General features: G+C 37.0%; 25 protein-coding genes, 1 non-coding gene and 1 pseudogene across 44 annotated transcripts; 22 read left to right on the top strand and 5 right to left on the bottom strand.

Annotated features, from left to right (window-relative positions):
• The first annotated feature begins 393 nt into the window (after nt 1-393).
• On the top strand, nt 394-3,114 carry LOC113690606 (cytochrome P450 CYP72A219-like). The gene is made up of 5 exons (XM_027208599.2): nt 394-781; nt 1,033-1,250; nt 1,490-1,734; nt 2,032-2,401; nt 2,525-3,114. The coding sequence occupies exons 1-5, from the start codon at nt 499-501 to the stop codon at nt 2,948-2,950; spliced, it is 1,542 nt and encodes a 513-aa protein (XP_027064400.1). The 5' UTR covers nt 394-498; the 3' UTR covers nt 2,951-3,114.
• A 1,219-nt stretch (nt 3,115-4,333) lies between these two features.
• Nucleotides 4,334-5,596, bottom strand: LOC113690608 (cytochrome P450 CYP72A219-like; annotated as a pseudogene).
• Nucleotides 5,344-6,709, bottom strand: LOC140004410 (cytochrome P450 CYP72A219-like). 2 transcript variants are annotated; one of them, XR_011815216.1, is made up of 4 exons: nt 6,582-6,709; nt 6,181-6,398; nt 5,642-5,885; nt 5,344-5,479 (listed from the first exon to the last, which is right to left on the bottom strand). XR_011815216.1 is itself a non-coding variant. In XM_072051075.1 (3 exons), exons 1-3 carry the CDS (start codon nt 6,628-6,630, stop codon nt 5,709-5,711), a joined length of 444 nt encoding a protein of 147 aa, XP_071907176.1. In that variant the 5' UTR covers nt 6,631-6,709; the 3' UTR covers nt 5,464-5,708. The 2 variants fall into 2 exon arrangements, 1 of the variants encoding a protein (XP_071907176.1); XM_072051075.1 differs by having other exon boundaries at nt 5,464-5,885.
• Nucleotides 6,710-7,492: 783 nt separating this feature from the next.
• Nucleotides 7,493-9,220, top strand: LOC113690607 (F-box/kelch-repeat protein At3g06240-like). The gene is made up of 2 exons (XM_027208601.2): nt 7,493-8,259; nt 8,740-9,220. Exons 1-2 carry the CDS (start codon nt 7,493-7,495, stop codon nt 8,924-8,926), a joined length of 954 nt encoding a protein of 317 aa, XP_027064402.1. The 3' UTR covers nt 8,927-9,220.
• Nucleotides 9,221-14,328: 5,108 nt separating this feature from the next.
• LOC113690604 (cytochrome P450 CYP72A219-like) lies at nt 14,329-18,190 on the top strand. Its single transcript, XM_027208597.2, has 5 exons — nt 14,329-14,707; nt 15,977-16,194; nt 16,459-16,709; nt 16,982-17,366; nt 17,522-18,190. The coding sequence occupies exons 1-5, from the start codon at nt 14,422-14,424 to the stop codon at nt 17,945-17,947; spliced, it is 1,566 nt and encodes a 521-aa protein (XP_027064398.1). The 5' UTR covers nt 14,329-14,421; the 3' UTR covers nt 17,948-18,190.
• Nucleotides 18,191-19,873: 1,683 nt separating this feature from the next.
• On the top strand, nt 19,874-23,432 carry LOC113690605 (cytochrome P450 CYP72A219-like). Of its 2 annotated transcripts, none has more exons than XM_027208598.2 (5): nt 19,874-20,202; nt 20,455-20,672; nt 21,329-21,576; nt 22,346-22,718; nt 22,842-23,432. In XM_027208598.2, exons 1-5 carry the CDS (start codon nt 19,920-19,922, stop codon nt 23,265-23,267), a joined length of 1,548 nt encoding a protein of 515 aa, XP_027064399.1. In that variant the 5' UTR covers nt 19,874-19,919; the 3' UTR covers nt 23,268-23,432. The 2 variants fall into 2 exon arrangements, with proteins under 2 accessions (XP_027064399.1, XP_071907175.1); XM_072051074.1 differs by having other exon boundaries at nt 20,062-20,202; nt 20,437-20,672.
• A 2,566-nt stretch (nt 23,433-25,998) lies between these two features.
• LOC113688889 (cytochrome P450 CYP72A219-like) lies at nt 25,999-29,056 on the top strand. The gene is made up of 5 exons (XM_027206709.2): nt 25,999-26,330; nt 26,812-27,029; nt 27,191-27,435; nt 27,980-28,352; nt 28,495-29,056. Exons 1-5 carry the CDS (start codon nt 26,051-26,053, stop codon nt 28,918-28,920), a joined length of 1,542 nt encoding a protein of 513 aa, XP_027062510.1. The 5' UTR covers nt 25,999-26,050; the 3' UTR covers nt 28,921-29,056.
• Nucleotides 29,057-32,549: 3,493 nt separating this feature from the next.
• LOC113690045 (cytochrome P450 CYP72A219) lies at nt 32,550-35,864 on the top strand. The gene is made up of 5 exons (XM_027207864.2): nt 32,550-32,900; nt 33,812-34,029; nt 34,302-34,546; nt 34,690-35,074; nt 35,193-35,864. Exons 1-5 carry the CDS (start codon nt 32,621-32,623, stop codon nt 35,616-35,618), a joined length of 1,554 nt encoding a protein of 517 aa, XP_027063665.1. The 5' UTR covers nt 32,550-32,620; the 3' UTR covers nt 35,619-35,864.
• A 624-nt stretch (nt 35,865-36,488) lies between these two features.
• Nucleotides 36,489-37,941, top strand: LOC113689533 (cytochrome P450 CYP72A219-like). Its single transcript, XM_027207297.2, has 2 exons — nt 36,489-36,784; nt 36,889-37,941. The coding sequence occupies exons 1-2, from the start codon at nt 36,543-36,545 to the stop codon at nt 37,274-37,276; spliced, it is 630 nt and encodes a 209-aa protein (XP_027063098.2). The 5' UTR covers nt 36,489-36,542; the 3' UTR covers nt 37,277-37,941.
• A 1,333-nt stretch (nt 37,942-39,274) lies between these two features.
• LOC113689679 (cytochrome P450 CYP72A219-like) lies at nt 39,275-42,674 on the top strand. Of its 2 annotated transcripts, none has more exons than XM_072051073.1 (5): nt 39,275-39,610; nt 39,986-40,203; nt 40,476-40,720; nt 40,857-41,253; nt 42,167-42,674. In XM_072051073.1, the coding sequence occupies exons 1-5, from the start codon at nt 39,313-39,315 to the stop codon at nt 42,590-42,592; spliced, it is 1,584 nt and encodes a 527-aa protein (XP_071907174.1). In that variant the 5' UTR covers nt 39,275-39,312; the 3' UTR covers nt 42,593-42,674. The 2 variants fall into 2 exon arrangements, with proteins under 2 accessions (XP_071907174.1, XP_027063216.2); XM_027207415.2 differs by having other exon boundaries at nt 39,277-39,610; nt 40,869-41,253.
• A 3,881-nt stretch (nt 42,675-46,555) lies between these two features.
• Nucleotides 46,556-50,381, top strand: LOC140007373 (uncharacterized). Its single transcript, XM_072050123.1, has 3 exons — nt 46,556-47,948; nt 48,065-49,051; nt 49,285-50,381. Exons 1-3 carry the CDS (start codon nt 46,556-46,558, stop codon nt 50,379-50,381), a joined length of 3,477 nt encoding a protein of 1,158 aa, XP_071906224.1.
• Nucleotides 50,382-51,535: 1,154 nt separating this feature from the next.
• On the top strand, nt 51,536-52,015 carry LOC140007372 (uncharacterized). The gene has a single exon (XM_072050122.1). The coding sequence runs from the start codon at nt 51,536-51,538 to the stop codon at nt 52,013-52,015; it is 480 nt and encodes a 159-aa protein (XP_071906223.1).
• A 4,900-nt stretch (nt 52,016-56,915) lies between these two features.
• LOC113690758 (cytochrome P450 CYP72A219-like) lies at nt 56,916-61,573 on the top strand. Its single transcript, XM_027208783.2, has 5 exons — nt 56,916-57,226; nt 59,399-59,616; nt 59,911-60,155; nt 60,310-60,694; nt 60,925-61,573. Exons 1-5 carry the CDS (start codon nt 56,944-56,946, stop codon nt 61,348-61,350), a joined length of 1,557 nt encoding a protein of 518 aa, XP_027064584.2. The 5' UTR covers nt 56,916-56,943; the 3' UTR covers nt 61,351-61,573.
• A 3,709-nt stretch (nt 61,574-65,282) lies between these two features.
• LOC113690173 (cytochrome P450 CYP72A219-like) lies at nt 65,283-73,544 on the top strand. Of its 3 annotated transcripts, none has more exons than XM_072051072.1 (5): nt 65,283-66,124; nt 66,982-67,199; nt 71,666-71,910; nt 72,064-72,448; nt 72,802-73,544. In XM_072051072.1, the coding sequence occupies exons 1-5, from the start codon at nt 65,842-65,844 to the stop codon at nt 73,246-73,248; spliced, it is 1,578 nt and encodes a 525-aa protein (XP_071907173.1). In that variant the 5' UTR covers nt 65,283-65,841; the 3' UTR covers nt 73,249-73,544. The 3 variants fall into 3 exon arrangements, with proteins under 3 accessions (XP_071907173.1, XP_071907172.1, XP_027063800.1); XM_072051071.1 differs by lacking the exon at nt 66,982-67,199 and adding an exon at nt 71,174-71,391 and having other exon boundaries at nt 65,294-66,124; XM_027207999.2 differs by lacking the exons at nt 65,283-66,124; nt 66,982-67,199 and adding exons at nt 69,931-70,247; nt 71,174-71,391.
• Nucleotides 73,545-75,299: 1,755 nt separating this feature from the next.
• On the top strand, nt 75,300-79,379 carry LOC113689945 (cytochrome P450 CYP72A219). The gene is made up of 5 exons (XM_027207766.2): nt 75,300-75,801; nt 76,554-76,771; nt 77,025-77,269; nt 77,428-77,812; nt 78,799-79,379. The coding sequence occupies exons 1-5, from the start codon at nt 75,525-75,527 to the stop codon at nt 79,222-79,224; spliced, it is 1,551 nt and encodes a 516-aa protein (XP_027063567.1). The 5' UTR covers nt 75,300-75,524; the 3' UTR covers nt 79,225-79,379.
• Nucleotides 79,380-82,715: 3,336 nt separating this feature from the next.
• On the top strand, nt 82,716-85,971 carry LOC113689997 (cytochrome P450 CYP72A219). 2 transcript variants are annotated; one of them, XM_027207823.2, is made up of 5 exons: nt 82,716-83,046; nt 83,348-83,565; nt 83,787-84,031; nt 84,191-84,575; nt 85,332-85,971. In XM_027207823.2, exons 1-5 carry the CDS (start codon nt 82,782-82,784, stop codon nt 85,755-85,757), a joined length of 1,539 nt encoding a protein of 512 aa, XP_027063624.1. In that variant the 5' UTR covers nt 82,716-82,781; the 3' UTR covers nt 85,758-85,971. The 2 variants fall into 2 exon arrangements, with proteins under 2 accessions (XP_027063624.1, XP_071907171.1); XM_072051070.1 differs by lacking the exon at nt 82,716-83,046 and adding an exon at nt 83,099-83,269.
• Nucleotides 85,972-86,994: 1,023 nt separating this feature from the next.
• Nucleotides 86,995-89,602, top strand: LOC113690201 (cytochrome P450 CYP72A219-like). The gene is made up of 5 exons (XM_027208027.2): nt 86,995-87,586; nt 87,833-88,050; nt 88,211-88,455; nt 88,660-89,044; nt 89,171-89,602. Exons 1-5 carry the CDS (start codon nt 87,298-87,300, stop codon nt 89,600-89,602), a joined length of 1,569 nt encoding a protein of 522 aa, XP_027063828.1. The 5' UTR covers nt 86,995-87,297.
• Nucleotides 89,603-90,747: 1,145 nt separating this feature from the next.
• LOC113690016 (cytochrome P450 CYP72A219-like) lies at nt 90,748-93,759 on the top strand. Its single transcript, XM_027207838.2, has 5 exons — nt 90,748-91,211; nt 91,403-91,620; nt 91,915-92,159; nt 92,306-92,690; nt 92,962-93,759. The coding sequence occupies exons 1-5, from the start codon at nt 90,941-90,943 to the stop codon at nt 93,385-93,387; spliced, it is 1,545 nt and encodes a 514-aa protein (XP_027063639.1). The 5' UTR covers nt 90,748-90,940; the 3' UTR covers nt 93,388-93,759.
• A 1,573-nt stretch (nt 93,760-95,332) lies between these two features.
• On the bottom strand, nt 95,333-98,000 carry LOC113689718 (F-box/kelch-repeat protein At3g23880-like). The gene is made up of 2 exons (XM_027207466.2): nt 96,455-98,000; nt 95,333-95,974 (listed from the first exon to the last, which is right to left on the bottom strand). The coding sequence occupies exons 1-2, from the start codon at nt 97,678-97,680 to the stop codon at nt 95,788-95,790; spliced, it is 1,413 nt and encodes a 470-aa protein (XP_027063267.2). The 5' UTR covers nt 97,681-98,000; the 3' UTR covers nt 95,333-95,787.
• A 1,307-nt stretch (nt 98,001-99,307) lies between these two features.
• LOC113689956 (uncharacterized) lies at nt 99,308-103,887 on the bottom strand. 4 transcript variants are annotated; one of them, XR_003448268.2, is made up of 5 exons: nt 103,248-103,810; nt 101,660-102,097; nt 100,707-101,526; nt 99,907-100,059; nt 99,308-99,707 (listed from the first exon to the last, which is right to left on the bottom strand). XR_003448268.2 is itself a non-coding variant. In XM_072051069.1 (5 exons), the coding sequence occupies exons 2-4, from the start codon at nt 101,850-101,852 to the stop codon at nt 100,013-100,015; spliced, it is 396 nt and encodes a 131-aa protein (XP_071907170.1). In that variant the 5' UTR covers nt 101,853-102,097; nt 103,248-103,887; the 3' UTR covers nt 99,308-99,707; nt 99,907-100,012. The 4 variants fall into 4 exon arrangements, 3 of the variants coding, with proteins under 3 accessions (XP_071907170.1, XP_027063577.1, XP_071907169.1); XM_072051069.1 differs by having other exon boundaries at nt 101,368-101,523; nt 103,248-103,887; XM_027207776.2 differs by having other exon boundaries at nt 99,907-100,957; nt 101,368-101,526; nt 103,248-103,818.
• Nucleotides 103,383-103,454, bottom strand: TRNAE-UUC (transfer RNA glutamic acid (anticodon UUC)). Its single transcript has one exon. It is a non-coding gene; the product is annotated as a tRNA-Glu (tRNA).
• Nucleotides 103,888-104,822: 935 nt separating the features above from the next.
• Nucleotides 104,823-106,584, top strand: LOC113689955 (F-box/kelch-repeat protein At3g23880). Its single transcript, XM_072051067.1, has one exon. The coding sequence runs from the start codon at nt 105,168-105,170 to the stop codon at nt 106,443-106,445; it is 1,278 nt and encodes a 425-aa protein (XP_071907168.1). The 5' UTR covers nt 104,823-105,167; the 3' UTR covers nt 106,446-106,584.
• A 2,993-nt stretch (nt 106,585-109,577) lies between these two features.
• Nucleotides 109,578-112,098, top strand: LOC113689954 (F-box/kelch-repeat protein At3g06240-like). Of its 2 annotated transcripts, none has more exons than XM_072051066.1 (2): nt 109,578-111,061; nt 111,231-111,782. In XM_072051066.1, the coding sequence occupies exons 1-2, from the start codon at nt 109,769-109,771 to the stop codon at nt 111,237-111,239; spliced, it is 1,302 nt and encodes a 433-aa protein (XP_071907167.1). In that variant the 5' UTR covers nt 109,578-109,768; the 3' UTR covers nt 111,240-111,782. The 2 variants fall into 2 exon arrangements, with proteins under 2 accessions (XP_071907167.1, XP_027063575.2); XM_027207774.2 differs by lacking the exon at nt 111,231-111,782 and adding an exon at nt 111,879-112,098 and having other exon boundaries at nt 109,579-111,061.
• A 1,638-nt stretch (nt 112,099-113,736) lies between these two features.
• LOC113743421 (F-box/kelch-repeat protein At3g23880-like) lies at nt 113,737-116,227 on the top strand. 2 transcript variants are annotated; one of them, XM_027271417.2, is made up of 2 exons: nt 113,737-115,262; nt 115,994-116,227. In XM_027271417.2, exon 1 carries the CDS (start codon nt 113,983-113,985, stop codon nt 115,255-115,257), a length of 1,275 nt encoding a protein of 424 aa, XP_027127218.2. In that variant the 5' UTR covers nt 113,737-113,982; the 3' UTR covers nt 115,258-115,262; nt 115,994-116,227. The 2 variants fall into 2 exon arrangements, with proteins under 2 accessions (XP_027127218.2, XP_027127220.2); XM_027271419.2 differs by lacking the exon at nt 115,994-116,227 and adding an exon at nt 115,811-115,984.
• A 950-nt stretch (nt 116,228-117,177) lies between these two features.
• Nucleotides 117,178-120,417, top strand: LOC113687871 (protein sym-1-like). The gene is made up of 5 exons (XM_027205395.2): nt 117,178-117,735; nt 118,636-118,791; nt 118,870-119,002; nt 119,087-119,126; nt 119,821-120,417. Exons 1-5 carry the CDS (start codon nt 117,451-117,453, stop codon nt 119,906-119,908), a joined length of 702 nt encoding a protein of 233 aa, XP_027061196.2. The 5' UTR covers nt 117,178-117,450; the 3' UTR covers nt 119,909-120,417.
• A 131-nt stretch (nt 120,418-120,548) lies between these two features.
• Nucleotides 120,549-123,773, top strand: LOC140007782 (uncharacterized). Of its 6 annotated transcripts, none has more exons than XM_072051065.1 (4): nt 120,549-121,101; nt 121,306-121,392; nt 121,530-121,606; nt 122,776-123,773. In XM_072051065.1, the coding sequence occupies exons 2-4, from the start codon at nt 121,369-121,371 to the stop codon at nt 123,413-123,415; spliced, it is 741 nt and encodes a 246-aa protein (XP_071907166.1). In that variant the 5' UTR covers nt 120,549-121,101; nt 121,306-121,368; the 3' UTR covers nt 123,416-123,773. The 6 variants fall into 6 exon arrangements, with proteins under 6 accessions (XP_071907166.1, XP_071907164.1, XP_071907162.1 ...); XM_072051063.1 differs by having other exon boundaries at nt 121,494-121,606; XM_072051061.1 differs by having other exon boundaries at nt 121,306-121,606.
• Nucleotides 123,774-127,906: 4,133 nt separating this feature from the next.
• LOC113687868 (uncharacterized) lies at nt 127,907-133,100 on the top strand. Of its 3 annotated transcripts, XM_072051059.1 has the most exons (4): nt 127,907-128,248; nt 128,357-128,433; nt 132,200-132,501; nt 132,635-133,100. In XM_072051059.1, exons 1-4 carry the CDS (start codon nt 128,114-128,116, stop codon nt 132,685-132,687), a joined length of 567 nt encoding a protein of 188 aa, XP_071907160.1. In that variant the 5' UTR covers nt 127,907-128,113; the 3' UTR covers nt 132,688-133,100. The 3 variants fall into 3 exon arrangements, with proteins under 3 accessions (XP_071907160.1, XP_071907159.1, XP_027061195.2); XM_072051058.1 differs by having other exon boundaries at nt 127,912-128,236; nt 132,200-133,100; XM_027205394.2 differs by having other exon boundaries at nt 127,914-128,248; nt 132,200-133,100.
• The last annotated feature ends 518 nt before the right edge of the window (nt 133,101-133,618 follow it).

The raw sequence follows: 133,618 nt of genomic DNA, 5'->3' as shown, positions 1-133,618 counted from the left end.
CTGAGTTTAATAACTATGGTATTTAGACCCAGATTCGGATATAAATGAATTAATAATTTAAAAAATATATTTATCAATATAATTTGATTAGGGTGATATATTTGAATAATATCAATTTGATTTCTTTTCTTATTTGGTTTTTTTTTGTATTAGTTAAAAATTAGTTTGCAAATATATTTTTTTCTTATTTTTATTAGAAATTGTAAACTTTAATAGATTTTATCGGGTAGACCCGAAATATAGAATAGAAGACTCGTCGAATAAACGGGTCGGATCCGGATCCGTTATATTATGCGAATCTGGGTCCGAAATAATGACTTCCGACCGGACACGATCTCCGGTTGACAGGCTTGACCACAACCACGACTAAATGCCACAGCTGGCAATTGAATTCAACCAACAGTGACTAAAATAATCTTCTCCCAACACCCGTGATGGATCTGGAGACAAGGAGGTCGACAAATAAACCCCGAAAAGAAAGAAAATCAAAAACTCAAAATGGAAGAAGCCCACAGCTTCATGATTGCACTTGTTTCTTCTTGTTGTGTTGTTCTCTCAGTATTGGCATGGAGAGTGTTGAACTGGGCATGGTTTCAGCCCAAAAAGCTCCAGAAGCATCTCGAACAACAAGGTTTTAAGGGGAACCCTTACAAACTGATCTATGGAGACTTAAAACAGATATCATCCTTGTTCCAAGAAGCCAACTCAAAGCCTATCAGTCTCTCTGACGGCATTGTACCAAGAATTGCACCTCATTTCCTAGAAGCTGTTAATAAATATGGTAAGTTGTTATCCAATCTACTACTAATTCATTTCGTTGATTTCCCATAAGTGATTCTAAGTAAGTAAAATGTATAAATTTCTGGGCTCAGTTGCTTAACATAGCTAAGTTTATTTTTAAAGCTTGACACTTTAGCTAGCTTGGATTTCACATTGGAGGTGTGTAGTTGTTGCAATACAATTATTACTGATCGCTAATTTGACTTTTAGGTTTTTTTTTTTTTTTAAAGTCAGTTTATTATTGATTTGTAGGTAAGAATACCTATTTGTGGTCTGGGCCAAGACCAATGATGCTGATCATGGATCCTGAACTCATAAGGAAAGTTACCCAAAAGATGGATATTTTTCAAAAGGTTAAATTCCATCCACAAGCCAGCTTGCTGGTCGCAGGGATACTGGGCTATGAGGGGGAGAAATGGGTAAAGCAAAGGAAACTCCTCAATCAAGCTTTCCACATGGAGAAGTTGAAGGTTTCTCTTCTAATTTTCTCACATTTGTTTACTGCAAATACAAAATAATTGTAAAGGCAAAAAAAACCTATGCCTACGTAGCCTTGTTTGGAATGCGAATTTTCTCCAAAAATTTTTTACGTTTTTGGTGAATGCATTTCCTAATCACCTTTTGCCTCGTATGCATCAAATCATTACAATACATTTTTTTACAAAAACTCTAGAAAATAGCAATCCAAATGGGTTATTATTGGATGCAGCTTATGGTACCAGCATTCTACAAAAGTGCATGTGAGATGTTGAGCAAATGGGAGGAGATGATTTCAGTGAAAGGGTCATTTGAGGTTGATGTTTGGCCCACTATTCAGACTATGACTAGCGATGCAATTTCACGAACAGCATTTGGCAGCAGATATGAGGAAGGAAGAAAGATATTCGAGTTACAGAGAGAACAAGCTCGACATCTGGTCTTGGCTACAAGGTCCATATATATTCCTGGGTCGAGGTAAAGTCATTTTACAACCAAAAACGGATAAAAAGTAAAATTAGTCATTTATGGGAACAATTCAAGTTCACTTGCCCAATATGATAAAACTGCTATAACTAAAATCTACCATTTTGCTAGGCATGGATTTTGTAGTGTATAAGTGATTAAAAAAATGATTGGAAACCGTGTTAAAATAATATGTTGGGAGAAAGAAACTTTCCCAAAAGAGCAAATCAAACAAAGACAGTTTTTTTTTTTTTCCTTTTTTCCTTCTTTTCTTTTTGGCACTTTGCTAACATAATTACGCTTTCACAGGTTCTTGCCAACTAAAAGGAACAGAAGAATGAAACAAGTTGCAAAAGAAGTTGAAGGTTCAATCAGGGAAATTATCAATGCAAGACTAAAGGCACTGAGAGCAGGAGAAGCCATTGATACTGACATGTTAGGTTTATTACTTGCCACTTCTCAAGAAACTGGCGGGGAATCTGGCATGACTACAGGAGAAATCATTGAAGAGTGCAAGCTGTTCTATGTTGCTGGGCAGGAGACCACTGCTGTGCTGCTTGTTTGGACAATGATCTTACTGAGCATGCATCCTGACTGGCAAGAACGTGCAAGAGAAGAGGTTTTGCAACATTTCGGGACTAACATGCCAAACTTTGATGGACTAAATCAGCTAAAGATTGTAAGTCAATTATGTACCAAATTTCATGATAAATCATACAATGACAAAAAACGTTCTAATTCACTTATGCTTAGTTCTAATTTGCCTATAAATTGTCTAATTAGCCTCTTTGATCTGTCACAGGTTACAATGATCTTACATGAGGTTTTAAGGCTATACCCACCAATTTCTAATATAGGTCGAACAGTTGCAGAAGAAACTAAAATAGGAAATCTAACTATCCCTGCTGGACAGCGACTGGCACTACCAGTGATATTATTGCATCATGACCCTGAAATATGGGGCGAGGATGTCAAGGAATTTAAGCCAGAGAGGTTTGCTGATGGAGTCTCAAGTGCAACAAAGGGCCAAATTGTATACTTCCCATTTGGCTGGGGACCTCGTATCTGCATTGGCGCAAACTTTGCTCTCTTGGAAGCAAAATTGGCACTAGCTATGATTCTGCAGCGCTTCTCGTTTGAACTTTCGCCATCTTATTCTCATGCCCCTCACCAAGGCATAGCACTTCAACCCCAGTTCGGGGCTCCCTTGATGTTGCACAAGCTGTAGTGTATTTTACTTGTGAGGGTTCCTCTTGATTAATTAGAACTTGGAGGACATGATTCACAATTTCATTCAGATTTGGCATCAGACCATTTTATGTGTGGAACTTAGAAACTCCGTGGAGGTTGAATGTATGACAATAATATCCTAATTTTCTATGCTTCAAGAAATCATAGCCTTGGTATTTCTTTATCGTTTTGTTTATGCACCACAATATATAAACCCCTTTAGAATGAATTCAGGCTTAGTTTGGGAGTTGGAAATTTGGCCAAAAAAGAAAGAAAGGGGAGAGATAAATGTTAGGGGACATACGGTAATGAGTGAAACCATAAGGGGTTACTAGTAATCTATCCTTGATTTACAGCATAATACTTATTAGGGTTATGCGTATAAACTGATATCTAAAGGGTTAAAATTAGTATATGGAGCCATTGGAAGTAGCATTGTAGGCGTAGGCATCATTCTACCCAATAAAAGGGAGAAACTTTGGCTAATGAAGGCAAAATAGTCTTTTCAAATGTGTTGATAAGAGACACAGTGGAACTAGCAACGGTTGGCGTAAGACTGAATTGGTACAGAGTTTAGACTTTGACGTGTATGGAATTTGAAAGTACTGAGACAGTTGTACCAGTGCCAGGGATCATTAGCAGGAAGAAGGATTTATCAGCATTGGTCCATCTGGTGCAACACGTTAACCCTATCATGGTTGATCACAGAGTTTGAGGCTTTGAGTATCAGAAACAGAAATCAGACTGCAAACATACCATCTAGAGCAGGTTTTATATCTCAATATTAATAAATCTTTGTTGACTGATATTTTTCCTGCTGTATCTCATGACACATTGGCACAATTGGTCAACAATATACCTTCTTCAGTACAAGTTGCACGTCCTTTGCTTAATGGAGAATAGGGTTCATCTTGTAAATATGTGATTTAGGGACTAATAACAACCTTCAACATCAAGGATAATCGTGAGTCATGAGAAATGGACCTTTTCTTTTTTAAGACCAGGAAGTATTAGATGGTTTGATACTTGGAAGCAAGTGGTCTTTCACATACAAAATAGTTCTTTTAAAAACTAATACAGAAAAGTATTCGCATCGACGAAGTTTACATTGTCATTTGTCAATGACTCGATAATAGATTCTGGAGAACGGTGATGCAGAATTACCTAACCACAAGTAACAGGTAAAGGTATCACTGTTCAGAGTACTCCCACAATGTCTCACACATGTACAGTTATTGAAACACGGATACACAGACAACTATAAAGATCAATGAAGGATCACCACTGGAATCATATTCTTGATCCTCACATCCATTGAAGAAGAAGAAGAAATGATGGATCACTTTTTGTTACAGTTGGCATAAGGATTGGCAATGAAGTATGGATTGGGAAAAAAAGATAGAGCAATTGCATATCGTTACTCATAAAAATCAATCAAGTATGGGTTGACAAGTTTTTCATGCTATAATTTGCGTAGAATCAAGTGAGCACCATGCTGAGGTTGAATTGTAACTATGGTGTAAGGAGCATGAGTATAGGATGGAGAAAGTTCAAAGGAGAAGCGCTGGAGAATCATTGCCATAGCCAATTTTGCTTCAATCATAGCAAAGGTTTGTCCAATACATATTCGAGGTCCCCAACCAAAGGGGAAGAATGAAGCTTGGCCTTTTGTCGCATTTGATACTCCTTCATGAAATCTGTCTGGATTGAACTTTTCTGAATCGTCACCCCATATTTCGGCATCATAATGCACTAAGAGTACTGGCAACATGAGCCGCACCCCAGATGGGAAAGTATATTTTCCTACTTTAGTTTCCTCCTGAACTGTTCGATCAATTACAGGCAGTGGAGTGTATAGTCTTAAAACTTCGTTCAAGATCATTGTCACCTGCAATAAAGATTATAAGGGAAACCATATGTCATCATAAACTATGCAGAAAGGAAGATTGCTGAAATTTACTATGTAGTGATGGTCTAAAGCATAAGAGAGCTGTGTTACTGTAAAAGACTGAAAAATGTATATAGAACAGAATAAGCTGAATGTTAATGTTCTTTTCTGCAATCAAGAGTTTCATTTGAAGCCACGCACTCTTCTAAGTTCTAACAGGTAGGTAACTTCAAACAGATCATGCCAACGGTAACATATGGAAGGAACTCACAACTTTGAGGAGATTGAGGCCATTGAAATTTGACTCATCTCTCCCAAAAACTTGCAAAACCTCTTCCCTAGCCTGGGATTGCCACTTCTGATGCCTGCTCAGTAAAACCGATGTCCATACAAGAGAGGATGAGGTTGTCTCCTGCCCGGCAAAATAGAATTGTTTGCACTCTTCAATTACATCATTGATGCTCAAACCAAAACTTTATCCCCCTTTTGTTCAATCTCTTTAAGATTAGACTCCAGTAGTATGCTCAGTAAGTCGTTATCACTTGATTCCCCTGCTTTCATTGCTTCTAATCTTTCATCAATAACTTCTCTTACTGCAGCTCCAACTTTTTTATGAAGTTCCTTTATCCTTCTGTTCCTCTTAGTTGGCAAAAACCAATAGACAAGAAGCGAAACTGACTGAATCAACTTTGAAATGAGGAATGTCAAAATTTTCAATCTGGAATGATACTCAAACTCCCGCAAGTAGTGTGCTTTTCATGTCCATACAACGTGAAGATGCATTGAGAAATCTAGTTTTACCTCGATCCTGGAAAATAGAATGATTTTACAGCAGTCATAACCTGCTCTGCCTGTTCTTTTTGAAGCTTCAAGATCTTTCTTCCTTCCTCATAATTACCACAAATGCTGTACGAGAAATTGCATCGCTGGTTAAAGTCTGCCGGTGTGGCCAAACATCCAATTCACAGGTTCCTTCTGGTGAAACACTTTCCTCCCATTTGCTCAACATTTCGGTGGCACATAAATGAAAAGCTGGTAGCATCAGCTATTCATAGGAATGAATGATAAGCCTAGTTAGTGCTATATTTCGAAAAGAAATAATTTCTCAGGTTAATAGTTGTTGGTTTACAATGTCAGCATTGGATGTCTACTTTACAGATGAAATTTGATTTACATTCTTCTTGCGGATAAAATTGCATCAGGAAATAAGGGAAGTATATTGTAAATTGTAGGAGATCATTCAATATTTAAGCATAAGATCAGTTATTCAAAATATATGATCATCTCCAATGAATTAACACAGATGACTTTGCAGTTGATAAAGAGACGTTAAGTAAAACCTTGAGCTTCTCTAGATGGAAAGCAGGATTGATTATCTTTCGATGTTTTGCCCATTTCTTGCCCTCAGATGCTACTAGACCTTGTATCAGATATTTGCCAAGCGGGTGAAAGTAAGGCTTCTGGAAGAGATTATATTTCACCATGATCTCCCTTATAGATTCAGAATCTAGGATGATGACTACAGGATATGGACCAAGCCATATGAAGGAATTGCCACCTGCGATCGACATGCTAAGCAAATTAAACCAACGAAGTCGACACAGAAAATATATCCACCGGCAGAATTTCTAAAAACAGGAAACCAACGACATAGTGTCGTGAAAAAAATGCTATCATTTATGATCTTACATCACAATATCAAGAATTCTCTGCAATAAGAATTCAATAGATTATACCATACTTCTTGATGATTTTGGTGACCATCGGTATAACTCGGGGAACAAGATCATCAGAAAGATTGATTGGCTGGGAATAAGCTTCTTCAATCATCGAAACCATGTTCCCGTACTAAAATTTTTTAGAACAAATCAATAAAATGAAGATATTTAGTGAAAAATAGTCCATGTTCCCCTACTAAAATGGAAAACAAAGGATCACAAAAGGTCCTAAAAACTGAGAACCTTTTTTCTTTTCTTTTCTTGGGGGGGAAAAACTAGATAACTTATCGGAATTGCAGCACTATTTATTGGCTAAGCTGTACGGAACTATTATAAATTTCTCAGCTCCACCCTCTCCCACCACCCTTCGCTCCCCCGCCACCGCTTCTCCGGTCTCCCCTTTTCCTCTCGTTCAATCCCAGATGCCCAAAAAGCTAGGCCTCTAGTGCTTTTTTTTGAACGACAGGTTGCAAAAGGATGTCAAATCATCTCCCAGAGGAAGTGTGGGCTGGCATCTTCACAAGACTCCCAGTCAAGACCCTCCCCCAAATCAGGTCGGTTTGCAAACTTTTCAGTTCCATTATTTCCAACCCTACCTTCATTTCAGCTCACATCAAGAAAACCATCAATCAATCCCACTCTCACACCCTTTTCCTGAGGTACTTGATTGAGAAAGAAAGGCAGCAAGAACATTACTGGCTATTTACTGACAGTAGTGATCATAAAAATTCTATCTTTGATGAGCACAATTGCAGGAAATTAGACTTCCCATTTAAGACTCGATCAAAATGTCACTTTAGGATTGTGGATTCTTGCAATGGTCTAATATGCTTGAATGATGACAATGATTTTGATACTTCTGGGATTATTCTCTGGAACCCTTCAATTAAAAGATTCCTGAATTTGCCGAACCCCCGGGTTACTAGTAGGAGTTATGGTTCTTATATGTATGTTCTTGGATTTGGATGTGATGAAAAGAACGGATTATAAGGTGGTTAGAGTGGCTTATAAAAAGGGGCGAAGTGGGCGAGATTTGATACCTCCTGAGGTTGAGTTGTATAGCTTGAATTCACGGTCGTGGAGGAGTTTTAATGCTGGTGCTCCTCCTTATGGGATATTCGGGTATACTTGGTTGCAGGCATTTGTGAATGGAGCTGTGCATTGGATTGGTTATGATCCGTGTGTGGTGAAAGGGAATGAGAGTTGTGGGCTGATTGTGGCGTTTGATTTGAGTGATGAGGTGTTTCGGGAGGTTATGCTTCCTAGTTGTCTGGAGCAGCATGCATGGGATGTGTATATTACGGTTTTTTGGGGTAAGCTTGCAGTGTTACATTATGACTATGGTACCCATAAGAACTTTTACTCTGTGTGGGTAATGGAAGAGTATGGATTGGCTAATTCTTGGAAAAAACTGTATACCGTTGACCTAAGGGGAGGATTGCGGAACTTGATTGGTTTTCTGAGAAATGATGAAGTCATTGGAGTAACCATTCGGGGTAAGCTGCTTTCATATGACCTCATTACCTCAAGGATTAATAACCTTAGACTTCGCGGTGCAGTAGATGGGTTTCATGTGGGCAGTTATATGGAGAGTTTGGTTTTGCTTGAAGCTGAAAGTGCAGCTTTAGCACGAGAATTAATTACCTCTGGAAATGAACAAGAAGAAGAACAGTCTGCTGACTTGCATGCGGTCAAGAACAGGCAAGATTATGCTTATCGTTAAAATATTTGGGTTCTCAGACACATTGGTGATTGAAATTTTGCTTTCTCACTTGCATTGGTAGTTTCTGTACTGCATTGGCTTCTCACTTACATTGGTAGTTTCTATACTGCATCACTCTCTGTGAGTACATTTTAGGGACTTGAGGAATTGGAACTTCATGTTGTAACTCTTCCATGTTGAGGCTTACTATCTGTTATCTTTAATTAAGTCAGGATAGGGCATTCCTTTTATGCTTTTATGTAAGTACCATTAGAACAATGTTAATATTTCAATGGAAGCTATGTATCTTTTGTCTTAAGAAGGCCATTGTTCTATTTATGTTAGAAAAAAACCTAGTTAATGGTGATGGACCATGGTCTGTATTTCCTTCCATAACTGATTTTTCTTTGCTTTCTTTAGTTCTTCAGAGCTACCAGTTTGGAATGTGGCATTCTAATGCAAGTCCTTTCTTGATACAGGAATGATGAGTTTGATGATCAGGAAAAACTTGAAAGTTTTCTTTCTCTTAGAATATCTGAACAGAATTATTCAGCATATTTATGCGGTGGCTTTAGCGAGCAAGAATTATCTGCAAAGAATTCTGAAGAATGGGTGAAGCAATCGGTTCCTGAGGCTAACTGTGATGGATGGGAGAATGATTGGTGAAGAATGGTGGAACAATGTTGGAAGTGCAATATTTTTATTTTATTTTATTTTGATATCAAAGAGAGAGGGTTACGAATAACTGCTTCAAAATGGGGCTCTGAAAAACAAATCGAGAAACACTTCTAAATGTTCTCACAGAAGATCTCATAATTGGTTGTTGGGTTCATGCTAAACCTAAGCAGTTTGCCTTTGATTGCTGGTTGCCGATTGCCTGTAAATTTGGCGATGGTAGCAGGTAAGTTAGTATCTTTAACCTTCAGGTTTCTTATAAACATAATCTGCTTTGTTTGATCAGCCAAACGACTTCATGGTTTTACTTTCTCATGATTTAGTTTTAACCAGTATCTCTTTCCATCAGACCCTGTACTTACTTTTTCACTTATCTTGATATGAGACTCCAGAGCCGGTCCTATCAGCCAAACGACTTCATGGTTTTACTTTCTCATTAAATTGATTGTGAAAGCATTTATCGACTCCATTGAGCTTGTTTTGATTCAGTTTTACTCTGCTTCTCTTCTCTTCAACCCTTTGAAAACACTTAACAAGAGGGGAAACACAATGGTTTCTTTTCTTTTCTGTTCTTTATTACCCGCATGTTTCCTACCAAACTAGCCCTTAATGCAAAACAAACAAGAAGAGATGACCAGAACATGGACATAGATTAATGTTGAACATCACCTGAAGTATGAAAACTTTACCATAGATGACACGATATTATGCCATATATGCTGTATAAAAAAAAAATGCCGCCAGACAACCTCCAAACCTGAAAATGAGTATTCCAAATAGTAAACGAGGACATGCAGAGAATCCTGAATAGCCTGGTATACTGTATTTAATTGCTTTTGAATTGATACTTTCAGAGCTAGTTAAATATACTTTGTTGGAGGGCTGGAAGCTGAATGTTGATCATCTGAAATGTCACAGGTTATCCAAAAATGCACGTGGTAAATTTATAATATCTGCTTAACCCCTTTTAGTTTTGCACAAATATCCACTTTACCTTCCTATAGTTTTGTACATATAGGAAGGTTTTGTACATATATCCACATAATCCCACTCTAGTTTTATACGAAGTAGTGAGACCTTCTTTCTTTTTAATAACTCAAGATTTAGGGAAGTTTGATAATTCAAAACTCAGAGTGTAAGTTGAACTAGTTCATGACTAGGGAATTCAAAATGGTTCATACTGCCAATTTAAAAACATTTGATATTTTGTAAAACATCTTAATTACCCTTTGCCCTAGTCACACAATGTCGATCGGAGCAAGAGCTTAGATAGTCATCAAGAAAACTATTCTTGACGATTTTTCAGTTTTAACTAACTTTTAATAACTTGTAACTATAGAACAAAATTTTATAAGTTTCATACATGATGTTGAAATCGATATATAAATTATGATATGGACCTTATATATATATTTTTTGTCAAATCAATCGTGCGAATCTATTAGTGTGGTGCCGAAGAAATGGGACCCGTCACTAACCAGACATCCAACGTGGCATGGCACATGGCACGGGAACCACCGAAGAATTAGTACCACACATGTTCTTGTTACATCACTAGAGGTACCTCGGCTGTGCAAGGCACAGCCTAGGCCCCTAATAATTTAATTGAACATATAACAGCAAAATTTTTCAGCACATAATAAACAAAAACACGAGAAAAATTGAGCATCAGAAGAAATTTTATCTATGAAGTTAACTTTTCTAAATCAAGGAGACAATAAATATAGCATCTATTAAATCCATCACTAATCTTGAGATTAATAAACAAGTGCATAGTTGAATGCAATTGGGAAGGAAGAAATCTGATTTTTTCTATGCAACATTGAGAAACAATTTATAAAGAAATAGAAAAAGAGACTTAAATTGATTACATAAAAGAGTTGTTTAAATGTAATAGTTGGCTAGCTACTAATCAAACATAATTAATCAATGTCCAAGGATTAAAATTTTTTCATTAATCTATAAAGGTTGATCTTATAGTCATAAATTAGATAATATATAAAAACAATAGAAGTTCTTGTAGTTATGCAACATGACTTGCAATTGAAATCTTTTGTCTTATCCTGTATGGTACATCTTTTGTCTTGCTCCATCAAGATAGAAGTAGGGAAATAAAAAATAGAAGAAAAATCATAGATTCCTCAGAGGAGAGTTACATCACATGTCAATAAATGAGAGTGTTACATTAAATTCCCATGTCTCTTATATAATAGGTAGACAATTAGAACGAATGAAAATTGATCCAAGGGTTATAATGTAGTGTTATTGTATTAAAACTAATCTAACGGTGATGAATTAAACAATAGACTCACTTAGTCAAATCATTAAGGTTAAAAAAATTCGTTAGGCTCAAAAGGAGAATAAAAGAGCCAAACTTGCTCAGTTTGGCATGAAAAAAAAAAAAGAAAAAAAAAGAGGGGGATATGCATGAGGCAAGGAAACCATATGCAAGATAAATATTAGACTTTTGCCACTTGTCAAATTATTGAAAAGTCAAGTGGCAACAAGGGAGACAAAGAACTAAACCTCATTTCCTTCTTATATACAAGGTAGAAATCAGCAATTCGGTATCACTTTTTCATCCGATAATAAGTATTTAGTTAATTTAAGTTAAAATTAAATTTTAATAATAAATTAAATTAATTGAACACTTGACATAATTTTAAAAATAACACTAGATTATCACTGAAAAAGTAATATCGAGGATCTCAATTACTTGTTTTTGGTCACCCTTGCCATGCTAAACAAATACTTTCCGAGTTTTCTTCGTTCTTTAACGTGATAAATGACCTCTTCTTCGTTCTTGTTTTTTTTTTTTTCCTCTTATTTCTCGTCCCAAAAAAAAAATGGACCAGCTTGTGATTGCAGAAAACAATTATAATAACTTGATGATCTCCGGACGGCCACAGCCATTACAAATACGCATGGAGAAGAATGAGGTTGGTAAATAATAGACTTACACTCCCAAAACTAAAAAAGATAGGGAAACCTGAGGCAAATTCTTTGAAAAGAAATGACGGTCTATGCCCGTTGATGGTTAAATGAACTCCAGGTCAATAAATTGCTCCCATCTCAGAGGCTTTGGTTAGTGCTGGCTCCTTTAATCCTTTCCCAAATTTTTAATCCTTATTCGTACCATGATGACAAGAGATAGGGATTGACTCTTTCCAGTTTTTCATCCTTCTGAGTTAAGCAATTTTTCAGCCTTGAGATCTTATAGTAGTAGTACTATATGGACGTTCTTTCGTCTCTCATGTTAAGTTACTGGCTTACTGCTAAATACCAATTAAGGGTCATATTTGCTTGACTTGTCACCTTCACGGACCTCATCCACTTATTCATATGATATTAGGAATGCTAGAACTCGATTGGCTGGTCTGCCTTGTCACGCAGAAACAGCCAATTTTTTCAACTTTTGCTCCATTTTCCCTCTCCAAGTAAACGTATCAGCTGCTATATTTAATTGTACAATGACTAAAATAATCCTGATCACCCCAAGCACCCTGTATAAATGTGTGTGTGTGTGTGTGTGTATATATATATATATATATATATGGAGATAAGAAGGTTGACAATTAACACAAAACACATTGAGTTTTTGGCTAAAATAATCTAGTTTTCAAAAAATAATCCCAAAGTAATGCTCTTTCAGTTTTTATTTCCTTATTAATCTAGTTATTGCCATGTAGACTCCCCACGAAAGGAAAAAAATAACTTGTACATCTTTTGTTTATATATTATGCAGTTTTTCTTTATTTAGTACTTTAAGGACATTCTGTAAACAGATTAAAAAAGGAAAGTGGATCCATAATTAGTATTTTAAAATTGTTGATCACCCTTCAAATTGCAATGATTTTGCTGAAGAACCTCTCTTTTTTTTTTTTTTTTTTTGCTGCCATTATTCCTTCCTAGCTTTATTCTTGATTATTATATCACAAGTTCCTTTCTTTTTTTCTTGTTACTTGCAATATCGTAGCCTCCTAACTTTGTAAATTTTAAGAAGTTTGCAAAAACTCAAATTGTTTGAAGTACGAGTAAACAAGATTCATAATAATCATAGTTTACGTGAACTATAAAAATTCCACTATAAGGGGAAAGGAAATTTGAAAAAATTCTCTTGCATTTTTTGACTTATCAAAAGAGAATACATTTCAAAAAAATAGGAGAGAGAAAATATAACTAGATCAGTGTTAGTATCAAAATTAACACGCTACATGAGCCAATCTAATGTGAGAAATACTAATTAACTCAATAATAGATAGAGAAATATTTTTATTTATCTTTAAGATTGTACATAAGTAGCAAAATTTGAACTATTGAAAGGGAATTAAAATCTATTGATGTGGATTGTACCTCTTAATATAAGATAGAAATGTTAATACTTTTCATACGGAAAGTCCACGTGACAACAAGTAGATTAATAAGGGAATATATTTTAAAAGTGCATTAGTTTGGGAATAGTTTTTAAGAATGAGGTTATTATGAAAATAAACTCAAACACATTACCAAAAAATTCAAAATGAAAACAACCCACAGCTTCTTGATTGCACTTGTTGGCCATTGACAAGAGAGGCAATGGTGGAAATTTCAATATTTTATGCAGTTTCCAAGGCTTTTGCTGAAGAGCTTTCTAATGTCACTAGGGTGGCATCAGTTGCTCCTTTCGGAACATGTTTCAGCTCTAAAAGTATTGGGCGGCACACGTGGCGAACCAGTCCCATTGACCCTATGTTGCAAGCAAAAATGAGTGGGTTTGGATGGAGTATTATTTGGAGTAATTATTATAGTATTTTTGTGTTATGATATATGTTAGATAAAAAATAGTTGAGGATATAAAAAGGTGAATTGATTGGACAGAATTCATTGAAAAATGTATTTTGGAGAACTTTTGGGCTTTGCGGGATTCCTTTTTAGAAATTAAAAAATTAGGATCGCGGCACCTCAAATCGGCGGCAATTCTTTTCTAACAATAGAGGCTTTGCCGCTCATTTGAGGTGCGGCGAAGCCTATTCATTAAAAAAAAAAAAAAAAATCCCTCCTTTTACTTCCTCTATCTAAAAAAAATGAAATTTAAAAATAATTTTTTAATGAATCCTATTTTACCATTTATGGCGATTTCTTAAACTAGAATCCAACCTCAATTAACACCACTTTTGTGATATTTTCTCATTTTAACGAAATTCGCCAGCTTTATCTGCACCGGATAATTGCTCTAAAATCCAAAATTTTGAGATAGGCTCCACCTGATGTACCACAGCCATATAGGAACATCATCTAGGTCAAATTTGCTGAGCACAGATGTCCAACTTTTCTCCCTTCTCTTTTGACAATTATCATCTCTCTTTTTTTTTTTTAAAAAAAAATCATTTCCTTTGTCTCGAAGTGGAGTAAATGAGATCATCGCCCCCACTCCAACATATAGATATACACACAACAAAGGTAGAAATCTTCCAACAAAAGAAAAAGCAAGAAAACAAAAACACAACATGGAAACCGCCAATCTATCAGCCTATACTGTATATTCTTCTTGTCTTCTTCTGGTAGTAGTAGCAGTATCATGGAAAGCTTTGAACTGGGTATGGTTTAGGCCGAGGAAGCTGGAGAAACGTCTGAAAGAGCAAGGTTTCAGGGGAAACCCTTACAAGCTGCTCCATGGAGACATCAAAGAGATGTCAACCCTGCATAAAGAAGCCCAATCCAAGAATCTTAATCTCTCCGACGACATCGTACCAAGAGTTATTCCTCAATATCTTGGAGCCGTTAAGAAATATGGTATGTTCTTTTCGCCTCTGCTTCATCACCTCAATATACATCCCCCCTCTGCCTCCTATGATTTCTTTTTCCGTTTTTTTTTAAAGAAAACTAAAAAGCAGATTCTGTTCATCCACACCTTTTACGAGATTTATGACTCAATATCGATTAGAAAAAAAAAGAATATTTGTGACCATTTCTTTTCTCTTTTTCCTTTTAACGTTATAAAAAAATTGAATGAGATATAATTTACAATAAAATAATGTAGTACTAATAGGAGGGAATACGATTTTCCTTTTTCTTCATTTTTTTAGCATTAATACGCTTGATATTGCGTCCTACGCGCTACTACGATAAGGACATCCTCAATGCACTTTATATTTCTTTTATCTTTGTTAGACTCTTTGTTAGATTACTTTAAATCAGTACTTTCTAGTCTTGAGCCAAAAGAGGTGGTTTATTTTAGGGTTAATTACATTTACCTCCCCTGAGGTTTGATCATATTATCAGTCAATCCATGTAATTTGTCCAAATAACGGTCTCACCTTTTGAATGATGAAATATTTAACAAAAACTCCCTTAATGCCGAAAATGCCCTTTTTTAGGCCATATTGCATTAAAAAAAGAACATATTTTTATTTATTAACTTTCAAATAATCCAAAAAAATCATCAAAAAATTTTTGCTTATTATTTTATAAAAATCATATCTTTGCTTCCATAAATAATTTTGAATCAATAATTATTTTAAATCTTAAAAATGAATATTAAAAATTAGATAAATTGAAAGAAAAATAAAAAGAAGCAATTATTTTAAATCCTCAAGTATGGTTCGAATTTGTGGTTCAAGGCATGTTGCGGAGAGCACAATGCATGTTTTCATCAATTTGAACTATACTTCAGGAATTAAAATAATTTCTTTTTTTTTTATTTTTCTTTCAATTTATCTAATTTTTAATATTCATTTTTAAGATTTAAAATAATTATTGATTCAAAACTATTTATGGAAGCAAAGATATGGTTTTTATAAAATAATAAGCAAAAACTTTTTTCTATTTTTTTGGATTGCTTCTGGGTTAATAAAATAAAAATATGTTCTTTTTTTAATGGAACATGGCCTCAATAAGGGCATTTTCGGCATTAAGAGGGTTTTTGTTAAATGTTTGATCATTCAAAGGGTGAGACCGTTATTTGGACAAATTATAGGGATTGATTGGTAATATGGTCAAACCTCAGGGGAAGTAAATGTAATTAACCCTTTATTTTATAATACATGATATTGTGGTTTCCAGGAAAGAAAACATATTTATGGCTTGGGCCGAAGCCTGCCATGGTGATCATGGACCCTGAGCAAGTGAAGGAAATTACACAAAAGGTATATGTTTTCCAGAAGCCACATGGAAATCCACTTAGAAGAATGCTGACTCCAGGAATAGTGATGTATGAAGGGGATAAATGGACCCAACACAGGAAACTCCTCAACCCAGCTTTCCATATTGAGAAATTGAAGGTTCTCTCTAATTTAATCATTTATGGATTTATCTAATGGGTCATTAGTGTCCCTAATTTACTGCAAAATACTATGTAAATGCATGGTCTCATGTACGTTTTTCCCTTTATGCATATCTAATTCTAATTTTCAAAAAAAAAAAAAAAAACTGAAATCTCTTTTTTGATAAGTATCAATTCGACACCTGTTAGACAAATCCATCCATTTGTCCTTCAATGGAGTGTTTTCTTTCATTGATTACGTTTATCTGTTATGGATAAATAGCTTATGCTCCCAGCCTTTCATAAACGTGCAAGTGAGGTGGTGAACAAATGGGAGAAAGTTGTTTCACCAAAGGGGTCGGCTGAAGTGGATGTTTGGCCAAATCTTCAAGCTCTAACCAGCGATGCAATTTCTCGAACAGCATTTGGCAGCAACTATGAAGAAGGAAGAAGGATCTTTGAACTCCAAAGAGAGCAAGCTGAGCATATCGTCGAGGCTGGAGGCTCGGTGTACATCTACATCCCAGGATTCAGGTAAACTGATCATGAATTCTTGAGTGCTAGCTCAATGAAATTGTGATAATTAACATTGATCATGCATTTTTTTTATTCTTTGGAAGCACTTATCACACTATTTGTACAATTTGTCATCATCCAGGATCCAGATTGACATATTAAAGATTACCTTTAAGTGGCAGTTTTAATGTTGGAGATGTGCCCAAATGCTTCTAAAAATGGGGCCACAAGAATAGTGGCAAACCTAGTTCTTCTTTTTCCCCATTGCTAAATTACGTGTATTTACTTAGGTTCTTGCCAACCAAGAGGCACAGAAGAATGAAACAAATTACCAAAGAAGTTAATGATTCAATTCGGGAAATGATCGACACAAGAAAAAAAGCAATGAGAGCAGGAGAAGCCCGTACGGACAACTTGTTAGGATTAATGCTTCAATCCAATTCTCAAGAAATTGAGAAGCATGGAAACAAGGACTATGGTATGACTACGGAAGAAATCATTGACGAGTGCAAGCTGTTCTACTTGGCTGGCCAGGAGACTACTTCTGCACTACTTGTCTGGACAATGATCTACCTCTCTAGGTACCCCGATTGGCAGGCACGTGCTAGAGAAGAGGTTTTGCAACATTTTGGAGCAAACGATCCAGAATTTGATGGGCTAAATCAGCTCAAAATTGTGAGTCAATTCTTTTTTAATAAATAACAATGGCCGTTTCATTGATTTAAAAAATTTGCACTAATAACAGCAGATGCGAACTAAAGAAATTCGTCCAAAATTTTCATCTACTTGGAGATCTTATTACTCTCACAATTTTTGTTCTCTTGTCATAGGTCAACATGATCTTGCATGAGGTTTTAAGGTTATGTCCTCCAATTACTGCAACAGCTCGAAGAATTGCCGAAGAAACTAAATTAGGAAATTTAACTATCCCGGTTGGGGTACTACTCGTGCTGCCAATAATGTTAATGCATCATGACCCTGATATATGGGGCGAGGATGTGAAGGAATTTAAGCCGGAGAGGTTTGCTGAAGGGGTATCACATGCAACCAAGGGCCGACTTGCGTTCTGGCCATTTGGCTGGGGACCTCGCATTTGCATTGGACAAAATTTTGCCATGTTGGAAGCAAAACTGGCGATGTCTATGATTCTGCAACGCTTCTCCTTTGAACTTTCACCATCTTATGCTCATTCTCCCCGAGTAGCAGTAACACTTCGACCCCAGTATGGAGCTCACTTGATTCTGCGGAAAGTATAGTGTTCAGGCCGATATGCGACTTGTTAGTCCTTGGGGCAACATTTGATGTATCACCGACATAAAGCACCTTGTATGCTTAATTCTGCTTGGAAATTAACGTTAGCTTGGTATAACATTATATTTCTCGCGTATAGAAGAGTGATATTACATCTAATCACATACTGTTTATAGAGACCTTTCATTTGCTTAGGTGATCAAGAAAATCAGTAGAGTCATTATGAACTACTACTGCAGTTAATATTATTGTTGTGCAATTATACTTTGGGATAATTTTAGAAGCCCCCCTTGAGGTTTCTGACAATTTCACCACACTGATCGCGCTTGAGGTTTGTAAAATTACACTAATCTCCCTTGAGATTTGTAAAATTACACTAAATGATCCTAATCAAAACAAATACTCTGATGTTCAATTTTATTTGATTATTTTAACAAGTTTTAAATTTTATTCAAACTTGGTTTGTTTATTTATCGAATCGAATTTGAGCGAGGTTTTTCTTTATTGAATTTGAATGTTATCTAACATAAAACGCTATTCAAGTTACGTTTAACTAGTTGGCTTGATTTACCAAGTTGGTGAACCAAGCCGAACTGGGATCTAACCATAGAGCTGGACTTTACACACACACAATAATGAGAGACACGCAGAGTTAGCATGAATTTAAACTCAGAGTAAAGATCCCACGATCAACCGATGTGGGATGGTGATCCAACCCCACCACCGTCCGGTGAATTTTTCTTTCTTTCAAAATACAACACACACACACAATAATGAGAGACACGCAGAGTTAGCAGTTAAATCGGCCCAGTAGACAATCTAAGCGGGACCCACAAGTAACACCCATCCAACCAATTGGTGACAGGAAGGTGCTTCCATGGAATTTAAACTCAGAGTAAAGACCCCACGATCAACCGATATGGGATGGGCGAAGCTTTTGTCGTGATTGTTTTTTTTGTTGATCCGTCTCTTCCTTTTATACTGATCTTTCCGATGACTCCTTTTCAGCTTTCAGGCTGAAGGTCAATCCATCCTTTTATGATAAAGATGGTGTCCTTATCTCTTAATTCTGAAAAGTTTAGTTGAACACACTTAATATCTTCACAAGCTAATTACTAGCCATTTTGAATAATCGGCTTCCTCTATCTGAATTGGAGTGTAGATTATCGGATATTATTAAGGCTTATTTGAAGCCATTAAATGATTTTAGTAGCCCAACAGTTGCATTGTTGGCTTGGCTGACTCTCACATGTAGGACTTGAGTTGCGAGGGGAATCTCCGGATTTGGGATTCTATAGGTGACCTTGATAGACACACACATCCACACACACACGCATGCTATTTTTCCAGTCTTTGGAGGAATTATTGTCCCGTTTAGATTGCTATTTTTTTTGCAATTTTTATAAAATAATGTATGGTAACGATTTGATATACATAAACTAAAAATATTGAAAAATATACTTATAAAAAACGTAAGAATTTTTCCTTACAAAACTACAATATAAATAAGATCTTGTTTAGAAAGTAATTTTTCAACAAAAAATGACTATGTTTTTTGTGAACGCGTTTTCTTTGAACATATTTTTTATTCACTTTTTTACCTTACATATATCAAATTGTTACAGTATATTTTTCTTAAAAAAAACTCTGAAAAATTGCAATCCTTGTGTTTCATGTTACGTTACTTCTATTTTACCAATGAAGGGCTAGATTTGCTGGACTGGTCACGTTATCACTATTGGGTCAGTCAGCCTTGTCGTGCCGAAGCAACTACTGATTTTTCGACTTAATTTTCTTCCTCCTTTTCTAGGACATATACTTTGTCCACAAGGCACAACCACGACTGAATGCAACAGCTGGCAATTGAATTCAACCAACAGTGACTAAAATAATCTTTCTCCCAATCACCCTTTATAAATATGGAGATAAGGAGGTTGACAAATAAACCCAGAAAAGAAAGAAAACCAAAAACTCAAAATGGAAGCAGCTCACAGCTTCATGATTGCACTTGTTTCTTCTTGTTGTGTTGTTCTCTCAGTATTGGCATGGAGAGCGTTGAACTGGGCATGGTTTCAGCCCAAAAAGCTCCAGAAGCATCTCAAACAACAAGGTTTTAAGGGGAACCCTTACAAACTGATCTATGGAGACTTCAAACAGATATCATCCTTGTTCCAAGAAGCCAACTCAAAGCCTATCAGTCTCTCTGACGACATCGTACCAAGAATCGTACCTCATTTCCTAGAAGCTGTTAATAAATATGGTAAGTTGTTATCCATCTACTACTAATTCATTTCGTTGATTTCCCATAAGTGATTTTAAGTGAGTGAAAAGTATAAATTTCTGGGCTCAGTTGCTTAACATAGCTAAGTTTATTTCTAAAGATTGACACTTTAGCTAGCTTGGATTTCACATCAGAGGTGCGTAGTTGTTGCAATACAATTATTACTGATTGCTAATTTGACTTTTAGGGTTTTTTTTTTAATAAAAAAGTCAGTGTATTATTGATTTGTAGGTAAGAATACCTACTTATGGTTTGGGCCAAGACCAATGATGCTGATCATGGATCCTGAACTCATAAGGAAAGTTACCCATAAGATGGATATTTTTCAAAAGGTTAGATTCCGTCCACAAGCCAGATTGCTGATCGGAGGGATACTGGTCTACGAGGGGGAGAAATGGGCAAAGCAAAGAAAACTCCTCAATCAAGCTTTCCACACGGAGAAGTTGAAGGTTTCTCTTATAATTTTCTCACATTTGTTTACTGAAAATACAAAATAATTGGAAAGAAAAAAAAAACCTATGCCTACGTAGTCTTGTTTGGAATGCGATTTTTCTCCAAAAATTTTTTACGTTTTTCGTAAATGCATTACCTAATAATCTTTTATCTCATTTGCATCAAATCGTTACAATATATTTTTGGGTTAAATACCAAAAATCCCCCTGTAGTTTGCCTAATGTTCACTTTACCTCCCTATGGTTTGGAAACTTACAATTTGACTCCCTGTCGTTTCAATTAAAGTAAAAGTCTAACGGAAAACATCTAAACTAACGTCTGAAAGGAAAATGTCAAAATTGCCCCTCTATAAGGGTTTTGCGTTAGGTACCAAAACCCCCCTTGTGGCTTGTCAAATGTACACTTTACCTCCCTATGGTTTGAAAATATATAATTTAACTCCCTGTCGTTTCACCTAAAGTGAAAATCTAACAGAAATTTCGTTAAATACACTTTAGTTGAAACGACAGGGAGTCAAATTGTAGGTTTCCAAAGTATAGGGAGGTAAAGTGAACATTAGGCAAATCACAGGGGGGTTTTTGGTATTTAACCCTATATTTTTTAACAAAAACTCTAGAAAATAGGAATCCAAATGGGCTATTATTGGATGCAGCTTATGGTACCAGCATTCTACAAAAGTGCAAGTGAGATGTTGAGCAAATGGGAGGAGATGATTTCGGTGAAAGGGTCATTTGAGGTGGTGGATGTTTGGCCTAATATTCAGACTATGACTAGCGATGCAATTTCACGAACAGCATTTGGCAGCAGATATGAGGAAGGAAGAAAGATATTCGAGTTACAGAGAGAACAAGCTAGACATCTGGTCGAGGCGACAAGGTCCATATATATTCCTGGGTCGAGGTAAAGTCATTTTACAAACAAAAACGAATAAAAAGTAAAATTAGTCATTTATGGGTACAAATCAAGTTCGGTTGCCCAATATGATAAAACTGCTATAACTAAAATCTACCATTTTTCTATGCATGGATTTTGTAGTGTATGAGTGATTTAAAAAAATGGTTGGAAACCGTGTTAGAATAATATGTTGGGAGAAAGAAACTTTTCCAAAAGAGCAAATCAAGCAAAGACAGTTTTTTTGGGGGGCAACTTACACTTTACCCTCCTGTGATTTAGTGATTTTTTACATAACCCCCGTATAGTTTCAAAAGTTATACATAACCCTCTTATGGTTTGAATTAAAGTGTCAAAGTGACGGAAATAATCATTCTTAATAGAGTCACCTAAAATGTCAAAAATACTTTTATGTAAAGTTGAAAATTATTTATTAACTAAGGGGGGTTATGTGTATATTTTGAAAACTATAAGGGGGTTATATGATAAAGTATTAAATCATAAGGGGATTATATGGTAAAATATAATAATCATACCGGGTTAGTGTGTCATATATTTATAAGGGTAATTTCGATATTTTTAAAAGTTCCGTTGCAAATGACTATTTTGTCACTTTGACACTTTAATCCAAATTATAAGGGAATTATGTATAGTTTTTAAAATCATAGGGGGTTATGTAGAAAAACATTAAATCACAGGTGAGAAGAGAGTTTTTTTTTTTTTTTTTTTTTCCTTCTTTTCTTTTTGGCACTTTGCTAACGTAATTATATTTTCACAGGTTCTTGCCAACTAAAAGGAACAGAAGAATGAAACAAATTGCAAAAGAAGTTGAAGGTTCAATCAGGGAAATTATCAATGCAAGACTAAAGGCACTGAGAGCAGGAGAAGCCATTGATGCTGACATGTTAGGTATATTACTTGAATCCACTTCTCAAGAAACTGACGGGGAATCTGGCATGACTACAGGAGAAATCATTCAAGAGTGCAAGCTGTTCTATTTTGCTGGGCAGGAGACCACTGCTGTGCTGCTTGTTTGGACAATGATCTTACTGAGCATGCATCCTGACTGGCAAGAACGTGCAAGAGAAGAGGTTTTGCAACATTTCGGGACTGACATGCCAAACTTTGATGGACTAAATCAGCTCAAGATTGTAAGTCAATTATGTGCGGAATTTCATGACAAATCATACAATGAAAAAAAACGTTCCAATTCACTGATGCTTAGTTCTAATTTGCCTATAAATTGTCTAATTAGTCTCTTTGATCTGTCACAGGTTACAATGATCTTACATGAGGTTTTAAGGCTATACCCACCATTTCCTAATATAGGTCGATCAGTTGCAGAAGAAACTAAAATAGGAAATCTAACTATCCCTGCTGGACAGCTACTGACACTACCAATGATATTATTGCATCACGACCCTGAAATATGGGGCGAGGATGTCAAGGAATTTAAGCCAGAGAGGTTCGCTGATGGAGTCTCAAGTGCAACAAAGGGCCAAATTGTATACTTCCCATTTGGCTGGGGACCTCGTATCTGCATTGGCCAAAACTTTGCTATGTTGGAAGCAAAATTGGCACTAGCTATGATTCTGCAGCGCTTCTCGTTTGAACTTTCGCCATCTTATTCTCATGCCCCTCACCTAACCATAGCAATTCAACCCCAGTTCGGGGCTCACTTGATGTTGCACAAGCTGTAGTCTATTTTTACTTGTGATGGTTCCTCCTGATTAATTAGAACTTGGAGGACATGATTCACAATTTCATTCAGGTTTGGAATCAGACCATTTTATGTGTGGAACTTAGAAACTCGGTGGAGGTTGTATGTATGACAATAATATCCTAATTTTCTATGCTTCAAGAAATCATAGCCTTGGTATTTCTTTATCGTTTTTTTTTATGCACCACAATATATAAACCACTTTAGAATGAATTCAGGCTTAGTTTGGGAGTTGGAAATTTGGCCAAAAAAGAAAGAATAGGGAGAGATATATAGGACAGAAAGGAAATTGAAGCGGTTGATTTGACGGATAGCGTTGGTGCTAAAGTTTTTTTTTTTTTTTTTTTTTTTTTAAAGAAGAAGAAATACTCACTTCAAAAAAAAAAAAAAAAATTCGGTCGAAAGATAAGGAAAGCTTGACGAAACTTAAAAAAGCTTTTTAACATATTAATTTTATCTTTAAATGTCCGCTAGAAAAAATTTTATTGACATTGATATCTAAAATTATCTTACTTTTTCCTAAACTCCTAAACAACATTTTTTAAAAAAAAAATTTTTAGTAGGGAAGGGACCAGATTTGAGAAGCGGGAAAGGTTTTGGAACTCAAGATCTCTAAATCTTGAAATTTAAAAATTTTAATCATTAGACTAAGATCTTTTGGCTTCCAAACAACATTAAAATTTCTTTCATTTTTTTCTCTTCTCTTCTTTTTCTTTTTAATAACTCAAGATTTAGGGAAGTTTGGTAATTCAAAACTCGAACGTAAGTTGAACTAGTTCATGAATAGGGAATTCAGAATGGTTCATACTACCAATTTAAAAACATTTGATATTTTGTAAAACATCTTAATTATCCATTGTCCCAGTCACACAATATCGATCGGACCAAGAGCCCGGATAGTCATAAAAAAAACTGTTCCGGATAATTTTTGTCCAATTTAATAGAATGTAATTTCATTGTCTGGAATGTTATTCACTTTTAAATTTTTAATTATAAAATAAAATTTTATGAATCTCGTATGTGGTGTTGAAATCGATATATAAATTATTATATGAATTTTACATTTTCTTGTCAAATCATGGCCGACGTGTGTGTGGATCTATTAGTGTGGGTGCCACACGCCACTCTAACATCAATGAAATGGGACCCACTCACTAACAAGGCATCCAACGTGGCATGACACATGGCATGGGAACTCCCGAAGAATTAGTACCACACACGTTAGGCGCAACCCAACGTATGCAGTTGGTCTTTCAAGTTCTTGTTACTCCAAATAAGCAATTTGGGTCCCCACGGAATACTCCAGTGATAACTGAACTCTTAATGACTTATTTGGTTCGAGTCTGGAATTGAACTCCCGTAACTCTTATCCTGGACTTGAACTCCCGTAACTCATTTAGGGTGCGTTATGTGGAGCCCCGATGTATTTCTTTGATTTGGTGTATCCGCTCGAGTTCAAAATGATTCGAATTAAGAAATTAATTTAGTATAAGAAATTAAGAAATTAAGAAATGATTCGATTTAGTATATGTTCCAGATTTAAAAAAAAAAAATTCGATGCCAATTAATCGGTGGCAATTTGGTATCACTCCTTCAACCAATCCTAAGTGTTTAGTTAATTTAAATTAAAATCAGATTTCATAATAAATTAAATTAACTAAATATTTGACATAATTTTAAGAATTATCATTGAAAAAAGTGATATCGAGGATCTCAATTACTTGTTACATAGCTTGATGACATCAAAATTTACATTAAATTGTGTTTTGTTAGTGTACGTGCCAAGTCTTGCACATTTTTGGTGCAAGTCTCGGCGTATACTAACCCAATAAAGAGATACACCAAATATTGCAAAATTTATACGAACCAAAGACTATAACACGGATGTAATAGAGACTTGTGTTATAGAAGATCCTTTATCAAAAAAATTTTTTGGTCACCCTTGCCATGCTAAACAAATACTTTCCGAGTTTTCTTCGTTCTTTAACGTGATAAATGAACTCTTCTTGGTTCTTGTTTTTTTTTTTCCTCTTTATCTCTTGTCCCGAAAAAAATGGACCAGCTTGTGATTGCAGTAAACAATTATAATAACTTGATGATCTCCGGACGGCCACAGCCATTACAAATACGCATGGAGAAAAAGGAGGTCGGTAAATAAAACACTTACACTACCAAAACTAAAAAAGGAGGTCTATGCCCGTTGATGATTAAATGAACTCCAGGTCAATTGCTACCATCTCAGAGGCTTTGGTTAGTGCTGGCTCCTTTAATCCTTTCCCAAATTTTTAATCCTTATTCGTATCATGATGACAAGAGATAGGAATTGACTCTTTCCAGTTTTCCATCCTTCTGAGTTAAGCAATTTTTCAGCCTTGAGATCTTATAGTAGTAGTACTATATGGACGTTCCTTCGTCTCTCATGTTAAGTTACATACTGCTAAATACCAATTAAGGGTCATATTTGCTTGACTTGTCACCTTCACTGACCTCATCCACTTATTCATATGATATTAGGAATACTAGAACTCGATTGGCCGGTCTGCCTTGTTATGCAGAAACAGCCAATTTTTTCAACTTTTGTTCCATTTTCTTAAGACATCTTCCTCTCCAAGTAAACGTATCAGCTGCTATATTTAATTGTACAATGACTAAAATAATCCTGATCACCCCAAGCACCCTGTATAAATGTGTGTGTGTGTGTGTGTGTGTATGGAGATAAGAAGGTTGACAATTAACACAAAACACATTACCAAAAAATTCAAAATGAAAACAACCCACAGCTTCATGATTGTACTTGTTTCTTCTTGTCTTGTTCTCTCAGTATTGGCATGGAAAGTGTTGAGCTGGGTATGGTTTAAACCCAGAAAGCTTGAGAAGCATCTCAAACAACAGGGTTTTAAAGGGAACCCTTACAAGCTGTTCTATGGAGACTTCAAAGAGATAGGAACCCTGTTCCAAGAAGCCTACTCCAAGCCTATCAGTCTCTCAGACGACATCGTACCAAGAGTTATACCTCATTTTCTAGGAACTGTTAATAAGTATGGTAAGTTGGTGTACTCCTCTGCTAATGGAGAATTCACATTTCCTTTAAATAGAAATTTTAGACTGCACCCCACATAAAAATGTCGCTTGAGTTGCACCCTAGAGTTCCCCTTTTTTTTTTTGTTGTCTTTTGGTTCATGACAGACTTCATTACTTATTAATGGGAAAGGTGAATGTTTGAGAGTCGGATCATAGTTGTTAGGATCACGATGTGGATATCGTATGATTGGTACGATCCTATAATTCGGATCAAAGCTAACGATCCAGATTGTTAGTAGGATCGAAAATTAATTTTAAATTATCGTACGATTCTACAATCTTGAGTCAGATTAGGGACCTCAGGGTCAAGTTTTGGACCACCCATATGCACCCCATATGCCTAAACTATATTTACCCCATTAGTCAATTACTCTTAACATAATTAGTACGGATTGTTACTTTGAATTTCAGTTGATTTGTGTGATATATATTTGGATTTGTAGGAAAGAATGCCTATTTATGGTTTGGGCCAAAACCAACGATGGTAATCATGGATCCAGAACTCACAAGGAAAGTTACACAAAAGATGGAAATTTTTCAAAAGCCTCAATTCCACCCACTTTCCAAATTGCTCGCCCAAGGGACACTGGTCTATGAAGGGGACAAATGGGCCAAACACAGAAAGCTCCTCAACCAAGCTTTCCACATGGAGAAGTTGAAGGTTTCTTCTTATTTTCTCCTACGTATTTGTTTACTGGAAAAAATAATTATTGAGAAAATAAAAAACTAACGATTCCTAAAATTAGGAAGTATATATACTGATGGAGTTTTTTCTTTTTTATTCACTCTTCTGTCTTTCTTTTTTCCTTTTTTGGGATATAGCTTATGGTACCAGCATTTTACACAAGTGCAAGTGAGATGTTGAGCAAATGGGAGGAGGGTATTTCCGCAAAAGGGTCAATTGAGTTGGATGTTTGGCCCCATCTTCAGACTATGACAGGTGATGCAATTTCAAGGACAGCATTTGGCAGCAAATATGAAAAGGGAAGAAGGATCTTTGAATTGCAGACAGAACAAGCCCAACATTTGGTCAAGGCTGTACAGTCCATGTATATTCCCGGGTTGAGGTAAAGTAGTTTAGAAGTATTGTGTTGGATTAATCTTTTTTACATTTACTGAGTATATATTAGCGAGTTTAAGTACATGACATATGTGCAAAATATAAATCTCATTTCTAAGTTTTACATATTTATTATACATCTAAATCAGTTCGTGCATACATCGTCAATGTAAGAATATTTTTTTTTTTTTGGGTTTGGTAAACAAATTCTGAATACTTGGTAAATTTAGTTATTTATACACGTATCACATGCTCACTGCCCAATATGATAAACTTGTTTAACTACAATCTACCAGTCTATTATAACTAATCACAATTTACATTTGAATGTTATGTTTTGTATATATGTTATGCATTAAGCTCTACTTGTGTATACACTGATAGTGCATACGAAATTTATCCTATAAATGTTCCAAATAGTTTATGTGTGAAAAAGCGAGTGAAAAACGTGTTATAATAATATTTCGAGAAAATGAAATGCAAAAAAGCATTTTAAACAAAGATTTTTTTTTTCCTTTGTGGCACTTTGCTAACGTGATTATGTTTCACAGGTTCCTGCCAACTAAAAGGAACAGAAGAATGAAACAAATCGCGAAAGAAGTTAATGATTCAATTGGGGAAATTATCAGGACTAGACTAAATGCACTGCGAACAGGGGAAGCCAGTGATGATGACATGTTGAGTTTATTACTTGAATCCAGTTCTCAAGAAACTGACAAAGAATTTGGCATGACTACAAAAGAAATCGTTGAAGAGTGCAAGCTGTTCTATTTTGCTGGGCAGGAGACGACTGCTGTGCTGCTCGTTTGGACAATGATCTTATTGAGCATGTATCCGGACTGGCAAGAACATGCTAGAGAAGAGGTTTTGCAACATTTTGGGACAAACATACCAGATTTTGATGGACTAAATCGCCTGAGGATTGTAAGTCAATTATGTACCCAATGCCATGACAAACTGTACCTAGCTAAAAAAGAACTCTTAATCCAAAATGTTCTTGAATTACTGATAAACCGAGGCTTCTCATGTAGCTCTAAATCTAATCAGTCTCTTTGATTTATCACAGGTTACAATGATCTTACATGAGGTTTTAAGGCTATACCCACCATTTCCTATTCTTGGTCGAACAGTCGCTGAAGAAACTAAACTAGGAAATCTAACTTTCCCGTCTGGACAGCTACTGACCGTACCAACAATATTATTGCATCATGACCCTGAAATATGGGGCGAGGATGTCAAGGAATTTAAGCCAGAGAGGTTTGCAGATGGAGTCTCACATGCAACCAAGGGCCAAGTTGTATTCTTCCCATTTGGCTGGGGACCTCGTATCTGCATTGGCCAAAACTTTGCCATGTTGGAAGCAAAATTGGTTCTTGCCATGGCTTTGCAACGCTTCTCCCTTGAACTCTCACCATCTTATTCCCATGCTCCTTATTCAGCCGTAACACTCCAACCCCAGTTTGGAGCTCACTTAATTTTGCACAAGATGTAGCGTGTTGTTCTGTGTTACTAATTGTGATTATTCCTCCTCATTGAATTAGAAATTTGAGGAAATCATTCACAATTTTGCTCAGATTTTTTCCATGTAAACCATTTAATACATGGAACTTGGTAAAGCTTCTTTTTCACGTAACTTATTTTCAGTACCTTAATGAACCCCGAGAAATTTCTAAAATTATGATGAATTTTAAAAAAATTCTACAAAGGGGGCATTTTGAGTATGAGATTCTGTCCAAAGGGTCTTCGCATTCAGTAAATGCGAGCTCCCTGAGCTCGCATTTGCTGAATGCGAAGTCTCCTTAAATTTTCGACCAACGAAATCCAAAAAAAAAAAACAAAAAGAAAACCAGACCTCGCATTTATGAAATGCGAGGTCAGTTACCTCGCATCTCTTAAATGCGAGGTCACTGAGATGCGAGGTCAGTGAAAAGAAACAGAGCATAGCCATATCTTTTATGCTGTTTCTGAGCAATAGAGCATAGCCACGAATTTGAAAGCCATTTGCCAAGTGAAAAGAAAATGTGCAGTGCAAATGGGACACAAAACTGGTTGAGGAGTCCTGTTGAGGTAGTAAAAGTGGCAAATTGGGAGGGGGGGAGAGAGGCGCAGCTGGCAGAAACTGGTTCCAAACAGGGGTTGAAGCTCTACAATGGTGGAGAGCTTCCGACGAGAAAGATGTGAGGGATTCCATCTGCCGATCCAAGAAGCTGCAATTCTATTGTCTAGCTCAGCAAAAGAGAATAGAGAGTGAGCTGAATGGAGAGAGTGAGCTCCAATTTCTGTCGGTTAGGAAACAGATTTGAATGCCTATTGTTTAGGTCTCTACGTTGATTGGTGTTTGTATAGCGTTGGAAGTGAATTCTTGGGTCATTTTTGTAGAAAGGCCAAAGAAGAAACGTTGAGAAGAGAAGGATTCATCAGTGGAGGTTCTGACAGAGCAAGTGGTTCAAGCCGAGGTTAAATTGAATCACCGCTTTTGGGGACATTTCAGATTCAGTACCTCGCATTCGAGAAATGCGAGGTACCATCTGGCCAATGCGAGCTTGGTAAGTTCGCATTTGCCAAATACGAGCTTCGTTGCTTTTTTTTACTTTTTTTCAAAACTTCTCTCTTTTTTGATAAAACACTGACCTCGCATTTGTGAAATGCGAAGTCTTTGAACTTGCATTTCACAAATGCGAAGATCATACTCCTAGAACTAGCTTCAAAAATTACCCTCCTTGTAGAACAACTTTTATTTTTCATAACAATTTAAGAATTTACTCAATGAACCCCTCTAGAATGAACATGGTGAGGTATAATTTTATCTTAGAAAAGTGATTAACCGTGTAATGTTAAAGTATAGATAGATAAGAGCCAAGCCAAAAAAGTGATCCCAATTTTTATTTTCCAATCTTTTTCTCTACTTCCTTTATCTCATCAATTCTACATCACTTCCCTAGTTTATTTAAAAGAAGAAATCAGTCAATTTTCCCTCGCATTGTTTACTAATACTATCTTTTCTTTTCGAAGTAGTTTGCGTGCAAGACATAACAAGCTTGCACTTTGAAAGTCTACTTGACTCTATTCACAAAGTTGCTTTTTTTTTTGCCTCCCAATTCACCATCAGCAGGCTAATTTATGTTCTACTAAGTACTAACAAACGCATATGACATAGGGCCACTATGTATCCGCTTCAGACAGACCAAGGAAACCAAGTCGGGACTTTTGCATGCCGAGGTTTGTGGATCAAAACAAAAAGACTCGTTTACTTGACACAGTGGTGGAGTTCACAGAGCAAATCGTCTGCTTCAACATCGAAATCTATCTTGTGAATCACAGACCTCATTAGAAGTTAGCCTATGATTAATCTTGCTAAGACAGCCGCCTTGTTTTCGACGTTTTCTTCTGTTCTCCTTGTGACTCTTTGATTCGTATACAAAATCTTGTTCAGACAGCCGCTTTGTTTCCAACGTTTTCTTCTGCTCTTGTCGTGATTCTTTGATTCGCATACAAAATCTTGTTTAAAGTATAAAAGCTCGGACTTGTCCTACCAGAAAATAAAAAAAAATTACCTAATTCATACAGAGCCCAAGTTTTCATGTTTTACCGTAGCAATAATGAGCATGGACGTACTGTTATATTTTTGCGGGCATAGTAGAAGTTGCCCTACTAACTTTCCTGTAGTCCCACATCATTTGTTCGAGGTTGGAGGGTTGGGTAGTTAAGTCCCCAGGTTTGACTTAAGAATTGTCGGCTTTTAGGGTTAAATCTGATATTAGATTTAATTAACTAACTTCAAAAGTCTAAAAAAAAAAATTACCAATGGTCTAAATATAACCCTTTTAAATCTTTCTCCAGTCTAGTACACTATAATGTAGAGAAGTTGGAAAATAATGGCATTTTTTATAGATTGCTTTAGACTGAAAAAAAAAAAGGACGGAGAAAAATCCTTTCGAGTATCTTGTGTTTGCTGGCTTTAGAGGAGAAAGAAAAGGGCTACTTAGAGAATAAGCTATTTTTGTTCCGCCACTTTCATTTTCTTTCGATTGGAAAGAAATGGATGGGCTAGAGTACTTATGTTTAACCTCACACGCACCACAAAAAAAAATATATATATAAAAAATCCCCATTTCAACCAAATTGAAACAAATTAAAGGGATAATTTCAGAAATCTCCCTTAAGATTTCTAATGATTGCAGCCACCTCCAATGAGATATGAAAAATTATGGAAACCTCCTCTAGAAAATATATCTTGGAAATAATTGATGATATAAGAAAAAATATCCAATGAATATCCAAAATTACCCCACTTTGATATGTAAAACAAATTAAATGCTAAAAAAATAACTACCGCCATTATCCATTAGGTGAAATTTTCAAATTAGATTTTTTGTAGGAAAATTTAATCAATGTTCTAGAAGCATTCTTCTTTGGTACTTTGGACATAATTTTTTATTAAATAATTTTTTAAAATACTTATTTTAACAATTGCCTCCCTATTTGGTGGATCGACTTTTGTAAATTGATTAATAAATCTAGTCAAAAAAATTGAGAATGAAGTATAATGTACCATATTAGATGATGTTAGAGTTTTACGATAAAGAAGTATTACCCAAAAAAAATAAAGAATTTTCATTTTTCTCTTTTAAACTTATTTTCACGTAAAATTTGTAAAGTTTGTGAAGGCTATCATAGTTTTTTCATAACATTAAGGAAGGTAAGTATAATTTTTTAAACCTTAGGAGAGGTGGTTGTAATTATCAAAAATCTCAGGAGAGATTTCTGAAATTATCCCCAAATTAAATTTATGTTTGTGATTGACTTTTTCTAGTAATTGCATGGACCAATTCTCCAATTTTTATATTTCCACGATCTCTTTCAATCCTCCATTCTCAGACATGCAAATAATCTTCTCTATATATAGGAAATACTAATATTAGCTCCCAAAGCGTCATCCCACGTCTTTATGTTGCAATCTTATCAATTAAATTATTAAAATCACACCCAACATATGTCACAATTCTCAAGGAATAGCCCTGCAATATCTTAATTTGCTGGGAACATCTTCGTAATTATGACATACTTTGGGGGTATAATAGTTTAATTTACACCTATAAATAAATCAAACACTCACTCCCATAGAAGTTGACATAAATCAAACACACACTACCATAAAAGTTGACGAAGATTCGATCAAAAGAACTCAAATAATGGAGATGTCAGCCTATAGCTCCATCGCAGTTCTTTCTTCTTGCTTTGTTCTTTTGACATTGGCATGGAAACTGTTCAACTGGATTTGGTTAAAGCCCAAGAAGCTTGAGAAGCTGCTCAAACAGCAGGGCTTCAAAGGGAATCCATACAGACTTCTGTTTGGAGACTTGAAAGACATCTCAAACTCAGCAAGAGAAGCTCGGTCCAAGCCAATTAGTTTGTCCGATGATATTATCCCAAGAATCATACCTGAGTTCCATAAACTTGTCCAAAAATATGGTATGTTCTTGTAATCTCCCTCATTCTTATCTGTTTGTGTCGGTTGCATCCTGATAGCTCGTTGTCGAGGAAAAAGTCAACGCTCGGAAACAAAATGCCTCGGTTATGCTTCCTCTGTTTTTATATAAGATGCCTTCTTTTACCAGTTTATTGTATAAAAAACAAGAAAAACCAGATAGAAAAGCAGAGTAAATTGAATCCTTTTTGTTTTTCTGGTATTTTAGTATGGTTTGTTCCATTGAAGACCTGCCGGTAAGCGAGGCAATGTCAAATATCCCATCGCAGAATTAGAATAATCCGTGTACTGTGACATTTTTTAAGGTAGTTTGTTCATGACATGAAAAGATAATTGAAGAACATCTGTAAGGGAATGTCTAAAAAATCATCGTCTAAAACATTTGATAGTTTTGTTGGTGAGACAGAAATAACTTTATCCATATAAGTATGGTTAATGCTGTGTACAAGATCAATATTAAATACAGACTTAAGTTAGCTTGAACTGTCAACTGCACCCCATAATCCATTAATTAGTTGTGGAGGCCTATATTGCACCCTAAAATGTACTCCTTGAACCGAGTTGGACCGCTTGAAAGTAATCCTCTGCTGTAACAATTAACATGCCTGATGAATTGACCAATATGTTATAAGTGAATAGCACAGTATAAAAATTAGCCGAAGAAAGTATTACTATAAATTGATACAGAACGTCTAATGGTGCATCTGTTTCATGATGTTTTTGTCATCTGACGTGCCAAATGCTTTCTAGCTACAAATTGGAGTTAAAAAGGATTGATCATTTTTTCCGGGCTCCTCCTGATTTGTGCCAAAGTTAATCGTGATTTGTCAGTGTTGGGTGATTAACTTCAAATTTTTAATTTCATTGAAAACGAGTGGTGATAACCATTTTGCAGGTACGAAAACATATATATGGTATGGGCCAGAGCCAGCTATATTCATCCAGGACCCTGAACTCTTAAGGGAGGCTGCCCAAGCAATTACTGTCTTTCATAAGCCTGATGCTGGCCAATTCACCAGATTGTTGACGCCAGGACTAGCAAGCTACAATGGAGACAAATGGGCAAAACACAGAAAACTCATTAACCCAGTTTTCAATGGGGAGAAGTTGAAGGTTTTCTCTAATGTCCTTTGTTTTTCTCCTAGTTAATCAAACAGCAACCAATTTAGAAAATGCTGTAAGTTTGAGCTCTTATGTAGGAATTTCCGGATGACCTTTAAGCCAAATATATTGAATTTGGAAGTAACGTGTTTGTTCTAAACTATGTGAAGAAAGAAAAGAAGAATGCTTAACTGACAAAATGACCTCAAGAAATTCTACCATTCAAGTGGCAATACTGATGATGTCTTCTTTTGTTTGTCTTCTTTCTTTTTCTTTGCACATAGACCATGCTCCCTGCTTTTCAAACAAGTGCTAGTGAGATGATGAGAAAATGGGAGGAGATTGTTTTGCCAAAAGGGTCTTGTGAGTTGGATATTTGGCCCTATCTTCAAAGGGTAACTTGTGATGCAATTTCCAGGACTGCATTTGGCAGTAACTATGAGGAAGCAAGGAAGATATTTGAACTTCAAGGAGAGCAGCTTGAGCATTGTGTCAAGGCTGTATGGTCCATGTTCATCCCTGGATGGAGGTAAAGATTGTATATTTATACAGAACATATTAAGTAGAATTCATTAATTAGCCTGCTTGCAAGGCAAATTTATCTCTGAAGTACCATAATTGAACATCACTGTAAAAGGGAATGTAACTTTTTGTTTACTAAAATTTTATCAGGTTCTTGCCAACTAAGAGAAACCGAAGAATGAGACAAATTGAGAAAGAAGTTGATGATTCAATCAGGAGAATTGTAAATTCAAGATTAAAAGCAATGAGAGCTGGGGAATCCTGTGATGATGACTTTTTGGGTAGATTACTAGAATCCAATTCTCAAGAAATTCATAAACATGGGAGCAAGGGTGTTGGAATGAGTACCCAAGAGGTGGTAGAAGAGTGCAAGCTCTTCTATTTTGCAGGACAGGAGACAACCTCAGTGCTGCTTTTGTGGACAATGATATTATTGAGTAGGTATCAAAACTGGCAGAAACGTGCTAGAGAAGAGGTTTTGCAACTATTTGGCACTAACAAACCAGATTATGATGGCCTAAATCGTCTAAAAGTTGTAAGTACTCTTTTGCACAGGGAAATTGATCTTTTTGCATATGCTTTTGGTGAAAATCCAATCAAGGAGATCTTAATGTTTCTTCTTTTGTGTACAAATCCATACTGTTATGTCACAGGTAACTATGATATTATATGAGGTGCTAAGGCTATATCCACCGTTACCTGTCAATAGTCGAAGAACAGCTGAAGAAGCTAGATTGGGCAATCTATCCATCCCTGCTGGAATTCTAATCTTAAAACACATAGCGTTAATTCATCATGACCCTGAATTATGGGGGGATGATGTGAAGGAGTTCAAACCAGAGCGATTTTCTGATGGCGTGTCAAATGCAGCAAAGGGTCAAGCTGCATTCTTCCCATTTGGTTGGGGACCTCGTATATGCACTGGTCAAAATTTTTCTATGTTGGAAGCAAAAATAGTGATGGTGATGATCCTGCAAAGATTCTCCTTTGAATTTTCACCATCCTACTCGCATGCTCCCTACTCACTGATCACACTTAAACCACAGCATGGAGCTCACTTGATTTTGCAGAAGCTGTAGGTTGTACTACATAACTTGGAAATCCTATGTGGATTTGGTGTTTTCACAGATCATTCATAATCTAATGTCGGTTTTGCTAGTAAAATGGTTGTAATGTGTACTTGGGGAGTTATTTTACTGTCCCAAGATGCAATAATCGTTGTTTCCTAGAAATTTAGCAAATTTTGAGTTTGTGGATGAGAAAATTGTGCAGAACTTGTATGAATAGTGAAATTACCACAGGTTGTAGATGGGGAGGTTTTGTTACTCCTAATGACCGGTTTGGAGGGCAATCAATCCTACATCGCGTTGTGACAAAAGAATTGGACAAAATGTGAGAAAGTGTACAATTTTCTATTCTTAAAAAAAAGGGGGGGGGGGTTAAATCACACTTTTCTTACTTTACACATTCAATGCCGTAATCACTTCTGCTTCTTAATCATGCCAAATTACCCTCGATTTAAGAAGTTTATCAGTTTGATCTAAGAATTTTACGTTACATCAGAAATGTGGTGTGACTTGCAAGTAAGAATTCATATATGTGGTATGGGCCACAACCAACAATTGTTGTTCACGACCCTGAACTCACAAGGGAGGTGACACAAGAGATTAATCTCTTTCAAAAGCCTCATGCCGGTCAATTTTTCACATTGCTGGCGCCAGGACTGGTTAGCTACAATGGAGACAAATGGGCCGAAAACAGAAAACTTATTAATCCAGCTTTCCATCTCGAGAAGTTGGAGGTTAATCTGATCTGGTTTAGATTTTGTACCAAGACCAGTTGTCAAAGAATTTCTAAGAACAGTAAGTAATTTCAAAGAAACAAAAGATAAAATGCACAATGGTCACAAACAGCCAAAGGATTTCTATCATAAATAGACTAGGAACTCTTATCCTGATGTCCCATTTTTTGTGACCTTTTATTTACTTTCTGCAATATAGTGTATGATCCCATCTTTTACCACGAGCGCGAGTCAAATGATGAGCAAATGGGGGGAACTTGTTTCGCCAAAAGGGTCTTTTGAGTTGGATGTTTGGCATCATCTTCAAACTCTGGCTTCTGATGCAATTTCACGGACAGCATTTCGCAGTGACTATGAAGAAGGAAAGAGGATTGTTGAACTTCAAAGAGAACTGGCAGAGCACTGTGTCCAAGCTCTAGCTTCAGTGTTTATCCCCGGATTGAGGTGAGTCCTTTACTACTGGCAATGCAGTTCTGTAGCTTGAAATAATCAGAAACAATGCATTAAAGCAATTATGTCGCTTGTATGCTAACTTGAAATTTTTTTAGGTTCTTGCCAACTAAGAGGAACAGAAGAAGGAGACAAATTGCCAAAGATGTTGAGGATTCGATTAGAGAAATTATCAGTTTCAGAATGAATTCCATCAGAGCAGGGGAAGCCTGTGAGGATGACTTGTTGGGCATACTACTTGAATCCAGTTCTCAGGAAATTAACAATCATGAAAGTAAGGACTTCGGTATGTCTATCGAAGAGGTCATTGATGAGTGTAAGCAGTTCTATTTTGCAGGAAAGGAGACCACCTCAGCACTGCTAGTGTGGACTATGATCTTATTGAGTAGATATCCAGACAGGCAGGCAGGAGCTAGGGATTGTTGGCGTAACTGTTTGGTGAACTGTGTTTTTGTTCAATTAGACAAATCATCAATTCAAGATTGACTGAAATGAGAACAGGGAAATCCTGTTCAGATGACTTGTTGGGAATGTTATTACAATCAAATTGTCAAGAAATTGATAAGCATGGAAACAAGGACTTTGGTATGACTAGAAGAGGTCATTGAAGAATGCTGGCTGTTCTATAATGCAGGACAGGAAACATCTTGTGTGCTGCTCGTATGGACATTGATGTTATTGAGTGGGCATCAAGATTCAAGAGTGGCCGGCACATGCAAGAAAAGAGGTTTTGCAAATCTTTAGCACTAACAAACCAGATTTTGATGGATTGAATCGTCTAAAACTTGTAAGTGATTTCCAGAAATGTTATAGTATTTGGTTTCAAGTAATCATCCATCTAAATCCTTGAAAATGTTGTCAAGGTTACATGTCCTTGATGCCTAAGATGTAGCTGGTAGACATGCATGACAGTCCACTGACCTGCAACAAATCTACAAAGAATGCTACTAATACTTGGAATTCTTACAAACGCACAGAAATCTTTTGACCTTTAGATTTGGTAAAGCTGGAAAACATTGAACTCATAGGATCCTCAAGTCTGGTTCTTGTTATGTCCGCTAGAATAAACACAAGTTTGACAGCAAAATGCTCTCCACTCAGGGATGCCTAAAAATGTATTTTGCGTGTATATGGATACGTGTTTTCCTTAAAGCTCATACAATTGTTTGAAAATGTACAATATATGAAAGATCTTGATGTTTTCTTTCTTGGGTGCATCCTTAACACCAAATACCAAATGTTAGTATTTTGTATGATATATGTTGCTTTTTCTGGAGCTATGTTACTATCAGGTAATGATATGATTCTTGTATTCAGAGTTCAAAAACTAATTAATGCATTTGATAAAACTGAAATCTAAATTGTTAAGTCCTGCAATACCGTTTGAATGAATTCTCCATCAAGTTGTTAGCAAACAGCTTATCGCATATTTTTTTTAAATAAATTTTGGCTAGACAATTCAATTCAAATACACTTAATTAATGAATGAAGATGTTATATTTTTTTGTTATTAAACACGTTTGAGCATGTTAAAATCTAAATAATTAAATTTAAATGTTAAAGGAGAGTTATCAAAGAGCGAAATCGTAAACCCTATGAATCTTGAAGTAAGGTCCATCAGGCTGAGTTCTTTTTCAGTATCTATTTTGGAGAAGAATTAAGAAAGGGAGGTTTCTCATCGTAAACCCTATGTTGGTTTGAGAGCCCAAAAAGAAAAGAGTCATGCTGTGTGACTTGTTTGAGAAGTTTTCGAATTCATCCTACTCTACTTTTCCTCTTAACATATTCTTGTAGTTTCTCTTATACTTCATACCACACATTATAGCTTTTTCATCTTTTCTTTTTCCCTCCTAATATCCTAGACGAATCAGGAGATGGTCATTGTAGTATAACTCAATATCATTTTTGAGAAAACTAGGCAGGAAAAAGTAATTACAAAGCATAAGAATTTCCTAACTAGGCAATGGAGCCTCAATTAAAGGGTAGATATAAAAGTCAAGAGATTTCTCATTTAGAACCAAAACAGAGAGATAGAGAGGGGGAGAGAGAGAGATTTCTCATTTCTGTCACTCTACAATTTTCTTTGAAATTGGAATTGGAAGGAAATGATGAGATTGGACAACTTGTTTACAATTCTGTTCAATTGGTCAAATAGGATATATCACTTGATATGTACTAAACTTTATTTTGTTCAAAATCCAATATCCCTTTTCTTTGTCTTCATTTTTGTTAAGTGTTAACAACACTATCTGTTCTATTAAGTTAGAAACATGACTAACTCGTTGGATTTAGCAATATATTTCAAAAGCTCAATTACATATTCTACCATGTTTCTCAATCATTGATAATTGAACACTAAAGCAACACATCATAGAATTTGAAGGGGAGTAATACAATTTAAGAAGTTGCAGGGGAAATGTTGCAAACTATGAAATACTTTTGGGAGTTTCAGTAACAGTCTAACTTAATAAATAATTAATCTGGGTCCGAGACGAGAGAAGTTGACCAAATGCCGATGATCAATGGACAGAGCACCAGCAGCGTACTTGACCTCCATCGTCCTCGTTACAGCGCTTTCCTCTGCTATTTTTCTTGTAGCATTGGCATGGAAGCTATTCAAATGGGTTTGGTTGAATCCCAAAAAGCTTGAGAAGCTCCTCAGACAGCAGGGATTTAGAGGGAATTCTTATATACCAGTGTTGGGAGATGTGATAGCAATGTCAACCTTGCTCAAACAAGCTCACTCCAAGCCCATCAATCTCTCCGATGATATTGTCCCAAGAATCATTCCTGAATACCTTGATCTGGTCAAGAAACATGGTACTGCACTTGTATTATGTTCTGCTTGCATCATCCATAAATGACCTTATTGATTCACTACGCAAGTGTTTGTCTTTCATACAATTGTGTGGAAGCTAAATAAAACCATCACGATTTCTGTGATTTGGAATAGAAATATCAATATCTGTGAGGATCAGAACTGACCATCACAGCAAAAAATAATGCTTTTACCCACTGTTGTTTCTATTGATAACATGTCAACATTTTTCTTCTGGCTGCAAACTGGAGTTAACAAAATTGGTACTCTTTTCCTACCATTTGGTGCCAAGTCACTCTTGATTTCTTGATGTTCTGGTGCTCGTCTATAAGTGTTGGTTTTGAGTCAAAACAAGTGGTGCAATTTACTTGTTGCAGGAAAGAATACATACATATGGTACGGGCCAGAACCATCTGTATGTATCCAGGACCCTGAACTCATAAGGGAGGCTTCGCAAAACATCAACCTCTTTCATAAGCCTGTAGTTAATCAACTTACCAGATTGCTGGCACCAGGACTGATAAGCTACAACGGAGATAAATGGGCCAAACACAGAAAACTCATCAACCCTGCTTTTCATGGCGAGAAGTTGAAGGTTTATCCATTGATTTGTCTGGTTTTTTCCACTAAAGATCACTTAATTTTCAAATCCAGAAATTTTAAGCAATTGATATATAATTTCTGTATATGGTGACATGTAAATGAGATGAGTTCACCTTAATCAAGTTGTATACAAGAACAAGCATAGAGAAGATGCGTAATTGATAGAAGGGGCTAAAGAAGATTTATCACTAAATTAAGTTGCAATAATGATTATGATTTTTCTTCCATTGTTTTTGTGTATTTCTTGTTCTTGCTTGCACGTAGCTTATGCTCCCATCCTTTTGTACAAGTGCTACTGCAATGTTGAGAAAATGGGAGGAGATCATTTCACCAACAGGGTTTTGTGAGTTGGATGTTTGGCCCAGTCTTCGAAGTCTGTCTTCTGATGCAATTTCGCGTACTGCATTTGGTAGTAATTATGAAGAAGGCAGGGTGATTTTTGAACTTCAAGGAGAACAGTGTGAGCTTTGCATCAAGTCTCTGTGGTCAATGCTTATCCCGGGATGGAGGTAAATCTTTTGTTAATTCTCTGATTGCAAAAGAATATATTCTTTATATTTTGAAAGTTTGCACTCCTGCAGTTCATCTCAAATTGATCATAAACATTGACCCTGGCAAGAGAAATTGTCTTTAACTGCAACTTAGGTTTTTGTGCAGGTTCTTGCCAACTAAAAGAAATAGGAGAATGGGACAAATTTTCAAAGATGTTACTGATTCAATTAGAGAAATCATTAATTCAAGATTAAATGAAATAAGAGCAGGGGAATTCGGTGATGATGACTTCTTGGGACTATTATTACAATCAAATTCTCAAGAAATTGATAGGCATGGAAACAAGGATTTTGGCATGACCATTGAAGAGGTCATCGAAGAGTGCAGGCTTTTCTATGTTGCAGGACAGGAGACAACTTCGGTGCTGCTTGTGTGGACATTGATTTTATTGAGTGTGCATCAGGAGTGGCAGACACGTGCTAGAGATGAGGTTCTGCAAGTCTTTGGCACAAGAATACCAGATTTTGATGGACTGAATCACCTAAAACTTGTAAGTACTTTCTAGATCGTGCATTGATAAGTTCCATTTGCTCTATGATAAGATTCAAGCTTTTGGAGTCATATTTTCTGCCATCTAAATTCATGACAACTCAAGTTTCAAGATTAGATGTCCTTAACCAAAGGCGCAGCTAGATTAATGTACACACATGCACAACATTTTAAGAAACTGCATCAAGTTTATAAAGATAGTTCCTTGTTATTACAAACTCACCAAAAGCTCATGACCTTTAAATTCAGCAATCGTGCAGTTAAAAAAAATTTCATTATGTCCTTAGATGTTTGGTCCATTAGTTATTTTTTGTGAGGAAAGAACACAACTTTCTTTATTTTTCTTTTTTTTTTTTCTGGTAAGCACAGAACACAATTTGTTAGAAAGCTGCCATTGAGTCAGAGATATCTAAAACGAAAATGTCAATGACAACAGTTTCATGTTCACTAAAACTCATCTTGAGGGCAGGATTAGCCTTTAGACATTTTGCCCAATGAACTACTGTTACTATTGTTCTTATGCCTTTTCCATTCGTTGGTGAATCTTCTTCAGATGAAAATGAAATTATTTGCATGCACATTCTTTTGGAGAAACCCCAAGACATTACGTTCTTCTGCATACATCCTTATTATTACCTCCGAAGCAGAATTCAAGCATGCCTCAAGTGTTTTGAGTTCAAGAATATAACTCTACAGGAAATGGATGCAAAAAAACCAAGAACTGTTTTACCAGATGTTGTAATTGGACATGAAAGATAGGATTCCTACTTAAAATATCACTCAGATGACATATTCTGCTATCCTCAAATCTGAGTGGAATTTTCTGAGTGCAGCAAGTTTCATAACACAATTAAGTGAATTAACATTGACAAAAGTCTAGCTAGAAATCTCACAATTTCCTTTTTCTTCCTCAGGTAACTATGGTTTTGTATGAGGTTTTAAGGTTATATCCACCCATACCAGTCAATGGTAGAATAACGGCTGCGGAAACTAAATTAGGAAATTTATCTCTTCCCAGTGGAGTGCTAGTCCTGATACAAACCCTGTTAGTTCATCATGACCAAGCAATATGGGGCGAAGATGCGAAAGAGTTCAATCCAGAAAGGTTTTCTCAAGGAGCTTCACATGCAACAAAGGGAAATATTGCATTCTTCCCATTTGGTTGGGGACCTCGTTCTTGTATTGGTCAAAGTTACGCTATGCTGGAAGCAAAGCTGGTGCTGGCAATGATTCTGCAACGCTTTTGGTTCAAACTTTCACCATCCTATTCGCATGCTCCCATCTCACTGGTAACACTTAAACCACAGTATGGTGCTCCCTTGATTTTGCACAAGCTGTAGATTGAATACATAACTCGAAATTCCTTATTTAGATTTGATATTCCTTGAAATTAATCCCATTATTACTTTTGTTTGTCTAGAACTGGCTGGCAGTGCAATATTATGACCATTGTACTTAGGAAGTAGTTAGCATGAAGTCGCAGCTTCCAAATGAAAGAGCGGGTACAATAAGATACAATATGTTTTACAGAAGAAAGACTTGCTCTAAACAAAAATGACATTGACACCTTTCATTAATATTTTCTCCATTTAAAAAAGCTCAAAAGATAATTCAAAGGTAGTAATAATTTGTTCAAACTAAATAATTTAACAGAGAAAAGCATTATTATTTAAAATTATAATAGTAACCGTCATATTATTTTTAATGAAAAGTAAAAAAAATAATTCACTAATTAATAATGAAAATGAAAGCACGTTCAATGAAAATGATATAAAACATAAATTATTTAATTTTGAAAGGAAAATATTAATTATTTACATAAAAAAAACAAACTAATTGTTTGTACAAAGTAATTTAATCAGAAGGATAAACATTTTATGGAAACAATAACACCCCATTTAATAATAATAAGAAGAATATAAATCACACCAAAAACAAGCTAGTTGCCTGTGCCAAATAAATTAATCATAATGATAAACATTTTATCCAAATAATCACAGGACATTTAATTATATAATAAGAATAATATAAATGATAACTTTTATTTTTTGAACACAGACATTAATTCCTTCTACAATAGAATATAATTTAATGACAAGCATAAACAGTTATTCGAAACTTTACTAATCAAAGGACAAATTAATTACATGTCCCACATAGGGATTAATTCCTTTTAATAGTAGCATAGATATTTATTCAAATCTTTATGAATGAAATGAGAAATATGTCCTAGATAGAAATCAATTTTTTGTAGTAGATAATATAATGAAATGGATAAACATTTATTGAAGGCTTTTAATATCAAAAAACACAGAGCATTTAATAATAAACAACAGCATTAGAATACAAGATAAGATTGAATAACCAAAAAATAAGGATACAAAAGTCATTTTCAAATGAATTAATACATTTTCTTGAGTCAAGAGCCAACAATTACAATCATTTCTTGCATTTAATAATTTCTACTCAACACACAAATGTATTAGACAAAAATCCAACATACACTCATCCACTAAAAATTGTAGTCCTCTATTGATCAGCAGTGCATTATATAATAATTATTATTCTCCAACAAAGAGGAAGAGGACAACATGGGAGCCGGGAACACATTGGATGTGGTGATGAGATAGAAGAGAAGACAAAAAAGAGAAATTTCACGTTTTATTTTCATTTGGGAATTTTACTAGGGTGGAAAGAAAATATACGCAAAGAGTTTGGAGGATTGAGCTATCTACAAAAATTTTAGGCTCGGAGCAGTTAAGCCACCATATAATAGTTCAATTCTAATTATTCTATGCGTATGTTGTGGCGACTTGGCTTAACTTTAGAATCGGTTTATTCTTCATTAGTCTTGAAAAAAAAAAAGAAGAAGAAACCCTGAAGTAATAAATTCATGTAATAGCAAAAGAAGTATGATTTCTAGATAGTTATCATCACAATTTTGATACTTCTAGAACATGAATGACTGCCAAAATTTTTACATCTAAGTTTTTCTTTCATGGCCTCCTTCTTAAAATGATAAATAAATTCTACTTAGTTATTTTTGTCATAAATTTCCCGACTATGCCTCGCCTTCGCATTCCCTTTTCGCCACAAGTTTTAAAATATTTGATAAACTAGTTATTCATTTTTTTAATTTATTTTGTAAGTGGAAGGTTTCGAACCAAGAACCTCTCATTTACACTTTCTCTCCTCTTACCACCCATGCATTTTGAACGGGCATTTTTATGCACTTGAGTATTTTTTTGAACGAAAATTAATATAAAATATACTATTTTATAAAAATTTTATATACTAATTGTAAAACAAACATTTAAATTAAATAGATTAAAAATAGATAATTCATAACAACTTAATAATTAGTTTCAATCAAATATTATTTAATGATTCAATTATGTTTACTCTAATTAATGATAGTAACATATGAGTCAAGGGGATATATTAGGAAACGAATGCACTTAATATTTGATTTTTTCACAGATAAAAAGAATTTTCAAAAGCAAACTAACAGATAATGAACTTATTATTTGATCAAATTATTAAACTTAACAAAAAAAAGTAATTTGGAAGAACTTTTACAATCCCGTGTTTACAAGGATACTGTTTTAGCCTAAATTGAATTCCAATGAAAACAGAGCATAAAAATTAATAGAAAAAATTTTAGAAAAAATGACTATCTATACAATTTAACTAGATTTGTATGAGTAATATGTTAAAATTGCAAAATTTAAATTGATTGAAAAATGAATATCGTCAAAACTTTAGAATTACAAATAAATAATCAAGTCAAATAATAAAAATATAGTCAATGTAATTGATGAAAATATTAAAAATAATGATGATTGATTAAAAAAAGAAAAGCATAATCAATGTAAACATATATAAAGTAGGGAATTAATAGTTTTAAATTTACTATAAATAAAAAATGATAGAAAAAATGGAAGTTCATTCAAATTTTAGTAATGATAATAAATAATCAATTCAATAGTAGGAATAGAGAATGTGATTATATAGAATTAAAAAAAGGAAAGCAATTAACAAAAAAATAAAATAAGTCATAAATTATATAAATGTATATAAAGTAAGTAATCAATTGATTGTTTAAAATTTACTATAAATAAGAAAGTAATAAATGACTATAATTAATTGTTACAAAAATAAAGAATAAAATCCACCAAGAAACATGAGCAAACACTGTTTTTCTACATGGCGAAAAATATAGAACTTGCCCGAATAGCCAACTTTTTTTCTTTAAGCATAGTCAACTTGGTAACCTACCGAGGGGAAAAACTATCTATGTGAGCATTAATATAGCATATACTATACAAATTTTAGTAACAATAATAAATAATCAAACCAATAACAGGAGTAGAAAACATGAGTGAAAAAGTTAAAAGAAAATATATGAGTTTTTTTTAAAAAAATAGCAACATCTAGTCTAACCAACTCCTATTCTAACCTACACTAGAGGGGCTAATACCTTCGGTTATTGGCCAAAAAATAAAAAATCTGAAGATTGTTGTTCTGGCATGGTGTGTGTATGAAACTATGCCTCCTGGCTTAGTCAATCCGGCAGCAAAGAAATTTTATTTTATTTTTAAATGATGGCTGCCAGGATTCAGCCAAGCCCGCGCGGCGAAGAATTTTTCTTTTTAAAATGCTGGTAAGACCGGCAGTTGAGGAGGGCCATTTCGGCCCGGATAGTCCGAGGCCTTATCCCATGATACTTCCTGAAGTACCACCTCGGCCAGTTATCCAGCGAGGTGATCGCAACGCGTTTACCACTTCGGCTAAGGTCCTCAGGTCGTAACCCGAAGTGACCTCTGAATGACTGACAACTGTGGAAAGGTGGGATGTGATCTCTGACACATCTGACACCTGACGGAAAGCTGCTCTGACATATGCGCCGCCTGACTCTGACAACCGTCCCGGCGCACCCTTTCCTAGAAGCCCATCAAATCTACCAGATGCACTGACCATCTCAGATCTTTAGGGACCCGCGCTGCCAGTCCCTCTTCCCAACAAATCCCCTATAAATACCCAACGTATTTACGAAGAAGGGGGATGACCAATTTCTGGTATACTGATTTTGTCTACTACTTTATTATTTCTCTAAGACCGAACTGACTTAAGTTTCGGAGTTACACCGGGGGATTCAGCCCCTCCTGTAACCTAAGCAGGTGACCTCGTCCTAGTGGTGTCCCCAGGATAGAACACTCATTGAGTTCGGAAGATTCGCCCCAACAAGACAGAAATCACCTCTTCAATTGGCGCCGTCTGTGGGAACGTGAAGACATCAGAATATGAAACCTACGCGTTCTAAGAGCAGGAAAACTCTCACTATTGGAGCTGAGCAAAGCAATGCAGCTCACCAGGAAGATACTTCCGAAGGGCAGGAGTCTCCAAGGATTCAGCCCGCAAACGAAGAAGCCATACCCCGTATGGCCGAATTTGTAACCGAGAACCCCAACATTTTCGAGAAGTTTGGGAGATATCTAAAGAGGCAAGGCAAGCAGAAGGCTGAGTCCTCCAAAAGGAAGTCAAATAGATCCCCTAAAGGTTCATCTGAAGAATCTGATGGGAGGCGCTTGAGCCGGAGTGCTTCGAATCGGGCATTCTCTAAGGCCACTTCTAAGGTAGCCTCCCTGACCAAGGCATTCTCCCGAGGACTTTTAGGACAACGACTTGAGGAAGAACCTCGATTGTTGGGAAGGTCAGGGGTGGATTACATGAGAACTCCACCTTTTACCGACGATATCAACGAGGAAAGGCTTCCTCCCAACTTCAACCTCCTCTCCATACAATCCTATGACGGTCGAGGTGATCCCGAGGATCACATCCACGCCTTCATCTCGGTCTTCCGTTTATATTGCATCCCTGATCTCGTCATATGCCGAGCTTTTCCAGTGTTCCTTCAGGGGACAGCTCGAAAATGGTTCTGGGGTTTAGAACCTAGGAACATCTCAACCCTGGGGGAATTAGTGGAGAGATTCCTCCATCGGTTTATGTCCTCCCGACCTACGACCAGGACCTCGGCTTACTTGCTGAATATGCAACAGAACCCGGGTAAATCACTCCGGTCGTATGTCCAGAGGTTCCACGAGAAAAGTGTACAGATACCTGACCCCAATGAGCAGGTCACCATTGCTGCTTTTACCCATGGGCTCGTAGTCGGGGTATTCAACACGGGGATCCACAAGAAGTACCCCCACACACTCCATGAACTATGGTTGAAGGTTGAGAAGGGCATACATGCCGAAGATCTCAACCGCATGAAGAAAGAGGTCCAAGCTGCCCGCCCGAGGGCTGATCCCCGAAGTGGAAAAGAGCTTGGCCGAAGTGAAGTAGGGACAGGAAGTGACTTCCAAAATTCCAGTCGAGACCGCCACAGCGTGTTCGACAGGATTTCTAAGGGAAAGTCATCCATCCTGGACTCCGAGCTGACTCCCTTGAACACCACCCGATCTCGGGTGTTGTCTGTGATGGAACAGAACAACCTCGGGAAGGCACCCCTCAAGATGTACAGTAGCAGAGATAAGAGGAATTCGAACCTCTACTGCTTATATCACCGAGACATAGGGCATGAAACCGAGGACTGTAACGATCTCAAAAGGGAGATCGAGAACCTCATCAGGCAGGGACGCCTAAAGCAATTCATCCGCCGAAGTGGAGGTCATCAGCGTGATGAGAACCGACGTGACAAATGAAATGACCAACACCGAGACGAAAGGCGGACGTTGAGAAGCAGTTGCAGACCCCCTGAGGATCCTAGGAAGACAAAAAGGCCTCCCCGAGACGGATCCTCAGGCCAGGGATTAGGATATGGGCCAAACATTGCTGGAATCATCAACACTATTGCCGGAGGTTCGACGGGAGGGATAGTCAAAACTCCCGGAAGAGGACCTATCGGCAAGCTAACCCAGATCAGGCCGAGTCGAGTTCTCGCCTTTCTGAAGTCATTTCTTATGGCCCTACCGATCCAGTTCCTACTGCCTCAAGTAGCCATGAGGCCGTGGTGATTGAGGTACTCACCAACAATTACATCGTCAAGAAGGTCTACATCGACCCGAAAAACTCAGTGGATGTTATGTACCTTCGCACTTTTGAGAGTCTCAAGCTGACCAGGGAGCACATGACCCCTGTGAGAACCCCTCTTGTAGGATTCGGGAGACACGTTGTGCATCCCGAAAGGATGGTGACTCTGACGGTGACTGTGGGGCATCAACCCCGCTGCAGAACCATCCCCGTTAGCTTCGTAATAGTCAAGGCCGACTCCCCGTACAACCTACTTCTGGGTCAGCCCACTTTTAATGCTTTGCGGGCGGTTTACTCCACCTACCACCTGAATTTCAAGTTCCCTACTCCCGCGGGGATTGCCGAGGTCAGCAGCGACGTCTGCGCTGCTCGGGAGTGTTACCTCGCCACATTACAAGCAGCCTCCACATCGGCCTCCGATGTGAGACTCGAGAAGAGGTCAAACATTCTCTCGATTGACGGCCTCGATCCTCAGCAGGCTGAGAAGGCTCCAAGGCTAGAGTCTGGGGATGAGGTGAAGGAGATTTCACTCGACCTGACGAAGCCGGAGCGGACGATCCGCGTCGGCATCCGATTAGCTGACCCGATTAAAAGAGATATGGTGGACCTCCTCAGAGAATACCGGGACGTCTTCGCCTGGGCCGCAGAAGAGGTTAAAGGGGTCCCGCATCACCTCATGGTACACAAGTTGAACGTTGACTCCCAGGCACGCCCGGTCAAACAAAAAAGAAGATACCTCGGCCCCGAGCGCAGTCGAGCTGTAGGTAAAGAAGTGGACAAGCTCCTGCCCGCGAAGATAATCTGGGAGGTCCAGTATCCGACCTGACTTTCCAACCCGGTCATGGTCAAGAAGGACACGAGAGCTTGGAGGATGTGTGTCGACTTCACCGATCTCAACAAGACTTGTCCTAAAGACTGCTACCCATTGCCCAAGGTCGACACCTTGGTGGACTCGGCAATGGATTATGAAATCCTCTGTTTCTTTGATGCCTTTCAGGGGTATCACCAGATCGGAATGAGTCCAGAGGACTAGGAGAAGACGGCATTCTATACATACCAAGACACATATTGCTACACCACCATGCCTTTCGAACTAAAAATGCCGGGGCCACAAATCAACGCTTGGTCAATCAAGCCTTTAAATCCCAGATCGAGCGAAATGTCGAGACTTACATGGATGACATTCTTCTCAAGAGTCGGACGACCTCCACTTTCCTCTCTGACCTGAGAGAGGTCTTTGAGGTCCTTCGGGAGACGCGAATGATGCTAAACCCCAAGAAATGTATCTTTGGGGTCATTTCGGAAAAATTCTTGGGCTATCTCGTCTCCATGCGGGGTATAGAAGCGAATTCGGACAAGGTGAGGGCGATCCAAGAGATGTCTCCACCTCGATGCATCCGCGACGTGCAGAGGCTCACGGGGCGGTTGGCAGCTCTGAACCGGTTCTTGTCACAATTAGCTTCCAAGGCGTTGCCCTTCTTCAAGATTCTAAAGAAAGCCGACAGCTTCTCCTGGACTGAAGAGTGTCAACAGGCCTTCGAGCAGTTGAAGGAATATCTTCACCACCTCCTAACACTCACCTCGCCTCGATTGGGGAACAAGTTATATTTGTACCTATCTGTCGCAGTCGAGGCTATGAGCGCTGTACTGGTAAGGGAAGAAGGTGTGCAAGTTCCAATTTACTATGTCAGCCGAGTCCTCCGAGATCCGGAGACCAGATATACTCAGGCGGAGAAACTCGTGCTGGCCTTGATCCACGCAGCCCGCAGGCTTAAGCCCTACTTCTTGGATCACCATGTCTGCCTGAGGACTGATCAACCCCTCAGGCAAGTCTTATCACGGCCGGAGGCTTCCGGGCGCCTTACTAAATGGGCCATCGAACTGGGGGAATATGACTTGTCCTACGAACCCCGTACAGCAATCAAGGCTCAGACTCTCGCGGACTTCCTAGCCAAGCTCACATTTGACGGGGTGAATGAGTCCATCCTGGATACCGCTTCGGTCACTACTGCGCCTCGGCGGTGGATCTTTAATGTGGATGGCTCGTCTAATAGTGAGGGTAGTGGAGCAGACTTGCTCCTCGAAGACCCCTAGGGAGAGGTATGTTCATACGCCTTAAGGTTTGACTTTGCTGCTTCTAATAACGAAACCGAATATGAGGCGGTCATCGCCTGCTTGCAACTAGCTCGTAAGCTCGGAGCTGCACACATCTTGGTCTACAGTGACTCTCAATTTGTCGTATGCCAAATACTGGGCGACTACGAGACTAGAGAAGAGGTCATGCATCGCTACCTCTCCAAGGTCCGCGAGTTAGTGGCATATTTCGAATCTTTTGAAATTCAAAGGATACCGTGATCGCAAAACAGACGAGCTGACGCCCTCTCCCGACTCGCTTCCACCTCGTTCTCTGATTTGAACAAGACAGTTTTCGTGGAAGTCCTAACCGAGCCGGGGTACCAAGAAGAGGTCGTATGCCCCGTTTACCCCGGGGACACCTGGATGGGCCCTTTGGTCCGATTTCTCAGTCAGGGGGAGCTCCCAGAGGATCGAGCTGAATCAAGAAAGCTTCAACGTAAAGCAGTTCAGTACACTCTCCGATAAAACCTCTTATACAAGACGTCGTACCTCGGCCCGTGGCTGCGATGTATTACGCCAGAAGAAGGCGAGAGAATCCTTCAAGACATATACGAATGACTCTGTGGTGCTCATGTCGGCTACAGGATACTCGTCAAAAAAGCTCTATTGCTCGGATATTTTTGGCCCACTATGAGGGTGGATGCCCAGGTCGTGGTCCTTAGTTGCCCCTCTTGCCAGCACCACGCCCCTGAGCACCATCAGCCGACCAATCTTATGATCCCCATCACCTCACCATGGCCATTCGAGCAATGGAAACTGATATAATCGGTCCATTTCCCAAGGCTTCAGGCAATTACGCCTACGTGGTGGTGGCAGTGGACTATTTCACCAAATGAGTTGAAGCCGAACCTCTGAGAAGTATCACTGGGGCCGCTGTTCAAAAATTCTTTTGGAAGAACGTGGTTTGTCGTTTCGGCCTACCCCGGGTGGTCATCTCGGATAATGGCAAGCAGTTCGCGTATAATCCTTTCAAAGCGTGGTGCGAAAACCTAGGGATCAAGCAGCATTTCACTTTGGTTGGACACTCTCAGGCCAATGGACAGGTTGAAAACTTCAACCGTACTCTTCTTCATGGTCTCAAGACCAGGTTTCACCGGGTTGGGTCGTCCTGAATGGAAGAACTTTCCAGTGTACTGTGGTCCTACCGAACTACCCCGAGGTCAGCGACCCAAGAGACCCCGTTCTCTCTGACTTATGGGTCCGAAGCCGTCGTCACAGCCGAATTCATTACTCCAAGTCCACGGATGGCAGCATACGCCGCCGAAGTCAATGAAGAGGAACGGCGGGTTGACCTCGACCTGGCCGAAGAGAAGCGTGATATGGCCGCAGCCAAAGTCGCTCTTTGTAAAAATATCCTAACTGGCTACTACAATGCTCGGGTCAAACACTTGCGATTCAATCCGAGAGATTTTGTCCTCCGAAAAAACTCGGTCAGTCGAGCTGAGCCTCAGGGTAAATTAAACCCCAAGTGGGAGGGACCATACAGTGTTATCGAGTCCATCCAAAATGGATATTGTAAATTGGCGTACCGAGATGGATCTCGGGTGCCCCGAACTTGGCATGCTGAAAATCTTAAACTATATTACCCTTGAAGGGTTCGTGTTTTAATCTCAAGTTTTGAGTTATTTCTCACTTATTCTCATTTCATTATAAGTGAAAAATAAGGGGACAAAGCAGCAATAAAGAGAAGAAAACCGAACTCAATTAAAAAGATTGCAAAAATATGAAGTCAATTGAATTGAAGCACAAAGTACAAAAAGTAGAAAAAAAGGGATGCTTCTAAGCATTCCCTGCCCCGGAGCCTTGCTCCCGTATAGTCTCTCCCCCCACCTCGGCGTCCTGCTGTCCTTCAGCTCCTCCGCCGGATTGGTTCCCTTCAAGGCCATCACCGTCTAGATCAAACTCCTGAAGCCATTTGTTGAATTCAGCACGAAACTCGGCTAGATCTTTTTTAGCCTGGATGCCCTCGGCCATACGGTCGCACAGTTCCTTGGCATCTTCGTTGTAGTGAGGAGCGCTTTGAAGGGACTCCAGCTGCTCAGAAGAGAGGAAGGGCATAGCATCGTTAACAGCCGACGTGTAACCGAACATAAAGCTTGGGCGTGTGAGCTCGCCGAGGTCGTGGGTGAAAGACTCCGATTGCCGGAAGGCCTCCACAGCAGTGACTCCGGCCTTATCTATTGCCTCCTTGGTCGACTGTTCTTCTTGGGCCCTTCTTTCTCTCTTCTCATCAAGGACAGTTACCATAGAATTGTTCGCGACTTCGGCTTTTTTCCTTGCCGCCTCGGCTTTGTCGCGCTCTAGCTCGGCTGCTCTCAGCTTCTCTTCCAGGTCGGCAATCTTCTTCTGGAGCCCGACAGGTGGCTCGTAGTTTTTCATGAAATGTCCGTAACGTTGGATCATCTCAGCAAAGAAGGCCGTGGTGGAGGCCCATGAGACCGAAGCACTTTGCATCAGCTCGCCTGGAGTGAGCTTTCTGCCATAAGTACTATCTCGCGGCAACACCGAATGCACCAAAAGTTCCTGAGCGACCAGGGGGTTCTTGTAGCGGTCATTGACGTTAACTTCCCACTCCGGACACCAACGTGCTCCGGAGTCCCTTTTGTCCTCCCCGGCCGCTTTGGAAGGCACATGGTGGAGGTTGAATAAAGAAGACCCCGTGACGGAGTTATCCGGGAACGCGGTCACGCCCTGACCCCGAGGTGTAGTGACTATCGTGACCCCTCGAGAAGGGACTCCCACAGGAATAGCCGAGGCGCGGGAACCTCCTAGAGTGGCCGAGGTGTGTGAGTTTTCGCCCACGATCACCACGGCAGGCTCGCGGTCGCCCGTCGCCGCGGTGGTCTTCTTGGCCGGCCTAGTGGAGGGCTCGGCAGCATCCTTTCGCTTTTTGGGCGGTCTCTTCACCACCTCGATGTTTTCCGAGATTATCAAGTCGGAAACCTTCACCACTGCATAGTGAAAAAGAGTTAGTTAGAATTCAAAAAGAATGAATAAAAAAGGGAAATGGAAAACTACAAGGTTTTTGAAACCTAGAAGAGAAGAGGATGGGGTGATCCGAGCTGATCAGGGCTCGACAGATCCCGCCTTCCACGAGCACCGCTTCAGGAAAATCCCAACAGTTAATTCTGAGGCCTGACCCAGTTAACTTCTGGAAGTTGCGCTCCTCTAATTTGCCCGGGGATGTCTCTTTGACCGAGGTGGGAGATCTCCACCAGAATCCTCGAGAAAAGTCCTCTGCCGGGACAAAGAAGAAATTTCTTTTCCATTCCTTTATTGAGATCGGGGCGTCTTTCACTAGTTTCGGACCTTTGTTTCCGAAGTAGAACCACCCCTTCTCACTCCCGCTGTTCTTGAGCGAGTAACAGCGGCGGAAGAGATTGACAGTGGGCTCTATCTCTTGATGTCGGCAGAGCAGTTGGAAGTCGACGAGAACACGAATTGCATTAGGGGTGAGTTGGGTGATTCTCACCCCCCAATACCTCAAGCAGTCCCGGAGAAACCTTGTTGTAGGTACTCTGAGTCTGGCCTCCAGTTGGTCCACATAGATGGCCACCCACCCTTCGGTGGCAGCGCGACAGACTGATGTGGTTGGAGCAGGTAGATGTTGTAGTCCCTTCTCCATGGATACTTGCGGACCACCTCGGCTACGGAGGCTTGTCCCATAACACTGGTGAAGTTCGGCATCTGGCCGTAGTTAAGTGTAGCCACGTTCGGATGAGAGGAAGGCTCTTGTACGCCCTCTTCCCTAGGGACCTCATTCCCGAGGTCGTCATTGTAAAGGATCTCGGTCTCGACCTCGATCTCCTCATGCTGTTCTGCAGATGTCCCGACTCGGTGAGACGCTTCAGCACCTCCTTTCCCGACGTCGGAAGCAGTTCTCTCCTCCGAGGGATCAGGCCTCTCTGTCTCGGTGAAATCAGGCCTCACTGTCTCTTTGTGTGTGCGAGCTGTTCTAGCCATTATTACAAAAAAGAAAGAAGTAAACTTACTTTGAAGAAACAGTTTAGAAGAATTGCCGGAGTGAAAAGACACAGGAACAGAGCTCCGAGGTGATTTTAGATTTTTTGGTAAAGAGTGAAACGGTGAAAAGGGACTTCTATTTATAGGCACCCAGGAGAAAGGTGAAGGGGCGGAACCTTTGGGATTCCCAAGGGCGCGTTCTCTCTCTCCCCTCATTAATGGGAAGACTGTTCGCCTGCCCAGTAAAGTCGCGTCTATTCATGAGCCTGCCATTACAGCTGACAGCCGTCCTTTCACTTCTCTCTCAGTCCCATTCATGTGATCATGACATGTTCGTGTCCCGTGTCCTACACGCTCATCAGCCTCGGGAAGTAACGACCTCAGTAAATAACGATCTCGCCCTTCTCAAAGCTTGGGGGGCTTAGTGAGGAGGGCCATTTCGGCCCGGATAGTCCGAGGCCTTATCCCATGATACTTCCTGAAGTACCACCTCGGCCAGTTATCCAGCGAGGTGATCGCGACGCGTTTACCACTCTGGCTAAGGTCCTTAGGTCGTAACCCGAGGTGACCTCTGAATGATTGACAACTGTGGAAATGTGGGATGTGACCTCTGACACATCTGACACCTGACGGAAAGCTGCTCTGACACATGCGCGCCCGCCTGACTCTGACAACCGTCCCGGCGCACCCTTTCCCAGAAGCCCATCAAATCCACCAGATGCACTGACCATCTCAGATCTTTAGGGACCCGCGCTGCCAGTCCCTTTTCCCAACAAATCCCCTATAAATACCCAACGTATTTACGAAGAAGGGGGATGACCAATTTCTGGTAAAGCCATACTGATTTTGTCTACTACTTTATTATTTCTCTAAGACCGAACTGACTTAAACTTCGAAGTTACACCGGGGGATTCAGCCCTTCCTGTAACCTAAGCAGGTGACCTCGTCCTAGTGGTGTCCCCAGGATAGAACACTCCTTGAGTTCGGAAGGTTCGCCCCAGCAGGACATAAATCACCTCTTCAGCAGCCAAGCTACAATTTTTTTAAAAAAAAATATGAAGAAGAAGTGCAAGTAAACGTCTTTACAACAAAAATCATCCTCTAATACATTTACGCCATCCATTCTGTACTAGTTAGTAGAGGGCTAAAATTAGTGAAATAGATCAATTGCCTAGCCAAAATTCTACTGTTCTAACTAAATAGTCTTTTTCAAGCAAAGAAAATCTGCTCCAGCAAACAATCATTGCTAAGATAGAGGATATATCTGGCTGTTTTAACGTAACCAAATGATCACAGCTAAAAATGACCTAAAACCATAGTTAAAAATGTCATTAAAATCTAGATGGAAAAAAAAAAAAAAAACACAGAACACGCACACACACAAATTATATCCAAACTAATTTTTATTTCTTTTTCCTTGGAGCCAGGCTATTTTTCTTGAATAGTAGAAAGGTTAGGTAGCATGAGTATACAATCTAGTATACCCAAGAAACATACAAGAAAAAGGCCCTTTGTCCATGCTGTGGCCACTAGAAATTGCTTAACTGAATCAGCTACAAATTTGATCACCGGGTCAAGAATTGATTCATCATGAGTTTCCTCTTCCTTCTGCTTTTTGGCTGCTCCAAAACAAATGGATAAAACAAAAATTCCTAGCTTGGCTGCCGGGCTTAGTCATCCGGCAACCTATCATTTAAAAAAATTTCTTTTTCTTTCCTACTGGGTTGTGTCGGCCGACAGTATAGTTTCGTACAATACACATGTCAGAACAACATTCTTTCGATTTTTATGCATTTGTATGGATTTAGAAAAAGTCACGTATAGTAGCAGACAAGATTTGAATCACTGACTTCTCACTCCAAGACTTAAATTTTTGGTTGTGGCCAATAGCTACAATTAATACAATTAATAAAAAGATATGAGTTAATTGACCAAAAAAGTTAAAAAGATACAATTAATACAAATTTATATAAGGTGGGTCATTAATTAATAGATTGGATGAAATTGACTATAAATATGGAATTACAAAAAGGACTATAATTAATTGTTATCATTATAATTAATTGTTACCAAAAAAGAAAAGAATAAAATCCACAAAGATATGATTAGACACACTTTTCCTTACAATTTGATTTGCCATATGGGATGAAGATAAAATGTCCAAAGTGAGACCAAGGAAGCATAAATATAAGGACTTTTGATTTTAGTTTCCGACGGTCTAAATCTTTTTTTTTAACAGGACTCCCTTATAATTTATAATGCTACACATAAACTTTAACAAATAATTTTCGTTTTGACATGGAGTTACTCTTGATATTTCAATTGACTCCAATAATTTTCATCACTTATTCACTTTATTCATTAGTTCAAATTACCAGAGGTTATGTATAATTGTTAAAACCATAAGGAAGTAAACCGAAAAGACATCAAACTACAAGGTCCTAAAGAGTAATTTAACCAAACATTTCATTTTGGGACATAAAAAAAATAACGTTCTCCAACTCCCCACTATAAATATGGGTGCAAGGGCAGATCCGACCTTAACGACACCTCAGTAATGGAGATAGTCTACAACCCAATTGCTGTACTTTCTTCTTGTATTCTTCTCTTGATTTTGGTGCTAGCATGGAAAGTATTCAACCAGGTGTGGTTAACTCCCAAGAAGCTAGAGAAGCGGCTGAAAGAGCAAGGTTTCAGAGGAAATCCTTACAAACTTCTCTATGGAGACTTCAAAGAGATCTCAACCCTCTTCAAAGAAGCTCTCTCCAAGCCAATCAATCTCACTGATGACTTCGTCCCCAGAGTTATTCCACACTTCTATGCAGCTACCAAGAAATATGGTAAGTAGTTCTGTAGTGGTATCTTCTTTTTCAATCAGCTGCTGCTTTCTTTTCTACAAGTTTAGATCTGTACAATGATCATTATTTATCTTTCAATGATTTTTGTTTTGTTTTAAGTTAATTTCTACAATGATCAAGATTTTAGTTTGGAAGTTTTAACCTCCTGTTGGAGTATTTTAATAAAATAGTTAAATTCTCAATTAAATGTGTAAGTTATAAGGAGAATAATTGGTAAGTGTTTTTGAAATTTACTGGTGTTTGGATGATTTTTGACTAAAGATTTATTATATGAAATTATGATTTTTCAATTACAATAAATTTTATAACCTATAATTCAAATTAAAATGTGTCTGGAATAGCCAATAATTTTCAGCATTTACCTTGCATATTACTAGTGTAGGTTGTATTTGACTAATTTTTCTTCACTTGTAAATATGTGTAGTTGAGATAGAAAAAGGTGCTACGACAACTTATATTTTGTGAGCTATAATTCGTAAGAGAAACACTATCTATTTCTTTGTTATTTTCTATTTCATAGATTGGCAAAAAGAAAAAAGAAAAAACTGGTGCTAGTGGAACTATATTCTCTTAATTGTGCAGACTAATGAGAATGATAGCAAATGTGGCTGGATTGTTGTATTCTGGATATGACAAACCAAAGATTCTGCTACACCGGAATTAATTCTTCCACGGAGTTTTGAATCACCTTAAAGAAAACGAAAAAAAAAATGAAATAACCGTGCTTTAGCCCTCTATATTTGTGTATTATTATATTATTATTTTATTATAGTTAATTTTATTATTGTTATAATAATTATTATAACTATTGCTAATCTGTCTATTTGACATTTGGACTTTTGCTCTGATGGAACAATAATTTTAAACTATTTTATAAAAAAAAAATACTCCAACACCTGCCACATCTGTAACCTGACAATTGCAATCAGAATCATAACACCTTGCGCCCGGACGCGGGGCTGGAGCGGTTGTTCTGACAACCGCTCCGGAAGGTGTAACACCATTTGTACATGGTGTAACATCATCTGTACAAGGTGTAACAATTGAACAACAGCGAGTAAAATAAAACAACATTTTTGTGGATTCCACACGGCGTGAAAATCGAGTTACAAGACGTGATCTGAGCCGCACAAATTTTTGAGGCTTCATCCAAGCCATGAACTGCCTGGGATGGTTGTCTCTGACAACCGTCCAGGCCCCTGGTCCCTTGCGCCCACGGCTACATCTCGTTATCACTCTGAAAGGACTTCACGTGCTAGTCTTTATCTTGCCCTGAAATATCTCATAATACAATTATATCCCTACACTCGAGGCTGATTTTTTTTAAATTTTTTGGGGTATTTGATAATGCCTTTTCCTTTATTTCTCTCTTCTGATAGTTACTCTTACTAGAACTAGTTTTATTGAGATTGGAGGGCTGTTTATGAAATTTCTTTAGTTATCAAGGAGTAGATGGGAACCTGCTTTTACTGCAGGAAACAGCTTTTTACGAGGCTTTTTTTTTTCTTTTTTTTTTTTTTTAAGAGGAAGGGACCACAGTTGCATCCATTCTTGGCACATTGTTAGGGAGGGATGGCTTTACCAATTGAGACAACTTGTTCTAACTTGGGTTGCTTTTCTCCCTTTCTATGTCTACTATGTTTTATGGAGTCTTAGAACATAGAATGGTCATTAAAATGAATTATTCGGCGAAGAACTCAAGGTTCTCAATGAAACCGTATCACCACTGTCCAAGAGTTTAAACTGAATTAAATTGTAATTGTAAATTTATATACAGGAATAAACTTCAAAACATGGTGAAGCAAATTAAAGAATAGAAATATTTCGAAACTGAGCCTTTAATATGATCAGATTATGTTAATAAAAAAATATATATATATGATCAGATTATGGACATAAGTTTCTAGTAATGCATTTATTTGAGTACGTGCTTGCCATATACCATGTTACTTGACTAATTTCTGGGTTCGAGCAGGATTAAGCACCCTCGTTATACCCCTTTATGCCAATATCTTTATTGTGTGAAACGGAAGAAGAGAAACACATAGATAGTATGGCACAAAGCTGAGTACACTTGATTTTTTGATAATTATATGGAAAGATAAATTCTTATCCTTGAGATGAAAGTGAAGAGAAGTGATGAATGCATTGCAGGTAAGCATACATATTTGTGGCAGGGAACAGAACTGACAGTGGTAATCATGGATCCTGAACACATAAGGGAGGTCACACAAAAGGTTTACATCTTTCAAAGACCTCATAGTAATCCACTCCTAAAATTGCTGGTACAAGGGCTGGCGAGCTATAATGGAGATAAATGGACTAAACATAGAAAACTCATCAATCCTGCTTTCCATGTGGAGAAGTTGAAGGTTTTGTTTTCCCTGATTTTATTTCAATTATTTAGTGAATTGTAGCTTGAAAATCAATAAGCTGTGTGATGTCAGGTTATCATAAAATAGATCTTTGAAACTATATATATATATATATATATATATATATAGCTGAAATGAATGTTTTTGGCTTCGATCAAGTGGTTAATATCTGTTGCAAGTAAAGCAAAATCAAAAGTGGTTACTGATTGATAGAATGAACTGATAATTCTTACCAGTGGAATAGCAGTAATACTGACTTATTTTTCCCTTTTTTGGTTCTCTTGCCTATAGCACATGCTCCCGTCATTTTATACAAGTGCTAGTGAGATGATGTGCAAGTGGGAGGATATTGTTTCATCCAATGGCTCCTCTGAGTTGGATGTTTGGCCGGATCTTCAGACTCTGACTTGTGATGCAATTTCACGGACGGCATTTGGTAGTAACTACAAAGAAGGATCAAGAATATTCGAACTTCAAAGAGAACAGACTGAGCATTTCATTGAGGCTGCACGATCATTATACATCCCAGGATGGCGGTACAATTTTTCCACCTCACTGCCTGTTCTATCCTAAAGAAACTTCTGACTTCAAATGACTTAGAACTGTAATTTGTTTGGATCCCTTTAGCCAATATTAATGTGGTGACATTTAAGTTTTTGTTGCTTGTTTGCCAAATTATGCTCTTTTCAGGTTCATTCCAACCAAGAGGAATACAAGAATGAAACAAATTGCAAGAGATGTTCAAGAATCTATTAAAGATATTATAAATGCTAGATTGAAGGCAATGAAAGCAGCGAAAGCCTGTGATGATGACTTACTGGGCATATTACTGGAATCCAACTCTAAAGAAATTGATCATCATGGCAACAAGAATTTTGGCATGACAGTTCTAGAGGTTATTGAAGAATGCAAACTGTTCTATTTCGCTGGGCAGGAGACCACCTCAGTGCTGCTTGTATGGACTATGATCTTATTGAGTAGGTATCCAGAGTGGCAGATGCGTGCTAGAGAAGAGGTTTTGCAACTCTTTGGCACTGATAAACCAGATTTTGACGGACTAAATCACCTAAAATTGGTAACTACTGTCTGCAAGCTCTCGTTTCCATTGCTCTGACACCATCGTATATGTGAAACCAACCTCAAACTCATGTGCACCATACAGTGTCTTGATTAAAGAAAATGTTCAAATGAAGCTAATGGAACTGTACAGTGTCTTTATTTGCACTTGTTAGTCAAAATTGGAAGTTAACTCTATGGTATGATCTGGTCAGTGTAAAGTCTGAGTGCGTTTATCTTTTGTTATAGATCACCATGATACTGCACGAGGTTCTCAGACTCTACCCACCAGTGACTGCACTCTTTCGAAGAGCTGCTGAAGAAACTCGATTGGGTAATTTAACTCTTCCAGCTGGACTGTTGGTATCATTACCGGTAATGTTGCTGCACCATGACCCTGAAATATGGGGCGATGATGTGAAGGAATTTAAACCAGAGAGGTTTGCTGATGGAGTCTCAAAGGCAACAAAGGGCCAATTCGCATTCTTCCCATTTAGTTGGGGACCTCGTATATGCATTGGCCAAAACTTTGCTATGTTGGAAGCAAAACTGGCAATGACTATGATTCTGCAACGCTTTTCCTTTGAGCTTTCGCCATCTTATACTCATGCTCCTCGGGCAATGGCAACGCTTCAACCCCAGTTTGGAGCTCAGTTGATTTTGCACAGATTGTAGCTTGATTATGTATCTTGGCTGTCTGCGTCATTAACTTTGTGAGGAAATAAGTACTTCAGATGTTTAAATCCCAAATACCCTCAGGCGCTACTCGTGGAGTTAACAATAGTTGTATGGAGCAGTTTGCCCACTTCTCTATGATTACCATCTTCATCTGTTGTTCATAAAAGCCTGAAATCTGATTGTAATTTGTAAGCAAGCATTGTGAAGTTTTCTTGTGCTACTCCTACAAAAGGATGTGTGGATGCTTAAGGAATGAGTAATCAATGTCAAGCAGAACAACAGAGGCATACTAGCTGCAGATGTAATAGGTGTGGCTACTTCTAGAGGAGTTCCTGCGGAAGGGTGTAAACTTTCCCCTAGTCACCAGAAAAAAAAGAGGGGGGCGGGGGTGGCGTGGAAATGCTGAAAATCGTGTTTGACAAGGATTTACGTATTATCACAAATTTTTTGAAACAAGTAATCTTTGTAATTGACACCATTTGAGCCTTAGCTTTGAAGAAGCTTCCTAGTCATTGGTGAATGTTCAGTTGATTGACTTGCGAAAGAAACCATGAACGGTTAATTCAACCCAAGGCACGAGTGTGAGGAGAGAAATTCTTTTAATATGGAATAGAAAGCTGCCTATTATAGATCATCTCGTGCATAATGCAAAAAGGCAAATTTCCTATTTTATTATTTAAGTTCAAATCAACGAGTAAACATTTAGTTTAGCATAAATTGAAACTTTTATCGCGTACAAACATCCGGAGAGTCGTCCAATCTTATCGTTAAAACTAAAGAAAAATTATTTGCTATTAATCTTCGAATCCTCCATATGAGCGTAAGATATCTTCAGACAAAATCAGCATTAGACTCCAGCCAAATAAAATTATTTTAGCTACAAAATGAATCAACGAAAAGCTGCATAAGCTGAATGCGGTGATGGGAAAGGAGAGAAGACAAAAGGGAGAAATTTCAGGTTTTCTTTTCAATTGAAATTCTAAATTGTGTGATGAGGAGATAAATGAAAACAATTGAAAGAAATGAGTAGTTTGATAAAGATGCGAGTCCAAAGCATTTAAGCCACAATTTTGTAGTTTAACTTTCGGATTTTATTGACACAAGGTAGACAATTTTTGGTCAAAAGTGTGAATTTTGTTTATTTACACGAAATATTGAAGGAAATGCAAAAGTTTATGTAAATGTACACTATATCTTGTTACAAGTACCACAAATAAATACAATTGTACCAAATCATAACCGCGCAATTGGGGTACCTAATAAAATTTTCTCCATTTTTTTCTTTATCATCATAACTTTGATATTTCTAGAACAATGAAAGCCCAAAAATTTGCTCCTAAATTTTCTTCCATTTCCCTTTTCTAAAATCACAAAAAAAAAAAAAAAACCCTACCATTATGCCATTTTAAAAAAGAAGTATAATTTGCAGATGATTAACATTAAAAATATGTGCCACATTGCCATCTATTAAAATTTTCTCCGTTGTCTTTATCATCATAAATTTGATACCTGTAGAACACGAATGAAAGCCCAATAGTTTTTTTCTTGTATTCAGCTTTTGATTTCAGTGCTAGCTTGGAAAGTATTCAACTGGATGTGGTTAAGTCCCAAGAAGCTGGAGAAGCGGCTGAAAGGGCAATGTCTCAAGAGGAAATCCTTACAAACTTCGCTATGAAGACTTCAAAGACATTTGGAGGAACCTCATTCCAAGCCAATCAACCTCACCGATGACTTCGTCCCATGAGTTATTCCTAATTTTTGTGCAGCTATTAGGAAATTTGATAAGCAGTAAAATCTTCTTTTCCAATCATCTGATGCTTTCTTTACGAGAGGTCACGGATTTCTTCAAAGATTGCAATTTACCATTCAAGACTTCTCTTTTTTATTTTTTGTGCATATAAATTGAAGAGGTGTTTTCTGCCCAGCTGGAGTGGCTCTCCTGGGTCCAAGAAGTATTCTGGCCCGGATAAATCACAGCAACGAGATCACCTGTTTTATTTGCAAGAGGGGTTAAATCCCCCTGTATAACTCCGAAACTTTAGTTAGTTCAGTATCGAAGAAGTGATATAGTAATTGAAAGAATCGATATAGCTTGTGTTACCCGAAATTGGTCATCTCCTTTCTCAGTAGAAGTGTTGGGTATTTATAGGGGACGGATAGGAAAGAGGGGCTGCCAGCATAGGTCCCTAGAAATCTGAGATGGTCAGTGTATCAAGTTGATTTGACTGGTCCTTGTGAAAAGACGCGTCGGGATAGTTGCCAGATCCAGACGTCGTGTGTCAGAGCAGCTTTTCGTCAGGTGTCAGCTGTATCAGGGGTCACATCTCACCTTTTTACAGTTGTCAGACGCTTAGGCATCACTTCGGCTCATGACCTGAGGATTCTAGCCGAGGTGATAAACGGGTCAAAATCACTTCGCTAAATAGATGGCCGAGGCGGCACTTCCAGAAGTATTAGGGTGAAGCCCCGGACTATCCGGGTCGAAACGACCATCCTCAACATACATACATACATACATTTATAGGAAGTTAAAGGACTTTTTTAGTATGTGAGGATGGTCATTTCAGCTCGGCTTCGCCTAGCCGAGCTCCATTTCCCGCAAAGGGTTCTAGTAATGGTCACCTCGGCCTCGTCATAACGAGCTGAGGCCGGTGCACACGGGGTGCCACTTGTACATCCCGATTACCTCAGCCCCCACGACTACTATCCTGAAGTATCACTGTGCCTGATGGGACAGCTGAAGTTGGGCCACAGACTAACACACACAGAAAGACAGGACATCTGACAAGACCTGTCCCTTGCACTAATCTATCAAGTCAGACTGACATGCTCAGTTTGTCAGTCCCAGGAAGTTGGATCCTACCGTCCTTCCCTTCAAATTGTCCCATATAAATATCCGGATTTGTCACTGAGGAAAGGAGAAAAAAAATACTCTGTAAGAACCACTCTCTAAAAAACTCCCTTAATTTCCACTCCTCTCTGCGCTAACTAGATCGTCAGAGGAAAACTGAGGGATTCAGCCCCACCTTTTATAATTTGAGCAGGTGACTTTCGTGAGACCGTACTCACTGCAGGAGATCACTTCAGTAGTCTGGTGCAGCTCGTTTAACCGAAAATCACCTCTTCAGTATGTATGTATGTATATTCATTGCTTCGAGTCATCCTTAATCATTTATTGGAGTTAAAGGACTTCTTAGGAAGTTTCCAAATTGATGAAGAGGTTTTCGTATTGCTTTTCTGCATTCGTCCTTAAAATCAATGAGGAGGTGCAATTAAACTACCGAGGCAGAATTCAAGCACGCTAGATGCATGGCTTCAAGTATTGATGAACTTTTACAGAATATCTAGTATTGATGGGATGGTTTTTTGCAGCAAATTACCTCTCAATTGATCTCTTTATAGAATAGGAGATGTATGTTACAGATTAGTTACAACCATCAAAGTGATAACCCTTCACTATTAAAGTAGTTACATCAATTGTGAGGGTGCTACAACGATACGCAACACTTTACACTTATATAAACAGTCTCCTTATAACCTTTCATTTCTTTGGATAATCTCCAACACCTCGGACTCGGATTGGTCAAAGTTATGCTATGCTGGAAGCTAAGCTGGTGCTGACAATGATTCCGCAACGCTTTTCCTTCGAACTTTCACCATCCTATTCACATGCTCCCGTCTTGAACCAGAGTACGGTGCTCCCTTGATTTTGCACAAGCTATAGATTGAATACATAAATCGAAATTCCACATTTAGTTAAATCCCGTTATTACTTTTGTTTGTCTAGAACTGCCAGGCAGTGTAATGTTCTTGCATTTTGAAATTTAACGATTTTTTCAGAAAATTGTTCAAAAGTTTCTGCCCGAGTCTTAATCTGCTCCCTCTCCGGGTTTCCTGTTGCTCAGAACCAGTTTCAAGGGTAATCAATAATCTTAGGGTGCTAGGTAAATTGAATGTTATGAATGTTGTCCCCTACCGGGCTGGGTGATTCTTTAAAAAAAAAAAAAGGAAGCCTGCAGCAACTTAGCATTTTTTTTTTTTGAAACGTTGTCCCCTACAGGGCGGCAGACTTAGCCCGGCAGGGGTGTTTGATTTTACAAAATAAAAGTGCAATTAGAATCGGCAACATTTTGGATAAAAGATAACCTCATAGGCTCATAGTATTGAAGGCACATTGGAAGTTTGAATTGAAGTCTCAGGGGAAACCGGAATGACCAATATGAACGATTGACGCCCCTTTTCTGGGACCGCTAGCATTAAAGATATTAACCCCCGAACATACTTTAATCCAAAATTTGAGAGTTATGTATAGCTTTTAAAATTATAGGAAAGTTACGTGAATCATTAAACAACTAGGGCTAAAGAGTAACTTGCTCTAAAACTGATGAATTCTGGGACATCATGAAGATGACTCTACGTGGACTTCCCGATATAAATATGAATGCAAGAGCAGATGCTCAAAATTAAACCTTTAACTGCGCCTCTGTAATGGAGATAGCATACAGCCCAATTGCTGTATTCTCTTCTTGCGTTCTGCTCTTGATTTTAGTGCTTACATGGAAAGCATTCGACTGGGTGTGGTTAACTCCCAAGAAGCTGGAAAAGCGGCTGAAAGAGCAAGGCCTCGGAGGAAATCCTTGCAAACTTCTCTATGAAGACTTCAAAGAGACCTCAACCCTCTTCGAGGAAGCTCACTCCAAGCCAGTCAATCTCTCTGAGGACTTCGTCCCAAGAGTCATTCCTCACTTCTGTAAAGCTGTCAAGAAGTATGGTAAGTAGTAGTATCATCTTTTTCGATCATCCGATGCTTTCTTTGCAAGTGTTCATGGTTTTCTTCAATGATTGCAATTTACCTTTCAAGATTCCTCATTTCAATTTACCTTGCAACGAGACAACTTTTTTTAACAAGAAATTTTCTTTTTCCCCCTGTTTTGAGTACATGAAGGAGATTGCAGGGTCATCATTACACCTTTCTTTTTATCAGTCTGGAAGCATTTCCTAAGGATAGTTCTATCTTATGTTTGATATGGCAAATAATGCAATAGTGGATACCAATCTGTTTTCACTATTCAATAAATGAGACAGCTTTTTTTAGCAAGAAATTGCAGAGCAAATAGTGCAAATTAGAGCAACGAGAGTTGAACCTTGGCATATGAATACAAATGGGTGGATGTGCCAATCTGGACAAATTATTCTAAATTAGGTTGCTTGTCGACTTTCCAGTCTCGAGAGTTTAAACTCAATGATACTCCAGTACTACCGGAAGAATCAATCTTCTCATGATTAATGTAAACCTCAAACATGGTGAATCAAATCGAAAATAAATGACGCCTTTATATCTTCTTGAGTGATTGGTTAAGATGATCAGGACTAAATATTATGATCACAATTAATCCAAGGAGTCCAATTGGCAGTAATGCATTTCTTTTAATCGTGCTTCTTGTATACATTGCTGTCTGATATTCAGGTACCGGCAGGAGTTCATAAGGTGAAGTACCCTCCAGTATCTTGGTTCCAATATATCCATTCTGTTAAATGATATAAGAAACGGATAAAGATAGCAGTACTAAGCACCCTTGATTGATTTAAGATGTTTGTTTAATGAAATAAGTGGTGAATGATTCTCAGGTAAGAATACATGCGTGTGGCTTGGACCACACCCGATGGTGGTGATCATGAACCCTGAACACACAAGGGAGATCACAACAAAGCTTTACATCTTTCAAAAGCCTCATGCTAATCCACTTATCAAATTGCTGGCACAAGGGCTGGTCAGCTATGATGGAGATAAATGGGCTAAACACAGAAAACTTATCACTCCTGCTTTCCATGTGGAGAAATTGAAGGTTTTCTCTAATTTTCTCTGGGTATTTAATGAATTATCACTTCATCTTTTATAAGATCTACAAGGTAAGGCTGTCATACCAGAAACCTTGGAAACTTTGATTAGTTCATTGGAACCGGAAGAGGGGCAGGAGTGGCCAAGATTTGGCCAAAAAAATTTGTACGGTCCAGATTTCATCTTGTATCTCGATTTAACAACAAATGTGGGACCCACAAATTTTGTTCTAAAGTTACACGTTGTTAAAAGTAAGTTACACCGTGTGTAAAATGCACGTAGTTGCCAGGAACGGTTACCGTTACTGCCCCTGGTCCATTGGAACCAATGAGTTCCCTGTGATGAAGTGGTAAAGTATCCGATTACAGGAAAAGCAAAAACAAATATGATACCTAGTTGACAGAATGAACTGAGAATTCTTACTGGAGGAGTAGGAGTAGCATTGTACATGACCTCCATTTCGTTTCCGTGTTGTTGCCTGTAGCACATGGTCCCATCAAAAACTTTGGCAACGGACTACAACTTTCATTGATGTATTTTTTTTAAGCTTTTCTTCTTTTAATTAATTATATTAAATGCGTGTTTGTTGCTTATTTGCTCAACATCACGGGAAAACGGAAAGGATACTCTTCTGTGTTTGGTTTACGGATGAATATGTGTAGAGGGAGGGAGTGAGAGAGCAGAGAGGAAGAGAAAGGGAGTTGGAGGTTGTTGGAGTGTGAGGTGTGAAAATTTGAGGGAGAGCCGAGAGAGAGTTGGGGGGAGGAAAAAGTTGGTGAGTTGTTTTGAAATTGATAGAGTTTTTGTGCTTGGTGTGCTTGTGCGTGCAAACTGAACCGAGAGAGAGTTTTGTGAGAGTGTGTGATGGCGGAAAAATTAAGAGGGGAAGGGGGGAAAGGAGATCCGAGAGGGAGAGGGAATTGAGGGAAAGTTGCTTTCCTCTTCTTTTTTTTTTTTTTTTTTTTAAATTAATCTTTTATTCACTAATAGTGTATATACTTTCACCATTAGATGCATGATATATAATTTAAATTTAAATTTGAAACTCAAATTTTATTTATGTGTCGTGTATCTAACGTGATAGTACATACACTGTCGATATAAATAAAATTACTCTTTTTTTTTTGTTACTTGTGAATTGAGAGCCAAAGAAAGAACTAAGAGAGTGAATTGAGAAAGAAGCGTTGGTTGGAGTTGTTGTGAAGCTGTTGGTAAAAAAATGATGAATTTTGTACCCGGAGAAAAGAGGGAAGAGAGGTGGAGTATTAAATTGGGTGAATGGTGTATTAGTTTGAAAAAAAAAATGATTAGAGATTTTTTCTTTTTCTTCTTCTCTTTTTAATTTTTCTTTATTTTCCTCTTTTCTCTCTCCTTTCTTTTTTTAAAATAAACCTACAAAACAAGAAAATTCACATTAAAGTGCACAAAAGTAAATGATGCATGAAATCAACAAAATTCAAGAAAATATAAAAAATTAGCAAAAATTTGGTGTCTACATTTATGACATCATCTGATTCTTAGATGGATTCAATTAGGGTCAAACCCATTGACCCCTAATCTCGATCGAGTCAATGACCGGTTCGAGTTTCAAAACATTGATACTAGGGGGAAGAGGGACATAAAGAGGTCAAACGGAAACTCGAAAGAAACTGAACCACAACTGATTCAAACAGGTGCGTACGCACCCATTGGCGGTATTTTTCAAGGAAAACCTAGATTTTTAGAATGCAGACGAAAGTCCAAATTTTGGCTTCCAAGTTTTCTCTCTAGGCTCCTTTCCAAAATTATAATAATTTTTAAAAGCTGTATTTATTTATTTTTTTGTCACAAACTCCCAGATAATGCCTCAACCTTGGACAAGGGGCACGGACGATTATAGGTGTAACCATTCACAGTGATTTTGGCTATTTTCAACGGCGCGTAACTTTGGTTGCACATGGAGTAATTTTGTTTGCACAACGTATAACTTTAGTACAAAATTTTGCGGGCCCCACACGCGGTATTAAAATTGACGCACAACTTGTGATTTGAACCGCACAAAATTTTTTAGCCAAATCATGGCCATTAACTGTTCAGGGACGGTCATCAGAATGACCGTCCATTCCTTTACTATTTTTATTTACCCATTCTTTGTCGCCACAAAGTTTTAAATTTAAGATAAATTATATTATTTTAGCCATTAATAGTTTCACTTTTTTTTCTTACCTTTTATATGATTTCAAATGTTAATATATAACTACTTTACAATTTGAACTATAATCATGAAAACCGTCATATGTAACAACGGAAGCTAAAATTATCAGTATAACCCCTATGCAAAAGCTAAAATTACTTCAATACTCAAGATGTATAAATATAAGATGAATTACACTTTAGTCTCCAGTAGTGTAATTCTTTTTTTCATGCACTTCCTATAACTTTTAAAGCTATGCATAAACCCTACATGCTTTACAAAAAACTTCCGTCATGACTTGAGATTAGTCTTGAGGTTTCAACTGACTCTAGCATAAAATTAATAATAACAATAATAATTTGCATGATTTTGATACTTTTAATCCAAAATATGTGAGTTATGTATAGTTCTTAAAATTATAATTATAGGAAAGTTGCGTGAGTCGTTAAACAACTAGTGACTAAAGAGTAACTTGCTCTCTAAAACTGAATTCTGGGACAACACGAAGACAACTTTTCTCGGACTTTCCGATAACTTTCAGCTATAAATATGAATGCAAGAGCAGATGATCACAATAAACCTTTAACTACGCCTCTGTAATGGAGATAGCATACAGCCCAATTGCTGTGTTCTCTTCTTGTATTCTGCTCTTGATTTCAGTGCTTGCATGGAGAGCGTTCAAGTGGGCGTGGTTAACTCCGAAGAAGCTGGAAAAGCGGCTGAAGGAGCAAGGGCTCAGAGGAAATCCTTACAAACTTCTCTATGGAGACTTCAAAGAGATCGCAACCCACTTTAAGGAAGCTCACTCCAAGCCAATCAATGTCTCTGAAGACTTCATCCCGAGAGTTATTCCTCACTTCTGTGCAGCTGTCAAGAAGTATGGTAAGTAGTAGTATCATCTTTTTCAATCGTCCGATGCTTTCTTTGCAAGTGTTCATGGATTTCTTCAATGATTGCAATTTACCTTTCAAGATTCCTTACTTCAATTTGCCTTGCAATGAGGCAGCTTTTTTTAGCAAGAAATTTTCTTTTTCCCCCTGTTTTGAGTACATGAAGGAGATTGCAGAGTCATCATTACACCTTACACACAAAACAGTATCGCTTTCAGTCTGGAAGCATTTCATAAGGATAGTTCTATCTTATTTTTGATATGGCAAATAATGCAATAGTGGATACTAATCTGTTTTCACTATTCAGTAAATGAGACAGCTTTTTTTAGCAAGAAATTTTCTTTTCCCCCCTGTTTTGAGTACATGAAGGAGATTGCAGAGCAAATAGTGCAAATTAGAGCAACGAGAGTTGAACCTTGGCATATGAATACAAATGGGTGGATCAGTGGATGTGCCAATCTGGACAAATTATTCTAAATTAGGTTGCTTGTCCACTTTCCAGTCTCAAGAGTTCAAACTCAATGACACTGTAGTACAACAGGAAGCCTCAATCTTCTCATGATTAATGTAAACCTCAAACATGGTGAATCAAATAGATAGCAATGCCGAGTAGTATTCGAAAATAAATGAGGCCTTTATATCTTCTTGAGTGATTGGTTAGGATGATCAGAACTAAATATTATGATCACAATTAATCCAAGGAGTCCAGTTTATCTACTGTATAGCATGCCGTCTGATTTTCAGGTACTGGCAGGAGTTCATAAGGTCAAGTACCCTCCAATATCTCGTTTCCAACGTATCCATCTTGTTAAATGATTTTAAAAAAAGAACAGATAAAGATAGCAGTTCTAGGTACCCTTGATTGATTTAAGATATTTGTTTAATCCTGAGTTGAAACAAGTGGTGAATGACTCTCAGGTGAGAATACATACATATGGCATGGACCAAAACCGATGGTGCTGATCTTGAACCCTGAACACATAAGGGAGATCACAACAAAGCTTTACATCTTTCAAAAAGCTCCTGCTAATCCATTGACCAAATTGCTGGCAACAGGGCTGGTGAGCTATGATGGAGATAAATGGGCTAAACACAGAAAACTCATCACTCCCGCTTTCCATGTGGAGAAATTGAAGGTTTTCTCTAATTTTTTCTGGGTATTTAATGAATTATTACTTCATCTCTTAATAAGAGCAACAAGGTAAGGTTGTCGTCATACCAGAAATCTTGGAAACTTTGATTAGTTCATTGGAATGAATGCGTTCACCATAATGAAGTGGTAAGCTATCTGATTACAGGAAAAGCAAAAACAAATATGATACCTAATTTACAAAATGAACTGAGAATTCTTACTGGAGGAGTAGCATTGTACATGACCTCTTTTTCGTTTTCCCGTGTTCTTGCCTGTAGCACATGGTCCCTTCATTTTATGCAAGTGCTAGTGAGATGTTGGACAAATGGGAGGCGATTGTTTCGACCAATGGCTCCTGTGAGTTGGATGTTTGGCCGGACATTCAAACTCTGACTTCTGATGCCATTTCACGGACGGCATTTGGAAGTAACTATCAAGAAGGAAAAAGGATATTTGAACTTCAAAGGGAACAGGCTGAACATTTCCTAAAGGCTGTAGAATCAGTATACATTCCAGGGTGGAGGTAAATTGTGTTAACTCACTGCCTTCTTTGCTCTGAAGAAACTTTTGACTTCTAAATTCGATGCCATTGCTTGGAAAAGATCCCTTTACCCAGTAAATGAAGGTCCGATATACAAGCTTTTGTTGCTTGTTTGTGAAACTATATTCTTTTCAGGTTTTTGCCAACCAAATTAAATAGAAGAATGAAACAAATTGCCAAAGATGTTCAAGAATCTATTAGAGAAATTATAAATGCAAGATTGAAGGCAATGAAAGAAGGGGAAGCTTGTGCTGATGACTTATTGGGTATATTACTCGAATCCAATTCTAAAGAAATTGATGATCACGGCAACAAGGATTTTGGCATGACTATTGGAGATGTTATTGAAGAATGCAAGCTGTTCTATTTTGCGGGGCAGGAGACCACCTCAGTGATGCTTGTATGGACAATGGTCTTATTGAGTAGGCATCCAAACTGGCAAGCGCGAGCTAGAGAAGAAGTTTTGCAACACTTTGGGAATAACAAGCCTGATTTTAAAGGGTTAAATCACCTAAAATTGGTAAGTTCTATTTTCAATTTACATATATCCTTGTATCATTGTATCATTGTGATATTCTAGTGCTTTTATAGTTGCTCTGCCACCACATAGATGTGAAATCACCTCAAACTCTTGAATACACACACTCTATAGTTTCTTGATTAGGAAAAAAAATATTGGGATGTGTATAATGTAGCTTTGCTAGATGGATCTTAATTTACTTTTGATTAATCTTTATTTGCATTCAATCTTCAATATTAGAACAAAACTCTATGCAATAATCTTGTCCAGTGAGGTCTCAAGAGCATATACTCTTAAAATGGTGTTATGGAGAGCTTTAGTGGGGAATTTGAGTGGTTTATTGTCTGTGATAGGTCACCATGATACTACACGAGGTTCTCAGACTATATCCGCCAGTACCTGCAATTCCTCGAAGAACTGATGAAGATATTCAGTTGGGAAATTTAACTCTACCAGCTCAAGTGCAGGTATCATTACCAGCAATTTTGTTGCACTATGACCCTGAAATATGGGGCGATGATGTGGAGGAGTTTAAGCCAGAGAGGTTTGCTGATGGAGTCTCAAATGCAACAAAGGGCCAAACTGCATACTTCCCATTTGGCTGGGGACCTCGCATATGCATTGGCCAAAACTTTGCCATGTTGGAAGCAAAACTGGCAGTAGCTATGCTTCTCCAGCGTTTCTCCTTTGAACTCTCCCCCTCTTATACTCATGCACCCCGTGCAGTCATAACTATTCAACCGCAGTATGGTGCTCGCTTGATTTTGCACAAATTGCAGTATGAAACTATGACTGCATAGTTTGCAGCTGTTTGTGTCCACAGCTTGTAAGGATATAAACGTTGTTGATGTTCCAATTTGGCTTCTCTTCGAAAATCGAGATATATAGATCTCATGTACTCCTTCTGGAGTGAACAAACTGTTGTATGGAGCAGTTTGTCCCTTATGTCTTTACTGTATCATGTGGTTTACTGTATCATGTGGCGTTCGTGAATTCCTCAACCCTGATTGTAATTTTTAAGCAAGCATTGTGAAGTTTTCTTGTTAAATTTCATTTGAAAATGAACGAAAACTCAGCAGCCACGCTTGTCCGCACAGCCTTCATTTGCTTGAAGTCAACCTCCGCAGCAATGTGTTTATTAGTTTGTGTTAGTCTTACAAAAAGGAGCGTAGCTGCCTAAGGCTTTTTTATAATTCAGCTCAGTACTTAAATTTACATATTCAGACCATTTGATCAACAAAAATTGGACATCTGAATTAATTAAATGGTATTGAATTTCATAGGCAAAATTTGCTTTCAAAATTAAGTGATAAGCTATTCACTTATTATTGAATGTGATATGCACTTAAATGTATTAGATTTAATACTTAACAATTCAATAATTTAATGGATTCAGACTTTAAATGCCAGGAGACTTAATTTCTCGAGCTTTGATGATTATAAATGCATAAAAATAAAATAAAAAGTTTTGTTAATTGACTCATCCCGCATCAGGACACGTGTAAACAAATCAGAGGTAGTCATGCCATTATTCAATCTCGTGCTTAGCCAATATTAAAGGTTGTTTGGATTGCTGTTTCCGTCGAAAAATTACATCATTTTTCGTAATCACATTTCCTTATTACATTTTTTCCTTACATACATCAAATCGCTACAGTAATTTTTTCATGAAAAATCATGAAAAATACAATCCAAACACAACCTTAGTATTTCAACTAGTAATGTTACAGATATTATTTATCATCAAATTTGCACTTCACGTCAAATTATAAAGGTGACGTGAATATTTTAAACATTAAGAGGGATCATATGACAATCTATGAAATCCACAAAGGGGTTATTGTAGTTTATTGACATTTTTACAGTTTAAACATATGAAAGACGAAATATGCAAAATCCAATTGTAAGAACCAAAACCTGACAGGACGATAGGACAGGGGGTTAAATCTCAATCTGCCCAAAATCAGTGAATCATAGCGATGGATTGCCCTTCGGAATGACTTTCCAAAGTTGGCTGTCCAATTAAAAATTGTAGCACTGGATTGCCCAAAATATCAACAGCAGTAGCAATTTTGGTACATGGTTCTAATGCACTTACCGCAGTTTTCATTTACTAAAGACAACTTTATCTTATTAGTATGTACTTCTAATTACTTGTAACTAGACTCATCTCATGCTCAATAACTTTTAGTAATGCTTAAGTATGCTGTTAATTAGCTGATTGTTCAGCGATATATATATATATATATATATATATATATATATATATATATATTTTGTATATGATTGGTGCTCACAACATAAATAGTTGTGTTACCCCTACAAATGACTATTCATATTACTAATAGAGAGTTTTAAAAGTGACGTGTATTATTTATAAATTTTGTTGCAAGAACCTGGATATATAGTCATTTAACTAGCTGTTAGTATCCACTGTTGCTTTATGTATTGTTGGTAAACTTCATTCAATTACACTTACACCCCTTAAATTTTGCCAATTCTTAATAACTTTTCATATTTTGTCATTCTTTTGTTAATACAACTTGGCAAGCAGTATGAAGGCCAAGTTTGGTACAAATTTCTCATCTCACTCCTTAAAAAAAAATTTTAATGGTAACTTTTCTGGCATGGACTGAATCTGCAACACAAGCCTTAAGTGCAAGGGTGGTAAGTGCTATTTTCTAAACCACAAGAGAGGTAAGTGCTAGTATTAGAAACTTTAGGTGAGGTTTCCGCAATTATCCCTTACAATTGTGGTTTTATTCGATTTCATTCTATTTACCGGGAATTTCTTAAGTTTCAAAAAATATGAAAGTCAATGAGATGAGAGAGAGGGTTCATTATGGAACTTTGATATCATCCCCATTACTGAACTGCGTTCACCTTTGTGTTGTAAATTTAAGCTTTTTCAGACAAGATATATAAATATTAGGCACGAGATAAAAGATCCCATATTTGATGTATCCTAATTCGATGTTATTTTTTTCAAAACTCAATTGCATGTACATGAAAACAACTATATGAGCTGTCAAGAAAGCTACAGACGTTAAGACTTGCAATAGCTAAGTGTCCAGAAATGGAAATAGGCTACATCAGAATTGCAGCAATTTCCTCTTGTGCTGTAATTTTGGTATTGGCATGGAGAGTATTGAACTGGGCATGGTTAAGGCCCAAGAAGCTGGAGAAGCAGCTGAAAGAGCAAGGTCTCAAAGGAAATCCTTACAGACTACTGTATGGAGACTTCAAAGAAATTTCAACCCTGATCAGAGAAGCCCAATCCAAGCCTATCAACCTCTCTGATGACATCCTTCCAAGAATCTTGCCTGCCTTTCCTGATGCCCTGAAGAAATATGGTACTGCTGCTATTTCATGTTTTACTTCTTTCCTTGTGAGGTCTATTCACTGAATGGTTCAGCTAGAAAAGCAGAATTATGAAGTGATTTTAGAAGTTCTTGGTTGGGCGACAGTTAAAGTTTACATGCTTGACATCACATGATGTTTGTTCACTAAGCATTCCATATCCTACCTTGTGATTTTCTTATTTGAATTACCCATTATGTCCATCCCTTTTTGGTAAATAAGGCAGCTTTGTTATGATTGGTTTTGGTTTTCTGTTCTTCTTTTCGTGTAATTTGGGGTTTAAGATGTTGGAATAGCCATGGAAAAAAGATTACCAATAAACTGGATTAAAAACTTTATCATGTTAGGGTTAAGCTGATAAGTGTTGTCAACATTAAGAATATAGATGGCAGCATTTATGGAAACCAAAAACTTGGTTGAAATTTTGATATAATGAAAATTGGACATCGCATTGATGAATGGCCAAGCAGAAGATTCTGAGACAGTGGATTTGGATTGTCAAATGTGTAAATGCTGTTATTTAGAAATGTGGTTGTGATGTACATGACATCTGTTCTGTAGATGAAAATTGACGCTCCCCAAAAACGTTTAAGGTTGATCCCCTCCTATTAATTCTTGGTGTCATGTTTTTCGCATTTCCTTCAGAAAACACACACACCAAATGATACAGCTTTAAATACCATTGATTTATGATGTAAATAAGGTGAAAATAAACTTGGCTGAGACATGGCAATTTGAGTTTCAGGTAAGAGCACATATGTGTGGCTTGGACCAACACCAATGGTGTACATCCTGGAGCCTGAACTCATTAGGGAGGTTATGCAAAAGATCTACCTCTTTCAAAAGCCTCGTCTTAATCCTCTTAGCTTGTTGCTGATCGAAGGACTGGTGAATTATGACGGAGATAAATGGGCCAAACAGAGAAAGCTTATAAACCCAGCTTTCCATGTGGAGAAGTTAAAGGTTTTGTAACTTTCATTTGTTTTATAAACCACTGAGTACTGAATTTGTCAGCAGCTCTAGTTTTAGGTGGTCTTAAAAGGCACCTTTGAAACGAAGTGACCCTTCAAATGAATCAGTTCACTTTGACAAATAGGTAGAAACATGACTCAGAAATCCTACTTAAGTAGAATGACCTGAAGAAGCTTTACTGGTATTGTACCGGTGCTGAAGGGGTGCATTTTTTTTTTCATTTGGTTCGTTGTCTTGATTGCAGCATATGCTTCCATCATTTTATACAAGTGCTAGTGACATATTAAACAAATGGAAGGAGGTTGTTGCCCCGAATGGTTCAAGTGAGTTGGATGTATGGCCAGACCTTGAAACTTTGACTTCTGATGCAATTTCACGGACGGCATTTGGCAGTAACTATGAAGAAGGAAGAAGGATATTTGAACTTCAAAGAGAACAGAGTGAATATTGGCTTAAGGTTGTACAGTCAGTGGACATCCCAGGATGGAGGTAAATGTATTTGCTGATCTCTAAGTCCTCCAGAAAGTTGGTTTTTTGTAAACTATCAGTTAAATTCTTTTCGCTTCGAACTTGATAGTTGATTTGGATTCAATTGAGTATTATAAGCACACAATGTGTTGCTTATTTTCTGAATTATCTCATTATAGGTTCGTGCCAACTAAGAGGAACCGAAGAATGAAACAAATTGCAAAAGCAGTTCAAGATACAATTTTGGAAATTATCAACTCAAGAATAAAGGCAGTGAGAGAAGGTAAAGCCTATGGTGATGACTTGTTGGGTATACTATTGGAATCCAACTTCAAAGAAATCAATAACCATGGACAAGATGGCGCTGGCATGACTATCAGAGAGGTCATCGAAGAATGCAAGCTGTTCTATTTTGCAGGGCAGGAGACTACATCAGTATTGCTCGTATGGACAATGATTTTATTGAGTAGGTATCCTGATTGGCAAGCACGAGCTAGAGAAGAGGTTTTGCAACTCTTTGGCACTAGAAAACCAGATTTTGATGGACTAAATCGCCTAAACCTTGTGAGTACATTTTCAATTTCTTTTTTATTTTTTTATTATTATTTGTTTTTAGTAGCTGGGGAGGGGTGAGATTTAAGAAGCAGGGAGGGGGAAGGGGATTTGAACCAGGTGGTCTAATTCCTGGGGAGAGCATTTTCAATTTCATTTGAGATATTTTGACGCAGAAGTAGAAGCTTCTACCCTTGTGAGTGTCCAGTACTCATGTGGCCAAATTGGAGATTGAGCACTCTCTGAGAGAGCAAAAATTAATTCTGAATACAACTCTATACATGGTCAAGATACTAAAGAAACTGGTATGAAAAGCTTCTTAGTTGACACATTCCAACAAAAACAATAATATTTTTTGATCAATTATTGTAAAATAATGCATTAATGTCACTAGCACTTGCATTAAATGAGAAGTTAAAGCCTTGTTGAGTGCTTGATGACGGGAAGCATACATTGGCATTAAGCTGCTCTTCCGAGTTATCCAAAAACTGTTTTGAAATAATAGTTTTATGCTTTGTTAGAAGCTGCTTAGTTGACACATATTAGTCACACAATACTGTGTAGACGGAATCAATGCTTGCTATGCCGTCGAGGCTTGCAGCAGAAAGTCTTTTATCGATGGAAATTCATCTAGTGTTCTGATGTCCATGCTTTCATTGAAAATCCTTTGACAATAACAGCTTTTATAATCTTTAATTTTGGACTAACTTCTCGAAATTTCTTCTTTTTCTACTCCATGCATCTGAAATTTTATCTTTAAGGCAAAGATTGAAGCTTTCTGCAAAAATATTTCAAGTAGAAAGGAGATTATAACAAACTGCCATCTAAGAAAGATGAATGTCTTCATTGGATAGAAAATTTGCAGGTTGAAAAATTACAGTATGTATATAACTGCAACTAAATATGAACTTTACAATCTGGTCTGTCTGTCATAATATAAAGCGTAAGGAGGGGTTTTCCTGTGCTAGCATTCTAACAAGTTTCTCCTTCCATGACAGGTCACCATGATACTACACGAGGTTCTAAGGCTATACGCTCCAGTTCCTGCTCTTAGTCGTAGAGTTGCTGAAGAAACTAAATTAGGAAGCATGCGTCTCCCGGCTGATGTGCTGCTGTCTTTACCAGTAATGGTATTGCATCACGACACCGAAATATGGGGTGATGATGCGAAGGAGTTCAAGCCAGAGAGGTTTGCTGAGGGAGTGCCTCATGCGACTAAGGGGCAAGTTGCATTCTTCCCTTTTGGTTGGGGACCTCGTGTATGCATTGGGCAACATTTTGCCATGTTGGAAGCCAAACTGGTGCTAGTCATGATTCTGCGAAGCTTCTCCTTTGAACTTTCCCCATCTTATTCTCATGCTCCCCGTGCAATTATAACACTCCAACCGCAACATGGTGCTCACTTGATTTTGCACAAATTGTAGTAACTTGTGTCGTTAGGTTGTGGGGAATAGTTCAGACGTTAAGATTTCAATTTCTTGTTTTTCATTTGATGCACATTATTATTTCTGGAGTGCACAAATATAACATGTATGATACAAGAGTATTGCAGTTATATACTCATTTTTTTGGGTGAGCAGACATGGTACAGCAGAACTTAGTTCTATATTTAGATATCAAACTTCAAAAAAGGGGAGAAAAGAATCTGGAAAATGCATTTTACCATCATCACCTACTCAAGAAACAATTTTAATCTAAAATCTTTGAGCACTTAGCTACAAATACAAATACAGAACTCATTTATAGAAATCACCAATTCACCATTGCAGTTCAGTGGTGATCAAACCTTCAATCAGCTGATCACTGTCAAACTCACAAAGGAAAAAAGAGAAGTTTCCAGTTGGTTTACCAGACAAATGTTAGACAACTTCTCAAATTATACCACAAATTCTTGAAAGAAACCATCATGAGTTTTTCAAGAATTTCAAATTTAAGTGCTTTTTAGCGGTTAGTTTGCTGTGAAGATGTATTACTTTTATTTGTAATCACCACACTATTTCGGTGGTGATCAGCCTTCAGTCAGCTGACTGCTCTAAAATTCGCTGAAAACAAAGAAAAGCTTCAATAGATCAATGACACAATCTCATTGATCAATAGATGGTGGCAAAGATTCAATAGTCAAGTTGTTAGCATTTCATTGTTCAAGGCATTCATTTTTTGAGACTTCTGTACCTTGGCAAAAACTTGGGTAAATTTGATGTTTAAGCGATTTAAAATTTGCTACACAATCTCATCAATTCAATTCAAGTATTAAATACATAATAAAAATAAAAATAAAAATTTTGAATCACTAGATTTAGTAGACTAGGCAAGTCAAGTCTTTGCCTTACACTTTTCCGAGGTGGGATCCTCATGGAGCAGGTTTATCCATCATTTTAGTCATCTTTACCTTTTTTGACGTAGAACGGGAGACGCGAGAATCGTTGTCTGAGGTGTGACAAAAAGTCTTTGGAAAAAATATTTTTTGACTTTAGCCATGTACGTCTAAGCTGATTGGAAGAAGTTGCTCAATTCTGAGGTGCATGTGCATATAATGTTGTGTCTTGATATTGGTCTTTGGAGACACGTTATCATCTTTGAGCCTTATGTACTCTTGAGAAATCACGGGACAAGAATATCCAGAGTTCAGACTTATGAAGCTAGGGATAATACCAATAACCTCTCTTGAGGTTCTTCTTAATATGAGTTAGGTTATGTTTAATAATTCAACTCAATACTTAATTTTAAGAGATTCAAATCACAAGACAAGAATATCTAGAGTTCAAATTATCGATGAAGTTAGGGATAATATCGGAAACCTCTCCCCTGAGGTTTTTCTCAATATGACTTAGGCATTATTTGATAACCTAATTTAGCACTTAAACTTAATGAATTTAAATCTTAACATGTTTCACATGCGTTTGATAACAAAAAATTCAACATCTGAATTATAGAGTGGCACTGAATTTTCTAGTTAAATGTGTTTCTAAAAATAAGTGATAAACTATTTACTTATCACTTAATGTGATATACACTCAAATGTATCAAATTTAATATTTAACAATTCAAAAACTTAATGAATTCAGATTTTAGTTTTTAGATTTTAGTTTTATCTAACGCAATCTTAGTATCTTTAGAATTTTAAAAATAATCACCTATCTTTCTTACTTTTGCTTCTTATATCATAAAATTTTTAAAAATTATAAACGACCTTTTTGCGCCTCTTAGTAAATGTAGATACTCTTAAACCGCTTTGTTTACTCCATTAAAAATCAACACCTGAAAAACAATTTTAAGTACAATCACCATATCAGAATGCCATAGCCCTTAAAAATATAAATTTGAAAAAAAAAAAAAGATACTTATAAAGAAAAACATTAGCACTGATTCAATTTTATATGATCAAAGACAATCTTTTATGAATTCTATTTTTTTCGAACATTTTCTCAATCCATGACCCCAAGCATTTAAATTGTACAAAATCGCTATAAAAACCAAATCAAAATAACTAAAGAAATTATATCGTAGTCTAGCACGATCACTAAAAAAAAAGGATAAACAAAATTCAGTTTACGACAATTTACAAAAAAAAAAAAAAAAATTGCATAATCATCCAAAAAATGGACAACATAAAATGTTGGAGAAAGGAGGAAGAAAAGAACGTGACTTTCATTTCTTTTGCTTTAATTATTTGCACTTCATATATGTGATATGTGTGTTATGTCTAAAGTGAGGGTTAATATAGTCATTAAAGGGAGGTAAGTGATTTTTTTCAAAATCTTAGGGGTGTTAATTGCTATTAAGAGAGGTTTCTGATATTCATTTCTCGTTTTCTATCGCCATTGATGACGATCGCTGGGATGGAAAAATGACATCGTGGGTCAAATCATGCTCGTTAAAAATGAGGAAAAGAAATAGAATTTTATGAAAGGAGCATTGATTTAACCCACAAAATATAAATACAGAATTCAGCAAAATTAAGAGCAAAAACCAATTTACATCATTGATGTCACACGTTAAAGGAAAATAGAGTGCCCAACAGCCCATCTGGCGCTGTTGATTTGAATGTAGACTTTGCCGACAATTGAGACTTTTATCATTGGTTGAAGCAACTCTTGCAGAACAAATCCTAATGTCTCAGAAGATCTTGCAAAATGTCACTTCTATGCGTAAGAAACGAGTGGTATTAAAGTATTTGAGGGGTCCATTAATGTTGTTTTGAAATGGAACTTGAATGTAAGTTTTACTTGTATAGCAAAATTTGTGGGGCTGGTTAGGGAAAAGCTCACAAGATTAAAAGCTACTAAGTACTGAATTGCCAGTTTGAACATCAAGTGATCTTTCAAGGGCTCAATTGGACGAAGAACCATGATTTTGAGGGGCTAAATGGAATTATCTTAATCCTAAAAGTGGAATCACAAACTAGCAGCTTTGAATCCTAGTAACGGAATGATTAAATCATAATTTATTTGTTGGTTGTATCATTTTTTGGTACGAGGAACTTTATCATGAATCCACTGATTTCTGCCGCTCCCCTTATTGCTCCTGGATTGGCGGTAGGGCCTGGTTCTATTGGACCCGGAATTGGTCATGGAATCTGCGCTCGCTCCATGCTGAATCATACAATGTCTACACAGTAGCAATCTGTCGGACCAAGGCACTGGCGAAACAATTATTCTAAATGATATAATATTTTTTAAATAAGGTGTATAATTTTACGTAAATTACTTGTAAAATTTAACAATAGAGACATGATTATTATACATGAGATTCACATAAATAGTAACAAAATGTCACGCTTCTATTATAAAAATATATAAAAAATTTATATAACGTGACAAAACGTGCAAAAAAATGTTACATTATTCAGTTGCCCGCTCCCCCCAAAATCCTCTACCTGCCACAATAAAATGCACATTCATTTCCTCCTTCACACAGGAAGATAAGTTTTAGTAGCGTGGAGTGAGTGGTCACTTGAGATTGGGAGAAACTACTAGAGAATATGTTGAGCTTTATTTCAGTTTCTTGTGTTGTAGCTTTGCTAGTCTGTGCATGGGGAGTCTTGAATTCGATGTGGTTGAAGCCAAGAAGGCTGGAAAAATGCCTCAAGGCACAAGGTCTTAATGGAAATTCCTACAGACCAATCTTTGGGGACTTGAAAGAGTTGGCAATGATGCTTGGGGAAGCCAAATCCAAGCCAATCAGTCTCTCTGATGATATCGTGCCCAGAGTCATACCTTTCCACGTCAAAACCATCGACAAATATGGTACGCTCTACACAAGTCTTCTTACTCGTATCATAATCAAAGTGTTGTCGAATAAAAAGTCGGTTTATTAAAAAGGATCAGAACTCAGTTATAGGCTTCTAGTCATGTGATCAGAGCTGAGTTTCCTGTTGCACATGTCCTACATTAATGCCCTTCGCAATTTCCTATTTGTTGTTGTGGCCTTCAATTAGCAAAGACCTTGCATGCCATCGGTTTGTAGATGGTACGTGGGATTTAAATCCTCTTCTTGAAAATTCTGATTCTTGTTTTTAAGAAGATTTCATCTGTATTGAATTTGCAGGTAGCAATTCTTTTCTGTGGCTTGGGCCTAAACCTTCAGTTATCATCCGGGACCCTGAACTTCTCAGGGAGATCTTCCTTAAGCATAATCTCTTCCCAAAGCAACATTCCAATCCACTTGGAAAATTGCTGGCGAAAGGGCTACTAGACTCTGAGGGAGATAAATGGGCTAAAGATCGGAAAATAATTAATCCTGCTTTCAATTTAGAGAAAATCAAGGTTTTATTTGATTCTGTTTTATTTGCCTTGAAGGAAAGTTAGTTCTCGATTTTTACGCTTGAAAGAACTTTGTACTGGCAAAGCGTTTCTTGAGTTTTTTTTTTTTAAATTTTTTTATTTTGAGTTTCAATCCTGTGAATGTAATGATTAACAAGGAGCCAAGTTACTTTTGCTTGTACACCTTTTACTAATTGGCTTGCTTTTATTGTTGCCATGAGTAGCTTATGCTGCCGGCTTTTCATTCGAGTGCCAGTGAGATGTTGAGGAATTGGGAGGAAAAACTTTCGCCAGAAGGATCTTGTGAGCTGGATGTTTGGCCTTATCTTCAAACCTTAACTGGTGATGTGATTTCTCGCACAGCATTTGGTAGTAATTATGAAGAAGGAAGGAAAATTTTAGAACTTCAACAAGAACAGGTAGACCATGTTGTGACAGCTGAAAGGTCATTATATATCCCTGGAATGAGGTATGCTCCTGGTTTCAATCTTTTCCCCCAGTGTTTAAAAAACATATTCCCTCGTTCTGCATGGACATGGAGTGCTTGCTACTGCTGAACTTAAAGAACCATCTTAGCTTTGATATCTTACATCCTGAGTTTCTTGCTCGGTAATCTCTTCATCTATAGGTTTTTGCCAACGAAGAGAAACAGAAGAATGAAGGAGATTGAAAAAGTAGTTCAAGCAACAATAAGGGACATAATTGATAGGAAAGTGAAAGCAATGAAAGCAGGGGAAGGAAGAAGGGACGACTTATTGGGCATACTGTTGGAATCTAACTTTAAGGAGATTGATCAGTATGGCAGCAAAGATTTTGGTATGAGCATCAAAGATATAATTGAAGAGTGCAAACTATTCTATTTTGGTGGGCAAGACACCACTTCAACCTTGCTGGTATGGGCCTTAATTTTACTGAGTAAGCATCAAGACTGGCAGTCACTTGCTAGGGAAGAGGTTTTGCAAGCGTTTGGAAGAGAGGAGATAGATTTTGATCGCCTCAGTCGCCTCAAAACTGTAAGTGTATTCTGTACATTGTTTTAATAAAGTGCAAGTTCCTAAAGTTTGTGAACTTTGTATTGTTCATTAGATCTTGTCAAGTATCTGTCCTGCCACTGGAACACTTGGTTCAAGTGTGAATAGCTTTACAGATGAGTAATGATAAATTTAGAACCAGTCCATAGCGTACTTCATTAAACACAAAATGTAAGGCATTCAGAATCAAGTTCAAAGTTGGAAATTTAGGGGGAAATAAATGTCTGTTTTTTCAGTTTTGATTTGCAACATAGGTTACTGATCCTCCTGTGCTTGCATTGTCTATATTTAAGATATCCCTTTTCTCATATATAAATGTGGCACAATATATTCTGGTCTGGTTACAATTCAAGACAGGTAAAATCATGCCAATAGATTCTCAATCAATGGTGACTTTCTATCCAAACTAATGTTCTGGAGAGTTGCAGATCCCTTAACATTGGTTTTTTTTTTTTCATGGTGTTAGAAAAGTGAGCTGAAAAAAGGTACATGGTCAAGAACGCCCTGTCACATAAATTGCACCATTAGGCTCTTCACTGAACACACCATTTTACAAATTCTGAGTAGCATTACATCATTAGGTTACTCCTGTAAACTTCATTCAACACTAACAGTACTTTGCGTCTCAATTTTCTCTCCTTTTGGACTGTTGCAATGTAACCACCTTGTTTCATTTTGCTTGCTTTAAGATATCTTGAGCTGTACTATTCTTCATCTATTCCTTGTACAACACCACAGGTGACAATGATCTTGAATGAGGTTCTAAGATTGTATCCACCAGTGGTTGTGCTTGCTAGAAGGCTTCATGAAGAAACTAAAGTAGGAAAATTTTCCTTGCCTGCTGGGGTGCTACTCAATCTGCAATTAATGCTGTTGAATCATGACTGTGAAATATGGGGTAATGATGCAAAAGAGTTCAAACCAGAGAGATTTAGTGAAGGAGTGTCAAATGCAACAAAGGGCCAGGTTTCATTTTTCCCATTCGGTTGGGGACCTCGAATATGTATTGGACAAAACTTTGCCATGGTAGAAGCAAAATTGGTGATGGCAATGATTCTTCGAAACTTCTCCTTTGAACTTTCCCCATCTTATATTCATGCTCCTCACGCGATAGCCACACTCCAACCTCAGCATGGTGCTCATTTAGTCATACACAAATTGTAGGATGGTGAACATGAAGGTTCTTGTTGCAGAAGATATATCAATAGAACTTAAGTTCATGTACCATAAGAAAATTTGGATCTTCAGCTTCTGAATCTTGTCATTTGCTTGAAATGCTGATGCTTTTTTAGCAGTGGCGGGCAGAATTAAAATTTACTATATTTGTTGTCTTTCTGCTTGTTTATTTGGTGAATAAATGATCATTTATATTTGGAAAGCATTTTTTTATTACCGGTTGTGCTGTTTTCTTAATATTTTAAGGTTAGATTACCTTTTACCTTCTTATGGTTTAGTGATTTGTCACATAACTCCTCAAGGGTTAAAAACTTGTACATAAATCCCTTATAGTTTGAATTAAAGTGTCAAGGCTAATTTTCCCTTTAAAACTAATGGTCAACATTAAAAAATTCAAAATCAAACTAATAAATTAACAAATTCACCCTTTGATTACCTCTTTTTTTTTTCAAATACCAAAAAAAAAAGAAGAAAGGAAAATAAAAATACATAATAAGAATTACAAAATATCAAATCTTTAATGATTGTAAATATCAATGTAAGTTTTTAAACCAAATCTTTAGTGATTGCAAATCTTTAACAGTATTATTTATTTCTTGTTTATCTATTTTTATTTCCCTTTCTTCTTTTTTGTATTTGAGGAAATTTTAGATTTATTAAGATTTAGTAAGCCAAAGTATAGTTTTTTAAAATCATCTCTTCTCTTCTCAAAGAAAAAAGAAAAAAAGAAAGAAGAGGAAAAAAGAACAATATATATAGTAAAAGCGTGTATTTGTCTATTTATTAGTTTGACTTTGACCTTATAATATTGACCGTTACTTTTAAGTTAATAATGATACTTTAACCCAAATTAGGGAAGGGGTTATGTATAGGTTTTAAATTATAGAGGGTTATGTGGTAAAGTATCAAATCACAAAAAAGTAAAAGGTAATTTATCCTGTTTTAAATAGCAAAAAAAACTGAAAAAAGTTAGTAGAAAAAAATTCTAACTTTTTCATACGTTAAAGATGCTAGTTACATGATGGCTGCTTGACGGTGGTTATGAAAAATTCTACTATGACATTATACTTATCCACATCATCCTAAAAACAAAAGGTGCTATCATCATCAATGGATTCCAGATCAATCCACTGATTTGGTATTGGCAGAAATCATTGAGGATGTCTTTGTCCTCATCAAACTGCTTATACCTCATTGCTTCTCTAATATCAAGGCATGCAAATAAAGTAAGGCATGAGATTGCAATATCTACATCAAAATATGAAAAAACGAGGGAGTGGAAGCACGGGCTTCTCCTGTCGTTGTTACGCATGAAGCTGCTGGCTAGTTGGCCGTCAATTATTGTCTAATCATCAACAAAATCTTCACTGCACACCATGAGGCCAACATCAAGAGATAAATTAACAATAAAAGGTCACTTCTGCTCCATCATCCTGCCTAAAAGGATTTTTTTAATGATTATAATAATGGATCCCTCATTTCAATATGTTCGTATATGGAGCTATAAAGGTTGAGAGATCATTAGGAAATGGCGATGAAATCATATGAACGTATGTATTATTCCATAGGAGTTTCCTGCGCTGTTGCACTTGCAGTTTTTGCATGGAGAGTGCTGAACTGCATGTGGCTGAGGCCCAAAAAGCTAGAGAAGCGCCTAAGAAACCTAGGCCTTAATGGAAATTCTTATAGACTAGTGTGTGGAGACTTCAAAGACATTGCAGTGATGCTGAAAGAAGCTAACTCCAAGCCTATCAACCTTTCTGATGACATCGTGCCACGAGTCATACCTTTCTTCATTGAAATCATCAAGAAATACGGTATGGTGTTGATCCCTGGTCACTCATTTCATCATATTAGTTTTCCTAAGCAACTGATTAGCAAAGTTCACGTCTAAACTGTACTGTCTCTGCAATGATAGCCATATATATATTGATAGCTGATTTTCCTTTTACCACATACTACTGTACGCATATGAAGATTGAAACTGTCTAAACATTCTCCTTTCCGTATACACAAGTATTTCTGTTTAAAAGTGAACTTATCAGTTTAGAATCCAAATGCAGGTAGGAATTCCTTTGTATGGTTGGGGCAGAATCCCTCAGTGGTCATCCTAGACCCTGTACTTATGAGGGAAATCTTGCTGAAGAACTATATCTTTAAGAAGCCTCGTCCTCATCCAATTGTCAAATTGTTGGCACAAGGTGTCATTTTCTCGGAGGGTGATAAATGGGCCAAAGACCGAAAAATCATAAGTTCTGCTTTCCATTTACAGAAGCTGAAGGTATCGTTTACAAATTTGAATTCTATTTTCTCTACCTTAAAGAACTTCAGTTTGAAATTTTTCAATCTAGTGATGGCAAATAATTAAGCTACAATCTGAATCATTCTTAAGGTCTATTAGAAGTGCTAATAAATTTTGTTTTCACCATGGCTATGAATAGCATATGCTGCCACCATTTTACTCAAGTGCCAGCGAGATGTTGAGTAAATGGGAGGAAAGAGTTTCACCAGAAGGATCATGCGAATTGGATGTTTGGCCTTACCTTCAAACTTTAGGTGCTGATTCGATTTCTCGTACAGCATTTGGTAGCAATTACGAAGAAGGGAGAAGGATATTTGAACTCCAAATGGAACAGGCACAGTATGCTGTCAGGGCCACGCGATCAGTATATTTCCCAGGATTGAGGTAAAGTTAAAGTTAATCTTTTTCTGCCAAGTTTCTAGGAAAGTATAAACTCAGCACGCATAGTATTCTAGGATACACTTTCATTTTCATGACTAAGAAAAGCTTGATAAGATAAAGCTACACAATGGATAAGTTTTTAACTCACATATTTGATTTCCTATGTCTGAGTAACTCAGTTTCTTGATTTCTCATTGTTGTCTTCAGGTTTTTGCCAACTAGAAGGAACAAAAGAATGAAGGATATTGAAAAAGAAATTCAAGCTAAAATCAGAGATATCATTAACAAAAGGGTAAAGGCATTAAAAGCAGGGGAAACCAGTAACGATGACTTGTTAGGCATTATGCTAGAATCCAATTTTAAAGAAATTGATCTACATGGAGACAAGAGCTTTGGTATGACCATGCAAGATGTGATTGATGAGTGCAAACTCTTCTATTTTGCTGGACAAGAGAGCTCTTCTACTTTGCTTGTATGGACATTGGTGTTGCTAGGTAGACACCGAGAATGGCAGTCGAAAGCTAGATACGAGGTTTCGCAAGTCTTTGGGAGAAACAAACCACACTTTGAAGGGCTTAATCACCTGAAAATAGTAAGTGTCTTCCTCATATTAGCTCCGACAGAAATTGAACACCTGAAAAGGTATTAAAAAATGTAATTTGTTCTGTTGCAATTACCTATAATCCAACTGCATACAGCTCACACGAGATTCTTGCAGGTGACTATGATCTTGAATGAAGTTCTAAGGCTATATCCTCCAGCAGTTGCACTGAATAGAAGAGTCCACCAAGAAACTAAAGTGGGAAAATTGTCTTTGCCAGCCGGGGTGATGCTGTGGTTACCAGTGATCTTGCTGCATCATGACCGCGAAATATGGGGGGATGATGTAAAGGAATTCAAGCCAGAAAGATTTAGTGAAGGAGTGTCAAAGGCAGCAAATGGCCAAAGCCAAGCTCCATTTTTCCCTTTTGGCTGGGGGCCTAGAATATGTCTCGGACAAAATTTTGCTATGTTAGAAGCAAAATTGGCGCTGTCAATGATTCTACAACACTTCTCCTTTCAACTTTCACCATCCTATGTTCATGCTCCTTACACAGTATTTACACTTCAACCTCAGCATGGTGCTCTTTTGGAATTGCACAAATTATAGTCAGCTGAAGTAGTTTCCATTTGCTTTTCCTTGGTTCTGTTTTGCTCTTTTTTTGAGTGAGAAATGTGATTTTGTTATCCATTCCTTGCTGCTAGGCTGTCCAACCTTATGCCTACTTTGGTTTGGAGAGAAAAAAAAAAAGATTTCTGTTTTATGTGTGCAAGAAGGCACAAAGTGATACTTTTGCAGTTGCAATACATTGTAAATTGATGCTGAAGTTATACGTAATATTTAGTTTGGAAGAGAAAAAGGAAAAAAAAAAAAAAGAAAATTTTGCGTCTATCTTATATATATGTTTTTTTTTTTTTTTGGCTCAATAACTTTTTGAGCAAAATCATGGGCGCAAAATGATTAATGTAAAGTTATTAGTAATCCAATGGGCCAGAGTTTATATTTATATTTCGATGTAGGACATTTCGTACAGCTTTATTCTACGTATTTAAAAAATAATGATAAGAATATTGAAATCCTTTAGGGTAAAATACACTTTACACTCTTATGATTTAGCGATTTTTCACATAATTTATTTGAATTAAAGTGTCAAGTGACGAAAATGATCCTCTATTACGGAACCTACAAAAATATCGAGATTATCATTGTTTCAAAATTAAAATGTCTAAAGTAACCGAAATATTTAAACATAGTATGCATACTACATTAACTGCTTATGATTTTGTATTTTACCATATAATTCCCTTGTGATTTAGGACTTCACCACAGAACCCCTTATGGTTTTTCAAATACAAACAGAATATGCTATAATTAATAAATAATTTCTAACTTTACATAGGAATACATTTGACATTTTAGTTGGCGCAATTATGGAATGCAAATTTTATCACTTTGACATTTTGGTCTAAAATATGAGGAGGTTATGTATTATTTTTTAAATTAGAGAATGATTATGCAGAGTGTCATTGTGTGTTTCGCCCGGATACTTTAGTATGCATTAAACTGACAATTATATCAAGAATCGGAATTGATGGAAGACCTAGTATTCATTAGCCTAGATGACGAAATATAAAGATTGCAAAATTGACCAGATTCTTGATTGATGGGACATTGGATCCAGTCTATTGGGTACCCAACACATTCCTTTGTCAACATAATCTCAATCAGACTGTTGAATTCTAAATCAATAGTAACTCCAAAGATGATAGCGGCAAGATTGAATTTTCACAATGATAATGTCGATATCCGGGTCATTTCTAGAAACCGTGCACGCTCAAATGCTGAAAAGCTAGATTAATCCCCTCTTCACATGACAACCTTGAATAGTAGTACAATTCAAAGGGCTATCTCTCAGACTCTAACCAGCCATGAAACAACTGTAAAATTATGGAGAATTTTATGCTAGCAATTTCACCATGTTTAATTGCCCTGTTGGTTTGTGCATGGAGAGCCCTGAACTCTTTATGGTTGAGGCCGAAGAAGCTAGAGAAGTGCCTTAGAGCACAGGGTCTTTCCGGGAATTCATACACACCAGTCTATGGAGATTTTAAAGAAATGGTTTCGATGATTGAAGAAGCTTATTCCAAGCCAATCAATCTTTCTGATGATCTTGTACCCCGAGTTATACCGATGGTCACCACAACCATCAAGAAATATGGTATAATCTGCTGAATTCTTATTGCAGAGACTTCATGATATTGTGATGTAAGATCAGAAATGATTGCATTTTTTTTGCGACACCATGCCTTGCATTTTTTTCGTCGGTTTCCTGTTTTTAGAAATTCTGCTGGTGGATATATTTTATGTGTCGACTTCGTTGGTTTAATTTGCTTAGCATGTCGATTGCAGGTAGCAATTCCTTCATATGGCTTGGTCCATATCCTGCAGTCATCATCCTAGACTCTGAATCTATAAGGGAGATCATGGTGAAGTATAATCTCTTCCAGAAGCCTCACTTTCACCCGCTTGGCAAATATCTGATACAAGGTCTAGTAGCATCTGAGGGCAAGATATGGGCAAAACATCGAAAGATAATCAATCCTGCTTTCCATCTAGAGAAGCTCAAGGTTTTACTTAACATTTCTCTATCAACTGCAAAGTCATCTGTGTTGATTCATTGGAGATGATCTTATATTTTCGATAACTGATCTTATGCTTAAATATTGAATGATCTCCTACAATTTACAATATACTTCTCTTATTTCCTGATGCAATTTTATCCGCAAGAAGAATGTAAATCAAATTTCATCTGTAAAGTAGATATCCAATGCTGACATCGTAAACCAACAACTACTAACCTGAGAAATTATTTCTTTCGAAATCTAGCACTAACTAGGCTTATCATTCATTCCTATGAATAGCTGATGCTACCAGCTTTTCATTTATGTGCCACCGAAATGTTGAGCAAATGGGAGGAAAGTGTTTCACCAGAAGGAACCTGTGAATTGGATGTTTGGCCACACCTGCAGACTTTAACCAGCGATGCAATTTCTCGTACAGCATTTGGTGGTAATTATGAGGAAGGAAGAAAGATCTTTAAGCTTCAAAAAGAACAGGCAGAGCAGGTTATGACTGCTGTAAAATCATTCTATTTTCCAGGATCAAGGTAAAACTAGATTTCTCAATGCATCTTCATGTTGTATGGACATGAAAAGCACACCACTTGTGGGAGTTTGAGTATCATTCCAGATTGAATATTTTGACATTCCTGATTTCAAAGTTGATTCAGTCAGTTTCGCTTCTTATCTATAGGTTTTTGCCAACTAAGAGGAACAGAAGGATAAAGGAACTTCATAAAAAAGTTGGAGCTGCAGTAAGAGAAGTTATTGATGAAAGATTAGAAGCAATGAAAGCAGGGGAATCAAGTGATAACGACTTACTGAGCATACTATTGGAGTCTAATCTTAAAGAGATTGAACAAAAGGGGGATAAAAGTTTTGGTTTGAGCATCAATGATGTCATTGAAGAGTGCAAACTATTCTATTTTGCCGGGCAGGAGACAACCTCATCATTGCTTGTATGGACATTGGTTTTACTGAGCAGGCATCAGGAGTGGCAATCCCGGGCTAGGGAAGAGGTTTTGCAAGTTTTCGGGAGAGATGAGCCAAATTTCAATGGCCTTAATCACCTCAAACTTGTGAGTTCCTTCCATATGTTACCATTGGCATGATCTGTTTGAAGTTACCTACCTGTTAGAACTTAGAAGAGTGCGTGTCTTCAAATGAAACTCTTGATTGCGGAAAAGAACATTAACATTCAGCTTATTCTGTTCCATATACATTTTTCAGTCTTTTACAGTAACACAGCTCTCTTATGCTTTAGACCATCACTACATAGTAAATTTCAGTAATCTTCCTTTCTGCATAGTTTATGATGACATATGGTTTCCCTTATAATCTTTATTGCAGTTGACAATGATCTTGAACGAAGTTTTAAGACTATACACTCCACTGCCTGTAATTGATCGAACAGTTCAGGAGGAAACTAAAGTAGGAAAATATACTTTCCCATCTGGGGTGCGGCTCATGTTGCCAGTACTCTTACTGCATTATGATGTCGAAATATGGGGTGACGATTCAGAAAAGTTCAATCCAGACAGATTTCATGAAGGAGTATCAAATGCGACAAAAGGCCAAGCTTCATTCTTCCCCTTTGGTTGGGGACCTCGAATATGCATTGGACAAACCTTTGCTATGATTGAAGCAAAATTGGCTATGGCAATGATTCTCCAGCGCTTCTCCTTTGAACTTTCTCCATCTTATACTCATGCTCCTTACACCATAGTTACAATTCAACCTCAGCATGGTGCTCACTTGATTCTACGCAAATTATAGCTTGAAGAACTTGTCAACCCACACTTGATTGATTTTTATGAGTAACGATATGCAATTGCTCTATCCTTTTTTCCCAATCCATACTTCATTATCAATCCTTATGCCAATTGTAACAAAAAGTAATCCATCATTTCTTCTTCTTCAGTGGATGTAAGGATCAAGAATATGATTCCAGTGGTGATCCTTCATTGATCTTTATATTTGTCTGTGTATCCGTGTTTCAATAACTGTACATGTGTGAGACATTGTGGGAGTACTCTGAACAGTGATACCTTTACCTGTTACTTGTGGTTAGGTAATTCTGCATCACCATTCTCCAGAATCTATTATTGAGTCATTGACAAATGACAATGTAAACTTCATCGATGCGAATACTTTTCTGTATTAGTTTTTAAAAGAACTATTTTGTATGTGAAAGACCACTAGCTTCCAAATAGCAAACCATCTAATATTTCCTGATCTTAAAAAAGAAAAAGTCCGTTTCTCATGACTCACGGTTATCCTTGATGTTGAAGGTTGTTTTTAGTCCCTACATCACATTTTTACAAGCTGAACCCTATTCTCCATTAAACAAAGCACGTGCAACTTGTACTGAAGAAGGTATATTGTTGACCAATTGTGCCAATGTGTCATGAGATACAGCAGGAAAAATATCAGTCACCAAAGATTTGTTAATATTGAGATATAAAAGCTGCTCTAGTTGGTAAGTTTGGAGGCTGATTTCTGTTTCTGATACTCAAATCCTCGAACTCTGTGATCAACCATGATAGGTTTAACGTGTTGCACCAGATGGACCAATGCTGATAAATCCTTCTTCTTGCTAATGATCCCTGGCACTGGTACAACTGTCTCAGTACTTTCAAATTCCATATATGTCAAAGTCTAAGCTCTGTGCCAATTCAGTCTTACCCCAACTGTTGCTAGTTCCACTGTGTCTGTTATCAACACATTTGAAAAGACTATTTTTGCCTTCATTACCCAAAGTTTCTCCCTTTTATTGGGTAGAATGATGCCTACGCCTACAATGCTACTTCCAAAGGCTCCATATACTAATTTTAACCCTTTAGATATCAGTTTATACGCAGAACCGTAATAAGTATTATGTTCTAAATCAAGGATAAATTACTATTAACCCCTTATGGCTTCACTCATTACCATATGTCCCCTAACATTTTAAAATTTCTACTTAACCTCACTGTAATTTTATGTAAATCGGAAACTTGATGAAAAGCAGCCTCTGTTCCGTCAGTAGTTGAGATTCCAGTATTGCTCTTACTCAAGTACTAAATAGAACAAAGGTCTCACTACTTCGTATAAAATTATAGTGGGATTATGTGGATATATGTACAACACCTTCCTATATAAACATAACCATAGGAAGGTAAAGTGGATATTTGTGCAAAACTAAAGGGGGTTAAGCAGATATTATAATTTTACCACATGCATTTTTGGATAACCTGTGACAATTCAGATTATCAACATTCAGCTTCCAGCTTTCTCACAAAGTATATTTAACTAGCTCTGAAAGTATCAATTCAAAAGCAATTAAATACAGTATACCAAGCTATTCAGGATTCTCTGCATGTCCTTGTTTACTATTTGGAATGCTCATTTTCAAGTTTGGAGGTTGTCTGGCAGCATTTTTTTGTGCACAGCATATATGGCATAATATCGTGTCATCTATGGTAATGTTTTCATACTTAAGGTGACGTTCAACATTAATCTATGTCCATGTTCTGGTCATCTCTTCTTGTTTGTTTTGCATTAAGGGCTAGTTTGGTAGGAAACATGTGGGTAATAAAGAACAGAAAAGAAAAGAAACCATTACGTTTCCCCCCTTGTTAAGTGCTTTCTGAGGGTTGAAGAGAAGAGAAGCAGAGTAAAACTGAATCAAAACAAGTTCAACAGGATGTCTCCAAATGGAGAGATAAGTAAAAAGAGACAATGATAGGACCCGCTCAATGGAGTCGATAAATGTTTTCACAATCAATTTAATAGGTCTGGAGTCTCATATCAAGATAAGTGAAAAGCAAGTACAGGGTCTGATGGAAAGAGATACTGGTTATAATTAAATCATGAGAAAGTAAAACCATGAAGTCGTTTGGCTGATCAAACAAAGCAGATTATGTTTATAAGAAACCTGAAGGTTAAAGATACAAACTTACCTGCTACCATCGCCAAATTTACAGGCAATCGGCAACCAGCAATCAAAGGCAAACTGCTTAGGTTTAGCATGAACCCAACAACCAATTATGAGATCTTCTGTGAGAACATTTAGAAGTGTTTCTCGATTTGTTTTTCAGAGCCCCATTTTGAAGCAGTTATTCATAACCCTCTCTCTTTGATACCAAAATAAAATAAAATAAAAATATTGCACTTCCAACATTGTTCCACCATTCTTCACCAATCATTCTCCCATCCATCACAGTTAGCCTCAGGAACCAATTCCTTCACCCATTCTTCAGAATTCTTTGCAGATAATTCTTGCTCGCTAAAGCCACCGCATAAATATGCTGAATAATTCTGTTCAGATATTCTAAGAGAAAGAAAACTTTCAAGTTTTTCCTGATCATCAAACTCATCATTCCTGTATCAAGAAAGGACTTACATTAGAATGCCACATTCCAAACTAGTAGCTCTGAAGAACTAAAGAAAGTAAAGAAAAATCAGTTATGGAAGGAACTACAGACCATGGTCCATCACCATTAATTAGGCTTTTTTCTAACATAAATAGAACAATGGCCTTCTTAAGACAAAAGATACATAGCTTCCATTGAAATATTAACATTGTTCTAATGGTCCTTACATAAAAGCATAAAAGGAATGCCCTATCCTGACTTAATTAAAGATAACAGACAGTAAGCCTCAACATGAAAGAGTTACAACATGAAGTTCAAATTCCTCAAGTCCCTAAAATGCACTCACAGAGAGTAATGCAGTATAGAAACTACCAATGTAAGTGAGAAACCAATGTAGTCCAGAAACTACCAATGCAAGTGAGAAAGCAAAATTTCAATCACCAATGTGTTTGAGAACCCAAATATTTTAACGATAAGCATAATCTTGCCTGTTCTTGACTGCATGCAAGTCAGTAGCCTGTTCTTCTTCTTGTTCATTTCCAGAGGTAATTGATTCTCGTGCTAAAGCTGCACTTTCAGCTTCAATCAAAACCAAACTCTCCATATAACTGCCCACATGAAACCCACCTACTGCACCGCGAAGTCTAAGGTTATTAATCCTTGAGGTAATGAGGTCATATGAAAGCAGCTTACCCCGAATGGTTACTCCAATGACTTCATCATTTCTCAGAAAACCAATCAAATTCCGCAATCCTCCCCTTAGGTCAACAGTATACAGTTTTTTCCAAGAATCAGCCAATCCATACTCTTCCATTACCCACACAGAGCAAAAGTTCTTATGGGCACCATAGTCATAATGTAACACTGCAAGCTTACCCCAAAAAACCGTAATATACACATCCCATGCATGCTGCTCCAGACAACTAGGAAGCATAACCTCCCGAAACACCTCATCACTCAAATCAAACGCCACAATCAGCCCACAACTCTCATTCCCTTTCACAACACACGGATCATAACCAACCCAATGCACAGCTCCATTCACAAATGCCTGCGACCAAGTATACCCGAATATCCCATAAGCAGGAGCACCAGCATTAAAACTCCTCCACGACCGTGAATTCAAGCTATACAACTCAACCTCAGGAGGTATCAAATCTCGCCCACTTCGCCCCTTTTTATAAGCCACTCTAACCACCTTATAATCATCATTCTTTTCATCATATCCAAATCCAAGAACATACATATAAGAACCATAATTCCTACTAGTAACCCGGGGGTTCGGCAAATTCAGGAATCTTTTAATTGAAGGGTTCCAGAGAATAATCCCAGAAGTATCAAAATCATTGTCATCATTCAAGCATATTAGACCATTGCAAGAATCCACAATCCTAAAGTGACATTTTGATCGAGTTTTAAATGGGAAGTCTAATTTCCTGCAATTGTGCTCATCAAAGATAGAATTTTTATGATCACTACTGTCAGTAAATAGCAAGTAATGTTCTTGCTGCCTTTCTTTCTCAATCAAGTATCTCAGGAAAAGGGTGTGAGAGTGGGATTCATTGATGGTTTTCTTGATGTGAGCTGAAATGAATGTAGGGTTGGAAATAATGGAACTGAAAAGTTTGCAAACAGACCTGATTTGGAGGAGGGTCTTGACTGGGAGTCTTGTGAAGATGCCAGCCCACACTTCCTCTGGGAGATGATTTGACATCCTTTTGCAACCTGTTGTTTAAAAAAAAAAAAAAGGCACTTGAGACCTAGCTTTTTGGGCTTCTGGGATTGAACGAGAGGGCAAGGGGAGACCGGAGAAGCGGTGGCGGGGGAGCCAAAGGTGGTGGGAGAGGGTGGAGCTGAGAAATTTATAAGAGTTCCGTACAGCTTAGCCAGTAAACAGTTGCAAAAGAAAAGAAAAAAAAGGTTCTCAGTTTTTAGGACCTTTTGGATCCTTTGTTTTCCATTTTGGTAGGGGAACATGGATTATTTTTCACTAAATATCTTCGTTTTCTTAATTGTTCTAAAAAATTTTGAAATACTATATCTTGTCTTCTAAGGAAAAAAACCAACTTCAAAAACTGACAAAGAAAAACAGAGGGAAAAACACTTATTTTTTATTTTGAAATTGTGAGCATTAAAAAGACTTCTATGATTTGTGACTGCAACTAGATTTCTAAGCAACAGACTTCAATCCAAATTTTAAAAAATTTTAAAGATTTTGGTCTTTTTCTCATATTCTTTCTTTGCCTCTCATGGATAAATAGTCCAGATTCAGATTTAAAAAAAAAAAAAAAACTTTTGCGAGTGTGGTGAAAGTGTCGAGTTAAGCTAAACCATCGATTCCGAGGGCTAGTAGTGGCAGTAGTTCTCAGAGCAAAATGGAAGCCATGACCAGTTACTCAACTCTGAAAAGGCAAAGAAGAATGTGAAACTGGCAAGCTTCTGATCTCTGGGTTCTGCAGGATCAGATGCATACAATCCTTACTCTTTTGATCTTCTCATGGTGCGCATTTTTTTTTTGTGGATGGCATCTACTGACATGATTATTCCAGCATTGGACAGGACAACATATGCAAATTTTGTTTTCTGTGAGCCTCGGTGCAACTTGGGGCATTGTAGTTGGCGTGAAAGCTTCAGAAACATCTGCTCACTGTTTATTCTGAAGCTCCTAAATTTTGCTTGTCTACTGATGAAAATATGTTAACTAAGATGCAACATCTGTCTGTATATCTTCAGACTTCAGTTATTTTTAGACCAACAGTTCTATTTGTTGCATGTCCAATCAAAACGATCGCGTACAGAATACATTTATGATATCAGGGTTTGGATTGCTATTCTTATAAGTTTTTATTAAAAAAAATATATACTATAGCGATTTGATGTACATAAAATTAAAAAAAAAAAGATAACTAAAAAATATTTTTACAAAAAAACGTAAAAAAATTTTCTACGGAAAACCATAAGCCAAACAAGGATGTTTGACATTCTTATCCGGAAAAAAGGTGGAGTAGGGATCTGATTCTTGGTGCTCACATGCTCTTGAAGTATAATCAGAGTTTTTCTTCAGTTTCATTTTGGAATAATTTTAACATTTTAGTCTCTCTTTAAGATGCAGCACAACCTTTGTACAAGAAAAAACCAGAACAATGATCTGGGCAGAAGTTATATTCATATGGGTTTGGGACTGATCACTTCTAAGTGGGGAAGGAAACGTCCACTCCGAATTTTTAATCTCAATTTCCCAAACCTTTTCATGCGCTATTCCTTCTCCTATCATCTTGAACCGGGCTGCCAATCATGTATGATATAATTCATTATACAGCACAGCACAAAGCTACAGGAAATTGAAATAAGAAGTTCAATGGTTAGTACTCTGTTCCAGAAACAAGTACAAGTTTAATAATCCACCCTATTTACTGTTGATCAACAAGATTTCGCATGCTAGTTTCAATTTCTTTGTATCTAACTTTTAATTTTGAAATAATAGTTTCAATTTGATTGCAAACATATACATCCTTCATATATGCATTGTTATACAAATGAACAGAAAACAGACATAACACAGGCTTTTCCAAGTACTGAGCCATGTTCGAGCAAACACTTCACTGACTGAATCTGAACTTCCTTGCCTCTGAAACTTGTTATCAAACTTGATGACCTTAAGGTGAATCATAAAATTTGCTGGCTCAAAATCAATTCCCTCATAGTCACCGCCAACCCCAGATGGCCGCTACAAATCAGGAACTAGAAGGACATATCAAAGACAAGTACTATATTAGAAATGATGGCCCAGTATGCAGTGCAGTCAAAAGAGAGAAGGGGAGGAGAAGAGAACAAGAACGATGAGGCACAGGCACAAAGAAGGATGGGAGGGAGTAAATATTGACTGATTTCTAAAGCCTTTGGTGAATTTAGGGGGATCAGAAATAACTTCAATACTTGCCTAAGAAATGATCAGAGATTCCAGATATGGTGCCCTTTTGAGCAAGTTCACCAATGGCTTGTCGCACTTGGCACCTCTCACTGCTGACACTTTGAGGCAGTTAAGCTTATCCAAGACTGGAAGAGGACCTAATGGTTCCACCTAGGACAGCAACTTGGGAAGAATTGATGGATTCAATAAGAGGGCAATGTGCTAAAGTTCAGCAAGATAATTCAGAATTCAGCACAGGAAGACAACCAAAATTGCCAAGACAATTCAGTTATTACAAAATCTCTCCATCAACCTATTGTTATTGACTGCAGACACATCCCAAGTTACTTCAAACTTGATGGTTATGTACCTTTCATTCAAGATTACAACGCTTAGTTTCCATCAACAACTAAATATCAAGTCCCAGGTGCACTCAATCAAAGAGAAATATCGGGTTTTCACCTTCATACCTGCTCAATACCGTGTCTTAAATTAATGGGCTACCAATACATACTGGCCAAGAAGATTAGCTGTTTCCTTCCTTAGTTTCTTATAGTAGCTGAGTACATTGAGGTCATATATACAATTGAACAACTTCTTCAGTAAGCAAATTTTGTAATTACTAGCTTGCAAATTAACACATTGACAGTAGCAACAGACAAAATGACGAATGAATAAAGGAAAAGCAAGAACAGCAAAGTCTTGAACAATAGCAAAACAAATCATAACCAACGCATCTAAGCAGACATTATCTAAGTGTACAGACAACAGTTGTGAATGCAAAATTACTACTATTAACAATAGTAACTTGTAGAAAGAAACTTGTGTACCACGATAGCTCAAGGCATCCCGTGATAGCAGAGAATCCACCTAAAAGTGCACAAGCTCACAACACCATCTTTCTCCTCCAATGATCATCATAATGCATAATAGAAATATCATATTTGAAACAAGCATTAACAAGAGTCAATCAGTTGGAGAAAACACTCCCTCAAAGAAAAAACCCCAACATTTAACATCAGCAAGGTTGCCTCCACAAATCTCTATTTTGACGTCTTCATATATTGCACCATTTCCAGATCTATAAGGGGAACCAATCATTTCAAATCTTTTGAGTAAAGGAGCATCTATTTTAAGAATCATCAAATTCCACCATGTACAATAATTAAACCGAAGCTCTTCAAGGACAGGCAAGGTAAAGATGATTCCTTGTCGGCTATTAGAGGTTATAAAGGCATCATTCTTCAACTCAACAGCAGAGAGATACAAGGAACAAAGCTTTGAAAGACAAACATTAGATGGGACTTTTAATATGCTGTTGTTAAGATTGAAGGTGATCAAAAACTCAGAAGTGAAGAACTCATGGGAGAATACTGAGTCATCCAGAACGTTCTCACCAAATGGTAATTCAGTATGCGTGAAACCGTTTCCGCTAGCTCAGTTTCAGTTCCTATAAAGATGATGTACCATCGGGGACTTGCAATATGTTACCTTTTGTGACAGCAGAACCTAAAATTTGTACATCAGGTGCTGAACCTTCCCAACCAGCTAGAACATAGTGAAATTTCATACTGAAGGAGCATACAGCCCGTACATTTTGTGAAAGAAAACCACTCTTGTTCCAGAAAGGAACTTGCTCATCCAATCCTACTGCACAGGCAAAAATATACAGTCAACTGCTCCCACGCAATTCTACTTGATAAACAGTAACTTTTAAGACAAAAAATACTTCAAGGACAAATAAGAAAGACTACAAAAAATCAGAGTATTATTTTCAGGTTACCTGAAAATGAGGATAAATTGAGGATCTTCACAAATTCTGGTGGAACATCAGGCCTAGGAGGTGGAAAAACATCCCATGAAATTGCCATAATTGTCATTAGAACATTGTTGAAATGGCAGCTAATGGTTTCGCCAGAGTATCCAAATAGCTCTTGAACTGCTCGAGTACAGATCCTGTGCCCAACTATAAACATGATCAATCACTGCCTGCTCCTCAATCTTTATTCTAATTGTGTGACATAAGAGGCCTCTGGCTTGTAACATGTCACACAATACATAAAACATGTGCCTATCCATGTGCAAGTTCTGCGAGCAAAGGCCATTTGGACCATTAAGAACTTCGTCTATGGATTTTTTGCCATCAGATGTTAGAGAATGCTCCTTGGCATCCAGAGGACCATTCTTTCCATCATCAGAGCTCTCCATTGAAAGCTTTCCTCTGCATTCACACATTATATTAGACAATTTGAGCAAATGCAGGAGACAAGGATCGTTTACTTGAGGATTAAGATATCAATTTGCACTTTGCAAACGGACTAATATTTCATTAGCATTTCTAGCATGATCTATGCACTAGAACAATGATGATTAATGCAACTTAGCTGGAATGTAACATTATCATGGTCACATCCCATTTCAACACAAAAAATGTCTGATTAATTCTGTTGACAAAGTCAACTAGCCTTAAAATCTATATCTGCAAATCTTAAACGCATTGCATTCATTCGAAACCAATCCCAAACTACGAAAGCATAAGGTTACTAAAAGGCTAGAACTTTTTCTAGTCTAATAAATGATTGATCAAATCATAGTGGTTACTTATAAAGCTCAGCTCAAAATGAAGCTATCTGCAATATCTTTTTCTGCTGAGCAAGCACAGTACAATCAAGAATACAGGAATATCATAATAAATCTAAGAACCAAGCCACTGAAGGGCAAAAGACGGAAAAAAGCCTCCGCCGCCACCTAATGAATAAACATTCCAACGTGTACAACCAAATCTCCATCCTGTGAAGAGTTAACAGTATGATCCAGTTTCAAGTTCATCCAACCCCTTTTATTCTTTGAAGTTAACCAACAAGATTTGTACTTTATAAACTAACTGAAATTTCTTTTATATACTTGGTGAGGCTGTACAAAAGCTCCCAACTTTTTTTTCATTATTACTTTTTTGGCGAAAACACTGTCCACTTGAATTATCTGCATTTGTATTGCAGCAAAATGCAAATTCACCTTCAAAAATCTCAGCCCGCATAACCAGTTAGTTACCATGTCACTCTTATGCATTTCAGCCATTCAATCTAAAGACGTTCCAAATTTGATTCTATTAATCAAATTGATAAGAACTTGTGCATTTCTCAACAAGGCCAAAAATCCATTAAAAAAAAAAAAAAAAAAGCGATCCCAATCCCCCGTAACAGAGCCTTTTTCTCTTGAAGCTCAAACTTTACTCATTAGATAACACACACATAGATATTAAAATTGGAGAATCAAGAAACAAGAATAGCAGTAAGAGAGGCTGATTGAGTAAAATAAATGAATTTAAACAGAAAGGAAAAGAACAGGTTTTTCATCGCATAAAAATGTACCAGATAATAGTTAATTGTGCAATTAAAAGCGTTAAAAGGCAATCTGGCAGAATCTGGGAACAGCAGCAAGCGATGGCAGGGCTTTTTCTGTAGTTGTTTGAGGTAACTCAGTCCGGGAAAAATGAAAAATTCATTTTCCGTTGCCGGGAATCGAACCCGGGTCTCCTGGGTGAAAGCCAGATATCCTAACCGCTGGACGACAACGGAATTGTTTGCTAATTGCTCTGTAAAATGATACAACTCCTGACCTGATAATCCGTTTATTGACTGCACACAATAACTTAATAGCTTATGGGTGAAACAAATGGTAAGAAAAGATTTTTTTTTAAAAAAAAAAGAAGACTTTTTTGGATGGATTTTTGGCAAGTACTTAATAGCTTAAGGAATGGATTTTGATTTTAAAGAAAAACAAGAAAAAGATCTCATTGAAACAAATGGAAAGAAAGGTTGCATTAGCGAGATATCCAACCCGCTTACACCCCTAATATGCATTATCAAAAGTCTTTTTTTTTTTTTTGGTTGGATGTGAGGAGGGAAGTTTAGGACTCTTATCAAGACCACTTAAAGAGGAGAAATATGACATTACAGTATAATTTTTTTGTTTTCTAACTTTATTATGTGCGAAATAATCAATCAAAATCGCGAAAATTCCAGGTCTACAAAAGGCCAAAAATAATGTATAGAATCCATTAAGAGAGTCTTATCAGGCAAATGTGATATATTGTCAAGCTGGACAACTATAACTACTCTAACACATGCTATAATTTGATCTTATCTCATAACATATATTACTTTAAGAATGATTAATTAGCACTAAAAATTATTTGAAGAATGATGTGCCTTTTCTTGTTTATATTCCTTGGACTTTTTATTGTCCTTTGCTGCCCAATTAGGGGCGTGCAAATCCAAAAAAATTCCAATTTTTGGGTCTAATTCAATTTGAATTTGGAAATTTGAAATCGAAAATTCGAAAAAGAGAAAGGAATGTGGAGATTTCGTATTTGAAAGCAGTGAAATTGGTTCGAATTCGAGACCATGCTTCTTTCAAATTCGAATTCACAAATCGAAATCGGAATTCAACTACCTGATTCAATTTCAATTTCGTATATACAATAATATATATATATATATGTCATTATATTATATAATAATAATAGTATAATACCTCAAACTGATTAATCTATGTCGCTATAATATACGCAAGTCATTATATTATATAATAATAATAATAGTGTAATCACCTGACTCATTTAGGTTATTTTTTTTTCAATAAATTCCAAATCATTATTTTTAATATGAATTCAGTAGAATATCGAATTCCGAATTGAATTTAGAGCGAAATTAAATTTGAAACTTTTGAATTCAAAAAACGAAATAGGCTGAAATTTACCAAATTCAATTTACCGAATTTTCTGAATTCAGACTTTCTAATTGATGCACCCCCCTATGCCCCATTGTAGATTTAATTCTAGAAACGATAATAATATGTCCTAGAAACAACAATAAAGGCTGGACTGATTAATTACGATTAATGAGGTATTTTGTACTTTGCTGTACTTATCAAATTAGGCCTTCACATTCACATAATCATCGCTGGACACATTAACAAAACACTCTCCACACTTGATCTAAGCCAAAAGGCCGATCTCTTTGCCTACGAAACTCCGACTCAGCTCCACTTGCCTTCTTCGATGTCTTCATCCCAAACTGAAATCCTCTTGTTCATCTGTCTATTTCTCAAAAGAAAATTGCATAATCGAGGAAGAAGCAAGGTAGCCATGACTCGGCTATTCCCCAAAATCACATAAAAGGCCTGAAAATGCACTCTTTCATTCCATTCTCAATAAGTCTTGCCTTCACTCATCAGTCATTTTTAGTCCCTTTATTCCCCCCTTTTCACTCACAAATGCCCAATTAAAAATGTCAGATTACATCCCTCAAGAGGTTATGACCCAAATCCTCATAAGGGTTCCTGTAAAATCTCTCCTAAGATTGAGGTGCGTATCAAAATCATGGAATTCTTTAATATCTAGCGCTTATTTTATCTCTCTGTATAACCATCAAGCTTTCCTCACAAAACCCTCTACCCCAGATGACAAATTGCTAGTTCGGCACTATTCTAAAGATCAAAAGACTGAAGTTTACACAGTACACTATGACAATGAAGCATTCGCTGTGGAAAATGGGATTAAAATAGGCTTCCCCTTTCGCGGTTTATCGCGTTATTATTTCAGGGTTGTTGGTTTTAGCAATGGTTTGCTGTGTCTGTCTGATGATCTATTTGGATACACAAATCTTATTATGTTTTGGAACCCTCTGATCAGACGGAAATTCACTCTACCTTCGCCCCAAGCTGTTTTTGATAAGTTGGGGCCTTTTATGTTTGTGCTTGGATTTGGATTTGATGTGAAAAACAATGATTTTAAGGTTGTAAGAATTGCCTATGTTCAGGGAAGTAATGGGTATAACTTGCCTCCGAAAGTTGAGATTTTTGCACTAAGTGTAGGGAATTGGAGGGAGATTGATGTTGATGTACCTGAGAATTGGGTTGTTGAGTACTTTTGGACTCAAGCATTTGTGAGAGGGAAGGTACATTGGACTGCATATAGGATGAATATGGAGAGGGAGAATGGGAAGGAAAATTTGATCATGTTGTTTGATTTGAGTACCGAGGTTTTTGAGGAATTGCTGTTGCCTGATGCTTTGGTTGATGAGTCTCCTGTAGATTTGTGCACATTGGCTTGCAAGGATTCAGTTGCTGTTCTTCATTACGATAGGCGTGTTTGGAGTGGAAGTTGTTCCATTTGGTTGATGCAAGAGTATGGGAATTTTAAGTCTTGGAGTAATATGTACAATGTGGTCTGTGAAGGAGGGTTGGGGATCGTGTTGAGCTTTTGGAAGGATGGTGATATATTGTTGACAGAAAGAAATGGAGAGTTGGTTTCACACGATCCAAGAACTCAAAAATCTAAGCATCTCGAAATCTGGGGAACTAAAGATTCATCCTTTGTGGATACTTATTCTGAGAGCCTTTCTTTGCTGATCGAAGGAGCAAAAATACTACCTGGGCTACCAAGTGTTAGTGAATCTGATTCTTCTGGAGAGGACAATGAAAGAGAGGATGAGGGGGTTGAAAAGCATGAGCTCTGGATACAATCAATTATGATTCAATATCTTACTGCATTGCTCAACCATTGATGTATGCGTATTTTGCTTGCTAATATGTGTAAATCTCCGTAGTCTAATGTGTACTCTGAGGCTGATGACTGTATACATGTTAAAAGGGTTAAATGCCCATCTTTTTTTTTTCCGGGAAATGATAGATGATTTTATTGGATTTGTGTATGAACTATACACTTAGTGAGCAAAGGCTCAATTGGAGCTATACAAGTGTCTGAAGACACTGAGGATTTAACCATTCCTCATGAAAAGATATGCTTAATGCATGATTACACACATCAGTTGTTCTAATACTACTTTCGCTTCTAGCCAAAACAAATGAGCATTCCACAAACATAGAGCTTAAGTCATGAATATCCTCTTAAGTGAGAAAAGAGTCTGATGTCTTTGGCCCTTGTTGGCTTCTATCATCTTCAACAGCTGCAGTTGTGGGATTTCCACTACAATCCTCCTCCATTGTTGTTCTCTTGCCTTTATCATTGCAAGTTTGAGAGCCACTGCATTATCCATCAGACTATTCCCTTAACTATATTCCTTTAGTGCCCATTGAGCCATCGTTTGATTGTTTCCATTCACAGCAACAATGCCAAGTTCCATTTGACTGTCATTTCCTTGAGTTTTGATAGCTAGACTGATGCGGATTGGTACTTCTCTATATTCAGTTTGTAAAATTACATTGACTTCCCTTATCATTCAATTTGTAAAAGACACCCTTCTTTTCGTTCCTATTATCCATGATGGTACTTTAGGAATCTGGAATAAGTTTTGTTGCTGATTTTAATTATGTTTTGTACCAATTTATAAAGGTTGAAAGGAAATCGATGTAATCCAAGCCAAGAGGTGATGTTCTTGTCTTCAACAGAGGTTAAGGAATTTAGTGTAATTTAACTTGAACGCGCCTGTTTTTCAATTCGATAACCTCGATTCCGTTTTGTGATATGCAGCAATCTATACACGCCCAAGGCATTTTTGTTGGACATTGCTGGTTGGTGCCATACATTGGCCATATACAGCAGGAGACAGTGCATTCGGGTGATTGGAAAAGCATTTGTTTCTAGCAATATTTTGCTCCTGTTTCTTGATTTAGCCCTATCAACAAGCCACAACCTGTCTGCTAGTTTTGCAGAATAATGGCCTATAAGAATAGTAATGCTGCAAGCCACAATGTCCAAAAGGTCAATACTGTGGTTAGCATGGCCTAAGTCAGTTCAGTGGCAAAATTGCACTAAGCTAAAATGGTCCATCAATCCACTCTACTCATTTATAGGTCTTCCTTCTTGAGTTCAATATTAAACTGTCTTTTGGCAAATTTTACATCTTTCCAATAAGGGAAGGACAACAACTATGACATCTCTTTTATTCACTTGATCATGGTCATTCGGCTGTATTGGAGTGTTTCCTTGGTTTTGTCTAAAGATACTTCAAGCATTTGGGTCCTAATAGTTTCCACAGGACTGCCGTCTTGATTTGCAGTCAACTACAGAGGTCTAATACTCTAAATCTGGTTCTATTGAGAATTGAAGATGTACATATACACATTGTTACAGGTTCTTTGCATGATTCGATCTAATAAGGATGTCATGATTGATAGCTAGAAGATCAAAGCATGAAAAGACTTGAAGGATGAGAATAACAAGTAGCATCTTTCTTTCTTTACCTGTGTATAAACTTCTGCAAATGCTGAATGTCAATCAAGATTAGGCCCTGCCTGCTTAAAATCATTGCAGAGATTGCTTTAGATAGATTCAACTTCTGTTCATATGCTCCCAAAAAAAAAAAAAAATTTGTGTGCAGATGCATATCCAAATGTTGGAAGTGAAAAGAGAGTACTCGGAAGAGATTTGATTTCAAAAGCGTCAGCAGGACAAGTACTTCACTGTCTTATCTACTTCACTTCAACTAGACACTTGACAACAGCAGCAATGTTCTTAGGGCTGAAAGACAAGTAACTAGATACTCTAGAGTCAAATCTGGCTCAACTCATAAGAGCTCGTCCCATTTGATTTGAATACTAATCAAGTCAAACATAAATGATACTTCATTTTATGTTCGGTAAAATTTTAAATTCAACTCGTTTGGTTTAATTAGCATAACATTTAAAATTTTACATGTAAGAATTCAAACTACTCAAAGTCAACCAAATAAAAGATCACTTGAGTTTGGCTCGATAAATAAATAAATCGAATTTAAACACAATTTCAAACTCGTTAAATAAATAATCAATTGAACGAGTTTAATCACTGAAGTGTTTGATTTGATTAGGTTTATTATCAAAAAATGAGAGTTACAAGCTGGTGCTTAACTATATGATTTTATTAATTATGCAAAAACACTCCATATGATTTTCTCGGTAAGTTGACTAAGGAGAGATGGACGGTAATTTTTTTTTTTTAAATATATGTCGAATGATATATTGGCTCTCCAAAAAAAAAAAAAAAAATTTAAGGCAATCTCAAGTTCCGTCCTTGTTCATTATTATTGAAAACAACGAAATGAGCCATAAACTAGATTTTCTAACATTTAAATGCAAAAACTACCCCCAACGCATAGTAAATGGTCTATTTTTTGTGTAGACCTATAAAATTTTAATTACAAAGTCTTAAAACTTAAAAAAAAAAGATATAAAATAATTATAAATTTCGTTAAATTTGCAAAGTTCCACCTAACAAATGAACATGTAAAAAAAAAATTACAGACAGCTCTCAACTACGAAGGCTAGTACTTTAATCAAGAATTACTAAACAATTCATACTCAAACAACATTTATTCTGTCATTGTTATCAAAAATTTTCTCCATTCTTAATACTACAGCAATTTAGGGCAGATGTAAGAGAAAAAATAAAAAATTTGAAAAAAATCAAAGAGATAAAATAATACGAGTTACCGAGAAATGCACACAGGACAATTTACAAACAATTTTTTTTGTCATTTAATTAACCAGAATGAAGGATGGGGTGCTTGGAAAAAAAAAATTTTTTTTTTTTTTTTTGGGACTACCAATATCATCTCTCTTTTTTTAAACGATCCTGCCCTAACTAAAATCTAGCCAGGAAAGCATCCTCCTTAAATCACTTACTAATTTTGAAAAGAAAAATTAAAACAAAAAGGGAAAAAAAATCATTCCGTTTTCTTGAAACATAACCAACTCAACTCAGCCACGAGGGAGAGACTTAAAACTTTCTTAAATCTCTTACCCTGCATTCACCCGCGAGTGTACAGAGACTCATTTGATCCGATGATACTACAGTTCCTTTCTAATTGCCCGGGTTCTTACTAGAAAACTCCACACTAGTACGACTATCCTACTAAGAACATTTTGCTCGACTACATGCCTTGAAAAAATGTCCGATTACATGCCTGAAGAAGTTGTAACCCGTATCCTCGCAAGGGTACCTGCAAAGCCTCTCCTAAGATTCAGGTGCGTATCCAAATCATGGAAATCTTTAATCTCCAGCTCTGATTTCATTTCCCTGCATACCCGTCAAGCTTTTCTCTCAGAACCCGCCGTCCCAGATGATAGAGTGCTTGTCAGGCACTATTCCAAACCCCAAAGGACTGAACTTTACTCTGTACACCACGACAATGAAGATTTCACTGTGGCAAGTGAGGCCAAAATAGACTTCCCTTTTCGCCGTTTAGCTCAGTTTTATTTTAGGATTGTGGGTTTCTCCAATGGGTTATTGTGTTTGTCTGATGACATTTTTGGATACACAAATGTTATTATGCTGTGGAACCCTTTGATCAGGCGGAAAATCACTCTTCCTTTGCCCCGAGCTATTTACAAGAACTTAGGGCCCTTTATGTTTGTGCTTGGATTTGGATATGACTTGAAAAGTAATGATTTTAAGGTTGTAAGAATTGCTTATGATCAGTCAGACAGTGGGTATAACTTGCCTCCAATAGTTGAAGTTTTCGCACTAAGCGCAGGTAATTGGAGGGAGATTGAAGTTAATTTGCCTCAAAATTGGATCATTGAGCACTTCTGGACTCAGGCTTATGTTAATGGAAAGGTGCATTGGGTTGCTTATAGGTTGAATGTGGAGGAGTATAGGACGGAGAATTTGATCATGGCATTTGATTTGAGTAACGAGGTGTTTGAGGAATTGTTGTTGCCTGATGCTTTGGTTGTTGAGTGTCCCATAAATTTGTGTACTTCTGTTTGCAAAGATTCAATTGCTGTTCTTCATTATGATAAGCATGTTGAGACTGGATGCTGTACCATTTGGTTGATGCAAACATATGGTGATGTAAAGTCTTGGAGCAAAATGTACACAGTAGATTTTGAAGGAGGACTGGGGAGGATATTGAGTTTTAGGAAGGATGGTACTATATTGTTGACAGCAAGAGATGGAGACTTGTATTCATATGATCCAAACCCAAGGATTCAAGAAATTAAGTACATTGGAATTCTGGGTACCAAAGATTCATTTTTTGTGGATAGGTATACAGAGAGCCTAGCTTTGCTGATTGATGGTGAACAAGTACTGGAAGGTCTGCCAAATGTGGCCGAATCTGATTCTTCTGGAGATGAAAATGAAGGAGAGGATGATAGAGTTGAAGCCAATGAGCTCTGGAAGCAGTCCATGATGGTTGAGTTTCTGAAAGCTCTGCTTGAACAAACAACAATGATGCAGGTAAATGTTCAACTGCTGATATATTTGAATTTGAATAGCTTCTACATGATTTTAGACTGATTTTTGTATCTATCCTTGGGCATTCATGTCTTTTGGAATTTCTGCTTGCTTGCAAACTCGATCAACTTCCTTTTTGTATGCTTCACAACTTCTTTATCATCCAATCCAGGGCTGCTAAACAGCTGGATATCAAGGGAAAGACCTGACTAACCATTTGATGAACCCGAAAAGGATTTTTTCACAGACCATTTAGCAATGGTAAATTTAGCAAAACTAGAACTACTTCTCCTGAGTTTTTATTTTAGGATTTGCTGTTAGTTTCTAAAACTACGTCGACTGACTCTATCGTGGATCCAAAATGATGTGTACTGTGTTCTTCGTAGACGTTAATTTAAATGACCTGCTCCTTTTGGTTATGCCTGGTTGTAATTTAGGAATGCCAAATGAATTGGTGACTGGTGTCAAAGTTGTACGGAGGGTTTATCTGAAGTTTGAGAGGAGACGTTATTTTAACTATAGCGAAATTTGAAGGAAACTTTGTTGTATTTTTCACCTGAATGATATTTATGCATCTGTTTTATGAATTCAGTGAACCTCATTCTATCTGGTCAGCAAAATGATGCATCCAAGGCATTGTAGTATTGGCTTCTGCAGGTGTTTAACCATGTAGGAGACAACTCTAAAGGGATGGCTTGGAACTGGGCTTTATCTCTAAATACTGTGAATTGGGAAAAAATGTCTAGATAGATATCTTGTCTCTACTTCATAATTGCAATGTGGACTGCCATGACCTTGACCCCATCCTGTTTCATTGCAGGATCCTTTTGTGTAAATGTCTGCTGGGGAGCTGATGTTTGTGCAGCACTTGCTGAGATGGGTGAAACCTTTTTGTCTTCGTTTTCACTTTCTTTGAACTGCCCTTCCCAATCCACTTTCTTTCATTATCCTTTCTTTCTTTCTTTTTTGGTACCATTTTGTTTTGAATGAAGACTCTTGTATGGGAGTTGATTTTCCAAAGCAGCTGCAGTTTTGAGTAACGTAGCTTGATGAGACTTGATGCTTGCATACTTAAGAGACAACTCCAGCCTTTTCAGTAATTAGCTTAGTGGAGCTCAAGCTTGGATTAATGGATTCAATTGACTTCTGGTACATAATCATCTGGCTGAGCTTGTATACAATTGACAAGTTCCATCGAGTCTATTAGAATTTCCAAGATCAAGGTGGATTAATGACGTAATCAGTAGTTAATTACATTTTGACTCGACTGCTTTCCTAAAATTTTATCATTTTTTTGGACAAGAAACATCCCTTCGAATTTGTCAAAAAGAAAGAAATTAAATTGTACACATTCATTTTTCTTGTCCCTTAACAAGAAAAAAAAAAATACACATTCAGGTCCTTCTAAACTACTTTAATCAAATTAAATTATACAAAACAAGACAAGTAAATATACCCCTCCCTAGTGAATCACTTTGGCCAAAACTAAAAGTAAATCAAAACCAAGAAACCAAATTGGTCAAAAGTAAACGCATGTGGCTTTACTTATTTGGGTCTTAATAGGTCCACAGCTCTACAATCTTGCGACATCTTATTTACATGGCTTTAATCACCTTTTTATTTCACACATATCAAATTGTTATAGTAAATTTTTTTTTTAATAAAAATTTCAAAAAATAACAATTCAAATGGGAGCATGAAAAGAATTTCGAAGGATTAGATTAAACATTACAGTGAATAATAAGGAGCATTTCTGTTCACCTTAGAATAAGGTTCTGCCAATAAAAGATCATCCTTTCACGGTTAAAATCATTGTTGAGATTACCTCAGATTGAATAGACTTGTGCTCACATCGAAATGTAAGAAGTGGAAAGAGAGTGGAAAGAGAGAGCATTCGCTTGTGTTTGGATTGTAAATTATTTGAAATATTTTTACTGTAGCGCTTTTTGTGATGTGATGTATGTGAGATAAAAAAAATAATTGAAAAGATAAAAAAATGTATTAGAAATTGTAATGATGATGTAAGCAAATATATTTGGGCAAATAATCTCCTGTCCAAACACAGTAGAATTCGTCAAGTATGCAAAAAATTCTGCTATGGCATGTTTGATTAGTCTTATTGTTAATATTCTTCTTGCTCTTGTTGAACTAAAAAGTAAAGGTTGAAATAATATCTGGTGAAAGATTATTTGTTAAATTTTATTTAATTGTATTATCAGCACATTTTTCAACCATTTTTTTTATCTCACATATGTCATATCAAAAAAGTAGTGCAGTATTTTTTTCAAAAATTATTCCAAATGATCTACTGTCCAAACACACTTAAATCAATCGATTTTTTTCTCGGAACTTCTTTGTAACAGGGAATAGTGCTCGAATCAAGCTGCTCGCAAGTGTTTGTGAGTCCGTTCAATCAAAATTCGACTTGAGCCTAGTTAACATCAAACGCAGAAAAACTCAGCTGATTGGTTCGTGAGCTGCTCAATTTATATATATATATATATATATATATATATATATATATATATATATAATTTTTATTTTAATAATAAAATTACATATATATATATATTCTAATATTTTATTATTTGTAAGAAAAAATTACTATTTTACTCTTTTTTAAAACAATAATATAGTTTTTTTTTTTTATTTTTTAAGCCCGAGTAAGCTCGAAAGCTCGGCTCTATCAGATCAAAACTCCATTCGACCCTGCTCACTTGAGCTCAACCTGGAAAGGGAATACACAGCTCCACAGTAGTGCGAGCAGAGGAACTCTGAATTATGTCCAGAATCAAGTAGAAACCCTCCGCTCATCAAATTCTTTTCTCAAAAAAGGTTTAATCTTTCCAGTCTTTATAGTCTCTTTGCCTCACTCAAGAGTCTATAATTTTACTACTAAATCCAAAAAAAGGTCCTTTAAAAAAATGTCCAATTTCATCCCTGAAGAAATTGTGACCCGAATCCTCACAAGGGTTCCTGCAAAGTCTCTCATAAGGTTCAGGTGCGTATCCAAATCATGGAAATCTTTGATCTCCAGTCCTGATTTCATTTCTCTGCATACCAGAGAAGCTTTTCTCTCAAAACCCACCATCCCAGATGATAGGATGCTTGTTAGGTGCTATTCCAAACCCCGAAGAACTGAACTTTACTCTGTACACCACGACAATGAAGATTTCACTGTGGCAAGTGAGGTCAAAATAGACTTCCCTTTTCGCCGTTTAGCTCAGTTTTATTTCAGGATTGTGGGTTTTTGCAATGGGTTACTGTGCTTGTCTGAGGATTTTTTTGGATACAGAAACCTTATTATGCTGTGGAACCCTTCGATCAGGCGAAAAATGATTCTTCCTGTGCCCCGCGCCGGTTTTGAGAACTTGGGGGCTTATATGTCTGTGGTTGGATTTGGATATGACGTGAAAAACAATGATTTTAAGGTTGTAAGGATTGCTTATGATCAGTCTAGGCGCGGGTATAAGTTGCCTCCCATAGTTGAAGTTTTTGCGCTGAGTGTAGGTGATTGGAGGGAGATTGATGTTGATTTGGCTCAAAACTGGGTGATTGAGAACTTATGGACTCAGGCGTTTGTGAACGGAAAGGTGCATTGGGTTGCTTATAGGTTGAATGAAGAGAAGGAGAATTTGATTATGGTGTTTGATTTGAGCAATGAGGTGTTTGAGGAACTGTTGTTGCCTGATGCTTTGGCTGTTGAGTGTCCAATAAATATGTGCACTTCTGTTTGTGAGGATTCAATTGCTGTTCTCAACTATGATAAGCGTGTTGGGACTGGAAGCTGTTCCATTTGGTTGATGAAAGTATATGGCGATGTAAAGTCTTGGAGCAAAATGTACACAGTAGATCTTGAAGGAGAATTGGGGAAGGTATTGAGTTTTAGGAAGGATGGTAATATATTGTTGACAGCAAGTGACGGAGAACTGTGTTCATATGATCCAGATCCAAGGCTTCAAGAAATTAAATACATTGGAATTTTGGGCACCAAAGATTCATTCTTTGTTGGTCGGTATACGGAGAGTCTAGCTTTGCTGATTGAAGGAGAAGAAGAATTGGAAGGTCTACCAAATGCGGCTGACTCTGGTTCTTCTGAAGATGGCAATGGAGGAGAGGATTGTGAAGTTGAAAAGATTGAGCTGTGGAAGCAGTCCATCTTGGTTGGCTTTCTGAAAGCCCTACTGCTTGCACAATGATGCAGGTGAACAGTCAATTGCTGAATAGCTTAACATCTTCATAAGACTGATTTCTGTGTCTATCCTTGGGCATTCATGTTTTGCAATTTTTTCATTTTCTACTTGCCTGCAAACTCTTTCGACTTCCATTTTATAAAGTTCACTTGTGCTTTATTGCCCAATCCAGGGCTGCCAAAGAGTTAGAGATGTAGGGAACAACCCCACTAATTATTTGATGAACCCCAAAAGATTTTTGTAATGGATCATATAGGAATGGTATATTTGATAAAACTAGAACAACTACTCCTGAGTGTCTATGTCAGTATATGCTCTTAGTTGTCGAATTACCTCAACGGACTTTATCATGCATTGAAAATGATGCCTCCGATGTTCTTCCTAGATATCAATGTCAATGCCCTCCTTTTATGTTAGTCATGGCTGTAGATTAGGAATCTCAATATATTGGTGACTAGTGTCAGAGTTGTCAATGTTTTCTTGAATTCAGTAACCTTCGTTCTATATGATACGGCAACATGATGAATCCAGGGCATTTTATAATTGGTTTTATTTGCAGGTTTTTAACCATTTTGGTATGCTCTATACAGGAGACAAAGCCTAAGTTATGGCTTAAAACTTGCCTTACCTCTAAACACTGTGAATTGGGAATAGAAGTTGCAAGTCTGGATATTTCTCATCTCTACTTCACAATCGGAGTTTAGATTGCCATGACCTTTGACCCTATCCTCTTTGATTGCAGGATCCTTTTTTGCTGTCTTTTGTGTCTAGTACTGGGTAGCTGATCCTTGTGCAACACATGCTTTGAACTGCCCTTCCCGTTTTCTTTGAATGAAGACTTTTATGGGCAGTTGATGTTGCCAGAGCAGTTGTAGTTGATTAGACTCAGATGATGATCGGAGACTTGAACCTTTTCATTAATTTATCAAGCTGAAGCTCGGATCATTGAATCCAATCAAATTCAAGTACTTGATTATCTTGCTGATCTTGTACTTAAATTACCAAGCTCTGTGGAGCTGGTTGATTATGATACACACAAACACACACACACACTCTCCATATAGTTGTAGTTTATTACTCCCTCCGTCCCACTTTGATAGTCCTATTTTCCTTTTTCGTCTGTTTCAAATTGTAGTCCAGTTTTCAATCGAAGAATGTAGTTATATTTTAATTTTCATAAAATATCTTTATTCAATGTAAGTTATTGTTACTATAAATCTACCCCATTTAATGAGAATTGATTCTTTTTTTACCATCAATTCAAGTTTTCATAACATTATATTCTAATTAATGTAAGAGTATTTTAGAAAAATAACTATTTAAATTAATTGTTTTAACAAAGTTAATTTTTTTTTAAATCGTGTGAAAAAACAATTAGGACTATCAAATAGGACGGAGGGAGTACATGCAAGTCGTTGTCAACTTCTTTAATCAAATTAATTTAACCACAAAAAAGAAATAAAATGCCCCAAGTGGAGCCCAGAGGCCTAATAAACAAACCAAAAATTTGTGTTCATGATTCAGTTCCGTTGTTGTTATTTGATTTAGACCCATTGTTATAAACATTAGTCATGCAACTAGGGAATTCTTGATTTGATTTTCAAGTGCTTTTTTCCCTTGTACGTGTATGGTGTCCCTTGATTCTTGATTTGACTTCCTTTTTTTATTTTTTTGGGATTTTCCTAACATGTGTGTATTTAACCTTCGTTAACGTATCTAAAAATTAACTAACCTATCATTTATATATATATATATATATATATATATATATATATTAATAATTATTCTTCATTCTTATATTTATTTATTTTTAATTAATTTTATATTTAATAACACCTGAAATATATCTTAATAAATGCGTATTTGAACCGGACACAATATAATTTTTTCCATTGTATTTGTAGAGCCTTTCTTGAACTTAAAAAAAAAAAAGGCAGTATCCCTCTTGCCAAGGAGAAAATAGAGAAAAGATCCAATTAAGTAATGAATTATCAAGTCGTAGTTAACTACATTAACTAGATCAAAGGAAAAAAAAAAAAAAAAGAAAAGGAATAGTCAATATTCCCCTGCCTAGTATTGCCGGAGGCCAAAGAATAAATTCTTATATTGAGAAGAAGAAAAAAGTTCTGAGGCGAAAAAGAACTACGACTACAAGTGGTACCTGAGGCTGGGATTAGCGTCTCGGTAAATTCGAGGGGAATGGGGTCGTTAGGTGGTGGTGGAAATTGGGGTCCATTTGGGATGGGACAACTGAATTTCCATGATTTCAACAACAATAGGAGAAGAAGACCAAGAAAAAGAAGCATCAGAGAATCAAAATCCTCATCTAATTCAGCTGATATAACCGGTAGAACCGGTTACCAGTTCCCGGTGAAGCAAGCATTCATGGCCGCCTCTCTAGCCCTCACCGGCGACACTATAGCTCAGCTCAGCCAACGCTGGGTGAAGTATAAAGAAAGCCTTTCAGGCCCTCAGCATCCCGAGGTTGCTCATTACTCGAGTTTTTACTCAAATGAGTTTTTTTTTTTTTTTTTTTTAAATTCGAACACACAGTTTACATTTCACTATGCGTTCATTTTCTTGACATAAGCTGGTAGATTAGAAAAAGAAAGCTTTTTTCGTAATGGGCTTTAATAATATTAATGAAGTTCTTACTTTTGGACGAATCCAAGAAAAGCTGGAATTTTTACTATTTTGGAAGTGAATTGTTCTTGTACTTTATATAAAATTAATATGGGCTACGTGAAATTTAGAAAATTCAATAGCAAAGTTTGAAAATTTTGTACCATTTATGTGTAGTTTTTCTTTTGAGAATTGAATGGTGGATAACTACCTATTCATTGAGCGGTCAAGGTAAGTTTGGTCAGTTCAGATGTTTGATGTTATCATATACTAGAAAATGTGGTTCTTAATGGATATTATGTATGGTTTTAGCAAGCATCTCAACTTTTCTCACCAAAAAAAAAATGATCATGTTAATTTGAAGCAGAATTGGTCTTAAAAAGTCATATGTTCCTAAGAATTAGATCAATATTCGAGAAATGTGAATTTGGTAACAGGGTAGTGATTTTTTGGAGAAAATGTGCAACTTACTAATCTCATCTCCAATGACCTGTAATCTCTTTTGGTTTTCCTTGAGGATTTCTTTAAAGTTTGTGTAAGCTCATAATAAGTTAAAGATCAGTTTTAGTAGTCTCTTTATTATCTTCGCTTATTGTTCCTTCTAAAAATGCAGTAACATATCAAATTCCAGATTGGTCTATGGACATTTGATGCTTGAAGAATTCACATCTATATCGTACCATCTAAATTGAAAATGCATATTGATGATCTTGGTTTTGAAACAAAATTCCAATTTTGCTATTTCGCTGAATGCTGCATCAGGGTGTTTTGGGGGCATTATTTTCTGAACATGGTTGGCTGCGTGCCCTCCGAATGACTACCTATGGCTTTCTATTATATGGCCCGGGTACATATGCATGGTACCAGTTCCTTGATCGTACCATTCCAAAGCAAACATTCGAGAACTTATTGGCTAAGGTAGGTATTACGATCAAGTTCTCCCTGAGCCAAATTTCATGGATTATTTTCAAGTCCTGAAAATGTTACTCCTTGCAGGTCATACTGAACCAAATTGTGCTTGGTCCAACTGTAATTGCTGTCGTTTTTGCATGGAACAATCTGTGGCAAGGGAAACTGTCAGAGCTTCCAAATAAGTATCAGAAAGATGCTCTTCCTGCTCTTTTTTTTGGTATGAACCTTTTTCTAGTGTGCAAAATGCTAAGTTATATGCACATGTATGTACTTATGCTTTACTACTGTAATTCCTTTGCAGGATTTAGGTTTTGGATTCCAGTCAGCATATTGAATTTCTGGTATGTAATTTGCTTTGTTTTTCTTGATCTGGTAGGATTAGTTTCTTGGTTAAGGACTTGGTCTAATGTCAGGAAACTTTTACTAATGACAAACAGAATTATTCACTTTCAGTCTTTATGGGAAGGTTGATATTTTGGTGAAGCCGAGCAAATTTGATCAACACCACTACTGACTTTTTTTTTTTGGGGGTTCTTACATATGTATTCTCTACTCTATCTCTTGGTGTTGTAATCTATGAGTTGTTGTTGATCCAAATATGAAAGAGATGAATCTCTTAAAGAATATTAGAATATCTTAGCATCTAAGGGTAATATCGCGCATTGAAATGAAAACTTAAACCAACTTACTAACACTGGATCTTAGACAAAAGGCTGAGAAAACAACTCTTTGTGATTACCAGAGGAAAAAAAAAAAGTCTTTGATGATCTCATGGGGAAGCAGTTTCAGTATCATCGATGGCTGAAAATGTTGTATATTTGCATGTGTGGGATCAGGTACTTGTTTGACAATGAATAACTTTCCTGCCTGTTTATAATTTGCTAGACTGATAGTGGACTATACAGTCTATACTTATAAAAAAAAAATTAAGTTTCTGCAATGGAGATGTCTTTAACTTTTTATATTAGGCTGTAACTATCACAATGAGATGCCTTAGAATAATGTTCTGGCAACTTTAACATGTCAAAATTTCAGGCTGGTTCCTCTTCAAGCACGCGTTGCTTTCATGTCCTTGGGATCTATATTCTGGAATTTCTTCTTGTCTTCAACCATGAGCAGGTGATTTCTGCTGACAAGAATCATACTGGAGTTAGAAGCTTATCATGAGCAGATCCTTTCGGGTATTTCCTGGTCCAGAACTTAACACAAGTGTGGGGCTTCTCACATCACTCAATTGAAAAGAATCTTCATTTAAACTCTTCTTCCAGCGCACAGCCAGATGTTGGAAGCTGGGTTTTTTAAGTTCTCAACGCTGAAATTGAGGCTGCCAGAACTGTTTCTTATGGAGTTGCAATGTTTTCTTTTTCAGTATTCATGGCATTCGTCATATTTTTCATAATTACCATCTGAGAAGGTCATTTTATGTATCAATCAGCTCTATTTTTCTTTATGTTTTTGTTCATTGAGATCTTATCATCTTTCCTCTTCTTCAAGTATGCTGTGTGCTCTACAGCTTCTGCTGATTAGATAAACTGCACAGTCATTTTTACTGCTGTTAGATTGCAGAATTATGTAATGATTCTTTCTTCTACAAACATTCTTGGAATAGATTTGATGGAAACCATTTGCTCTTGTCTTACCATTACTCAGATTTGAAGGTCGTTTTCTTAAAAATAAAAGGAAATGACCGCAGTGCTTGCATATGGTTATCTGATACTGTTTTAGGCCTTAGCTGGTTGGTTATGCTCATATCAGGACCTGAAATTAATATTTCCTGATAAATTTGAATACGTACCCAAAAGTTCTGGTGCATGAGAAAACAGCCAGCACTCCAATAGACTAGGCCTCTGGCAAGTTAGCCTGAACTTGCGAGATGAGTGTTTCCGCAATGTGCTTGGTAGCTGAAAAGAAGTTCTTGATTTTATTCTTGAACGTGCGATGCGAGTCCTTCCAAAGTGTTGTTTGGTACCTGGGAAAACTAGATGAAAAGGGGGCAATAAATAGTACTTTATTGTTGCGACATTTGTCATCATCATTCACTGTTTGATGGGAGCCTGGAGCGAAGCTGGTCCTTTCTGCTTCGCCTTAGTTCCCATCGCTCATAGCCTTTACTCAAACTCAGTTTAAAACCAGAAAAAACCACTCTTCATATTCCTGGCTTGGAAAAGTTCCAAGCTTTCCTACACTGAAATATCCACGAGGAAATTCCACCTTGCGGCCTTAAGCTTTGCAGTAATCGCCGCAGTTGCTCTATTTATTCAGATTCCATTCAGACAAGAAAAGCAAGGGAAGAAAAAGTAATCAGGCTGCGTGAAGGTACAGGATTCCTTGCTTTATATCTCATGCATCTCACCAAGCCACCAATTACAGCATCAACTAAATGGACAAAGAATCATATTTCACATCTGCCAAAAAAAGTAAATTTACAAAGAGAACTTAAAAAGATGTACCTAAGGCAGGAAAGTTACAAACACTGGGAAATTTCCTCCGTTGTAAGAGCCATTTTCCTTTCTGTGACAGACCCTATGAACGGAAGTAACCAGAATTACGCGCCACCAGAATACTTGAGAACTGGGCCGGATTATGGTGGATATTCGGCTGGACCTGGTAGCAGGAATAGCTTGTCCTCCTTGTTTTCTGTGGTTAGGCATATTGATATGTTATCTATGAAAGTAATTGGTGCATCATATTGGATACTTTATTTCCAGGAACATATCAGGTCAGTCTTTTTTCATATGAAACAGGCTCCCAGAGGAGGAGATCCTGATCCACGGTTGCTGTTTGGGCTAAGCAACCCCAGTGGATTTCTTGGCATGTCCAGGTAAATTTGTTCTTCTTTCTGCACACCCTCACTTCCCAGGATAATCTCTTTCCAACAATACATATCTAGAAGATCTATGCTGAAGTAGGAACATGATAAATCTCAGCTGTACGAAGTTTCTTTGCAAGGTAAAACTGCCTTGTATGGTCACTGGTCTTTTGCTGAGATTGAACTGTTTATCTTACCAGCCTAGGACCTTGAGAACAAATAAAAGTACAAAAGGGCTTCCCATTTTCTGGAAAGGGGAGATAGCATACAATCATCCTTATCTTCAAGTTACAATTCTTATCCATGCCTATTCGCTCTAATATACAAATTACTGTCACATGAGCTCTTGCCAAATCTTTGTGGACAATTCCAAAAGATGCCATACAAGAAAGTAAAAGAAATGAAAAACAATAGTTATCATCAAGATTTAGTTTTGATTCCGGTTCCCTCCCCGGGCGCGGGGAAATTGTACAACACTGACACTTGGAACATAATCACATCTTCCAATCCAACTGAAGAAGTAGGAGCCGAATGTAGGGTCAAAATTCTTTTTCCAAGAATTATAGACTAAAGCACACCAGTATATGTATCAAATAATGAAATCATAAGTGTATACTGCATATTAAGTAGCAGCCTGGATATGAGCAATCCAAAAAAAAAAAAAAAAGAAATTTCATTAAAAGGGCTTGCTCAGAAACACTTGTTAACTAAACATAACAGAATGTAAAGTGGAGCTAGCTTGAAGCAAAGATAGAAAAATCTGTTTATTTCCTTTAATTTCAAACCCTACATTTCTTCTAGCGGATTTAAGGATGGAATGCATGCCTCTTCATGCCAGTTCTGATGATTATGTCCGTTTGATGTTCTTCAATTACCAACCGATGATGCAAGGACATGATGATTGTGTGGGATATTCAGGAAGCATAGAGTATTGTTGTTTAGATTGAAGAGAGATGAGGGGCGAGGGGGACGAGGAAGAAAGCATCCCTTAATTTTCACACTAGTCCAACTTAAGAACTAGGTGGAATGGATTAGTCCTATAACCATTTTCTTCGTTTGTATCATTCGTTTCCAGATTATGGATACGATGCCAAATCTCAAATTTGTGAATGGATAAAAAAAGAAATCAGGTATATATTTTTGAAATCCCAGTGTGTGAAAACTAATAAAATGACTTGCAGTTTTCCAGCCCCACCACATTTGCAGAATCAAACTCAATACTTCAACAGTGACGCAACAAGAAACACAATACCATGGCCACCTGCAGCTATTGCTTTGCCAAATTTTCAGCTGCAACCGAGTGTGCCACCTGCAGCTATTGCTTTGCCAAATTTTCAGCCACAACCGAGCGTGCAAGGCCCCCAGGACGGGTCCAAATTATCTCAAGAAGAGCAAAAGAAAGTCTTGAACAGGCTGAAGAAAGAAGCATATAATCCCGTGACAAAATTGTCGAGAAGGAAACCAAATCTGTACTACCGAGATAACCCACTTACTATTTCCAAAGAACTAGAAAAAGAGAAGCATGAAGAAGGTAAGAGGTGTGCCATTTGCTTGGAAGATTTTGAGCCTAAAGAGATAGTTACGATTACTCCTTGCAACCACATGTTTCATGAGGAATGTATTGTTCCTTGGGTGAAGAACGAAGGTCGATGCCCTGTTTGTAGGTTCGCAATCAGTGAAAGGTTCGGAGAAACTGCAGCTGGCTCTAGCAATGTGACTGCAAATGACCATTTTGGGAACGATCTGACTGCAATCGTGAGAGCCATGGAAGAAGCTTTTGTACCTGAAAACATGAGGAGGTTTGTGGAGTTCCTTACCTAACAAGGACAAATTTTTAGTTTGAGCAGACTGTTAGGGAAGTTGTTTTTCTGGAGCTACCTTCTGTGATTCAGCAAGACAATACATTGAAGAAATGACAGTATTTGTGTACAGAATATAGATAGTCGTTTGGCAACAAATGTGAAGAACCGAAGGAAAATGAGACTCAGTGGATGCAAATGGGATAATTCCTCTACCACAAGAAGTTTGCGAATGAGGAATGGATTCCATCAAAGAAAAACTCGGGCAGCAAAGAGTGGTAGTTGCACGGTACTTTATTGTGATTCGCAGTATGTTACTTCCATGCACAGATGTTAATGTCTGATCCAAATAAAGGTCACAAGCTATTACATATTACTTATCCCAAGTTTCCCACCAACCAATTGAGCAAAATGAAATTGCAAATGAAGTACAGAAAATGTGGATGCTGTACTTGAGCAAAGAGATTATGCAGAAAACATCATAAAAATACCACACAAAAAAAGGGAATGGAGGAGTTAGAAATTACATAAAGAAAAAAATATAACTAAGGGAGCCTTGTGGAACATTATTAACAGAGGCTAACTAGTTTTTACCAGTTTCCATAAGACAAATTGAAATGAATCCGCTTTTCCTGTGCAACAAATTTGCTTTGCTGGGATGGTTGTTTTCGCAGGGAGATAGTTGCACGAAGTTAATCCATTGTCGTCAAGAATTCCAACATCTGCAACCTGCAACCTAGGCTTCATTTCCTGTTTAGCCCTGGCCTAAACTGAATTCCATTAGCATCATGCTACTCTACATAATTTTTTTTGGAACAAACCTCCCCTGAGGTTTTCAATAATTACAGAGAGCTCTTCCAAATTTTAAAAATTACATATACCTACCCTACTTTTACTGTTTAGTCACAATGTAGGTCCAACAAAATAGATTTTCTGCTAAATTACCCTTTTGTATAAAACTAAGAAAGAAAAATATAGTCTACTCAATCATTTTCTTCCACACTTTACCCAAATCAACAAGTCTAATCCTTAACAATCATCCAAGTATAAATTCTAAAACCAAGTAGCCGTCCAAAAGATTCCAAATCATATATATATATATATATATATATATATATATATATATATATATATATATATATATATATATATATATATATATAATAAAGTCGTATTCTCATTCTTATCCCTTCATGTTTTCTCTTTCTTGGTGGCTTAACGAGACGGTAAGTAATTTCCTACGTGGCTTGCTCCTTTTTTGTTTAGATATATATTAATTCTTATTTCCTATAAGAATTCTTAATATTATATAATTCTTATTTCCTACCCAAAAAAGGAACTGGAAAGTAATGCGATATAAATAAAAGAGACATAAATATCTCTATTAGATATATCTCCAAATTCATACGAGTAATTTGTGTACTGCATAGGAAACCGAAGTAAATAAGAATTGTTATCACTACAAGAAGTAGAAAAGTAACTAATTTCAAAAGGAACCATTAATAACAGAAGTCAATATCTGATATTGGAAATATGATTCTTAATAAATTTTATTATTAAGTGCGTTATCAAGACATAGTGCATTAACGCATTTCAAGTGTGGAGTATCCTAAATTGAGGTATGTCGTAGGTGTTAACCTTTTTATCGTTTTAATTGCTACAATATCTACATAAACATAACTTTTAGAATTTGTGTATTTACACAGGTATATGTTAAAAGTCTTGGCAAGTGATGCAACCAGTAGTGTTTGGTTTGTTATATTTGATCAAAAAACTGAAAGAATAATAGAACACAAACTTTCTTTTGTTCTTGAAGAATTTAACAAGATAAACTTATAACTAATTTTTTAAAATATTTTTAATAATAGTAGACAATCCGACACTTATCTCAGCCGTTGAATATTCTAACAAAAAAAATTTATTACACATTTCATTTCCAGGAAGGATTTAGCAATGAAATTGTATCATCTATTATAAATAAAATCACGTGAAAACCTTTTGTATTCCAAATCAAGTTGAACAATTACAATCTGGAACAAGGTAGTAATAGATTTATAGTGACCAGATAGTTCCACTATGATTTCGGGAGGGAAACGCATTTCATGCTTTCACAGGTAATGTGCAATAAATTTCTCTTATATTTCACATATTATATCTCACATAATATTTGTACCTTTAATTTTGATAAATCATTATCAGATTGGCAGAACCGATAACCAATACCAACCTAAAGTATCTTCTTCTCATATCCCAATTAGTATAACAGATGATTCTAATCAACAGCATTTCAATACACTTCATATGAATCATTTATCAGAGGGTTCAACAAAAATCACAGAGAAAGGAAATTCTCATAAAAAGATTTGCATGAGAACGTAGATTCAATATACTATTTTATTTTCTTAAATTATAATCTTTACATATTGTTATACATAACTTTGAATGCGATAAATCATTTAATTTTTTATACTTAGTTATCCTACTTTGCTATCATGCAGTGATAATGAAAAATCAATAAATGCTGAGTTGCACGGACAAATCGAGAAGAATGTTCAAACAGAAGAAAAAACAAAAACAAGTTTCTGAAGAGTAGAATATTATTTGATACTATTTACTGCACTTTTTATTTATTGTCAAATTTTTGAATGTTATGGTATTGTTGAATGTTATTTTTTTCATTTTTGAATTATTATTCACTGAATTAGATGTTCAAATTTATATTATAAGAATACTTATATTATAATGCGCACATAGTAATATACTTAAAACAAGTTATAATAGATCATACATTAAATTTGTATTTTATATCGACATTTATATAAAATTGACTAAATAGATTATTTTTTTCTACGATTCCCGTTCAACGAACGGATACAAAACTAGTTGCACATATAGTATCAATACTATTGATACCTCCAAATTAAATATCAATACTCAAATACGTTTTTAATACATGCTAATCTGATATAAAATCACCATTACAACCAGAAAAAACCATTCTTCATAATCCTGGCTTGGAAAAATTCCAAGCTTCCTACAGTCAAATATCCTTTTTTCCTTCCTACCAAAAGAAACGGGGAAAAAAAAACCAAGAAGCAGTATTTCTTTTTATTTTAACATCTCTATTTCTCATCAAAAATGTCAGATTACTTCCCTGAAGAGGTTTTAGTTCATGTCCTCAGAAGGGCTCCTGCGAAAACCCTCCTGAGACTGAGGTGCGTAGCTAAGTCATGGAAATCTTTGATCTCAAGCCTTCATTTCGTCTCCATGCACACCCATCATGCTTCTCTCTCAAAAATCCTCCACCCCAGATGATAGAATGCTTGTGAGGCGCTACTGCAAACACCGACGGACTGAACGTTACTCAGTATACCACGAAAATGAGGACTTCACAGGGGAAAATGAGGTCAAAATATTCTTCCCTTTTCGCCAGTTAGTGCAGTATTATTTCAGGATTGTGGATTATAGCAATGGGTTACTATGTTTGTCTGATGATGTTTTTGGATACATGACCTTATTATGCTGTGCAACCCTTTCATCAAGCGAAAAATCACTCTTCCTTTGCCCCGAGCAAGTTGTAAAACTTTTGGCCTAGTATGTACTCATTGTTAGGATTTGGATGTCACATAAAAAACAGTGATTTTAAGGTCGTGAGAATTGCTTATGCTCAACAGAGTCATGGTGATGTTATGCCTTCTATAGCAGAAGTTTTTGCACTACGTGTAGGTGATTGGAGGGTGATTGCTGCTAATTTGCCTCAAGCGGTGATTCCACACTTCTGGACTCATGCATTTGTTAACGGAAAGGTGCATTGGGTTGGTTACAGATTCAATATAGAGGAGGAGAATAGCACGGAGAATTTGATTATGGCCTTTGGTTTGAGTGATGAGGTGTTCAAGGGATTTTCATTGCCTAATGCTTTGGTTCGTGAGTCTACTTTACATTTGTGCAATTCTGTTTGCGAGGATGCAATCGCTGTTCTCCATTATGATGCTAGCTCCGCAAATTTTAACCCGATAATATGCATTGTACTTGCAACAATCTCTGTCCTCTGAAAGGTCAGTGTCATGGTGATTGTAGCTTGTGTAGTTTGGATGGAAAAGTTACAATTAACCGAAAGTGCAAACAGATTATGTTGATAAGTTAAACAAAATTTTACATCCTTCTCATAAGGGAAAGTCCATGAAGCTTTCTATGGAAGGAAACAAAGATGATGAATGAAAACAAAGAGACTTTCAATTCCTGTTTTGAGACAAATAGGCACTTGATCATTGTGCTATATATTCCATTAGTTTGTTTGATTCCTGTCACATTCATGGCTCAGCTACCTGGACCTGGAGAGACCTAATTCTGTCGTGAAGCATCAAATGTGGCAAGGTTCCATGAGGAAATTCCACCTTGCGGCCTTAAGCTTTACACTAATCCCCGTAGTTGCTCTATTTATTCAGATTCCATTCAGACAAGAAAACAAGGGAAGAAAAAGTAATCAAGCTGCGTGAAGGTACAGGATTCCTTGCTTCATATCTCATGCATCTTGATCTCACCAAGCCACCAATTACAGGATCAACTAAATGGACACAGAATCATATTTCACATCTGCCAAAAAAAGTAAATTTACAAAGAGAACTTAAAAAGATGTAATAAGGCAGGAAAGTTACAAACACTGGGAAATTTCCTCCGTTGTAAGTCATTTTCCTTTCTGCGTCAGCTGACAGACTCTATGAACGGAAGTAACCAGAATTACACGCCACCAGAATACTTGAGAACTGGGCTGGATTATGGTGGATATTCGGCTAGACCTGGTAGCAGGAATGGATTGTCCTCCTTGTTTCCTCCACCTGCAGTAGGTCCTCTGGTTAGTCTTCAGCATATTGATATGTTGTCCAAGAAAGTAATTGGTGCATCATATTCGATAATTTATTTCCAGGAACATATCAGATCAGTCTTTTTTCATATGAAACAGGATCGCAGAGGAGGAGATCCTGATCCACGGTTGCTGTTTGGGGTAAGCAATCCCGGTGGATTTCCTGGCATATCCAGGTAAATTTGTTCTTCTTTCTGCACACCCTCACTTCCCAGGATAATCTCTTTCCAACAATACATAACTAGAAGATCTATGCTGAAGTAGGAACATGATAAATCTAAGCTGTACGAAGTTTCTTTGCAAGGCAAAACTGCCTTGTATGGTCACTGGTCTTTTTCTGGGATTGAACTGTTTATCTTACCAACCTAGTGTTAAGCTATCAGGCCAATTATTTAAAAAAGAAAAGATCAACAATTTAATAGAAAACTATATCTAGCATGACGATGAGCAACGCACAAGAATTAACGTGGTTCGGCTTAATCACCAATCCTACGTCCACGGAGAGAAAAACTTGTTCTTACTATGATAGGAAAAATAGCACAAAATTACAACTTGATTCCCAAACCCCAACTCTTGTATAACCTTTTCACCCACTAAGAACTCTCTCACTCCTTTTTTGTGTGTCTTTGTAGTATGCCAATCTACCTATTTATAGAGAACATTACTGCCAAAAAACCAAATAACAATTGAAAACCAAAATTATTTCCTAAACTCATATAGAGTAGAAAATAACATCTAATTCTAGCTAAATAGAGCTTTACTTGACTACTAATTCAAGTAACTAAAACCAATTAGGAAACTAGTTACTTCCCACACCAAATAGGAATCTTGACTAAAAGAAATTAAGCCAATTTCCTAACAAATCTCCACTTTGGCGAATATTTCTTGTAGCAAACACAGCAAACCATCCAAAAAACTCCATTTGCCTTTTCCCACCAAGTACCTTGGCGCCTAACTACACACCCTAATCAAGACGGTCTTGTTTTCAACTGATTCAATTGGCAAATGAACGTGTGTAGTTAATCGTGTCCAACATCTAGTTGACTCGTGAGAGGGGTCTCAATTCACCCTCTCTCATATCAGGACTTTTCCTCTCACCACCATTTATAATTTGAGAGCATTTCTGGATCCCATTCCGCTCCCAATCCATTGAGGTATTCAAATGGTACAAATTACAATACTTCTTTCCCATCAATAAGACCATCTCGCCATATGTAATTTTCAAGACTCCACCTGCAGCGGAAAAATGGTAACCCTCGGAATCTAACTGGTTCAAAAAAATTAAATTCTTTCGTAACTTTGGGACATAAGCCCACCACCCAAAGAACGAATCTCTCCATTCAACATTTTGATTTTCACCACTTCAACACCTTTGACTTGACAAGTAGATCCATCACCCAATGACATAAAAACCTGCCTTCTTTCTTTGAAGAGTATCAAAATAGTCTAATCTGGAGCAAACATGCGAAACACATCCAAAATCCAAAATCCAACCATCACGAGAAGAAGTATTATTACCTTTGGAGATTGTGAGAATATCTCCATCCGATGCATATCCAGCAACATTATCATAGTCATTCTCATCATTTTTCTTTTGATGGGGGCAATATCTTTTGATATGGCCAAACTCATGACAACCAAAGCATTGGATTCCACCCTTTCTCTTGGCCTTTGAACCACCTACCTTTGATTCACCGCCAAATTCTTTTCCTCTTTTATTCTCACCTCGAGCAATTAACGCAGCTTCTTGTGTCACATCCTGGTTTGCCTTCCTTTGTTTTTCATGATCCAACAAAGAAGACAAAACATTCTCGAACTCTAAAGTGTCCTTCCCATACAACAAGGTCGTCACGACACTTTCATAAGAATCAGAGACTGAGGTAAGAATTAAAAGGGTCTTATCTTCTTCCTCAATATCTATGCTAACCTTTTGGAGTTGATCCAAAATTCCGTTAAACGTATTCATGTGATCCATGAGACTGCCACCATCCTCCATCTTTAGTGCATAAAGTAGCCGCTTTAGATGCAACTTATTGGATAAGTTTTTAGTCAGATAAAGCTTTTCCAATTTTTTCCAGAAGTCTGCTGCAGAATCTTCCTTATCTATTACATTATTTATGTTGTTGTTCGCCACATAGAGCCGAATCTTGCTCGCACACCTTGCATCCAACTCCTCAAACTCATCATCCTTCATACTCTCTGCCTTCTTGTTCATTCCATTCAACGCTTTTGCCAAACCTTGTTGAACTATAACATCCTTCACTCTTCTTTGTCAAAGAGTGAAACTTGTAGTTCCATTAAACGGTTGAATTAGAAACTGTATAGTTCCAAATCCCATGGTATACAACCACCCACTCAATTTCAAATAATTAACCAAAATCCCAACGGAGCTCTGATACCACTTGTTAGGGTATCAGACCAATTATTTGAAAAAGAAAAGATCAACAATTTAATAGAAAACTATATCTAGCATGAACGATGAGCAACGCACAAGAATTAACGTGGTTCGGTTTAATCACCAAGCCTACGTCCACGGAGAGAAAAACTTGTTCTTGCTATGATAGGAAAAACACCAAAAAATTACAACTTGATTCCCAAACCCCAACTCTTGTATAACATTTTCACCCACTAAGAACTCTCTCACTCCTTTCTTATGTGTCTTTGTAATATGCCAATCTACCTATTTAGAAAGAACATTACTGTCAAAAAACCAAATAACAATTGGAAACCAATACTATTTTCTAAATTCATATAGAGTAGAAAATAGCATCTAATTCTAGCTAAATAGGACTTTATTTGACTACTATTTCAAGTAACTAAAACCAATTAACGAACTAGTTACTTCCCACACCAAATAGAAATCTTGACTAAAAAAAATTAAGCCAATTTCCTAACACCTAGGACCTTGAGAACAAATAAAAGTACAAAAGGGCTTCCCATTTTCTGGAAAAGGGAGATAGCATACAATCATCCTCATCTTCAAGTTACAATTCTTATCCATGCCTATTCACTCTAATATACAAATTACTGTCACATGAGCTCTTGCCAAATCTTTGTGGACAATTCCAAAAGATGCCATACAAGAAAGTAAAAGATATGAAAAACAATAATAGTTATCATCAAGATTTGATTTGATTCCGGTTCTCTCCCCCCTCTGGGCGCAGGGAACTTGTACAACACTGAAACTTGGAACATAATCACCTCTTCCAATCCAGCTGAATAAGTAGGAGCCCAGTTACAGCAACAAATTTTATCCTGGTTCCATCTTAAATACATTTACTAATGGCACCAAAGTTTCACCTGAATGTAAGGTCAAAATTCTTTTCCAAGAATTATAGACTAAAGCACACCAGTACATGTATCAAATAATGAAATCACAAGTGTATACCGCATATTAAGTAGCAGCCTGGATATGAGCAATCCAAAAAAAAAAAATGAAATTTCATTAAAAGGGCTTGCTCAGAAACACTTGTTAACTAAACATAACAGAATCTAAAGTGGAGCTAGCTTGAAGAAAAGATAGAAAAATCTGTTTATTTCCTTCAATTTCAAACCCTACATTTCTTCTAGCGGATTTAAGGATGGAATGCATGCCAGTTCTGATGATTATGTCCGTGTGATGTTCTTTTAATTACCAAGTGATGATGCAAGGACATGATGATTGTGTGGGATATTCAGGAAGCATAAAATATTGTTGTTTAAATTGAAGAGAGAAGGGAGGGGAGGGGGACGAGGAAGAAAGCATCTCTTAATTTTCACACTAGTCCAACTTTAAGAACTAGGTGGAATGGATTAGTCCTATAACCATTTTCTTCGTTTGTATCATTTGTTTCCAGTTTATAGTAGATACGATGCCAAATCTCAAATCTGTGAATGGATAAAAGAGACCAGGTATATATTTTTGAAATCCCAGTGTGTGAAAACTAATAAAATGACTTGCAGTTTTCCAGCCCCACAACATTTGCCGAATCAAACTCAATACTTCAACAGTGACGCAACAAGAAACACAATACCATGGCCACCTGCAGCTATTGCTTTGCCAAATTTTCAGCCGCAACCGAGCGTGCAAGGCCCCCAGGACGGGTCCAAATTATCTCAAGAAGAGCAAAAGAAAGTCTTGAACAGGCTGAAGAAAGAAGCATATAATCCCGTGACAAAATTGTCGAGAAGGAAACCAAATCTGTACTACCGAGATAGCCCACTTACTATATCCAAAGAACTAGAAAAAGAGAAGCTTGAAGAAGGTAAGAGGTGTCCCATTTGCTTAGAAGATTTTGAGCCTAAAGAGATGGTTACGATTACTCCTTGCAACCACATGTTTCATGAGGAATGTATTGTTCCTTGGGTGACGAACGAAGGTCGATGCCCTGTTTGTAGGTTCGCAATCAGTGAAAGGTTCGGAGAAACTGCAGCTGGCTCTAGCAATGTGACCGCAAATGACCATTTTGGGAACGATCTGACTGCAATCATAAGAGCCATGGAAGAAGCTTTTGTACCTGGAAACATGAGGCGGTTTGTGGAGTTCCATCCTTAACCATATGACCTAACAAGGACAAATTTCCAGTTTGAGCGGACTGTTAGGGAAGTTGTTTTTCTGGAGCTACCTTCTGTGATTCAGCAAGACAATACATTGAAGAAATGACAGTATTTGTGTACAGAATATAGACAGTATTTGTGTACGAAGTTAATCCGTTGTCGTCAAGAATTACAATATCGGCAACCTGCAACCTAGGCTTCATTTCCTGTTTAGCCCTGGCCTAAACTGAATTCCATTTGCATCATGCTTCTCTACATACTTCTTTTTTGGGATAATTTAACAAACCTCCTCTGAGGTTTTCAGCAATTACAGAGAGCTTCCCTAAGTTTTAAAAATTACATATACCTCCCTTACTTTTACTGTTTAGTAACAATGTAGGTCGAACAAGATAGATTTTCTCACAAAAATTCTAAATTGCCTTTTTGTGCAAAACTAAACTCAATTATTTTCTTCCACACTTTGTACAAATCAACAAGTTTAATCCCTAACAATCATCCAAACATAAATTCTAAAATCAAGTAACCGTCCAAAAGATTCCAAATTGCATATATAGTATCAAAACTTGACACGCAAAAAAAAAAAAAAAAAAAAAAAAACACACACACAAACCGTATTGACAATCAATTTTATACCTCTAAAATTAAATATCAATGCTCAAATACGTTTTTAATACATGCTAATCTGACTTAAATCTACCATTACAACCCTCCTATGGCATTAAAAATATTAATATCTCAAAAGTAAAGAGTAAATTCTACCTCCACAATAAAGTCAAAATAAAAAATTTCTAATCCAATGAAAAAAGTCCTTGTGTAATTATTGAC

The sequence above is a fragment of the Coffea arabica genome, chromosome 5c, assembly GCF_036785885.1.
Source record: "Coffea arabica cultivar ET-39 chromosome 5c, Coffea Arabica ET-39 HiFi, whole genome shotgun sequence".
Taxonomy (NCBI): Eukaryota; Viridiplantae; Streptophyta; class Magnoliopsida; order Gentianales; family Rubiaceae; genus Coffea; species Coffea arabica.
Note: the sequence above shows the minus strand (reverse complement) of the source record. Positions and strands in the feature narration are given on the sequence as shown.

What these genes read in the sequence shown, in the direction of transcription:
- LOC113690758 (XM_027208783.2), top strand. Translation starts at nt 56,944, where the DNA reads ATGGAGATAGTCTACAACCCAATTGCTGTACTTTCTTCTTGTATTCTT. An exon ending in TCCATGTGGAGAAGTTGAAG is followed by an intron (nt 59,617 to 59,910) that starts GTTTTGTTTTCC and finishes TCTTGCCTATAG; the next exon opens with CACATGCTCCCGTCATTTTA. An exon ending in GACTAAATCACCTAAAATTG is followed by an intron (nt 60,695 to 60,924) that starts GTAACTACTGTC and finishes CTTTTGTTATAG; the next exon opens with ATCACCATGATACTGCACGA.
- LOC113690607 (XM_027208601.2), top strand. Translation starts at nt 7,493, where the DNA reads ATGGTTCTTATATGTATGTTCTTGGATTTGGATGTGATGAAAAGAACG. An exon ending in TTGCATGCGGTCAAGAACAG is followed by an intron (nt 8,260 to 8,739) that starts GCAAGATTATGC and finishes TTCTTGATACAG; the next exon opens with GAATGATGAGTTTGATGATC.
- LOC113689997 (XM_027207823.2), top strand. Translation starts at nt 82,782, where the DNA reads ATGTTGAGCTTTATTTCAGTTTCTTGTGTTGTAGCTTTGCTAGTCTGT. An exon ending in TTATATATCCCTGGAATGAG is followed by an intron (nt 84,032 to 84,190) that starts GTATGCTCCTGG and finishes CTTCATCTATAG; the next exon opens with GTTTTTGCCAACGAAGAGAA. An exon ending in GCCTCAGTCGCCTCAAAACT is followed by an intron (nt 84,576 to 85,331) that starts GTAAGTGTATTC and finishes ACAACACCACAG; the next exon opens with GTGACAATGATCTTGAATGA.
- LOC113690604 (XM_027208597.2), top strand. Translation starts at nt 14,422, where the DNA reads ATGGAAACCGCCAATCTATCAGCCTATACTGTATATTCTTCTTGTCTT. An exon ending in ATCTACATCCCAGGATTCAG is followed by an intron (nt 16,710 to 16,981) that starts GTAAACTGATCA and finishes GTATTTACTTAG; the next exon opens with GTTCTTGCCAACCAAGAGGC. An exon ending in GGCTAAATCAGCTCAAAATT is followed by an intron (nt 17,367 to 17,521) that starts GTGAGTCAATTC and finishes CTCTTGTCATAG; the next exon opens with GTCAACATGATCTTGCATGA.
- LOC140004410 (XM_072051075.1), bottom strand. Translation starts at nt 6,630, where the DNA reads ATGATCTTGTTCCCCGAGTTATACCGATGGTCACCAAAATCATCAAGA. An exon ending in GTCACCAAAATCATCAAGAA is followed by an intron (nt 6,399 to 6,581) that starts GTATGGTATAAT and finishes TGTCGATCGCAG; the next exon opens with GTGGCAATTCCTTCATATGG. An exon ending in TCCATCTAGAGAAGCTCAAG is followed by an intron (nt 5,886 to 6,180) that starts GTTTTACTTAAC and finishes TCCTATGAATAG; the next exon opens with CTGATGCTACCAGCTTTTCA.
- LOC113688889 (XM_027206709.2), top strand. Translation starts at nt 26,051, where the DNA reads ATGAAAACAACCCACAGCTTCATGATTGTACTTGTTTCTTCTTGTCTT. An exon ending in AGGAACTGTTAATAAGTATG is followed by an intron (nt 26,331 to 26,811) that starts GTAAGTTGGTGT and finishes TTGGATTTGTAG; the next exon opens with GAAAGAATGCCTATTTATGG. An exon ending in ATGTATATTCCCGGGTTGAG is followed by an intron (nt 27,436 to 27,979) that starts GTAAAGTAGTTT and finishes TATGTTTCACAG; the next exon opens with GTTCCTGCCAACTAAAAGGA.
- LOC113743421 (XM_027271417.2), top strand. Translation starts at nt 113,983, where the DNA reads ATGTCCAATTTCATCCCTGAAGAAATTGTGACCCGAATCCTCACAAGG.
- LOC113687868 (XM_027205394.2), top strand. Translation starts at nt 128,114, where the DNA reads ATGAACGGAAGTAACCAGAATTACACGCCACCAGAATACTTGAGAACT. An exon ending in CACCTGCAGTAGGTCCTCTG is followed by an intron (nt 128,249 to 128,356) that starts GTTAGTCTTCAG and finishes CATATGAAACAG; the next exon opens with GATCGCAGAGGAGGAGATCC. An exon ending in GGATTTCCTGGCATATCCAG is followed by an intron (nt 128,434 to 132,199) that starts GTAAATTTGTTC and finishes AATGACTTGCAG; the next exon opens with TTTTCCAGCCCCACAACATT.
- LOC113690016 (XM_027207838.2), top strand. Translation starts at nt 90,941, where the DNA reads ATGGAGAATTTTATGCTAGCAATTTCACCATGTTTAATTGCCCTGTTG. An exon ending in TTCTATTTTCCAGGATCAAG is followed by an intron (nt 92,160 to 92,305) that starts GTAAAACTAGAT and finishes TCTTATCTATAG; the next exon opens with GTTTTTGCCAACTAAGAGGA. An exon ending in GCCTTAATCACCTCAAACTT is followed by an intron (nt 92,691 to 92,961) that starts GTGAGTTCCTTC and finishes TCTTTATTGCAG; the next exon opens with TTGACAATGATCTTGAACGA.
- LOC140007782 (XM_072051060.1), top strand. Translation starts at nt 121,230, where the DNA reads ATGTACCTAAGGCAGGAAAGTTACAAACACTGGGAAATTTCCTCCGTT. An exon ending in GGATTTCTTGGCATGTCCAG is followed by an intron (nt 121,607 to 122,775) that starts GTAAATTTGTTC and finishes AATGACTTGCAG; the next exon opens with TTTTCCAGCCCCACCACATT.
- LOC113690605 (XM_027208598.2), top strand. Translation starts at nt 19,920, where the DNA reads ATGGAAGCAGCTCACAGCTTCATGATTGCACTTGTTTCTTCTTGTTGT. An exon ending in TCCACACGGAGAAGTTGAAG is followed by an intron (nt 20,673 to 21,328) that starts GTTTCTCTTATA and finishes TATTGGATGCAG; the next exon opens with CTTATGGTACCAGCATTCTA. An exon ending in ATATATATTCCTGGGTCGAG is followed by an intron (nt 21,577 to 22,345) that starts GTAAAGTCATTT and finishes ATATTTTCACAG; the next exon opens with GTTCTTGCCAACTAAAAGGA.
- LOC113689945 (XM_027207766.2), top strand. Translation starts at nt 75,525, where the DNA reads ATGGAAATAGGCTACATCAGAATTGCAGCAATTTCCTCTTGTGCTGTA. An exon ending in GTGGACATCCCAGGATGGAG is followed by an intron (nt 77,270 to 77,427) that starts GTAAATGTATTT and finishes ATCTCATTATAG; the next exon opens with GTTCGTGCCAACTAAGAGGA. An exon ending in GACTAAATCGCCTAAACCTT is followed by an intron (nt 77,813 to 78,798) that starts GTGAGTACATTT and finishes CTTCCATGACAG; the next exon opens with GTCACCATGATACTACACGA.
- LOC113689954 (XM_027207774.2), top strand. Translation starts at nt 109,769, where the DNA reads ATGTCCGATTACATGCCTGAAGAAGTTGTAACCCGTATCCTCGCAAGG.
- LOC113689679 (XM_072051073.1), top strand. Translation starts at nt 39,313, where the DNA reads ATGGACAGAGCACCAGCAGCGTACTTGACCTCCATCGTCCTCGTTACA. An exon ending in TGATCTGGTCAAGAAACATG is followed by an intron (nt 39,611 to 39,985) that starts GTACTGCACTTG and finishes TACTTGTTGCAG; the next exon opens with GAAAGAATACATACATATGG. An exon ending in GACTGAATCACCTAAAACTT is followed by an intron (nt 41,254 to 42,166) that starts GTAAGTACTTTC and finishes TTTCTTCCTCAG; the next exon opens with GTAACTATGGTTTTGTATGA.
- LOC113689956 (XM_072051068.1), bottom strand. Translation starts at nt 101,852, where the DNA reads ATGTTTATAGTTGGGCACAGGATCTGTACTCGAGCAGTTCAAGAGCTA. An exon ending in CAATTTATCCTCATTTTCAG is followed by an intron (nt 101,527 to 101,659) that starts GTAACCTGAAAA and finishes TTGCCTGTGCAG; the next exon opens with TAGGATTGGATGAGCAAGTT. An exon ending in AGGTTCTGCTGTCACAAAAG is followed by an intron (nt 100,060 to 101,367) that starts GTAACATATTGC and finishes ATTCTTCCCAAG; the next exon opens with TTGCTGTCCTAGGTGGAACC.
- LOC113689533 (XM_027207297.2), top strand. Translation starts at nt 36,543, where the DNA reads ATGATCCCATCTTTTACCACGAGCGCGAGTCAAATGATGAGCAAATGG. An exon ending in GTGTTTATCCCCGGATTGAG is followed by an intron (nt 36,785 to 36,888) that starts GTGAGTCCTTTA and finishes AAATTTTTTTAG; the next exon opens with GTTCTTGCCAACTAAGAGGA.
- LOC113689955 (XM_072051067.1), top strand. Translation starts at nt 105,168, where the DNA reads ATGTCAGATTACATCCCTCAAGAGGTTATGACCCAAATCCTCATAAGG.
- LOC113690173 (XM_072051072.1), top strand. Translation starts at nt 65,842, where the DNA reads ATGGAGATAGCATACAGCCCAATTGCTGTATTCTCTTCTTGCGTTCTG. An exon ending in TCCATGTGGAGAAATTGAAG is followed by an intron (nt 67,200 to 71,665) that starts GTTTTCTCTAAT and finishes TCTTGCCTGTAG; the next exon opens with CACATGGTCCCTTCATTTTA. An exon ending in GGTTAAATCACCTAAAATTG is followed by an intron (nt 72,449 to 72,801) that starts GTAAGTTCTATT and finishes TGTCTGTGATAG; the next exon opens with GTCACCATGATACTACACGA.
- LOC140007372 (XM_072050122.1), top strand. Translation starts at nt 51,536, where the DNA reads ATGGAAGAACTTTCCAGTGTACTGTGGTCCTACCGAACTACCCCGAGG.
- LOC113690045 (XM_027207864.2), top strand. Translation starts at nt 32,621, where the DNA reads ATGGAGATGTCAGCCTATAGCTCCATCGCAGTTCTTTCTTCTTGCTTT. An exon ending in TCAATGGGGAGAAGTTGAAG is followed by an intron (nt 34,030 to 34,301) that starts GTTTTCTCTAAT and finishes CTTTGCACATAG; the next exon opens with ACCATGCTCCCTGCTTTTCA. An exon ending in GCCTAAATCGTCTAAAAGTT is followed by an intron (nt 35,075 to 35,192) that starts GTAAGTACTCTT and finishes GTTATGTCACAG; the next exon opens with GTAACTATGATATTATATGA.
- LOC113690201 (XM_027208027.2), top strand. Translation starts at nt 87,298, where the DNA reads ATGGCGATGAAATCATATGAACGTATGTATTATTCCATAGGAGTTTCC. An exon ending in TGAAATCATCAAGAAATACG is followed by an intron (nt 87,587 to 87,832) that starts GTATGGTGTTGA and finishes ATCCAAATGCAG; the next exon opens with GTAGGAATTCCTTTGTATGG. An exon ending in GTATATTTCCCAGGATTGAG is followed by an intron (nt 88,456 to 88,659) that starts GTAAAGTTAAAG and finishes TGTTGTCTTCAG; the next exon opens with GTTTTTGCCAACTAGAAGGA.
- LOC113689718 (XM_027207466.2), bottom strand. Translation starts at nt 97,680, where the DNA reads ATGTCAAATCATCTCCCAGAGGAAGTGTGGGCTGGCATCTTCACAAGA. An exon ending in TTGCATGCAGTCAAGAACAG is followed by an intron (nt 95,975 to 96,454) that starts GCAAGATTATGC and finishes TTCTTGATACAG; the next exon opens with GAATGATGAGTTTGATGATC.
- LOC113690606 (XM_027208599.2), top strand. Translation starts at nt 499, where the DNA reads ATGGAAGAAGCCCACAGCTTCATGATTGCACTTGTTTCTTCTTGTTGT. An exon ending in TCCACATGGAGAAGTTGAAG is followed by an intron (nt 1,251 to 1,489) that starts GTTTCTCTTCTA and finishes TATTGGATGCAG; the next exon opens with CTTATGGTACCAGCATTCTA. An exon ending in GACTAAATCAGCTAAAGATT is followed by an intron (nt 2,402 to 2,524) that starts GTAAGTCAATTA and finishes GATCTGTCACAG; the next exon opens with GTTACAATGATCTTACATGA.
- LOC140007373 (XM_072050123.1), top strand. Translation starts at nt 46,556, where the DNA reads ATGAAACCTACGCGTTCTAAGAGCAGGAAAACTCTCACTATTGGAGCT. An exon ending in TCAGCGTGATGAGAACCGAC is followed by an intron (nt 47,949 to 48,064) that starts GTGACAAATGAA and finishes TCCTCAGGCCAG; the next exon opens with GGATTAGGATATGGGCCAAA. An exon ending in CGAGCGCAGTCGAGCTGTAG is followed by an intron (nt 49,052 to 49,284) that starts GTAAAGAAGTGG and finishes GATGCCTTTCAG; the next exon opens with GGGTATCACCAGATCGGAAT.
- LOC113687871 (XM_027205395.2), top strand. Translation starts at nt 117,451, where the DNA reads ATGGGGTCGTTAGGTGGTGGTGGAAATTGGGGTCCATTTGGGATGGGA. An exon ending in TCTTCCTGCTCTTTTTTTTG is followed by an intron (nt 119,003 to 119,086) that starts GTATGAACCTTT and finishes ATTCCTTTGCAG; the next exon opens with GATTTAGGTTTTGGATTCCA. An exon ending in GTCAGCATATTGAATTTCTG is followed by an intron (nt 119,127 to 119,820) that starts GTATGTAATTTG and finishes TCAAAATTTCAG; the next exon opens with GCTGGTTCCTCTTCAAGCAC.